Source organism: Ranitomeya variabilis, chromosome 2 (assembly GCF_051348905.1).
Source record: "Ranitomeya variabilis isolate aRanVar5 chromosome 2, aRanVar5.hap1, whole genome shotgun sequence".
NCBI lineage: Eukaryota > Metazoa > Chordata > Amphibia > Anura > Dendrobatidae > Ranitomeya > Ranitomeya variabilis.
In genome coordinates, this window is record NC_135233.1 from 616184398 (window position 1) to 616285969 (window position 101572).

Sequence of the window (101572 nt, forward strand, 5' to 3'; positions counted from 1 at the left end):
CTCGGAAGAAGAAGGCAATTTGGGCAGGGGAACCAAATGGACCATCTTAGAAAAACGGTCACACACCACCCAGATGACAGACATCCTCTGAGAAACAGGCAGATCTGAAATAAAATCCATCGAGATGTGTGTCCAAGGCCTCTTAGGAATAGGCAAGGGCAACAATAATCCACTAGCCCGAGAACAACAAGGCTTGGCCCGAGCACAAACGTCACAAGACTGCACAAAGCCTCGCACATCTCGTGACAGGGAAGGCCACCAGAAGGATCTTGCCACCAAATCCCTGGTACCAAAAATTCCAGGATGACCTGCCAATGCAGAAGAATGTACCTCAGAGATGACTCTACTGGTCCAATCATCAGGAACAAACAACCTATCAGGCGGACAACGATCCGGTCTATCCGCCTGAAACTCCTGCAAGGCCCGCCGCAGGTCTGGAGAAACGGCTGACAAGATAACTCCCTCCTTAAGAATACCTGTGGGGTCAGAGTTGCCGGGTGAATCAGGCTCAAAACTCCTAGAAAGGGCATCAGCCTTAACATTCTTAGAACCCGGTAGGTACGATACCACAAAATTAAACCGAGAGAAAAATAATGACCAGCGCGCCTGTCTAGGATTCAGGCGCCTGGCGGTCTCAAGATAGATCAAATTTTTGTGGTCAGTCAATACCACCACCTGATGTCTGGCCCCCTCGAGCCAATGGCGCCACTCCTCAAACGCCCACTTCATGGCCAAAAGCTCCCGATTCCCAACATCATAATTCCGCTCAGCGGGCGAAAATTTACGGGAAAAGAAGGCACAAGGCCTCATCACGGCGCAGTCAGAACTTTTCTGCGACAACACTGCCCCAGCCCCGATCTCAGAAGCGTCGACCTCAACCTGAAAAGGAAGAGTCACATCAGGCTGACGCAACACAGGGGCAGAAGAAAAACGGCGCTTAAGCTCCTGAAAGGCCTCCACAGCATCAGGGGACCAATTAGCAACATCAGCCCCCTGTCTAGTCAAATCGGTCAATGGCTTAACGACATCCGAAAAACCAGAAATAAATCGACGATAAAAGTTGGCAAAGCCCAAAAATTTCTGAAGACTTTTAAGAGAAGAGGGCTGCGTCCAATCACAAATAGCTTGAACCTTGACAGGATCCATCTCAATGGAAGAGGGAGAAAAAATATAACCCAAAAAGGAAATTCTCTGAACCCCAAAAACGCACTTAGAACCCTTGACACACAGAGAATTAGACCGCAAAACCTGAAAAACCCTCTTAACTTGCCGGACATGAGAGTCCCAGTCATCCGAAAAAATCAGAATATCATCCAGATACACTATCATAAATTTATCCAAAAAATCGCGGAAAATATCATGCATAAAGGACTGGAAGACTGAAGGGGCATTAGAAAGACCAAAAGGCATCACCAAATACTCAAAGTGGCCCTCGGGCGTATTAAATGCGGTTTTCCACTCATCCCCCTGCCTGATCCGCACCAAATTATACGCCCCACGGAGATCAATCTTAGAGAACCACTTGGCCCCCTTTATGCGAGCAAACAAATCAGTCAGCAACGGCAATGGGTATTGATATTTAACCGTGATTTTATTCAAAAGCCGATAATCAATACATGGTCTCAAAGAGCCGTCTTTTTTTGACACAAAGAAAAAACCGGCTCCTAAGGGAGATGACGATGGACGAATATGTCCCTTTTCCAAGGACTCCTTTATATATTCTCGCATAGCAGTATGTTCAGGCACAGACAGATTAAATAAACGACCCTTTGGGTATTTACTACCCGGAATTAAATCTATAGCACAATCGCACTCCCGGTGCGGAGGTAATGAACCCAGCTTGGGTTCTTCAAAGACGTCACGATAATCAGACAGGAACTCAGGGATTTCAGAGGGAATAGATGATGAAATGGACACCAAAGGTACGTCCCCATGAGTCCCCTTACATCCCCAGCTCAACACAGACATAGCTCTCCAGTCAAGGACTGGGTTGTGAGACTGCAGCCATGGCAATCCCAGCACCAAATCATCATGTAGATTATACAGCACCAGAAAACGAATAGTCTCCTGGTGATCCGGATTAATACACATAGTCACTTGTGTCCAGTATTGTGGTTTATTATTAGCCAATGGGGTGGAGTCAATCCCCTTCAGAGGAATAAGAGTCTCCAAAGGCTCTAAATCATACCCACAACGATTGGCAAAGGACCAATCCATAAGACTCAACGCGGCGCCAGAGTCGATATAGGCGTCCGTAGTAATAGATGACAAAGAGCAAATCAGGGTCACAGACAAAATAAATTTAGACTGTAAAGTGCCAATGGGAACGGATTTATCAAGCTTTTTAGTACGCTTAGAGCATGCTGATATAACATGAGTAGAATCCCCACAATAGAAACACAACCCATTTTTCCGTCTAAAATTCTGCCGCTCGCTTCTGGACAGAATTCTATCACACTGCATGTTTTCTGGCGTCTTCTCAGTGGACACCGCCAGATGGTGCACTGGTTTGCGCTCCCGCAGACGCCTATCGATCTGAATGGCCATTGTCATGGACTCATTCAGACTTGCAGGCACAGGGAACCCCACCATAACATCCTTAATGGCATCAGAAAGACCCTCTCTGAAAGTAGCCGCCAAGGCGCACTCATTCCACTGAGTAAGCACAGACCATTTACGGAATCTTTGGCAGTAAATTTCAGCTTCATCTTGCCCCTGCGATAGGGACATCAAAGTTTTTTCTGCCTGAAGTTCCAAATGAGGTTCCTCATAAAGCAAGCCCAAGGCCAGAAAAAACGCATCCACATTGCGCAACGCAGGATCCCCTGGTGCCAATGCAAAAGCCCAATCTTGAGGGTCGCCGCGGAGCAAGGAAATCACAATCCCAACCTGCTGTGCAGGGTCTCCAGCAGAACGAGATTTCAGGGACAAAAATAACTTACAATTATTTCTAAAATTCTGAAAGCTAGATCTATTCCCTGAGAAGAATTCCGGCAAAGGAATTCTCGGCTCTGATACCGGAGCATGAACAACAAAATCTTGCAAACTTTGTACTTTCGTGGCGAGATTATTCAAACCTGCAGTTACACTCTGTAGATCCATTATAGACAGGTGAACATAGAGCCATTCAAAGATTAGAAGGAGAGAGAAAAAAAAGAAAGACTGCAGCATAAACAGACTGGCAAGTGATCCAATTAAGAGCACACTCACAACTAGAGAAAGAAAAAAAAAAAAAAAAAATTCTCAGCAGACTTCTTATTTCTCTCCTTTCTCAGCCAAGGATTTTAACCCTTAAGTGGGCCGGTCAAACTGTCATGATCTCCATGGCCAGAGAACTAGCATAAGCCTCAATAGGAACAAGCTCTTGGAAGATGTAACTGTACTGACCATGAACTAAACCTACCGCATCATCTAGAAGTAGCCAGGTAGCATGTCCTACTTTTTATCCCTATATGCCCAGCGCCGGCCGGAGAACTAAATAATGCTAGCAGAGGGAAATATAAGACCTGACTCACCTCTAGAGAAATGCCCTAAAAGGAGACAGAAGCCCCCCACATATATTGGCGGTGATATGAGATGAAACAACAAACGCAGCAGGAAAATAGTTTTAGCAAATTTGAGGTCCGCTTTCTAGATAGCAGAAGACAGAAAGCATACTTTCATGGTCAGTAGAAAACCCTAACAAAACACATCCAGAAATTACTTTAGGACTCTGGCATTAACTCATAATACCAGAGTGGCAATTCCTGATCAACAAGAGCTTTCCAGACACAGTAACGAAACTGCAGCTGTGAACTGGAACCAAAATACAAAAACAAAACATGGACGAATGTCCAACTTATCTAGTAGATGTCTGGGAGCAGGAACAAGCACAGAGAGGCTTCTGATAACATTGTTGACCGGCAAGCATCTAACAGAGAAGCCAGGTTATATAGCGACACCCAGATCTAATCAGAACAGGTGAACAGGGAAGATGATGTCACAAGTTCAATTCCACCAGTAGCCACCGGGGGAGCCCAGAATCCAAATTCACAACAGAAAGCATTTTCACCGATGCCCCAAATTTTTCCATGTTGGATCTGGGGCCGAACAAAGTAGGGTCCGAGCAGAATCCAGACCCTCATCACCAGACGTAAACCCTCGGGATGGAGGTGATCCTGATGAGACTCGAATATCAGCAGCGCATGTAGACTGTACTGTGATCTCAGGGCACGAAGAGGAAGAGGGTGATTCTCAGGGCGAGGTGTGGAAGAACAGAGAGGGTGATGATGAGGTTGTAGATCCAACTTGGTGTGAACCCAGAGGTATGCAGCTGAGTAGCTCAGCAGAGGATGTTGAGGAGGAAGATGAGGTGGTTACATTGCTGATTACCACACAGACACAAAGTGATGCAACAATGACAAGCAATAATTCGACAACTACATGCATGAACCGGTACATGTGCAATCAACATGCCTTAGTGTGGGAATCTTACTTTGCTAAAATGCCGACTAGCTGGCCTCGCCAACCACCGGCCGATCCATCAACCTAATCTGCTGCTTCTTCCTCCTCCATCACTGTGCCACGTCTATTCACACGAGGTCTCTGGCCACAGAAAATCCACTTTTCCTCTACAGTTGGAGTGAGTGAGAGCCCGTCAGCACAACACATATTTCTCAATCCACCATAACATCTCTGCTTGCACCTCACTTACAGCTCAGCAGTTTGTCCTGTTATCCGTACTCCATCCTCTCTCATCACAGCAGCCAGCCCTCTGTCCCGCAGTTGTGGTCATGCAAAAGAATGTTTCCGCCTACACATGCCAAAATTAAGAGCTTGAACTTCACCATCTCCAATCTGTGGCCACAGAAATGCTGCCTTTCTGCTTAATGGAAACAGATTGTTTTAGAAAGTTGATGGCCATCCAGTACCAGTTTTCCAGTTGCCATTAATTCTCTAAGAAAGCTGTGCCAGCACTACACCAGCATGTCGCAGACAAAATCACCCATTCCCTGAAAAAAATATGTCTGCCAGGGTGCATTTCACCACTGACACCTGGACGTGCAAACATGGGCTGGGGCATTACATCTCGCTGACTTGGCACTGGGTGACTCTGGTGGCTTTAGGGGCAGGTGGTTAAGGAGCTGCTACACAATTCTTTGAATTCCCAAGGCTTGCAGGACAAACCTCTGTATCTAACACTTCCTCCACTACTTCGGGCTCCTCCACCTCCTCTAGGGTCTCCACCTGTGCACTCAATCGTTCCCTTAATCAGACATGGCTCCAACAGTGCAAATAGAATCCCCCCACCTTCATACTGAGCAGCCATGACTCACCGCAATCACGCAGTATTTAAATGAATATGCCTTGGAGATCACAGTCACACAGCTGAAGAGTTGTGGACCGATATCCAGGCTGAGTTAGAGCAATGGCTGTCTCCACTGAACCTGGGACCAGGGAAGGCCACGTGCAATAACGGTGCAAACCTGGTGGTGGCCCTAATCCGGGGAAACCTTACACATGTTCCTTGCATGGCTGACATCCTCAACCTGGTGGTACAGCAATTTCTTTGCCACTATCCCAGCCTGGATGCGCTGCAGCAGAAAGCACAGTCACTGTGTGCTTACTTCTGACAATAGCACCCTGCCGGTCATCCGGCCTACCGGTTAACTGTTTGATTTGCGATGTTCTGACACAGTGGAATTCCACTATGCACATGTTGTAGTGACTGTGGCAGCAACTATGAGCCCTGGTGGAATATGCCCTTTTGCATAGCCTGGGCCAATGCAGTTCAGACGTGTTCCAAATGATGCTTGCGGAGTGGGCACAGTTGAAGGATTTTTGCACCTTTCTGCACAGTTTAGAAATGGCTACTAACATGGTTAGCACTGACGATGCCATCATCAGCATTACTATTCCAGTCATCTACATGCTGTAGCACACTTTGAATAGTCTGCGTGAGGAGGTGGTGGTCCAAGAGGAAGAGGTGGAAGCAGAGGAGGATGCATAAGGGATAACAATATCTCAAATTTCCAGACTGTCATCAAACAGGCGAGTGCCATGGGAGGGTGGCTTACAGCGATCAAGGGGGGTTCATGGTACCAGACAAACTTAGTGAAGGGACAGGAGCTGAGGAACAAATAGAGGAGGGCAAGGGGGAAGAGGTGATGGACACGCAACAGTCAGAAGATAAAGAGTATAATGATAACCTCTGTTTTCTGTGGTTGGCAGGAGGGGTTGGAGGAAGCAACCTCATGGAAGCAGCAGACACATGAGCGCCATTTTGTTGCACTATATTCAGCATGATACCAGTATTCGTAAGGTTAGAAATAGTGCTGACTACTGGGTTTCCACTCTATTAGATCCACAGTACAAGAGCTTCCCTCTCTTTGGACGTTGTTCACATTTGATGCCTGCACTTCCAGAGCGTTTATAAGTGTAAAGGTGTTTATGTACTGCAATGTGAATGTATTTGATATGTGTTGTGTACAGAATTAGGGATAGAATAGAAGGTAGTATAGAACAATAGTGGGATTAGAATAGAGGGGGCATACTAAAGACAGGGAATAAGAGTATTAGCTTGAGTATAGGCAGCATAGGGGTTTTCCAGACTGGGAGGAGTTACAGAGTAGTGTAGTGCAGAACAGTGAGGATATAGAGAAGACACTTCCTGGTTAGAGAGCAGAGCCCGGGTAGCCATGCCCAGAGCAAGATGTGATGCAGCAGTGAATTGGGACAGTCTGACAGTCGTGGGGATAAGGTTGCTTCAGCAAGAAGGGGCCCGGGGCTGGGTGTTATGCAGGCAGTCACCAGCTTAAATGGAAGCTGTTCCAAAGAGAGCAGCAGCAGCGTAAGTGGCATAAGAAATTTTTGTGAGCTGTTTTTACACATTTTAGACCATCCCGTGCACCAGCAGAACAGAGTGCAAGTCTGATACGTTGTGAACAAGTGGAGCGGATGGTGCAGGAGTATCTGGAGCTCAATATCAATACCATCAGGCGGGGGGTTGGACCCTATTGCATTTTAGTCTTCAAAAATGGAAGAGTGGCTTGAGCTGGCCTTTCATGCCTTGGAGGTTTTGTCATGCCCGGCAGCCAGCATTCTCACAGAACGTGTCTTCAGAGCTGTTGGTGGTTTCCTGATGATAAGCACGTCTGGCTGTCCTCAAAGTGTAGACCGCCTATCTTTCATCAAACTGAATAGGACATGGATCTCCAAATACTTTTGCACCCCAGTCGCAGACTGGGCAGACTATACTAGGCGATGGTGTCATTTTTAGTGTTGTGCATTGGTATAGCAAATGCAGTCTGTGACACCTTTGTTGGGGTTTCTGTTCCTGCTGCGGCTACTTTTGCTGTTACAATTTTTTTTAAATATGGAGACTCCAAGTTGGGTCCCCATCTGGTGGGTTGCCTGTAGTAGGTGTGTTAGAGGCCTATCATACTGTTTCTACTCTGTTAAAATTGATTCCACTTTAGTGGTGTGAATATTTTTTGAAATGTGGAGGCTACAAGTTGGATCTCCATCTGGTAGGTTGCCTCTGTAAAAAGGGCTACCAGACAGACAGGCCTGCACTTACTTTCAGTCAACTATCTGTGTTACTTTCCTTACATTTTCTACCAATAGTACTGTATAAAGCTGATATTTGTGCCATCTGAATGTGGCTGGAGAAAAAAATTGGAGGTTTTGCATGAGGTATCAGGGCTCTCAGCTAAGAAAGCTTAAACCACTCCCTTAACCACTGGGTCCTTATTGAAATTTCAATTCAAAGCTGTGAATGCTGGCCCAGACCCTGATATCTTATGCAGGGCCCATGGCTGAATGCTGCTGTGCCATTTGCAAATTTCTACTTTGGGTCAATTGATGCCACTTTTCCTGGTGTCTGACCCTAATTTTAGCTGATTGGGAAGCTTTTTGTCACTCCTTATGGTGTTGTTTATACATATGGTTTGGTCTTCCATTGAATTTATTGGGGTTCGGGTATGTTCGGCAAACTGTTCGGCGAACATCTAAACGTTCAGCGAATCGAACTGAATCAAACCTTGAAAGGTTTGCTCATCTCTAGTTAAGACTACATTCACTTGTACAAACAATATAGGCAAATAAAGCAGAAAATTAAGGAAACTTTTTTGACCGGGTTCAGGTTTAGGCTTGTCAGTGTCTGTCAACTATGTATGAGTCTAACAGCCAACTATCTCTATCCCAACACGGAGACACAAGAGGGTGCAAAGCAATATAAATAGTTTTCTTACCTTATGCGGATCTGCGCAGTTTCCCCTTCGGGTGTGGTCCATCCTGAGAGTAGACGTTCAGATGCGACTGTCATCTGGATGCCTTATCCTAGCCCCATGTTGGGCGCCAACTGTTAAGGGCACACTCCAGGGGTGTACAATAATCTTAAAGGGAAGGTGCCATAAAAAAAAAAAAATTCCAGCGATTGAAAAAATGTAAAGAATTAATGTTTATATTTTCTTAAAAAATATTATCATTTGTTTTTAATTTAGTAAAATATGAAAAATAATTTTAAAAGGTCTGGCATTTCCACTTTTAAACACTAGGGGGAGCAGCTAATGAAATTTGACAAAAACCTAGTGTACAACTAGCTCACATTACTGCACTGCAGTAATTATGGGCTGAGTCTGCTGACATGGGTGTGATGTCACTCCTCTCCTCCCCTTCTGGTGTTTGCTAGGGGATGAGAGGATTCAGGAACACAGTGTGCAGCCATTTTGTTGGTGACTGCAAAGTTATACTGACAAGTAGACAGTCACCGAGGATGGCAGGCAGCAAGGATTCTGGGAGATATATGGTGGAGGGAGCAGGGTGACAGCAGCACAGAGTATTTCAGGAGAGCAGTGTGCTGGTCTATGGGGGGCACCCTGTTTGGTGCGCAGAGCAGCCAGGGATTGTACATAGAGCGCTGTCTTTTATACACATGGATGGACCGTCTCCTCAGAAATCCAGGAAACATTTCTGCTGATTGATGGCCTGTTCTGATCCAGACTTTGCATGCAAAGACCCCATTCCCCTCCTCAGATCCTGTCCTGGCGATGTGTGAAAGCGAGGTGACAGGTGCAGTCCGGGGTGATGCTGGGAAGGAAATGTAGCCATATAGTAACGATAAACATGAGACCCCTCTCTTCAGCTGCCTCACCAGCCCTCCCCTGAAGGCACCTAACTGGAGGTCATGCTGCCTCCTCTATTACCCCAGACCCGCGTGCAGCTGCTCAACCGGAACCACCCTAGATTGGGTCCCCTTTCTGCAGATAATACTTCCATAGTGTTCTCACATAATACCGCCATATAGATCACTCATAATACCGCCATATAGAGCACACAATACCGCCGTATAGAGCACACATAATACTGTCCTATAGTTCTCACATAATACCATCATATAGATCGCAAATAACGACGCCAGAGTGTTCTCACATAATACCGCCATATAGAGCACACATAATGCAGAGCACACAATACCGCAATATACTTCACACATAATACCGCCATATACTTCACACATAATACCGTCATATAGATCTCACATAATACCACCAGTGTTCTCACATATCGCCATATAGATCACACATAATACCGCCATATACAAACATAATACCGCCATATACATCACATAGTACCGCCATATACTTCTCACACATAACGGGGGAGAGGACTGCATAGGAGAGGATTAGATACACGGCTCAGCAGACAGTACCACACAGGATCCTCCTCCTCCTCCTCCCGTGTGACAGACATCAGAGGGTGAGTATGTACTGTTTGTTTTTTTTACTTTTACAATGGTAATCAGGGTAAACATCGGGTTACTAAGCGTGGCCCTGCGCTTAGTAACCCGATATTTACCCTGGTTACCACTGTAAAACATCGCTGGCATCGTTGCTTTGGCTGTCAAACACGACGATACACGCCGATCTGACAACCAAATAAAGTTCTGAACTTTCAGCAACGACCAGCGATATCACAGCAGGATCCTGATCGCTGCTGCCTGTCAAACACAACGATATCGCTAGCCAGGACGCTGCAACGTCACGGATCGCTAGCGATATCGTTTAGTGTGAAGGTACCTTTAGTGTCGTGCAGCTTCACTTACACTCCTGCAAAGCAAAATGGCGCGCCCAGTGGCTAAAAAAAAAATAATAAAAAAAATGTTAAAGTTAAAAAAAGGAAATTTGTATGAAAAATAATTGTTTATATAAACAATTATTTTTAATACAAAAAATAAAATGCGGCACCTTTCCTTTAAAGGGAACCTGTGACTCCCCAGGCGTTTGTAACTAAAAGAGCCACCTTGTGCAGCACTAATGCTTCATTCTGACAAGGTGACTCTTTTAGTTCTTGGTGCTGTAACTGCAGAAATAATCGATTTTGCAATTTGTCCAAAATACCTTGAAATAGTCCTGGGGCAGGTCTTTCCCCCCTAATGCAGACGCAGCACCGCCGTCACTCATGCCCTATTGGCGCCTGGCGCCGCCTCCTCAGTGCTGTTTTCAACTGTCCCGCTGCCTGCGCTGTTATCTTATGCCTTGGGCATGCACAGTTAGCGCTGCCCATCTTCTGAGATCATTTGATGTCTTACTGACTGCGCCTGTGCGGCCGCGCTGCCTTGGATCCCGCCCCGCAGTGTCTTCTGATTTATTCACACTGCGGGGCGGGATCTCGGGCAGCGCGGCCGCACAGGTGCAGTCAGCAAGACATCAAATGATGTCAGAAGACGGGCAGCGCTAATTGCGCATGCCCAAGGCATAATATAACATAAGGAGCAGGTGGTCAGAATTTGCCATGATCCTACAATCATATGGAGCGGACGGTCAGTATACGCCATGTATGACCCTACAATCATATGGAGCATTGCACTTTTCTTACTACAAGTCTCTCCCATCTAGTGGATCATATAGAAAACTGCACACTGGCATACTCCTGGTTCTGACTTTGAAGCATGTAGGTGATAAAGATGATTAACAATTGATAAAATGCCTTCATGTGGCCCAAAGCAAATACATATTTTAAGTCATGGAAAGATCCAGCCCTACTGTGTCTGGGAGTGTTTAGGCACTAAAGGATAAAATGTGAGGATGGGATTTTGGTATGTTTGTGCTGTGAGACTAGAGACAGGGCAAGACTGCAATGAGAATTAAGTACATAATCACCAAGACACCTTGATGCTGCGCTGCACATCCGCTTTTCCTTTTTTAGTATTATTTACGTTGGCTCCTCCAACCTTGGAATTTCTATTGACCCATCATATTTATATATTTGACCAACATTTTAGTTACAGAAGACAGGGAATTTCAATGGGGTCTAAGATATCACTATCCATGATAAATATATTTAAGGTTTGGTTTGAGTTCCATATGGTTTTCCTTTCTGGCTATGCCCTGTTGGGGGGCATGGCCAGGTATGACCGTTACATCAATGACATTATTATCATTTGGGCAGGCAGTGGACCAGATCTATAGGAACATTTTAATCAAAATTAATCAGTTTGCATTTCACTAAAGAATTAAACTGTGGATAAACATACATTTTGGATCTAAAACATAATGATTAAATTATAGGAAACATTGTTATTACAAGTCTTGGGAATCCGGTTTCCGGCAACACCATTCTGCATGCATCATCTCGCCATCCAAATGACATGGACAAAAAGGAATTGCTCCAATCTTAAAGATTGGGATGATGAAGGCAGCAAGGTGTGCAAGAGGTTAAATGAACAAATTTGCTTGTAGAAAAAGAAATTAAGAAAGTTGAACAGATCTATAATTTTGAGATCCAAGATGGCCGCCGGCAACATTAGACGTGTGTGAGGAGGCTCCCACACTGGCGCCTATCTGCTGCATCTAGCATCAGCAGAACCTCCCCAGCCGTCCTCCCGGGTACAGATAGAAGCGGGACGCCCAAGAAAACTCCAGTGTGCGAATATTTTCCCCACATCATGGCCCTGAGACCCGAAAGATTTCAGGCCTACCAAAGGTCTGCCACACCTAAAGCCTGAAGCCTTGTCGCCTGTCTCCTGATGCCATCTCCTTGCGGCCGCTGCTGATTGAGTGGGCACAAATTCTCCCGGGCGGTGTCTGCACTCACCATTCATAGAGGGAGACAGGAGCTGAGTGGCAAAGAGCCCGGCAGTGGTCCTGTTGCGTGACCCTCACCCATAAACGAAGCAGTGCTGTCTTCTGACTGCGAGACCCGACTGGAGGTCTTGGGACACCTGACTGCAGCGGCATCACACGGGTGAGTGAGGAGTCATGAGCGGAGAGAGACTGGAGCAGCCCTGATCATTTGGGCACAGGGGCTCAGGTATGTAAAGAGCAGAGGCAGGAGGTTGAACGCATCCCCCAGTTCTTGCAGAGAGAAATTGCAGGGAAGATCCAGGAGCACCAAGATAGACACTTGGGTACACAGCTAGACTCTGAAGTAGCTCTTGGCTGACAATTACCTAGGCAACTAATATAGACTACAGACCCTTTGCATAGTGTGATGTGATACCCCCCTTCAACATGCATGGGGGAATGTGATATGTGCTTTTTCAGTCTATTTTAAATACCAAAGTAAAAGTGCATATATTTAAATACCAGTTGCGCTTGCTACACTAGATTCTGGCAGCAGATAATGACACAGTACCACTCCTCTGTGTCTTTTTCTAAAAGATGATATAAATAATATTATATCCGTGCTAGAAATTATCCCTCTCTTATAACTATAAATCAATAATCATAGACACCTTCTATATAGTCCATCAGATTTTCTTATTTCTATATTGGAATTTACCTTTATGGAGAACAGTCTAATCTTCAAAATCCTCCAGCAACCACTAAACTTTCCGCAGTATAGATCTGGTTATAGAAAGATAGGGGCTGAGAGATGGAAGTATGTTGCAGAATGTTACTTAATAATACACAGGCGCATATATAATAAAAATGTTCACAATGATTAAAACCTAAAGAACCCACGGAGGAATTCTTAAGAGAGCTTCAGGTGTCGTTGAGAGATGTTTTACCTCGTATGACTTATTTAGCTCCTTCACTCCTCAGCGTCTCTGATGGTTGTCCATGCGGTGGATCCGGACAAGTGAGCAGGTATATTCACAGAGGGAGTGCGGGTAGTAAGCTCCGCCCCAGCCGGCGGCAGAACATACCGAAGCCGGCACTCGTTTTCACCATTGTGGAGCAGATGCACGCTGTATTGAATAGCCGCTCGGCCAAGTGGCCGCCTTACACACTTGTTTTGCCGAAGCCTGGTGCCAAATGGTCCAGGAGGCCCCTACCGCCCGTGTAGAGTGTGCCGTAATACCGGCTGGAAGAGAATTCTTAAGGCGGTAGGCCTCTTGTATGGTGGATTTGATCCACCTTGCAAGGGTAGCTTTGCAAGCTGGCAGACCCTTGTGGCCGCCTTCCGGAAGGAGGAAAAGAGAATCAGACCTCCGGAAGGATGCAGTCCTAGACACGTATATACGCAATGCCCTGACGAGGTCAAGCGTATGCAGAGCCTTCTCCACTCTATGAACCGGGACCGGACAAAGGGATGGTAGTGAAATTTCCTCATTTAGGTGGAAGTTGGACACAACCTTCGGAAGGAAGGATGGGACTGTACGAAGAACTACCTTGTCCTGGTGAAAGGCCATGAAGGGCCATCTGCAGGAGAGTGCTGTCAGTTCAGACACCCTGCGTAGCGAGGTGATTGCCACCAGGAAAACCACATTCTGGGAAAGAAGGCGGAGTGGGACCTGTTATGATCTGGTGGCCTAGGAGCAGCATGAGACGTACTCTGGAGAAGGTGGCACCTGTACTGACCGCAGACCCTGAACTTAACACCGCAACTAGAAGTAGCCGTGGAATGTACCTAACACTCCCTAGACATCTCGACACAGCCGGAGGACTAAATACCCCTAGAGATAGAAAAGGGGAAACTATCTTGCCTCAGAGAAAATCCCCAAAGGATAGACAGCCCCCCACAAATATTGACTGTGAGAGGAGAGGGAAATAACATACGCAGACTGAAATCAGGATTTAGCAAAGGAGGCCACTCTAGCTAAATAGAAAGGATAGGACAGAGTACTATGCGGTCAGTATTAAAACACTAGAAAATATCCACCACAGAAAATACAAAATCTCCACATCTAACTAAAGATATGGAGGGTATATCTGCATCTCCAGAGATACCAGCTTGGCTGAACAAATCCTTATGCAGACCAAGCTGGACAAGACAAAAACATGGAAAAGAACTGAACAATAAAGCCCACAGCATGTGGACTGCAAAAAACAAAGCCAGAACTTATCTTTATTGAAATGAACAGCAAAGCAGGAGAGACCAGGAAGGGATGTGAATCCTCCAGGAACAATGGACAACTGGCACTGACTAAAGGATCAAGCAAGACTAAATAGCCCAGTCCGAATTGCAACAAGTGGACACACCTGATGAATGCAGCGATCCAAAGACAGCAGCGCTACCACTTATAACCACTGGAGGGAGCCCAAGAGCAGAATTCACAACAGTACCCACCCCCCCCTTGAGGAGGGGTCACCGAACCCTCACCAGAGCCCCCAGGCCGATCAGGACGAGCCAAATGAAAGGCACGAACCAAATCGTCAGCATGAACATCGGAGGCAACAACCCAAGAATTATCCTCCTGGCCATAACCCTTCCATTTGACAAGATACTGAAGCTTCCGCCTCGAAATACGAGAATCCAAAATCTTCTCAACCACATACTCCAACTCCCCATCAATCAACACCGGGGCAGGAGGATCAACAGAGGGAACAACGGGCACCACATATTTCCGCAACAAAGATCTATGAAAAACATTATGGATGGAAAAAGATGCTGGAAGGGCCAAACGAAAAGACACAGGATTGATAATCTCAGAAACCCTATAAGGACCAATAAAACGAGGCTTGAACTTAGGGGAAGAAACCTTCATAGGAACATGAGGGGAAGACAACCAGACCAAATCCCCAACCCGAAGCCGGGAACCAACACACCGACAACGGTTAGCAAAACACTGAGCCTCCTCCTGAGACAACACCAAATTGTCCACAACATGAGCCCAAATTTGCTGCAACCTGTCAACCACAGAGTCCACCCCAGGACAATCAGAAGGCTCAATCTGCCCTGCAGAAAAACGAGGATGAAAACCAGAATTACAAAAGAAGGGTGAAACCAAGGTAGCAGAACTAGCCCGATTATTAAGGGCAAACTCGGCCAATGGCAAGAAAGCCACCCAATCATCCTGATCAGCAGACACAAAGCATCTCAAATAAGTTTCCAAAGTCTGGTTAGTTCGCTCGGTTTGGCCATTTGTCTGAGGATGAAATGCGGAAGAAAAAGACAAATCAATGCCCAGCCTAGCACAAAAGGCCCGCCAAAACCTAGAAACAAACTGGGAACTTCTATCGGACACAATATTCTCCGGAATGCCATGCAAACGAACCACATGCTGGAAAAACAACGGAACCAAATCAGAAGAGGAAGGCAATTTAGGCAAAGGTACCAAATGAACCATCTTAGAAAACCGGTCACAAACCACCCAGATAACCGACATCCTCTGGGAAACCGGAAGATCTGAGATAAAATCCATAGAAATATGTGTCCAAGGCCTCTCAGGGACCGGCAAAGGCAAAAGCAACCCACTAGCGCGGGAACAACAAGGCTTGGCCCGCGCACAAGTCCCACAGGACTGCACAAAAGAACGCACATCCCGTGACAAAGAAGGCCACCAAAAGGACCTACCAACTAAATCTCTGGTACCAAATATCCCAGGATGGCCAGCCAACACAGAACAATGAACCTCAGAAATCACTTTACTAGTCCATCTGTCAGGAACAAACAGTTTCCCCACTGGACAGCGGTCAGGTTTATCAGCCTGAAATTCCTGAAGAACCCGTCGTAAATCAGGGGAGATGGCAGAAAGAATCACCCCTTCCTTCAGAATGCCGATCGGCTCAAGGACCCCAGGGGAATCAGGCAAAAAGCTCCTAGAGAGGGCATCAGCCTTAACATTCTTAGAACCCAGAAGATACGAGACCACAAAATCAAAACGGGAGAAAAACAGGGACCATCGGGCCTGTCTAGGATTCAGCCATTTGGCAGACTCGAGGTAAATCAGATTCTTATGATCGGTCAAGACCACAATACGGTGCTTGGCCCCCTCAAGCCAATGTCACCACTCCTCAAATGCCCACTTCATAGCCAACAACTCACGATTGCCGACATCATAATTGCGTTCCGCAGGCGAAAACTTTCAAGAAAAGAAGGCACACGGTTTCATCAAGGAACCATCAGAATTCCTCTGAGACAAAACGGCCCCTGCCCCAAAGGAACGTCACCATAAACCCCCTGACAACCCCAACTAGTCACAGACATAGATTTCCAATCCAATACCGGATTATGCACCTGTAACCATGGGAAACCCAGCACAATAGCATCATGCAAATTATACAACACCAGAAAACGACAATCTTCCTGATGGGCTGGCGCCATGCACATGGTCAGCTGTGTCCAAAACTGAGGTTTATTTTTAGCCAACGGTGTAGCATCAATGCCCCTCAAAGGAATAGGACTCTGCAAAGGCTGCAAGGGGAAACCACAACGTCTGGCAAATTCTAAGTCCATTAAGTTTAAAGCGGCGCCTGAATCCACAAATGCCATGACAGAAAATGACGATAATGAGCAGATCAGGGTCACAGATAACAGAAATTTGGGTTGTATAGTACTAATGGTAACGGAACTTGCGATTCTCTTGGTGCGCTTAGGACAATCAGAAATAACATGAGCAGAATCGCCGCAGTAAAAACACAACCTATTCTGACGTCTGAATCCTTGTCGTTCAGCTCTAGACACAATCCTATCACACTGCATAGGCTCAGGACTCCGCTCGGAAGACAACGCCACAGTGTGCACAACACTGCGCTCGCGCAAGCGCCGATCAATCTGAATGGCCAGAGACATAGAATCACTCAGACCAGCAGGCGTGGGGAACCCCACCATAACATCTTTAACGGATTCAGAAAGACCCTGAAAGCAAAGGAGGCCACTCTAGCTATATAGAAAGGATAGGACAGAGTACTATGCGGTCAGTATTAAAACACTAGAAAATATCCACCACAGAAAATACAAAATCTCCACATCTAACTAAAGATATGGAGGGTATATCTGCATCTCCAGAGATACCAGCTTGGCTGAACAAATCCTTATGCAGACCAAGCTGGACAAGACAAAAACATGGAAAAGAACTGAACAATAAAGCCCACAGCATGTGGACTGCAAAAAACAAAGCCAGAACTTATCTTTGTTGAAATGAACAGCAAAGCAGGAGAGACCAGGCAGGGATGTGAATCCTCCAGGAACAATGGACAACTGGCACTGACTAAAGGGTCAAGCAAGACTAAATAGCCCAGTCCGAATTGCAATAAGTGGACACACCTGATGAATGCAGCGATCCAAAGACAGCAGCGCTACCACTTGTAACCACCGGAGGGAGCCCAAGAGCAGAATTCACAACAGGGACCTCTTTAAGGGGTTCGAAGGGTGGTTCCTGCAATGTTGTCAGGACCAAGTTGAGGTCCCACGTTTCTAGTGGTCGTCTGTAGGGGGGAACCAATCGGGAAACCCCCTGAAGAAAAGTCCTTACTTGCGGCTTGGTAGCAATGCGCCTTTGAAAAAGCACTGAGAAGGCTGACACCTGGCTCTTAAGCGAGCCTAATGACAGCCTGGCCTCCAGACCCGATTGGAGAAAACCAAGTACTTTGGGTAGGGAATAAGGGAGTGGGGTCTGGCCACGAGATTCGCACCAGGTAAAGAAAGCTTTCCAGGTACGGTAATAAATTTTGGCAGAGGCTGGCTTCCGTGCCCTGATCATGGTTCCAATGACGTCCGGCAAGAGCCCTGCCTGGGTTAGAACCCAGGTCTCAAGGGCCACGCCGTCAAATTGAGAGCCCCTGAGTTCTGGTGGTAGAACGGGCCTTGTGATAGAAGATCGTGGCGGTCGGGGAGACGCCAGGGGGTGTCTGCTGTAAGTTGTACGATGTCGGCGTACCATGTACGTCTGAGCCAGTCCGGTGCAATTAGGATGGTTGGAACTCCCTCTCGTTTGATCTTCCTCACCACTCTGGATATCAGGGGGAGAGGTGGAAAAATGTACAGAAGCTGGAACTGGGTCCAGTCCTGAACCAGAGCGTCTGCTCCGAGCGACCGCGGATCGTGTGTTCTGGCCATGAAGTTGGAGACCTTGGCATTGAAGTGGGATGCCATTACGTCCACATCCAGGGTCCCCAGCGATGGCATGGCAGATCTGGCAAAAAATTTCGGGATGGAGAGACCACTCTCCCGAGTCTATTTCTTGTCAGCTGAGGAAGTCTGCTTCCCAGTTGTCCACACCTGGAATGTAGACTGCCGAGAGAACCGACTCTGTGTCCTCCACCCAGTGGAGGATATGTGACACTTCTCGCATCGCCTGGGTACTGCGGGTCCCCCCTTGGTGATTCACATATGCCACAGCCGTGGCATTGTCCGACTGTATTCTGATGTGAGAGGCTGCCAGTAAGTGATGAAAGGCCCTCAATGCCAGGAGGATGGCACGAATTTCCGCACGAAATGCGGGAAGGGGTACCTCGCCTCCAGATATTTGCGATTAGTGAATTTTTTCTCAGTCTGTGAGGACTGCTTTTTAAGGATCGCCTTAAACTCTGGATGGTTAGAGAAAACCTTAGGTGGCTTCAGAGGTCCTTCAAGGGAAATCTTGTGTTCTGGGGCCTCTGGTGGCGGATCAGAAATGTCCAGCACCCGATGGATGGAAGAGATTAAGTCCTCAACTAGTGCAGTATTGCTAGGGGGATCAGGGAGCCCTCCGTTTCTTTGTCTGAGTCGGAGTCACAGATGCCTTCCGAATTCTGTGTATCACTGAGGCGTCCCCTGCTGGGTGAGCTGGGGAGGAGGCCTTCTCTGGTCGAGGATTGCGGAGATCTGCGTTGTCTGTCCCTGGAAGGGGATGGTCTAGCTGACCTGGAACTATGGCGTCTCTCCCTAGAAGGAGATGACCGAGTGCTATGGGATGACGTAGATGGACTGTGGGTCCGCTTGCGTCCTGGCTTAGATGTGGATGTGCCAGGGTCATCCTGGCCCTGAGCCAAGCTCTCCCTTTGCTGGGTAACGGTCATAGCCGAGGCGTGACTCTGCAGAGCCTGAAGCAATGTGGAGGTTAGGTTCTCTATAGACTGCGTCATAGATTGCGACATCTGAGTGACCCATTCCGGCGTGGCATTAGACACTGAAGCATTGGCAGGGGCCTCTTGGGGCTCTGACACAGTAGTCTGAGTGCAGTCCTGGCAGTGTGGGTAGATACTGCCACTGGGGATAGCGGTCCTGCAGGCTGTGCAGAATGCATAATATGTTGTGAATTCCGTTCTCGAACTCCCTCCTGTGGTCATGAATGGTACTTCGGTGAGTTCTGTCCGAGGACTCCCTCTGGTGGCTGTGAGTGGAGCTGCTGGTTCTGAGATTCCTTCCCCACCTGCCCTCGTTTAGGGCTAGGCTGGATTCTCTATTTAACTCCACTCAGATCGTTACTCCATGCCAGCTGTCAATGTTCTAGTACTGGTTCAGATCTCTCCTGGATCTTTCTGAGGACCTGTCTACTCCAGCGAAGAGGGAAAAGAGAAGTTCTGAGACCATTTTTTTTTTCTCTGCAGTGTGTTTTGCCTTTCTTTTGTCTGTCCTCTAGTGTAGATCAACTCGCTGCAAAGGTACAAAACATTCAAGATTATGTAGTTCAGAATCCTATGTTGGAGCCTAGAATTCCAATTCCTGATTTGTTTTCTGGGGATAGATCTAAATTTCTGAATTTCAAAAACAATTGTAAACTGTTTCTTGCTCTGAAACCCCGCTCTTCTGGTGACCCTATTCAGCAAGTAAGAATCATTATTTCTTTGTTGCGTGGCGACCCTCAAGACTGGGCATTCGCCCTGGCGCCAGGAGATCCTGCATTGTGTAATGTAGATGCGTTTTTTCTGGCGCTGGGATTGCTTTATGATGAACCGAATTCTGTGGATCAGGCAGAGAAAATTTTGCTGGCTTTGTGTCAGGGTCAGGATGAAGCGGAGGTATATTGCCAGAAGTTCAGAAAGTGGTCTGTGCTTACTCAGTGGAATGAGTGTGCCCTGGCAGCAATTTTCAGAAAGGGTCTTTCTGAAGCCCTTAAGGATGTTATGGTGGGGTTCCCCACGCCTGCTGGTCTGAATGAGTCAATGTCCTTGGCCATACAGATCGATAGGCGCTTACGTGAGCGCAAAACTGTGCACCATTTAGCGGTATCCTCTGAGCAGAGGCCTGAGCCTATGCAATGTGATAGGACTTTGACCAGAGCTGAACGGCAAGAACATAGACGTCAGAATGGGCTGTGTTTTTACTGTGGTGACTCCACTCATGCTATTTCTGATTGTCCTAAGCGCACTAAGCGGTTCGCTAGGTCCGTCACCATTGGTACTGTACAGCCTAAATTTCTTTTGTCTGTTACTCTGATTTGCTCTTTGTCATCCTATTCTGTTATGGCATTTGTGGATTCAGGCGCTGCCCTGAATTTGATGGACTTAGAGTTTGCCAGGCGCTGTGGTTTTTTCTTGGAGCCCTTGCAGCATCCCATTCCTTTGAGGGGAATTGATGCTACGCCTTTGGCCAAGAATAAGCCTCAGTACTGGACCCAGTTGACCATGTGCATGGCTCCTGCGCATCAGGAGGATATTCGCTTTTTGGTGTTGCATAATCTGCATGATGTGGTCGTGTTGGGTTTGCCATGGCTGCAGGTCCATAATCCAGTATTGGATTGGAAATCAATGTCGGTGTCCAGTTGGGGTTGTCAAGGGGTACATGGGGATGTTTCATTGTTGTCAATTTCTTCCTCCACTCCTTCTGAAGTCCCTGAGTTTTTGTCGGATTACCGGGATGTATTTGATGAGCCCAAGTCTAGTACCCTACCTCCTCATAGGGATTGTGATTGTGCTATTAATTTGATTCCTGGTAGCAAGTTCCCTAAGGGACGACTTTTCAATTTGTCTGTGCCAGAACACGCAGCTATGCGGAGTTATATAAAGGAGTCCTTGGAGAAAGGGCATATTCACCCATCGTCGTCACCATTGGGAGCAGGGTTCTTTTTTGTGGCCAAGAAGGATGGTTCTCTGAGACCTTGTATAGATTACCGCCTTCTTAATAAAATTACGGTCAAATTTCAGTACCCTTTGCTTCTACTGTCTGATTTATTTGCTCGGATTAAGGGGGCTAGTTGGTTCACCAAGATAGACCTTCGAGGGGCGTATAATCTCGTGCGTATTAAACAGGGCGATGAATGGAAAACAGCATTTAATACACCCGAGGGCCATTTTGAGTACCTGGTGATGCCATTCGGCCTTTCTAATGCTCCCTCTGTGTTTCAGTCCTTTATGCATGACATCTTCCGAAAGTATCTGGATAGATTCATGATCGTATATTTGGATGATATTTTGGTCTTTTCGGATGATTGGGAGTCCCATGTGAAGCAGGTCAGAATGGTGTTCCAGGTCCTTCGTGCTAATTCCTTGTTTGTGAAGGGATCTAAGTGTCTCTTTGGAGTTCAGAAGGTTTCCTTTTTGGGTTTCATTTTTTCCCCTTCTACTATCGAGATGGATCCTGTTAAAGTCCAAGCTATTTATGATTGGACTCGGCCTACATCTGTGAAGAGCCTTCAGAAATTTCTGGGCTTTGCCAATTTTTACCGTCGCTTCATCGCTAATTTTTCTAGTGTTGTTAAACCGTTGACTGATTTGACCAAGAAGGGTGCTGATGTGGTGAATTGGTCCTCTGCGGCCGTTGAGGCTTTTCAGGAGTTGAAACGTCGTTTCTCTTCGGCTCCTGTGTTGTGTCAGCCAGATGTTTCGCTCCCTTTTCAGGTCGAGGTTGATGCTTCTGAAATTGGAGCAGGGGCCGTTTTGTCTCAGAGAAGTTCTGATTGCTCTGTAATGAAGCCATGCGCTTTCTTTTCAAGAAAGTTTTCGCCTGCTGAGTGTAATTATGATGTTGGCAATCGGGAGTTGTTGGCTATGAAGTGGGCATTCGAGGAGTGGTGACATTGGCTTGAAGGAATCAAGCAACGCGTGGTGGTCTTGACAGATCACAAGAATCTGACTTATCTCGAGTCTGCCAAGCGGTTGAATCCTAGACAGGCTCGTTGGTCGCTGTTTTTCTCCCGTTTCAATTTTGTGGTTTCGTACCTTCCGGGTTCTAAGAATGTGAAGGCTGATGCCCTTTCAAGGAGTTTTGTGCCTGATTCTCCTGGGGTTCCTGAGCCAGCTGGTATTCTCAGAGAGGGGGTAGTTCTGTCTGCCATCTCCCCTGATTTGCGGCTGGTGCTGCAGGAGTTCCAGGCTGATAAACCTGACCGTTGTCCAGCGGAGAAACTGTTTGTCCCTGATAGATGGACTAATAGAGTTATCTCTGAGGTTCATTGTTCGGTGTTGGCTGGTCATCCTGGGATTTTTGGTACCAGAAATTTGGTGGCTAGGTCCTTTTGGTGGCCTTCATTGTCGCGGGATGTGCGTTCTTTTGTGCAGTCTTGTGGGACTTGTGCTCGGGCTAAGCCCTGCTGTTCTTGAGCCAGTGGGTTACTTTTGCCCTTGCCGGTCCCGAAAAGGCCCTGGACGCATGTTTCCATGGATTTTATTTCAGATCTTCCTGTTTCTCAAAGGATGTCGGTCATCTGGGTGGTTTGTGATCGCTTCCCTAAAATGGTCCATTTGGTACCCTTGCCTAAATTGCCTTCTTCCTCTGATTTGGTTCCATTATTTTTCCAACATGTGGTTCGTTTGCATGGCATTCCGGAGAACATCGTGTCTGACAGAGGTTCCCAGTTTGTTTCAAGGTTTTGGCGTTCCTTTTGTGCTAAGATGGGCATTGATTTGTCTTTTTCTTCGGCTTTCCATCCTCAGACAAATGGCCAAACCGAACGAACCAATCAGACTTTGGAAACCTATCTGAGATGCTTTGTTTCTGCGGATCAGGATGATTGGGTGACCTTCTTGCCATTGGCTGAGTTCGCCCTTAATAATCGGGCCAGTTCGGCTACTTTGGTTTCGCCTTTTTTTTGTAATTCTGGTTTTCATCCTCGTTTTTCTTCAGGGCAGGTTGAGCCTTCGGACTGTCCTGGTGTGGATTCTGTGGTGGACAGGTTGCAGCAAATTTGGACTCATGTGGTGGACAATTTGACCTTGTCCCAAGAGAAGGCTCAACGTTTCGCTAACCGCCGTCGCCGTGTTGGTCCCCGACTTCGTGTTGGGGATTTGGTTTGGTTATCATCTCGTTATGTTCCTATGAAGGTTTCTTCTCCTAAGTTTAAGCCTCGTTTCATTGGTCCTTATAAGATTTCTGAAATTCTTAATCCTGTATCATTTCGTTTGGCCCTTCCTGCTTCTTTTGCCATCCATAATGTGTTCCATAGGTCGTTGCTGCAGAGATATGTGGCGTATATGGTTCCCTCCGTTGATCCTCCTGCTCCGGTGTTGGTTGAGGGGGAGTTGGAGTATGTGGTGGAGAAGATTTTGGATTCTCGTATTTCGAGACGAAAACTTCAGTACTTGGTCAAATGGAAGGGCTATGGTGAGGAGGATAATTCCTGGATTGTTGCCTCTGATGTCCATGCTGCCAATTTAGTTCGTGCCTTTCATTTGGCTCGTCCTGATCGGCCTGGGGGCTCTGGTGAGGGTTCGGTGACCCCTCCTCAAGGGGGGGGGTACTGTTGTGAATTCCGTTCTCGAACTCCCTCCTGTGGTCATGAATGGTACTTCGGTGAGTTCTGTCCGTGGACTCCCTCTGGTGGCTGTGAGTGGAGCTGCTGGAGATTCCTTCCCCACCTGCCCTCGTTTAGGGCTAGGCTGGATTCTCTATTTAACTCCACTCAGATCGTAACTCCATGCCAGCTGTCAATGTTCTAGTACTGGTTCAGATCTCTCCTGGATCTTTCTGAGGACCTGTCTACTCCAGCGAAGCTAAGTTCCTGCTTGTTCATTTGTTACATATGGTTTTTCTTGCTAAGTCCTAGTCCAGCTTGCTATCATGAAACTGCCTGGCTAGCTGGAAGCTCTGGGGGTGCAGAGTGGCACCACCGCACCGTGAGTCGGTGCGGAGGTATTTTTTGCACACTCTGCGTGGTTTTGTAGTTTTTTTGTGTTGACCGCAAAGATCCCTTTTCTATCCTCAATCTGTTTAGTTAGACTGGCCTCCCTTTGCTAAAGCCTATTTCATCCTGTGTTTGTGATTTCCCCTTAACTCACAGTCAATACTTGTGGGGGGCTGCTTTTACATTTGGGGAATTTTTTCTGAGGCAAGTGAGGCTTTGTTTCCTTTCTTTAGGGGTAGTTAGCTCTTAGGCTGTGAAGAGGCGTCTAGGCAGAGTCAGGCACGCTCCACGGCTATTTCTAGTTGTGTTGATAGGAGTAGGGTTTGCGGTCAGCAGAGTTCCCATTTCCCCAGAGCTCGTCCCGATTCCGTGTTTAACTATCAGGTCATTCCTGGTGCACCTAACCACCAGGTCCATAACAATAATAGCAGTCCTGCCTGGTTCTCTTGGACCTTGAGCCCGGCATAGTGCACAGAGTGCAGAAGGGCTACTATGCAGAGGACGTTACATTGGTAGCTATGCAGAGAAACCTATAGGGGAGCCTTAAAGGGAATATGGATTCACAGCCGAGTAAAACAACCCAGCTGTGATCTTACCCCATCAGTTTGCCCCTAGGTCCAGCGCCGAAGATCCACATTCCTGTGCCCCCCGGAGACTGGCTGGCCTGGTCCTGGTCCTGCTGACCGGGAGATGCAGAGTTAATCCTTGCTGCAGTAGAAATGGCCGCCGAGGAGAAGAGGCAGGGGGAGAAGGGGGCGGAGAGCTGAGAAAAAGGTGGCAAAGCTGTGTAAAAACGCGCCCTTTTTGTCTCGATCCGCCCCCTCTATGACACTGTAGAGTGTCATATTGTCATCCGGGGGGCGGGCCGGGGGGGTGGAGAGGAGGCGGCGGCTACAGCTAGGCCAAAGCCAGGGCCTAAATTAGATGCCTGATGCCCAGAAGGGCTCCAGGCCGGCGCGAAAGTCCGGGAGAGGGTCGGTGTCATGTCGGACGCTGTTCATACTAGGGCGTTCGACAGACAGCGGTAATTCCGCTTTTGTCCACTATGTGCTCAGTGGCGTCAGCTAGATTTTGTCTAGCTGGTCCGGGGTTAATTTAGCTGGTGTTCGGATTGGAAGCTGGGTCACGCCCACTGCCTTTAAATTGTTCTTCTGAACATTGGGCGTCGCCGATTATAGCTTCTGTCTTGTGCTTGGTTATCTCGGTCTGGAGAGGTGGTCTAGGAAAAGGAGTATCGTATCTGGTGGTGTATGTTTCCCTTGGTCATATTTTCCTCCTTCCTATATTTGTATTTGTTTTGCCCTGTGCATTTATTGTGTATTCCTGAGTGACTGCGGCATGGTGTATATTTTCCGTTATCCTTGTCTGTGCTAACTGTGGGTATTGGTTAGTGGTCTCTTCACTGGGTGGTGGGTGGAGGTTTCAGCCTAGGGTTGAAACAGGAGACAGGGTGAGGGTGGAGGCCCAGACATGCACACCATCAGTGTAAACTCTGGGAGAGGGTCAGTCAGGGTTTCCCAGAGTTGAGGGAAATCGCAGGGGCCTGCGTTATTAGCTCTTACCTACCTACGTTTCCCGTGACAGTCGGATCTGAACCGGACCCCCCCGGATTTAAAGGCAGGATAGCGGTGGGGCTGTAAGCGGAAGGGGGGCCCAGTGAGGGGTCCCCCTGAGGCAGTATAGAGCTGGTGCTGCCGCAGAGACAGGGGCGCAGGGAGCCCTGTGTCTGTATGTGTCATGCCTGCCTGCACTCCCCCCGGCCCCGACAGGAGCCCGCAGCTGGGCTGAGGTCCCTGGATGCAGGCGCAGTGTGCTGGCCCATTGCTGGGAGCTGTAGAATGCTGCCTGTACAGGCCCTACCTGAGGCGTCTCAACCTAATACCCCCAGAGGGGGATTAGGGAGGGTGCTGATGTCACCTTCAGGGGCCTTTATCCTCGCCTCGACCTCAACCCAGAAACCAAAACGAATTGGGGAAGGAGGGTGGGTCTCAACTTCGAACTAGCACCCGGGGGACTGGGGAAGGAGCAACATGGGGTATAGCCATCTCTACTTCAACCGGGCACCCCGTAATAGGGGGCCGAGGAAGGAGCCATGCCGGGAGTCACGCAGGAGACCCACTTTTCTTCATCTGTAATCCGTCAGAAAAAAACGGAGTAAAAGAAAAAATCTTAGGTGTGCCTCCTATGCGACACTAAGCAAAAACTGGAGAAGGCTGATGCCATCCAGGGGTGTATACTGCAGAGGAGGAGCCACAGTTAATCTTTTTCAGATTATGCATAGTGTCGCCTCCTAGTGGACAGCAGCATAACACCCATGGTCCTGTGTCCCCCAATGAGGCGACAGAGTAATAAGCTCTTATATAGCTCTGTTCGTCAAAAAGTAGAAAAGTGTGATAGTATCAAAACACACCAAAAAATATACAGTAAATCTAATATTGCTGTAATTGTACTGACCCGAATAATATAGTCATATGATCACATACTATTCATTCGGTCTCCCAAAATTGGAATAAGGCTTGGCTCACATTTATCCTGCACTCTCCGCTGAGCTCTTACATCTGGGTATCTGTGTAAATTCCCAAAACTGCATTTCAGACAATACCCCAGATGGAACTACTCACTTATCAGGCAGATGGAGTCACTTTGGACTCAGTCTTCTCTCTTTTCCGCTGGTATCTTATCATTTTAGGTGTATTTTTAGCGCCTAAGTGTTGACAACCACAGATCTGTGCACGCCTAAAAAGATGCATACCACCGGAGCAGAATCCAAACAGATTATGAAGTGTCTCCATCTGCCTCATGGTGGGTGGTTCCCTTGGGAGTTTCATCTGAATTGCATTTTTGTGGGATTTACACAGAATCCCCGATGTAAGTGCTATGCGCAGAACACAAGATTGTGATTCAGCCTTAAACTGGAAGCGATCAAAAAATATTATGTACCCCGAAATGTTTCCATTAAAACTCCAAACGTATCCAGTACAAAGCCAGCTCCCACTCAGGTCCATTATCTGTCACTGGAACTATAGGGGGTCCCACGTAACTGGTAGAACAAAGACTCTGGAAAACCAAAAAGTCTCCAACACCCCCCAAAATAAAATCCAGTGAAATCTGTGCTCCCAAATCCAAATGCCCCCTTCCTTCTGAGCCTCACTGTCCCTAAACTACAGTAAGCGACCACATGTTTGGAATTATTGTAGTGGGGAGATCCCAATTAACAATTTATGTGTTGCATATCACCAGAAGCACAAGCTGGGGGAGCTACAGTCTATGGGGGCACAATGTATGGGCACTGAACTGGCATATTTGCAATTTTCCAGGAAAAAAAGCAAGCCATGGATATTACAAAATAGTCATTGCAGCCATAGATGAATTATTTGAGGGGTTCAACTTCTAAAATAGGGTAACTGCTTTTTTCTAGCATCTTCGGCACTCCTCAAATGTCACAAACTCTTCCAGCAAAATCTGTGCTCTAAAAGCAAAAAAGCATTTCCTCTTGCTCAGCCGTGAGAAGTGGACAAACAGTAGTTATCTGAATCCTTCTGAATCCTTTCTCTGTTTGCTCTAGTGTTAGCTATCTCTCCTAGCTTTGCATCGTCTGCAAATTGGATTAAGGTACCTTCACACGAAACGACTTTGTAACGATATCGCTAGCGATCCGTGACGTTGCAGCGTCCTCGCTAGCGATATCGTTTAGTTTGACACGCAGCAGCGATCAGGATCCTGCTGTGATGTCGCTGGTCGCTGAATAAAGTCCAGAACTTTATTTGGTCGTCCGATCGCTGTGTATCGTTGTATTTGAAAGCAAAAGCAACGATACCAGCGATGTTTTACACTGGTAACCAGGGTAAACATCGGGTTACCAAGCGCAGGGCCGCGCTTAGTAACCCGATGTTTACCCTGGTTACCAGCGTAAAAGTAAAAAAAACAAACAGTACATACTCACCTGCGCGTCCCCCAGCGTCTGCTTCCTGACACTTACTGGGCGCCGGCCCTAAAGTGAAAGTGAAAGCACAGCGGTGACGTCACCGCTGTGCTGTTAGGGCCGGAGCTCAGTCAGTGTCAGGAAGCAGACGCTGGGGGACGCGCAGGTGAGTATGTACTGTTTGTTTTTTTTACTTTTACGCTGGTAACCAGGGTAAACATCCGGTTACTAAGCGCGGCCCTGCGCTTAGCAACCCAATGTTTACCCTGGTTACCCGGGGACCTCGGCATCGTTGGTCGCTGGAGAGCGGTCTGTGTGACAGCTCCCCAGCGATCAAACAGCGACGCTGCAGCGATCGGCATCGTTGTCGCTATCGCTGCAGCGTCGCTTCGTGTGAAGGTACCTTTAGTTTACTTTCAGTTGGCTTATCTAGATAACTTATAAAAATGTTGAACACTAGGACCAGGACAGTGTCTTGTGGTACCCCACTTGAAACATTCTTCCAATTTGATGTGCAACCATTTATTACTATTCTTTGAGCACGATCACTGAGCCAGTTATGAATCCACATAACGGTAGGCTTGTCAATCCCATACTTGGTCATTTTTTCATTAAAGATAGTATGATACTTTATCAAATGCTTTACTGAAGTCGAGATGTACTACATCTACCGCATTTCTCTGATCCACCCAGTCAGTGATTCCATCATAGGAAAAATTAGATTAGTCTGGCATGACTTGTTGATACAAACTCATGCTGGTTCTGGCTAAATAATGTATTCTTATCCAAGTACTTATGTACATGGTGTTTAATAATTTGTTCAAAGATCTTTCCTAGTATAGAAGGCTCACTGGACTGCAAATTCCTGGCTCCATCTTCTTTCCCTTTTTTGAAGATAGGGACATCGTTTGTCCTTCTCCAATCTTCTGGGACTTCTTCTGTTTTGCAGGATTTTTCAAAAATTCTGGCTAGTGGTTCTGCAATTTCCTCTGCTTTCTCTTTCAGTACCATAGGATGTAATTCATCTGGACAAAGAGATTTAAATTAAATTAAATGAGCTAATGCAGAGTTCCAAAAACTAAATGGGCACACTGCAGGGCTAGGAAAGTAAACAGTAAATGTTTGATCACATATGGGGTATCATTGAGTTTAAGAGAAATTGCATAACCAAATATGTTGTCCAATTTCTTCTGTTTGTTGTGAAAATTACACATTTGGGGCTAAAACAAAATTTATATTTTCTTTCCACATCCAAATTTTAAAAAGTTATGTGAAGCATCTATGGGTTCAAAATGCTCAACACACAATTGATGCATTTCTTGAGGAGTCTAGTTTATAAAATGGGGTCACTTGGTTTCTGCTGTCTTGATATGTTAGGTGCCTTGCAAATGTGGCATTGGGTCCACTATCTGTTCCACCCAAATTTACATTTCAAATATCAAATAGCACACTTTTTATTCTGTACCCTACCATGAGCCCAAACATGCCATTAAAATAAAAAGAGAAAAGGCGCTCCTAGTGTGTTAACCCCAATATAAGACTCAGTGAGCAAGGGATTGTATATGCTCACCTACCTGAGTTGTGACCTGGAACAACTCCATACTTGTAATAATGAAGTGCTGCTGCTCCGACCACTGACTCTCACACCGGTGTGAAGAAACCTATTCAAACGGAACAGGAAAAAGAGCGTTGTTTCCCAGGTGCTGTGACAAGGTGAAAACAAAGGTATATGTTCGCTTGATCTTTATTCATACAACACATTTTCGAAATCGGGTTGACACCTTCATCAGGCATAGTATGCTACACAGGGGAGAGAAGTAACATACACAGCTTTACAATACATAATTAAAATCAAAAGTTTATACAAATCACAAATGTCAAATCCTCAAATATTGTCCGCATGGAATATTTTGGATTCATTTGGGAAAGTGGCCTCTAAAAAATTCAAGATAACTATTCATATACACGTTTTTGAAATGTGTCTAAGTTACAATCTCCCTCTTACTGTCTTTTGATAATTTCAGGTCTAAAAAAATGATACTACATTGGGAATAAGAATGGGTACATTTTATGCCCCAGTAATTTATATTTAGTTCATTCACAAATTGTTGTGCCAGACCAAATGTAAAACAAATCACCTACAAAATGCAACCAATTGGCAGGAGGGACCGACTGATAAAGAGGGACTCAAATCTACCTATAAGGAAATTTGCATAACTGGGGGCTAACTTCGCACCGATTGCGGAGCTCCTCAAAGGAAAAAAACATTATTTTTCAGTATGAAATCAATACCATGCAAGAAAAAAATGATCTGTTCCTCAGGGATTCTTTTGTCCCGGCGCAGATAGTAATCAATGGCTTCTAACCTCAATACATGTTGAATATTGGAATACAATAAATTGACATTTACTGTAATGAAAGAATAAACAGGTGCAGGGAGGGAGAATTCTTGAATTTCAATGATTACATGAGTAGATTTCCGTATGTGTGAAGGTATCATGTCGGACGCTGTTCAGACCAGGTCGTTTGACAGACAGCGGTAATTCCGCTTTTGTCCACTATGCGCTCATTGGCGTCGGCTAGATTTTATCTAGCTGGTCCGGGGTTAATTTACCTGGTGCTCGGATTGGAAGCTGGGCCATGCCCACTGCCTTTAAATAGTTCTGAACATTGGGCGTCGCCGATTATAGCTTCTGTCTTGTGCGAGGTTATCTCGGTCTGGAGTGGTGAGCTAGTAGTTGGAGTATCGTAGCTGGTGGTGTATTTCCCTTTGTCTTATTTTCTCCTTCCCATATTTGTATTTGTTTTGCCCTTTGCACTTATAGTGTATTCCTGAGTGACTGCGGCGTGGTGCTTATTTTTCCGTTATCCTTGTCTGTGCTAACTGTGGGTATTGGAGTGTGGTCTCTTCACTGGGTGGTGGGTTGTGGTTTCAGCCTAGGGTTGAAACAGGAGATAGGGCGAGGGTGGAGGCCCAGACATGCACACCATCAGTGTAAACTCTGGGAGAGGGTCAGTCAGGGTTTCCCTAGTCTGAGGGAAATCGCAGGGGCCCGGGTTATTAGCTCTTTCCTACCTAGGTCTCCCGTGACATTATAATCGGCCAACATTATTTCCATGGATCCCATGATTTCCATAACCCGCCAGTTGGAGGCGCTGTCCCTACAGGTCACTGAGTTGAGGGGGGCAGTGCAGCAACAGGGACTAGCAGTATCTAATGTGCAAGCCGGAGTTACAGGTAAAGTTGCTGAGCCTAAGTTTCCTTTGCCTGAAAAGTTTGCTGGGGAACGCAGTAAATTTGTTTCTTTTCGTGAAGCTTGCAAACTGTATTTCAGTATGCGCCCGATCTCCTCAGGTAATGAGACTCAGCGTGTGGGCCTGGTGTTGTCATTATTAAGTGGGGATCCCCAAGCATGGGCGTTTTCTTTGCCGTCTGATTCTGCTACATTTAACTCTGTGGAGAGGTTTTTTTCTGCTCTTGGACACATTTACGACGATCCGGACAGAATGGCTCTAGCAGAATCTAAGATACGCACTATTCGCCAGGGGGAGCGTGTTGCAGAGGATTACTGTTCTGAATTTCGCCGCTGGGCAGTCGACACACAGTGGAATGATCCCGCGCTGCGGAGTCACTTTATTCATGGAGTTTCTGATAGGGTTAAAAAAGCCCTCCTGATGTACGAGACTCCTGCTTCACTAGATTCCGCTATGAGTCTTGTTGTCCGCATTGATCGCCGTTTGCGTCAGGGGGATCATGAGACGCCGCCTGTGGGAGAAGGTTTAGGTTCACGTGAGGTTGCTGCAGGTGAGCCCACGGAACCTATGCAAATCGCAGGGGTATCACATGTTAAGCATCGAGCCCTTGTACTGAGGAAGCAGGGAGCCTGTTTTTACTGTGGTAAAACTGGTCATTTTATTAATATCTGTCCTCTGCTGTTAAAGAAAAACGCAACGGCGGAAAACTTCTAAGCTCAGAGGGTGTGGAGGAGTCCAATCTGAGCTTATGTATATCCTCCATGATGGTTTCTCAGTGCATGCTCCCTGCCAAAGTTGTTGTCACTGGCAGAGAGCTGCCAATCACTGTTTTTGTGGATAGTGGTTCTGCCACAAATCTCATTGATGAGGAGTTTGCGCGCACTGCTAGTTTTAGGATCGAAAAACTGCCTCATCCTATCCGCGTGGTCACCATCAATTCTGCTCCTCTCCCACAGGGGGAGATTACTGAGTTTGTGGCTGAGGTTAAACTCCATATTGGGGTTCTTCATTTCCAGCAGGTTACATGTAAGGTGCTCAAGAGTCTCCCGGCACAATTGGTTCTGGGTTTTCCATGGTTGTCTACACACAACCCGGTTATTGACTGGAAAACTCAGGACATAATTCAGTGGAGTGATTTCTGTCAGGAGAATTGCTTGGCCACATGTGTTTCTGCTGTGACTTCAAGCGTTCCTGAGTCACTTCTGGATTTTGTGGATGTGTTCTCTGAGAAGGGTTGTTCAGAGATGCCACCACATCGCTCCTATGACTGTTGTGAATTTGGTTTCTGGGCTCCCCCGGTGGTTACTGGTGGTACTGAACTTGTGTGCTTCATCTCCTCTGTTCACCTGTTTCCATCAGGATGTGGGAGTTTCTATTTAGCCTTGCTCCTCAGTCATTTCTATGCCGGCCAACAATGTTACCAGAAGCCTTTCTGTTGCATGTTCCTGCTCCTAGACTACTATCAGCTAAGTTGGACTTGTAGTCCTAAGATTGTTTTGCATTTTTGTTCCAGTTCTCTGTTTTTGAATATTTCTGAGGCTGGAAGCTCTTGTGAGCTGAAATTGCCACTCTGGTGTCATGAGTTGATATTAGAGTCTTAAAGTAATTTCAGGATGGTGTTTTGAAAGGGTTTTCAGCTGACTGTGAAGTTCCCTTTTCTGTCTTCCTACTATCTAGTAAGCGGACCTCAATTTGCTAAACCTATCTTCATACTTCGTATGTCATTTTCCTCTAAAATCACCGACAATATATGTGGGGGCTACTGTCTGCCTTTTGGGGAAAATTTCTCTAGAGGTAAGCCAGGTCTGTATTTTCCTCTGCTAGGGTCAGTCAGTCCTCCGGCTGGCGCTGGGCGTCTAGGGATAAAACGTAGGCACGCTACCCGGCCACTGTTAGTTGTGCGGTAGGTTTAGCTCACAGTCAGCTCGAGTTCCCATCTTCCAAGAGCTAGTCCTTTTGTATGCTATACTACGGTCTCTTGCCATTGAGAACCATGACAGTTTGGCCGGCCGTGAGTTAAAATAATTGGCAAAAGAAAGGAGAGAAAAGAAGTCTGCAGAGAATTTTTTTTTTTTTTTTTCTGAGTTTGCTCATTAGTTGATTCACTTGCATCTCTGCTTTCTGCAGCCTTCGTCTCTCTCTCCTTCTAATCCTTGAATGGTTCTGATTTCACCTGATTAAAATGGATCCTCAGAGTTTAGCTACTGGTTTGGATAATCTCGCTATGAAGGTTCAAAGTTTACAGGATTTTGTAATTCATGCTCCTATATCTGAACCTAGAATTCCTTTACCTGAATTTTTCTCCGGGGATAGATCTCGCTTCCAGAATTTCAAACATAATTGTAAATTATTTTTGTCTCTGAGATCTCGCTCCGCTGGAGATCCTGCACAGCAGGTCAGGATTGTAATTTCCTTGCTCCGGGGCGACCCTCAGGATTGGTCATTTGCTTTGGCACCAGGGGATCCTGCGTTGCTCAATGTGGATGCGTTTTTCCTGGGGTTGCTTTATGAGGAACCTCATTTAGAGATTCAGGCTGAAAAAGCCTTGATGGCCCTGTCTCAAGGGCAAGATGAGGTTGAAATATACTGCCAAAAATTTCGTAAGTGGTCTGTGCTTACTCAGTGGAATGAGTGCGCCCTGGCGGCGAATTTCAGAGAGGGTCTCTCTGATGCCATTAAAGATGTTATGGTGGGGTTCCCTGTGCCTACAGGTCTGAATGAGTCCATGACAATGGCTATTCAGATTGATCGGCGTTTGCGGGAGCGCAAACCTGTGCACCATTTGGCGGTGTCTACTGAGAAGGCGCCAGAGATTATGCAATGTGATAGAATTCTGTCCAGAAGCGAACGACAGAATTTTAGGCGAAAAAATGGGTTATGCTTCTATTGTGGTGATTCAACTCATGTTATATCAGCATGCTCTAAACGTACTAAGAAGGTTGATAAGTCTGTTTCAATTGGCACTTTACAGTCTAAGTTTATTCTATCTGTGACCCTGATTTGCTCTTTATCGTCTATTACCGCGGACGCCTATGTCGACTCTGGCGCCGCTTTGAGTCTTATGGATTGGTCCTTTGCCAAACGCTGTGGGTTTAATTTAGAGCCTCTGGAAGTTCCTATACCTCTGAAGGGTATTGACTCCACGCCATTGGCTAGTAATAAACCACAATACTGGACACAAGTAACTATGCGTATTAATCCGGATCACCAGGAGATTATTCGCTTCCTTGTGTTGTATAATCTACATGATGTGTTGGTGCTTGGATTGCCATGGCTGCAATCTCATAACCCAGTCCTCGACTGGAAAGCAATGTCTGTGTTAAGCTGGGGATGTCAGGGGACTCATGGGGACGTACCTTTGGTTTCCATTTCGTCATCTATTCCCTCTGAGATTCCGGAATTTTTATCTGATTATCGTGACGTTTTTGAGGAGCCTAAACTTGGTTCACTACCTCCGCACAGAGATTGCGATTGTACTATAGATCTGATTCCGGGCAGTAAGTTTCCAAAGGGTCGTTTATTTAATCTATCTGTGCCTGAACATGCTGCTATGCGGGAATATATTAAGGAGTCCTTGGAAAAGGGACATATTCGTCCTTCGTCATCTCCCTTAGGAGCCGGTTTTTTCTTTGTATCTAAAAAAGATGGCTCTTTGAGGCCGTGTATTGATTATCGGCTTTTGAATAAAATCACGGTTAAATATCAGTATCCTTTGCCACTGCTTACTGATTTGTTTGCTCGAATAAAGGGGGCCAAGTGGTTCTCTAAGATTGATCTTCGTGGGGCGTATAATTTAGTGCGAATTAAGCAGGGGGATGAGTGGAAAACCGCATTTAATACGCCTGAGGGCCATTTTGAGTATTTAGTAATGCCTTTTGGTCTTTCAAATGCCCCTTCAGTCTTTCAGTCTTTTATGCATGACATTTTCCGTGAATATTTGGATAAATTTATGATTGTGTATCTGGATGATATTTTGATTTTTTCGGATGACTGGGACTCTCATGTCCAACAGGTCAGGAGGGTTTTTCAGGTTTTGCGCTCTAATTCCTTGTGTGTAAAGGGTTCTAAGTGTGTTTTTGGGGTTCAAAAGATTTCGTTTTTGGGGTACATTTTTTCCCCCTCTTCCATTGAGATGGACCCTGTCAAGGTTCAGGCTATTTGTGATTGGACGCAACCCTCTTCTCTTAAGAGCCTTCAGAAGTTTTTGGGCTTTGCTAATTTTTATCGTCGATTTATAACTGGTTTTTCTGATGTTGCTAAGCCGTTGACTGATTTGACTAAGAAGGGTGCTGATGTTGCTGATTGGTCCCCTGCTGCTGTGGAGGCCTTTCGGGAGCTTAAGCGCCGCTTTTCTTCCGCCCCTGTATTGCGTCAGCCTGATGTTACTCTTCCTTTTCAGGTTGAGGTCGACGCTTCAGAAATCGGAGCTGGGGCGGTTTTGTCGCAGAAAAGTTCCGACTGCTCCGTGATAAGACCTTGCGCGTTCTTTTCTCGTAAATTTTCGCCCGCTGAGCGAAATTATGATATTGGTAATCGGGAGCTCTTGGCTATGAAGTGGGCTTTTGAGGAGTGGCGTCATTGGCTTGAGGGGGCTAGACATCAGGTGGTGGTATTGACCGACCACAAGAATTTGATTTATCTTGAGTCTGCCAGGCGCCTGAATCCTAGACAGGCGCGCTGGTCGTTATTTTTCTCTCGGTTTAATTTTGTGGTTTCTTACCTACCGGGTTCTAAAAATGTGAAGGCGGATGCCCTTTCTAGGAGTTTTGAGCCTGATTCCCCTGGTAATTCTGAACCTACAGGTATCCTTAAGGATGGAGTGATATTATCTGCTGTTTCCCCAGACTTGCGACGGGTCTTGCAGGAGTTTCAGGCGGATAGACCTGATCGTTGCCCGCCTGGTAGACTGTTTGTTCCGGATGATTGGACCAGTAGAGTCATCTCGGAGGTCCATTCTTCTGCGTTAGCTGGTCATCCTGGAATCTTTGGTACCAGGGATTTGGTGGCTAGGTCCTTCTGGTGGCCTTCCCTGTCGCGAGATGTGCGAGGTTTTGTGCAGTCTTGTGATGTTTGTGCTCGGGCCAAGCCTTGTTGTTCTCGGGCTAGTGGATTGTTGTTATCTTTGCCTATTCCGAAGAGGCCTTGGACTCACATCTCCATGGATTTTATTTCTGATCTCCCTGTTTCTCAGAAGATGTCTGTCATCTGGGTGGTGTGTGACCGTTTCTCTAAGATGGTCCATTTGGTCCCCTTGCCTAAATTGCCTTCCTCATCCGAGCTGGTTCCTCTGTTTTTTCAAAATGTGGTTCGCTTGCATGGTATTCCGGAGAATATCGTTTCTGACAGGGGAACCCAATTCGTGTCTAGATTTTGGCGAGCGTTCTGTGCTAGGATGGGCATTGATTTGTCTTTTTCGTCTGCTTTCCATCCTCAGACTAATGGCCAGACCGAGCGAACTAATCAGACCTTGGAGACTTATTTGAGGTGTTTTGTGTCTGCGGATCAGGATGATTGGGTTGCCTTTTTGCCCTTGGCGGAGTTTGCCCTCAATAACCGGGCTAGTTCTGCCACCTTGGTTTCTCCTTTCTTCTGTAATTCGGGGTTTCATCCTCGTTTCTCTTCCGGTCAGGTGGAGTCTTCGGATTGTCCTGGAGTGGATGCTGTGGTGGAGAGGTTGCATCAGATTTGGGGGCATGTGGTGGACAATTTGAAGTTGTCCCAGGAGAAGACTCAGCAGTTTGCCAACCGCCGTCGTCGTGCTGGTCCTCGTCTTTGTGTTGGGGACTTGGTGTGGTTGTCTTCTCGTTTTGTCCCTATGAAGGTTTCTTCTCCTAAGTTTAAGCCTCGGTTCATCGGCCCGTACAAGATATTGGAGATTCTTAACCCTGTGTCCTTTCGTTTGGACCTCCCTGCATCTTTTTCTATTCATAATGTCTTCCATCGGTCATTGTTGCGCAGGTATGAGGTACCGGTTGTGCCTTCCGTTGAGCCTCCTGCTCCGGTGTTGGTTGAGGGTGAGTTGGAGTACGTTGTCGAGAAGATCTTGGACTCCCGTGTTTCCAGACGGAGACTTCAGTATTTGGTCAAGTGGAAGGGCTACGGTCAGGAGGATAATTCTTGGGTGACAGCCTCTGATGTTCATGCCTCCGATTTGGTCCGTGCCTTTCATAGGGCTCATCCTGATCGCCCTGGTGGTTCTGGTGAGGGTTCGGTGCCCCCTCCTTGAGGGGGGGGTACTGTTGTGAATTTGGTTTCTGGGCTCCCCCGGTGGTTACTGGTGGTACTGAACTTGTGTGCTTCATCTCCTCTGTTCACCTGTTTCCATCAGGATGTGGGAGTTTCTATTTAGCCTTGCTCCTCAGTCATTTCTATGCCGGCCAACAATGTTACCAGAAGCCTTTCTGTTGCATGTTCCTGCTCCTAGACTACTATCAGCTAAGTTGGACTTGTAGTCCTAAGATTGTTTTGCATTTTTGTTCCAGTTCTCTGTTTTTGAATATTTCTGAGGCTGGAAGCTCTTGTGAGCTGAAATTGCCACTCTGGTGTCATGAGTTGATATTAGAATCTTAAAGTAATTTCAGGATGGTGTTTTGAAAGGGTTTTCAGCTGACTGTGAAGTTCCCTTTTCTGTCTTCCTACTATCTAGTAAGCGGACCTCAATTTGCTAAACCTATCTTCATACTTCGTATGTCATTTTCCTCTAAAATCACCGACAATATATGTGGGGGCTACTGTCTGCCTTTTGGGGAAAATTTCTCTAGAGGTAAGCCAGGTCTGTATTTTCCTCTGCTAGGGTCAGTCAGTCCTCCGGCTGGCGCTGGGCGTCTAGGGATAAAACGTAGGCACGCTACCTGTTATGACCCCAATGGCGAGGGTCTCAGAGGAACGTGGAAGTCTGCAGAATACAAAAATCCAGCTCATAGGGCAGTGGTAACTGGGTTGACCATATATCTACTCCTAACGCCAACACTAGAAGTAGCCGGGGATCATTCCTACGTTGATTCTAGATGACACGCGCCAGCCGGAGAATCTAGCTACCCCTAGTAGAGGAAAACAAAGACCTTTCTTGCCTCCAGAGAAGGGGACCCCAAAGCTGGATAGAAGCCCCCCACAAATAATGACGGTGAGGTAAGAGGAAATGACAAACACAGAAATGAACCAGGTTTAGCACAGAGAGGCCCGCTTACTGATAGCAGAATAAAGAAAGGTAACTTATATGGTCAACAAAAACCCTATCAAAATCCACACTGGAAATTCAAGAACCCCCGAACCGTCTAACGGTCCGGGGGGAGAACACCAGCCCCCTAGAGCTTCCAGCAAAGGTCAGGATATAGATTTGGAACAAGCTGGACAAAAATACAAAACCAAAACAAATAGCAAAAAGCAAAAGGCAGACTTAGCTGATATAACTGGAACCAGGATCAGTAGACAAGAGCACAGCAAACTAGCTCTGATAACTACGTTGCCAGGCATTGAACTGAAGGTCCAGGGAGCTTATATAGCAACACCCCTAACTAACGACCCAGGTGCGGATAAAAGGAATGACAGAAAAACCAGAGTCAAAAAACTAGTAACCACTAGAGGGAGCAAAAAGCAAATTCACAACAGCTACCCGGCCACTGTTAGTTGTGCGGTAGGTTTAGCTCACAGTCAGCTCGAGTTCCCATCTTCCAAGAGCTAGTCCTTTTGTATGCTATACTACGGTCTCTTGCCATTGAGAACCATGACATATGACTGTACTATCAGGTTTAAACCAGGGGCCAAATTGCCTAAAGCAAGGATGTTTAACATCTCCGGTCCGGAGAGACAAGCGCTAAAGGATTACATTGCTGAAAGTTTGAGTAAAGGGCACATCAGGCCTTCATCCTCACCAGTGGCAGCAGGGTTCTTCTTCGTTAAGAAGAAAGATGGTGGACTACGGCCGTGTCTGGATTTCAGGGAGTTAAACCAGATTACGGTTCGTGATCCATACCCTATGCCATTGATACTGGATTTGTTCAACCAGGTGGCAGGTGCTAAGTGGTTTACCAAGCTTGACCTCAGGGGGGACGTACAACCTTATAAGAGTCCGTCAAGGTGATGAGTGGAAGACAGCTTTTAATACCCCTGAGGGTCATTTTGAAAATTTGGTGATGCCATTTGGGTTGACAAACGCACCTGCAGTGTTTCAACATTTCATAAATGATGTGTTCTCGCATGTTTTGGGGAAATTCGTTATTGTGTACCTAGATGACATCCTCATATATTCTTGCAACCGTGATACTCATTTAGATCATGTCAGGCAGGTGTTACAGCTTCTCAGAGAGAATAAGCTATATGCAAAACTGGAGAAATGTGTATTTTCGGTACAGGAGTTGCCTTTCTTGGGCTATATTGTGTCTGCTTCTGGTTTTAAAATGGACGCCGCTAAGGTGCAAGCGGTGTTGCATTGGGAACGGCCTGATAACCTAAAAGCACTTCAGCGGTTCCTTGGGTTTTCTAACTACTATAGGAAGTTTATCAAGGATTTTTCTATCATTGCTAAACCGCTAACTGACATGACTAAAAAGGGTACCAATTTCTCCGTTTTGGCCTGAGGCTGCTATGTGCGCATTTGAATCTCTTAAGAACAGGTTTGTTTCGGCTCCCATTCTTGTGCAGCCAGATGTATCGAAACCTTTTGTTGTAGAAGTCGATGCGTCTGAGGTTGGTGTGGGGGCGGTGCTGTCACAAGGCTCATCCTTGAGCGGTTTGCATCCATGCGCCTATTTTTCCAAGAAACTGTCGCCCGCCGAACGTAACTACGATATCGGCAACAGAGAGTTGTTGGCAATCAAATTGGCCTTTGAGGAATGGTGACACTTCTTGGAGGGGTCGGTTCATCAGGTTACTGTTATTACCGACCATAAGAATTTGCTTTATTTGGAGTCTGCCAAGTGTTTGTCTCCCAGGCAGGCTCGCTGGGCATTGTTTTTCACGCGGTTCAACTTTGTTGTCACTTACAGACCTGGTTCTAAAAACACTAAGGCGGATGCGTTGTCCAGGTGTTTTCCTGGGGGAGAGCCTCGGGAAGATCCAGTACTCATCCTCCAAAAGGGTGTTGTGGTTTCGGCTCTCACTACCGAGGTTGAGGCTGAGATTACCGAGGCCCAGGAGGATGTACCATCTGAGCTTCCCATCAACAAGACGTTTGTACCGCTTCATCTCCGCTTAAAGGTTTTGGCGGAGCATCATGATGCTTGTTATGATCTGGTGACCTTGGAGACGCATGAAACTTTCTCTGGAGTTGGTGGAACCTGTACTGACCGCAAATCCTGAACTAACACCGCAACTAGAAGTAGCCGTGGGGTGTGCCTAACATACCCTAGACACCTCGACACAGCCGGAGGACTAAATACCCCTATAGATGGAAATTGGAATGCTACCTTGCCTCAGAGCAGACCCCCAAAGGATAGGCAGCCCCCCACGAATAATGACTGTGAGTAGGAGAAGAATAGACACACGCAGGTAGAAAACAGGATTTAGCAAAAGAGGCCACTCTAGCTAAATAGGAAAGGATAGGACAGATTACTAAGCGGTCAGTATTAAAACCCTTCCAAAAATATCCACAGCAGATAATACAAAAAGTTCCACAATCTAACTAAAGACATGGAATGTATATCTGCCATTCCAGAGAATCCAACAAGACTGAGAAAATACTGACACAATCTAAGCTGGACAAGAAAACACAAAGAATAGCACTGAATTGTGAAGCACATAGCATGTGTGCCACAGGAAAAAAAAACAGACACTTATCTTTGCTGATTTGGCAGAAAGGCAGGAGGAACCAAGCAGAGGTCCAACACCTCCCAACAACAATTGACAACTGGCAAGGACTAATGAATCCTGCACGCCTAAATACCCCTGTCAGAACTGCAATCAGCAGATACACCTGACCAGGACTGCAACTCAGGGACAACTGCACCCCAGTCAGAACTGCAATCAGCAGATACACCTGACCAGGACTGCAACTCAGGGGCAACTGCATTACCACCTACAACCACAGGAGGGAGCCCAAAAGCAGAATTCACAACAGATGCTGTCCTGGCTGGCCATCCAGGGGTTAGGGGTACCTTGGAGTTGGTGTCACGTCGGTTTTGGTGGCCCAAGATCCGACAGGACGTGGTCTCATACGTGTCAGCTTGCACCACGTGCGCTAGGACTAAGACGCCCCGCTCCCGTCCTGTTGGCACACTACGTCCTCTCGAGGTACCTAGTAAGCCATGGACGGAAATCTCCATGGATTTTATCACTGACTTGCCCTCCTCAGCTGGGAACACGGTCATCTTGGTGATTGTTGATCGGTTCTCAAAAATGTCGCACTTTGTGTCTTTGCCTTCGTTGCCTAACACTAAGACTCTGGCTCAGGTATTTGTGCAGGAGGTGGTCAGACTTCATGGGGTTCCGTCTGACATAGTTTCTGATAGGGGGTCTCAGTTTGTGGCAAAATTTTGGAAAGCATTTTGTTCACGGCTGGGGATCAAGTTGTCTCATTCTTCGGCGTTTCATCCTCAGTCAAATGGTCAGACCGAGCGTATGAACCAAAATTTGGAACAGTACTTACGCTGCTTTGTTTCGGATAACCAGGAGGAGTGGTCGAAGTTTCTTCCTTTGGCTGAGTTTGCCATCAATAATCACCGCCAGGAGTCGTCTGGGGAGTCTCCATTTTTTTGTGTTTACGGGCTTCATCAATTTTGTACTTTGAGTCAGGGGGGCTCTTCCAGTGTCCCAGAGGAAGACCAGTTAGGAGCACAATTATCATCAGTCTGGAGGAGAGTTAAACAGCGCCTGTTGAGTGTGGGTGCTAGGTACAAACGTGTGGCTGACAGTAGGCGTGTACCAGGTCCGGACCTGAGTGTGGATGACTGGGTGTGGTTTTCCACAAAAAACCATCCCTTAAATTGGGTCCACGGTTTATTGGTCCATTTAGGGTCGCCGCTGTCATTAACCCAGTAGCGTACCGGTTGGAGCTTCCTACGGTGTATAAAATACACAACGTGTTCCACAGATCATTGTTAAAGAAGGTGGTGGGTCTTGTGGACATGACACCAATGCCTTCTCCAGTCTTGGTGGATGGTAATTTGGAATTTGAAGTCTCCAAGGTGGTTGACTCTCGTGTAGTGCGCCGCACTTTACAGTACTTGGTACACTGGCGTGGTTATGGGCCTGAGGAGAGGTCCTGGGTACCAGCCTCGGACGTTCATGCGGATCGGCTGGACAGGTTTTTTCACCGCCGCCATCCGGACAAGCCGGGTCCTATAAGCCGTGAGGGCCCTGGGGTCCCTCATAGAAGGCGGGGTACTGTCATATCGGACGCTGTTCAGACCAGGTCGTTCGACAGACAGCGGTAATTCCGCTTTTGTCCACTATGCGCTCATTGGCGTCGGCTAGATTTTATCTAGCTGGTCCGGGGTTAATTTACCTGGTGCTCGGATTGGAAGCTGGGCCATGCCCACTGCCTTTAAATAGTTCTCCTGAACATTGGGCGTCGCCGATTATAGCTTCTGTCTTGTGCGTGGTTATCTTGGTCTGGAGTGGTGAGCTAGTAGTTGGAGTATCGTAGCTGGTGGTGTATTTCCCTTTGTCTTATTTTCTCCTTCCCATATTTGTATTTGTTTTGCCCTTTGCACTTATAGTGTATGCCTGAGTGACTGCGGCGTGGTGCTTATTTTTCCGTTATCCTTGTCTGTGCTAACTGTGGGTATTGGAGTGTGGTCTCTTCACTGGGTGGTGGGTTGTGGTTTCAGTCTTGGGTTGAAACAGGAGATAGGGCGAGGGTGGAGGCCCAGACATGCACACCATCAGTGTAAACTCTGAGAGAGGGTAAGTCAGGGTTTCCCTATTCTGAGGGAAATCGCAGGGGCCCGGGTTATTAGCTCTTTCCTACCTAGGTCTCCCGTGACAGAAGGTAGTTCACACACAAATGGTTGTAAAAATAAATCAATATAATGGGAAAGGTGAACAGTAATAGATTTAATGCCAGATATTATTGGACGACCAGAGGGGATAGTTAAAAACGTATATGGGCCTTGGGTAGACAGCAAAAATATAGTAGTTGGTAATGTTTAATCGAAAGAAAAACTCTCTTTTTTTGTTTAAAAAAAAATATTCTGAATAGCTCTACTAATCAGTTGTATTCTGAAAAATAGTGTTTGGCAGGATCCTGTGGTAATTTGTCATAATATATTGTATCATTCACATAGATCGATCTCTGCATAATAACAATTCCTTCCCATTTGTCGGCGGCTCTACTCACAATCTGATAGTTGGGTTTGAGTGACTTGAGTACAGAACGCTCTGCTTTGGCGAGATTATCTTTACTAGAATTTTCATTAGATGATAATGTTTCCAAATGACTATCGCAATGATGCCGAGGATAAAAATTCAATTTTGTCTTCACATCACCATGCTTTGGGGTTCAGAAGAGGGAGTAGTATCTATGTCAGGGTTATTACTATCTGGGGTAAAAAAAAAAAAAAGTGGCTTTGTCTTTTAATATAAACATAAGGTTAATTTGTGCACAAATTTATTTAAGTCAAGGAATAATTGAAAATTATCTGTTTTAACTGTAGGGCAAAACAAAAGATTTTTGGCAAGTATCATATTTTCAGGTGATAGGTTAACTTGTCTTATAAACCGAAATTCTATTATAGAGACCACCACACAACTCCATCGAAGCATATGGACTGAGAATTAAGCCATTGGATAAACATAATTCCAACTAGGAGAACTGAGATTTTTCAATCATGCAGTACAGCATGGAATGGAGCATCGGGACACTTGACAATTCTGCGGTGGGCCCCTGAGCAAGACTTGGAGGGGGCCCGTTGGTTTCAACTGAATGTGCATCAGAGGACGCACATTCAGTTGAAATATATTGCAGTATAGAAAGCAATATGAAAAAGGCCAAGACACAAGGTGGGAGACTGAAGCCAAAATGCAGGGAGCCAAAGTCAAGCCAAGTCAAGAGGCGGGAGGCCAAAGCAAAGACAAGAGGCAGGAGGCCAAAGCAAAGCTAAGAGGCCAAAGGAAAGCCAAGAGGCATGAGGCCAAAGCAAAGCCAAGAGGCCAAAGCAAAGCCAAGAGGCAGAAGGCCAAAGCCGAGCCAAGAGGCAGGAGGACAAAGCCAAGCAAAGAGGCAGGAGGCCTAAGGTGAGCCAAGAGGCAGAAGGCCAAAGCCGAGCCAAGAGGCAGTAGGCCAAAGCCGAGGCAAGAGGCAGGAGGACAAACCCGAGCCAAAAGGCAGGAGGCCAAAGCCAAGCTAAAAGGCTGGAGACAAAAGCCAAGCTAAAAGGCAGGAGACCAAAGCCAAGCCAAGATACAGGAGGCCAAAGCCAAGCCGAGAGGCGTAGACGTGAGGCAGGAATCTAAGCCATGAGGCAACTGGAGGGATAGTGAGATTAGTGGACCGCTGATCTGTCGACTCAGATAAATAAAATCTAGAGGAGAGAGGTTAAATGTGAAAAAATAAGTACATAAAAAGATTTAAAGTTTTGATAAAAGTAAAATTTATTAAAAAGTGGAGAAAACGACTGCTTGGTTTTGATTCCCGGTATACCGGGCCTCGGCCTCCTCACGTTGTGCGTTTTCTTCTCTCACGTGTACATACTTCTTTGTAAGATTCTATAGCTCGGTGCGATTGTCGCCATCCAAGTGGATTTTCTTTGGAAGGATTTCAGTCCAGAACTTGAATTTTTCCTCTTTCAGCTTCAAAGATGATTTCTGACTCAAATTAATCTCCAGGTAGTGCTCGTCTGCACTGTACTCCGGCCATGTTGTCAGACCGGGACTATTGGGATTCCTGCAGTACACAACGTTGCATTATTATCATTGGGTATGATAATTAGGTGAATTAGGTGACACCAGCGCAGCGAATGTGCGGTCATTCTTGTATAGGGCATGGTCTTACCCAGTGCGAGCGAAGTTTGCCCAGTATTTCATTATGGTTCTGGCCAGGCGTTTCTCTTCCTGGGTTGCAGCACCTGAGAAAGAAAACAGCAGCAGTGAATGGTCCATGAGAGGATAAAGACTTTATCCACACACGGGCCCTAAAAATATAATATCAGTCCAGCAGGGATACATCTCATAGTGGACCTGACTTGGTGGACGCTGTGGCATTGGACCACTATAAAGCCATGATGGAAAAAAACAAAAATGTATGAGCACTAGATCATTTTTGCACGGGTCCGCTGTCTAGGAAAGCTGCTGCAATTCCTTATCTTGCGAAAAAAATGTATACAGAACCCTGTTTGGTTATTGTGGGCTTTTAGAAACAGTCATGTGTACTTCAGGGGCTCTTCCCAGAGTATACATTGTATCTAGGGCAAAAATGCAATGTACTTATTTTCACTGACTCACCAGAGTATAAGACGCCATCTCTTAGGAAAGCTCCTCCGGTCACAAAAAATAGCTCGTCACCGTGATCGGCCTTCACAAAACGTGGTCTTATGTGTTCTAGTAAGCTTGGCGGGTGCTGGTACTCATACAGATACACAGGGAGCCCCATATCTATCGAGAAATAAGAAGACCAAGAGTCGTGTGTCCGCACCATGACATTGTACAGTCTGAGATATTACTAAGGATAATGCTCATCCACGAGCTGCTGCTGTGCCTGTATGAGACTGGGACAGTCATCTCCTGGGCATCTTGTAGGTGTCGAGGCAGTGAGCAAAACGGGAGGTATCAGAGGGGTTCCTCAGTAGGCATAGCCGCCGGTACGGCTTGTTTACTACACCTCTACCTGTTATTAAATTATATGGACACCTTTGGGGTCATTTTATTATGTATTTATTTACTTACATGCGTGTATTTGATGGCTGCAAAATGAGTTAACTGAGTTCATTCTGAGAGAAGCTCATAAAAATTATAAACGCTCTCTGCAGAAGGAGCTTTGTGGATTAAGGGGAAAAAATCTGTTAAAGTGCTCTTAGCTTTTAAAAAGTGACAAATAGTAAGTAATTAATTTTGCAGCTTGACTGCCAACTCCTTTGTCTGAAGTCACATAGCCAAGGAGAAAGCTTCGCTGGGTGGGGAATAGAGCTGGAGTGACAGAGGCTTTAGACCTACAAATAGTTCTTTAACTCTATACAGTGCCACCACCAATATGCTGTGTGACATCGAGCAAAGGAGCTTTGAATCAAATAGAAGGAAGCGGTGCGGGGTGGGGAATAGAGCTCGAGTGATGGAGGCTTCCGAACTACAAATAGCTGTTCATTCTCAATTGCATATCAATTAAAACCCTGATTTCTCAGAACAACGTGTATTGCTGAACTTGTCTTAGAGAACTACAGTACATGAGCATATAAATAGTCTGGCGGAAGGAATATTGCTGACAGATTCCTTTTAACAACATTAGCAATATATTAAGACTACAAGTCCCAGCATGTCTTAACAGAAAACAAGCTACAATATGAGCGGCTTGTACCTCGATGGTATTTTGCAATTTTTAGGGTCGGTATAACGAAAATAATATCGCCGCACAAATCCTGGAAGCGGTCGCGAATCTCCACTGGATCAGTGGTGTCACCAAGATACTCGTCCATGATGTGAGGAATGGCTTCTGGCCTCAGAGACTAAATTGACAATGTATATACAAAAAAAAAAAAATTTTCATAGAAAACTAATTGGATAATAAGAACATAAATGCGTCGCGTTCATCTTATCTCACCAGTATAGGAAGATTTTGGAGCTTCATCATCGCAGTTGCCCGCGTCATTCCGGCTGTTACATCTGATAAGTTTAATAGCTAAATACAAATATATATCGTGCATCATAACATGGAAATCACTTTCTAGACGCCACCAAAAACGTTCATAAATGAGCTGTCACCTACCGATAGAGATATCCAGCCGAACTCCTGATTGTTCATTCCCAGGAGGAACGGGACCTTGTTACTTTCCTTGTTAGCAAACATCGTCACTGCTGGTTTGGGTAGAAAAACGCCGTCCACACAACCAGGAAGAAACAGCATGCCCTGCAGAGACAGAATCTTGTGATGGATCAGTGAGTATGTGCACCCCGATATACAACAGATAAATACTGGTTATATGTAAGCATAAATATTCAGCCTTCAGCTCAGAACCCTGAACTGTTGCACACCTCTTAGGGTAGATAATTTACGGCAGCCAGAAGAGTTTAACCCAATATTAAAACATAACCTTTACTTATATGATTAAAATGGACAAACAAAATAAGTGCTCATGACGAAAACTGTGCTCTAATAAAAAACTGGTATGGTCTCACCAATTGCAGACAGGAGGATCCCCACAATAGTTATGCAGGGTCCAGGGAGGGTCCACGATAGCAGACTGAGGTAGGGGATGTGGGGACCTTTTTCCCTAAACCCCTGTCGTGCCCCAGCAATAGCTCCTGTCCTTACAAGGACAGGCCCAAGTAAGCCTAGCTATGGACACCCCCAGCTTCAAATTATCTCAAAAACGGAGGCGTTTTTGAGATAATTTGAAGCTGGGGGTGTCCATAGCTAGGCTTACTTGGGCCTGTCCTTGTAAGGACAGGAGCTATTGCTGGGGCACGACAGGGGTTTAGGGAAAAAGGTCCCCACATCCCCTACCTCAGTCTGCTATCGTGGACCCTCCCTGGACCCTGCATAACTATTGTGGGGATCCTCCTGTCTGCAATTGGTGAGACCATACCAGTTTTTTATTAGAGCACAGTTTTCGTCATGAGCACTTATTTTGTTTGTCCATTTTAATCATATAAGTAAAGGTTATGTTTTAATATTGGGTTAAACTCTTCTGGCTGCCGTAAATTATATGTAAGCATAACAGAATATTTAACACTGGATCGCTGATACTCTCATACACTGTCTGACATTGAGGTCTGACTCTCATCAAAGTAAGAATTTAGGAATAACCCTCTTTACGCTTCACGATTTTGTACTTTTGATTTTTCCTTGTTGACTTCCTGGAGCCTTATTTTTTAATTTTTCCATCCCCATAGCCGTATGAGGGCTTCTTTTTTTGTGGGAGAAGTTGTAGCTTTGAATGGCACCATTTATTTTATCATATAAAGAACAATGAGAAAAAAAGCTTAAAAAATGGTGAAAAAAAAGAAAATTCCTGTGGTTGTTTTAATGGTGTTCACAGTTCGGTACAAATGATCTGATAACGGTATTCTCCAGTTCAGTAAGATTACAGCGATACCAACTTGTAGTGTTTTTTTCTATTAAGTAGTGAAAAAAATCTGAACTTTGTAAAGAATAAAAAAATGTTTTTGTGCATAGTGAGCTGTACTTTTATTGGTACATACAATCTTTTAATCACTTTTTTATTGTATTTTTTTTAAAGAGAAACAGCAATAAAAATCTGCAATTGATGTTTTTTTTTAAACTGGTAAAATACTTTAATATTTTGATAAAATCAGACATTTGCAGATGTAGTGATGACAATATTTATTATATTTGTTTGATTTCTCTAATATTTAGCCAGGAAAAGGGGTAAGTGGCGATTTGAATTTTCAGGTTTTATTACACTGGTCAACAGCATTTTTGGTGCCAAAGATATTTCATCGAATTTAGGGTATTTTTGGGGTGCTGATTCTGAATATGTCATCAGTTTTGCCAGATTGGCTCAAGTTTTTGAGATTTTTGGTATCTTATTTATAGCACTTGTTGGTAAATGCGACACATCATCTCATTAATTTCTTTGGATTAGTACTTGAACTGAGCAGTTCTCAATATAGTTTTGTGTTAATTAGTGTTCTAAAAGTTTGTTCATAGCTTGATTTTTGCACTAACTTTATGTTGTTGTCTGTTTTCCAGTGAAAAGCATGAACTCATCAAGAAGAAGTTGTCTTAACGATCCAGACTCATTCTGTTACATTTGTGGTGAATACACACTGCCAAAACATAGAAGAAACATAACAGACTTCGTAAAAAAAGTGTATTTTGCCTATTTTGGGGTTATGCTTGGGGACCAAGACAAGTTTTGGGCACCACACATAGTGTGCAAAGCATGTATCGAATTATTACGAAAATGGAGCAAAGGACAAAGAAAAAGCTTCAAATTTGGTGTTCCAATGGTGTGGAGAGAGCCAAAAAATCATCATGATGACTGTTATTTCTGGTAAACACAGGTACAGGCACATCTTCACAATGAGGGACAGGCCTTCTTGCAGATTCCATGTTACTCCCATTTTCGTTTCTTATGCTTATAGAATCCTTGCACTTGCACTGCACAGAAATAACAGTCATCATGATGATTTTTTGGCTCTCTCCACACCATTGGAACACCAAATTTGAAGCTTTTTCTTTGTCCTTTGCTCCATTTTCGTAATAATTCGATACATGCTTTGCACACTATGTGTGGTGCCCAAAACTTGTCTTGGTCCCCAAGCATAACCCCAAAATAGGCAAAATACACTTTTTTTTACGAAGTCTGTTATGTTTCTTCTATGTTTTGGCAGTGTGTATTCACCACAAATGTAACAGAATTAGTCTGGATCGTTAAGACAACTTCTTCTTGATGAGTTCATGCTTTTCACTGGAAAACAGACAACAACATAAAGTTAGTGCAAAAATCAAGCTATGAACAAACTTTTAGAACACTAATTAACACAAAACTATATTGAGAACTGCTCAGTTCAAGTACTAATCCAAAGAAATTAATGAGATGATGCGTCGCATTTACCAACAAGTGCTATAAATAAGATACCAAAAATGTCAAAAACTTGAGCCAATCTGGCAAAACTGATAGCATATTCAGAATCAGCACCCCAAAAATACCCCAAATTCATTAAAATATTTTGGACACCAGAAAAAAAAATTTATTTTGTTGACCTGTGAAAACTTTTTATTTGTACTTTACACTATCTTTTTTGATTCCCCCGAGGGTCTTTAACTTGTAAATGCCTGATCACTTGAACTATATACTGCAATGATTCAGTATAGCAGTATTTAGTGAAAAGCTTAGTCTCCTATGAAGCCTGGCCTGTGGCTCACATTCACAGGAGCATAAACATGGAGGCGACGTGGCTGCTAAAAGACCCCAAGGCTGTTATGGCAATCCACCCCGAAATTATTTAGTAAGAATGGAGTCAATAGGTGCCCAGACAGGCGCATCACTAGGATCACAACACGTAAATGCCACTGTCGGAAATTAGCCGCTTCATTTAAGTGGTTAAACAGCAGTGATTGGAGTAAGCTCTGATCTGTGCTGTTAGATGAAGATGCTGACTGTATAACACAACCAGCATCTGTCTGCTCTATGCACTTGCATGACCGCCAGGACTTAAACTATACATTATACCGAATCTACATGGCCCAGATTCTCTCCATAATGATCCTGCCAGAAACATAGCTGAGGCTTTGAACGCCTCTGACCCTAGTGTTCACCCCTAGCAAGGCTTCCTATGCCTCCTTACCGTAACCCCTGCCAGCCTTACAGCTGCAGTCGCAGTATACTACCCATCAATTCCCTGCCCATTGCAGGATCGCTGTTCTGCAGAGCTTCCTCACATAGCGGGCTTTCCTGCTGTGCTGTGAGATGCTTTTCTGCTCTGCAAGAGGTCTTGCTGTGGCCCTCTTCTCCTCCATTAGGGTCTGTTATCCTCCAGCACGCCTTGCGCTGTAACCCTCATAGACAACCATACAAGCCAAAACTGGTTGTACTTTGTTCCCATCTTGTGGAGTCTCTCATAGCTGCACCTCGGATGAATCACCTCTTCTGAGTTACAAGAAATATATAATCTAATAATATATATATATATATACACACACACAAACACACACACACACACACACACACATATATATACATACACATATTGTGGTGCAGCGGGGTTGGTGCAGTGTGACAGCCTGGCAGAGACCCAGGAAAGTTCAAAACAAAGTCTCTTTTAATGGTCAGCCTCATACCCACGTTTCCTGGCCTCCTCTTACCCACTCTTCTATACAGCTAATGCCTCTATCACATTAAAGGTGTGGGCATTTGTTTCAGCAATCACAATCATATCATACTATGCCCCAAATGCACATCAATCACCCTTACCCACTAACCTTATAGCAGAACATGCCCAAGGGACCACGATACTTTGTGGAGACTCCAGTTGTACACTCAACCTAAATCTAGACATGTCCTCTAACCCCCAATTAGACACCTCCTTCGCACCTTTTCGTTTTGACTCTTTTGACTCTACCTCCTTCTCTAATGCTTGGAGTGAAGTAAACCCAACAGTTAGAGATTATCCTTATTTCTCTCCGCATCACTCTGTATTTATGAGGATTGATCACATATTTGTCCACACAACATCTCTTCCATTTCCATTCTAACCACTCCCAGGTCGGACCATTCTCCTATCCAACTAACCGGCACCTTGTTGCACGCACGTCATAGTCTTGCAACTGGACTCTTGACGATTCTACGAGTCTCCTGCCCAGAAATCTTTCAGGGATTGGGCAATCAGTTAACTGAATACTTTCCCCTGAAACAACAATCTGACACCTCACCAATCTACCTTTTAGAGGCACATACGGTCCGGAGAAGAAAGTTGCCCATAAGAAAAAACATCGGTTGGCCAGGACTGCAGATTTTGAAAGTAAGGTGACATCTCTCGAGTCTCAGTTGGCAAACTCCCTATCCTCCTTAATTTACCGAGACCTGGACCACGCGTGATCTGAGCTAGATCTGCTTCTCCCATTAAATGTCCCACTCAACTAAAATATGGGATGACCTAAAATATAATTCTATTCTTTTTTCTCCTTCTCTCCCATTGGCACCCTTGTGAGGGAGGTAGTACTCAATTTACCCTAGGATTCAATTTCTCCCTGGCGTTCTGTAAGTGGATCGTATCCGATGTCAACAGGTTCCACCACTAATTTACAGAGAACCTGTCATCAGGGTTATACATATTAAACTAAAGGCATGGGCATAATGGCGCTGGTATAACAATTAAATACATACTTTCAGTGAAGAAATCCATAGATTGGATTTTATAAAATAATCACTAGAGGTTTTGGTTTCTGTGTATCGGGGCGGGACTGTGGGTATGGTCTTCAGCTCTGCCATGGCCCTTCCTCTGACAGTCTTCTTCCTTATTTAAATTCCAGTTCACACAGTTGGCGCTTGCGCACATAGATCTCTCGATGGGCTTTAATAAAATGTCACCGTAAAGGCTCATGTGCAGATTGATCATCTGGCAGATTTAAGGAAGATGGCACGGGTGATGGTGCATGCACAGATTGATATTTTTTAAAAACCCGGCTATGGATTTCTTCACAGAAAGTATCTATTAAATCAGTATACCAGCCCCATTATGGCCATGCCTTTAGTTTAATATGTATAACCCTGATGACAGGTTCTATTTAAATTAGTGGTTGAGCCTTTTGACACTGACTATCACTTTTCCGGTCCTACAGGAAAAATTCCACCTTCCACCCAAAGCAGTGTTCCGATATCCGCAGTTTTCTCACCTCTCTGTTGAAGAATGTCCCGCACAATACTCCTTTTGAATAAAGATGTCACTTACTTGCCCATGCGCCAGGTACCATCGGTCTGCTCTACAGGTCCTTCTCAAAAAATTAGCATATAGTGTAAAATTTCATTATTTACCATAATGTAATGATTACAATTAAACTTTCATATATTATAGATTCATTATCCACCAACTGAAATTTGTCAGGTCTTTTATTGTTTTAATACTGATGATTTTGGCCTACAACTCCTGATAACCCAAAAAACCTGTCTCAATAAATTAGCATATTTCACCCGTCCAATCAAATAAAAGTGTTTTTTAATAACAAACAAAAAAACCCATCAAATAATAATGTTCAGTTATGCACTCAATACTTGGTCGGGAATCCTTTGGCAGAAATGACTGCTTCAATGCGGCGTGGCATGGAGGCAATCAGCCTGTGACACTGCTGAGATGTTATGGAGGCCCAGGATGCTTCAATAGCGGCCTTAAGCTCATCCAGAGTGTTGGGTCTTGCGTCTCTCAACTTTCTCTTCACAATATCCCACAGATTCTCTATGGGGTTCAGGTCAGGAGAGTTGGCAGGCCAATTGAGCACAGTAATACCATGGTCAGTAAACCATTTACCAGTGGTTTTGGCACTGTGAGCAGGTGCCAGGTCGTGCTGAAAAATGAAATCTTCATCTCCATAAAGCATTTCAGCCGATGGAAGCATGAAGTGCTCCAAAATCTCCTGATAGCTAGCTGCATTGACCCTGCCCTTGATGAAACACAGTGGACCAACACCAGCAGCTGACATGGCACCCCACACCATCACTGACTGTGGGTACTTGACACTGGACTTCAGGCATTTTGGCATTTCCTTCTCCCCAGTCTTCCTCCAGACTCTGGCACCTTGATTTCCGAATGACATGCAAAATTTGCTTTCATCAGAAAAAAGTACTTGGGACCACTTAGCAACAATCCAGTGCTGCTTCTCTGTAGCCCAGGTCAGGCGCTTCTGCCGCTGTTTATGGTTCAAAAGTGGCTTTACCTGGGGAATGCGGCACCTGTAGCCCATTTCCTGCACAAGTCCACTGCTTCCTCAGGTTCCCCAAGGTCTGAAATCGGTCCTTCTCCACAATCTTCCTCAGGGTCCGGTCACCTCTTCTCGTTGTACAGCGTTTTCTGCCACATTTTTGCCTTCCAACAGACTTACCATTGAGGTGCCTTGATACAGCACTCTGGGAACAGCCTATTTGTTGAGAAATTTCTTTCTGGGTCTTACCCTCTTGCTTGAGGGTGTCAATGATGGCCTTCTTGACATCTGTCAGGTCGCTAGTCTTACCCATGATGGGGGTTTTGAGTAATGAACCAGGCAGGGAGTTTTTAAAAGCCTCAGGTATCTTTAGCATGTGTTTAGAGTTAATTAGTTGATTCAGAAGATTAGGGTAATAGGTCGTTTAGAGGACCTTTTCTTGATATGTGTTAGCCGGAGTATTACCACAGCAGCGCGTGTTACTTCATATAAGCAGCAGAATCCAACGTAAGGCAAACTGTGTTTAATATATGCAGCTTGAACTGGAACAAAATAAGAAAGCTTTGACAGTAACTACCGATATAATCTAGTCCATGTAACACATGTCTCTCTGTGAAGGAAAAAGCAGCAGAATGATGCAATCAGTGAGTGTCCTGTGACCTTTTTTTTTTTTTTATACAAACTTTAACAATCACAGCATAGCTGACAAATGAACACTCATAGACATTCAATGCAGACTACAACAGGAATGGAGTTGTTGCATTTAAACTTATTCCAACACCCCCACTCAACAACTGCTTATCCTGTTAGTCCCATTGCAGTTCTGAATTCTTCAAACTTGGCTCTTGACAATGGCTTTGTCAAAACATCTGCTAACATCTTGTCAGATTCACAGTAAACAAACTTTAGAACTTCACGCTCTACTAAGTCACGCAAGTGATGATGTTTAACATCAATGTGCTTTGTTCTTGCACTTATCCTTTCACTGCTGGCGAGCTTGATACATCCTTGGTTGTCCTCATAGATAACAGTTGGTTCAGCTAGTGGTTTGCCGAATTCTTCCAAAAGTTGCTTCAACCAAATTAACTCTTGACTTGCATGAGCAGCTGATGTATATTCTGCTTCTGTAGAAGACAATGCAACTGACACTTGTTTTCTACTCGACCATGAGATTGAAGTGTGTCCTAACTTGAACAAGTAACCACTTGTTGATCTTCGATCACTTGAGTCTCCAGCCCAATCTGCATCTACATATCCTCTGAGAATTAGATCTCCTGATGCAGAAATCTTTAGACTTAACTCTTGGGTTGCCTTAAGATACTGAAGAAGTCTCTTAATTGCATTCCAATCTCTTTGGCGTGGCTTGCTTACACGTCGGCAGAGAATTCCCACTGTGGCTGAGATATCTGGACGGGTTGTGGTTGCTATGTATAGAAGTGCCCCCACTGCTTGTCTGTAACTGTCATTTGTGGGTAGCAGATCTTCTTCTCCTTCCAATTTTAGGTAAGATGGATCCATTGGAGTTGATATGCCTTTGGCTTCTGACATTCCAAACTGGTTTAGAACTGTGGAGATTTTAGAATTTTGATTAAGAAGAAAACTTCCATCTTCCTCTCTCTGGATTTGGATTCCCAAATAGTATGTCACATCTCCAAGGTCCTTGGTCTCGAAATGCTTGTTCAGAATTTGACCTAGTTTTGAAATTTCTCTCTCTTCTTGATGCGCTATTATTACATCATCCACATATAGAATAACATACATCCAATCTTGTGATACACCTTTTGTATACAAACATGGATCCGCTTGAGACCTTTTAAATCCTTCGTCGATTAACACTTTGTTCATCTTAGTGTTCCATGCTCTTGCTGATTGCTTAAGGCCGTAGAGAGATTTTTGCATTCTGCAAACAAGGTTCTCTTTACCCCTTTTAACATAGCCTTCTGGTTGAGTCATGTACAGCTCTTCTTCAATGTCTCCATGTAGAAAGGCTGTTTTGATGTCAAAATGTCTTACTTTCATCTGCTGAACAGCAGCTATGGATAATAAAGTTCTGAATGTAGTTTGCTTGGCAACTGGAGCAAAAGTAGCATCATAATCTTCACCATATTTTTGTGAATATCCTTTTGCGACCAATCTTGCTTTAAAACGGTGAATATTACCTTCGGAGTCATATTTGTTCTTAAAGACCCACTTACATCCAATTGCTTTCTTGCCTTGAGGTAGCTCTGTGAGCTCCCATGTTTTGAGCTTATGAAGGGATTCCATTTCTTCATCAGCAGCTTTTATCCATTTTTGCTTCTTATGAATAGGCAGTTTTTGCATTTCCTGCCATGACTGTGGCTCTTCTTCTGGAATTGATCTGACCATATAAGAAAGGCGTTTAGCTGGAATTCCTTTATTTGATCTTTCTGATCTTCTGATCTCCTGAGGTTGGCTTGGTTCTTCTGTTTCTTTTTCAGTACTTTCAGAGCATATCCAGACTTCAGTATTTTCTTTGAGATTCTCTTCAATGTCTGGAATCACTGACTGAAATTCTTGTTCCTTAGGTTGAATTATTTGCGTAACCTCATGAAATTTGAGCGATACTGAGTTTTCATCAATCACTACATCTCTGCTGATTGTTACTGTGTTGGTCTGTGGATGCAGGATTCTGTATCCTTTCTGAGTTTCACTGTACCCCACAAGAACTCCTTCCTTTGCATGAGATTCCCACTTAGAACGTTTTTCTTTGGGAACATGCACAAAAGTTTTGCTTCCGAATATCCTGAGATGCTTCAGGTTGGGCTTCTCACAGTTCCATAGCTCATATGGAGTTTTACTTGTAGCTTTACTTGGCAGTCGATTTTGAAGATAGGTAGCAGTCATGATGGCTTCTCCCCAATATGTTGTAGGTAGGTTTCCATCAAATAGCATACTTCTTCCACTTTCACAAAGAGTTCGGTTCTTTCTCTCTGCTGTGCCATTCTGCTCTGGGTTGTATGGAACGGTTGTCTGGAACACGATTCCATTCTTTTTCAGGATGGTTTGCACTTTACCACTTGTATATTCAGTTCCATTATCTGCTCGCAGTACCTTTGGTATTCTTCCAAATTTGTTAAGAACTGCAGCAAGATATTCTTCAAGTTTCTGTGGAACTTCATCTTTACTTTGAAGTAGGTAAGTAACAGTATATCTGGAATAATCATCAATGAATGTGAGAAAATATCTCTTCTTGCTGGGAGTAAGAACACTCATTGGACCACACACATCTGTATGTATCAAATCCAGTATCTGTGCAGATTTAGTAGTGCTTACTTTAGGAAACGATTTTCTGGACATTTTCCCTTTTAGGCAACTTGTGCACTTCATTGTTTGATTACACTGGTTGATTGCAATACCATTTGCAAGTTGAGCTAGTTTCTTTACTGCTTCTGGATCTCTGTGGCCTAGGCGTCTGTGCCACACATGAATACAGTCCTTATGAAAATCTTGTCTAGCACTGTAAACAGTTTCATTGCATTTCAGCTGATAAAGTTCATCTTTGATTTTTCCTTCGGCAAGGGTATGACCCTTCTTTGAAATGATGCATCTGTCATCCTTAAATGTAACTATATTTCCTTGTTGTGCAAGCTTCTTTACAGATAAAAGGTTACTTTCAAGTTTGGGAACATACAGCACGTCTTTAACTGGGATTTTTCTGACTTGTGCTGAGGATTGAACTTGACAATGGAAATAACCATCTCCTATTCCTTCTGATGTCATATAGTGACCATTAGCTAAAATTACCTTTTCAGACTTGCTTTCATCTAGATTAATGAAGAAATCCTTATCACGTGTCATGTGAGCAGTCGCTCCAGAGTCAATACACCAAACATGGTTTGCATATGGGCTTGTGCTGACCCCAAATGCAGTCGCAATACATGCATCTTCCTTCTTTACAGCTGTTTTAACCTTTTGATGACTGTCCTGCTTTTTAAACTGATTCATTCTTGCTTTCCACACTCTGCAGTCTGCTTTAAGGTGACCAGGCTTTTTACAGACAAAACATTCACGAGTTTCCTTTAAATGACTCTGAGCTTTAGAAAAGTACTGTGTCTTTAATGCTGTTTCTGCTTTGCATATATTATTGCTAATAGTCTCTGACTTTCTCTTGTATTCATCTGCAAGTTTCCCTTTCACATATTCTAGTGTGAGTTCATCATCTGGTCTGGCATCTAATGCAGTCACAAGCGTGTCATAACTTTCTGGAAGACCACTTAATAGTAATGCAGCAACATGAAAATCTTTAATTTCTTCACCAATACCCCTTAGGCGCTCCACAATCTCTAGGGTGTTTCTGATATAGTCCTGCATATGCTGGCCATCACTTAATTTAGACTGATACAGCTTTCTCATAAGATATAGCTTATTGCTGAGATTTGACCTTTCATGCACTTTCTGTAATTCTTCCCACATTTTCTTTGCAGTATCACATTTGCATACATGTACAATCTGGTTATCATCTATGCTGAGGGAAATAGTGCTTTGTGCTTTCTGATCAGTCTCTAGCCAATCACCCGGTACTGGGTCAGGCACAGGCTGTTCAATACATTTCCATGTACCCTCTCTTATAAGTAACATCTTTACCTTGAATTTCCAGGAGCTGTAATTGTGATTTGTGAGACTTGGCACTGTGTACTTCACTGCATTCCTTTCTGTAGACATTCTTGTCTCTTGTACCTCTTTTTTTTTTGTTTGTTACTGGCCCTTTAAGCTGCGCTGTCCGGTGCTCTGTACACTGCGGTACCTTTGCGTTCCGGTGTCCTTGTATTCCGGGGGTTCCTCTGTGCTGTCTGCGCTTGGCTCGCTGCTTATTCCGGTGACTGGGCTTTTTACCATTTACTTTCCGGTGGCTGGGCCCATAACCTGTTAGCCGGAGTATTACCACAGCAGCGCGTGTTACTTCATATAAGCAGCAGAATCCAACGTAAGGCAAACTGTGTTTAATATATGCAGCTTGAACTGGAACAAAATAAGAAAGCTTTGACAGTAACTACCGATATAATCTAGTCCATGTAACACATGTCTCTCTGTGAAGGAAAAAGCAGCAGAATGATGCAATCAGTGAGTGTCCTGTGACCTTTTTTTTTTTTTTATACAAACTTTAACAATCACAGCATAGCTGACAAATGAACACTCATAGACATTCAATGCAGACTACAACAGGAATGGAGTTGTTGCATTTAAACTTATTCCAACAATATGCTAATTTATTGAGACAGGTTTTTTGGGTTATCAGGAGTTGTATGCCAAAATCATCAGTATTAAAACAATAAAAGACCTGACAAATTTCAGTTGGTGGATAATGAATCTATAATATATGAAAGTTTAATTGTAATCATTACATTATGGTAAATAATGAAATTTTACACTATATGCTAATTTTTTGAGAAGGACCTGTATATCCATCTAAACAACACTACCCATAGATGCCACCTTACCTAGAACTCCCTCTGGGAATCTCATATTGGCACCACTTCATCTGATGCAGATTGGACTCAGATCTGATCTTCAACCACATGCGGCCTATTTAATATTCTGATGCTGGAAACCATATATAAAGCAATGATGAGACGGTATTAGACGCCAGCCAGAGTGGCTCAGAGTGGTCTCTAACTATTCCCAATGGTGCTTCTGAGGACACCAGTCCGAGAGCGACATTTATCAAATATGGTGGCTTTGCCCTAAAGTGCGCAGACTCTGGATCAGAGTATACTTCCTTATCCCCTCAGTCACAGGCCACAATCTTAAGCAAACTCTCTGGGATGCCTTGTTAAATTTGGGCTCCCTGGGGAGATGACAGTAATCGTACTCCCTTTCCTCTACCACCGCTATGCACACGGGTTTCCAAAGCCTCGGTGTCACGGAGTTACCGCAACAGAGCAGTACCAGAAGACCGCAGCGTCTGATAGCTCCTGCTCTACCGCTGAGAAGAAGCACTTCTCCAGTATATTAAATGTGTTTGTTTCCTTTCAACAGGACAGGGGTTAATCGACCATGTGGTAATTCCTGCATTAAGCTGTGCTTGGTTACCCACTCTTCTCTCCTATAAAAGCTAGGCCTTCTGGCCATATCTTTGTCTGAGATAGCATTTGCTAGATAGACCTGGAGTAGTGAGGAGCTGGTCTCAAATAGTGAATGAAAAACAGAATACCGGCACCAGATATATATCCACTGCTTCAGGCTCAGTTACACTATCGGAGGATGTGTGGCGGATGTTCTGGAGCGCCTTGGTGATCAGCTGTGAGCGGTGCACAACTTGAAAGACAGCCAAACTTATCAAGAGAAAAATACAAAGGAAAGTGGCACTCACCCCAGTTTTGCTGAAAAATACATAACGTCCTTTATTTGAACTTTACATGGAGAGGCGGCTGGTGAACAATGAGGGTGCGGGGAAGAAAGAGGACTACGGCCGTTTCACGCTTATGCGCTTCTACGGGTCCATGTGCACAGCTAAAAACGTCATTTCCTTTATACAAAGGCAGACGTAACAACGTGGACAACAGGTGAGGATAATAAGCAGAAATGTTATACAAATATATACATACAACTGCATAAAAACTGTGCGTTGCTAACGTTAACGAGTACACTATAAGAGAATAATCCTAATTATAACAAATAAGATTTAGAACAAACGTAATATTTTGGAAAAAACACCAGACCTTAATTCAGAGGAAAACCGCCATGTCAAGCTTGTCATTAAGACCAAGCGGACCTTGTGCGTTCGTTTTGATAATCCACTTTGCTTCCCTTTGAAGTAACAATTTATTGTGGTCACCACCATATGGAGGATATTTAACCACCTCTAAACCCGCAAATCGTAATGTATCTGGGTTAGAATTGTGAACATCTCGTATATGTTTAATTAAGCGGGGACAGCCTTTACCAGTGGAAATAGAACGTAGAACGTTGTCCACGTTGTTACGTCTGCCTTTGTATAAAGGAAATGACGTTTTTAGCTGTGCACATGGACCCGTAGAAGCGCATAAGCGTGAAACGGCCGTAGTCCTCTTTCTTCCCCGCACTCTCATTGTTCACCAGCCGCCTCTCCATGTAAAGTTCAAATAAAGGACGTTATGTATTTTTCAGCAAAACTGGGGTGAGTGCCACTTTCCTTTGTATTTTTCTCTTGATAAGTTTGGCTGTCTTTCAAGTTGTGCACCGCTCACAGCTGATCACCAAGGCGCTCCAGAACATCCGCCACACATCCTCCGACAGTGTAACTGAGCCTGAAGCAGTGGATATATATCTGGTGCCGGTATTCTGTTTTTCATTCACTATTTGAGACTGTTTCTCTGTTTAACCGAGCACAGACAATTTCCACGTGACTTTGTATGGTACTTTTGTTGACCGCTATGGATATAGCCCAGGAGGTTACGATGGATGCGGTAGCTGGTGCGTCAATGGAGTTTGATTTACAGGCTGGCAGAGAGGGTGCGGAGGAATTCTTTATGGATTGTAACCATAAAGATGAGTTAACGCTAATTAGTACTAAGACACTAGAAATGAAAATCCATACCTTGGCAGAAAAGGAAATAAGACTCTATTGGACTATTAAATCGCTCAAATCATATGTGGACTGTGAACGAGTACCTAGGGGCCTGCGGGTGTATAAAGACATCTCTCAGTTCACAGAGGATCCCTCGTTTAAAGAAGCATGGGAAGCTATACACCTGCAATGTTCGCGTAACCTTTTGACCCTTGTAATAGCTCAAAATGAGAAAGAATATACAGCATTGTGTGAGCATCTGAATAAAGCCAAGACTGAACTCATGACAAGGGTTACAGAGGAGTACAATAAACAGTTCCACAAGAAATTAGAAAAGAAATTGATTATAATTCAGATGGATACGAAACAAAAAAAAAAAAAAAGAAAAATTTTTAAGAGACAAAAATGATTTCGCAACTGGTTGTATATTCTCTTGGAATAAAAATAAAAGAAAAAACTTTCAGAGGAATAACTTTCCCAAGAGATATAATAAAAATAGATTTTCAAGAGATGGTTGGATCACAGATTCCGACTCAAGTGGTATGGATGATGCAGATATTAATGTGCCTTCTACTTCCACCTCAACTACTCCCAGCGTCCCTTTAGAAAAAAGATCCGACGTGGAGGTCGCAAACATAAACACGCGAAAGAAACGCAAGCAAGTGTCCTGGAGGAACTAGATTTTAATAAGCAAACGCAAATTGTTAATTTATCTAATAAAGTTTTGACTAAAGAGCAAACCAAAGTACTCTCTATGGGTTTAAATTTTTGCATCCCGACTGAGTTCAGCGTCACTGACTTTAAGATAGACCTTTTTAAGGCCACTAGAAAACTACATTTAAAAAAATTTTTTTCCAGTATTGCAAAAGACGGTAAAGAGAAAGCATCAAGTTTGGTATCGACGGAATCTCCAGCAGTGATAGGTCCCCTGGGCTTCATAGCTTCTGAAGTTCCAGATTTAAACGCTATCGAAGACGCACGACTTCTAGCTGATTTATGTGAAGAAGGATCGGAAATGGAGGCTTTTACTCCGGAGGCAACAGAAACATTGGTCCCGGAACCCTTTAGGGGAGGAATTAAATCAACCTTCATGCCTCCTGTCACTCCTGGCAATAATATCGATTTGTTTTATGATCTTGTGGTCAAAGACGTTGAAGCAATTTTATATCAAACTCCCTCTAAAAATCTCTCTGGCGGAGAAGAGAGGGCTGTATATGAAATGCAACAGTGGGATGATGTGGTCATCAGAAAGGCGGACAAGGGGGGTAATATAGTTCTACTAGATAGAAATTATTATATCCAGGAAGCGTTGTCTCAGTTAAATGATCGCGCTACATATGCACCCCTTGTTTTCAATCCCACAAATAAATTTAAAGAAAAACTGAGATCATTACTTAATAAATATGTGGCCAGTGGGACACTAACCAAAAACAAAGCGGAAAAATTATTTCCAATTTCCCCCAAGATACCATTTTGGTATAGTCTGCCGAAAATTCACAAAGATGCCACTTCACCACCTGGACGCCCGATTATATCGGGTATAGGATCATTAACTGAACCCTTGTCCAAATTTTTGGACTGGCTCCTCAAACCACTGTTGCATAAAATTCCCTCTTTTATTAAGGACTCAGGTGAGTTTGTGGCTTTTCTACATTCAGTTGATTGGCAACCGTCCTTCTCACTAACATCCATCGATGTCGTGAGTTTGTACACGAGAATACCTCAGGCGAAGGGCATTGAGGCAATCCATACCATCTTGTCCAATACAGATAAAGATCGGGATTTTATTGCTTTCATTTTAGAGAGTCTCGAGTTTGTACTTGCGCACAATGCATTTAAATTTATGGACAAATGGTTTTTGCAATGCACAGGCACTGCAATGGGTACGCCCGTTGCATGTGTCTTTGCAAATTTGTTTCTAGCGGCTTTTGAAGAGAAATTTATAATGTCAGTTCATAATCCTTTTTTGAAACATGTGCGCAATTACTTGCGTTTTGCGGACGACATCTTTATTATTTGGGACGGCTCAAAAGACACCTTTGATGCGTTTGTTACACATCTTAACAATGTGAATGATGTGAATATGCAATTCACCTCTTGTTTTGGGGGTGACTCACTGGAATTCTTAGATGCGAAAATTAATGTCGTGGATGGAAAACTCAATACAACAGTACATAAAAAATCAACTGCGACAAACAGTTTGCTCCATTTTAACAGCGCACATCCAGCTCATACAAAAAGAAGTATTCCTTATAGCCAGATGGTGCGATATAGAAAGTTAAATAATGATGATGGAGTATTTAAAGAACAAATATCCACGTTAAAAAAGAATTTCTTGGAACGGGAATACCCGCAGAATATCTTAGCGACAGCAGAGAGAAGAGTGGGGGAACTTAAACAAATTGATCTTTTAAAAAATCGTAAGAAAACGTATCATTTGGGTCGGCAAATGGATCATCATCGAAAATTTGTGTTTACTTTTATTCACAGTCCAGTCGATAAAATAATTCATTCAGCCATTAATAAAAACTGGCATGTACTCCAAAATGATAAAGATTTGGCAGAAATTACAGCTAACCATCCATGTTTCGCTTATAAGCGCACTAAAAATTTGGGTGACCTGTTGGTAAAAAATCGTATCTTGCCTGTTAGAAATAACTGGTTGCAGAAATATACACCATTAGGCAATCACAAGTGTGGGAGCTGTAACTTCTGCCATCTGAGATATCTGAATAACCCGATACGTATCGGGGGAATTGATCATAAAATCCGTCAATTTATTACCTGTAAAACAAAATTCGTGGTTTATGTTATTTTTTGTCCATGCCTTTTCTTTTATATTGGGAAAACCATCCGTCCTCTTGTTCATAGATTCAGGGAACATCACAGTTCTATTTCCACTGGTAAAGGCTGTCCCCGCTTAATTAAACATATACGAGATGTTCACAATTCTAACCCAGATACATTACGATTTGCGGGTTTAGAGGTGGTTAAATATCCTCCATATGGTGGTGACCACAATAAATTGTTACTTCAAAGGGAAGCAAAGTGGATTATCAAAACGAACGCACAAGGTCCGCTTGGTCTTAATGACAAGCTTGACATGGCGGTTTTCCTCTGAATTAAGGTCTGGTGTTTTTTCCAAAATATTACGTTTGTTCTAAATCTTATTTGTTATAATTAGGATTATTCTCTTATAGTGTACTCGTTAACGTTAGCAACGCACAGTTTTTATGCAGTTGTATGTATATATTTGTATAACATTTCTGCTTATTATCCTCACCTGTTGTCCACGTTGTTACGTCTGCCTTTGTATAAAGGAAATGACGTTTTTAGCTGTGCACATGGACCCGTAGAAGCGCATAAGCGTGAAACGGCCGTAGTCCTCTTTCTTCCCCGCACCCTCATTGTTCACCAGCCGCCTCTCCATGTAAAGTTCAAATAAAGGACGTTATGTATTTTTCAGCAAAACTGGGGTGAGTGCCACTTTCCTTTGTATTTTTCTCTTGATAAGTGAGGAGCTGGTGTTCGGAGATCTGGAGGAGTTTATTGTGCGACAGTTGTTTGGTTTGTACGCTTGGAAATTTCTCATCCTTCCCTGCCCATTTTCTTCCCCCTTCCTTCACACCCTGCTGTATACCTTTGTTATTTCTGAGAGTATATTTGTGTGAGTGGAATTTTCTTTTATCCTTGTCTTTGCTTCCCTGTCTGTCGGGTTGGTGTACTGCGGTACATGGTAGCGCCTCTCTTCCCCGGGTGGGGAAGGGACAGACGCAGGGCTGCTGTTAGGAGTCAGGGCAAGGGCGGAGGCCCCGGCATCCTCGCCATCTGAGGTATCCCGGGGAACAGAGCGAGTTAGGGCGCACCCTAGAGCTAGGCCAGGAAAGGTGCCCCTGGTCCCAGTTTACTTGCCAGTCCAAAGGTGACGCTCGGATTCTCCTTTTCTGCTATCTAGGATTCCTTTACATTTTTTGGTAATTCTTCCCCCTCACCCCTATTTCCCAACTCCTTCCCCTTCTTTCTTTAACTTTCCCCCCTACACCTTTCTCTTGTATAGTTATTTTTTCCTATAATCAAAAAATTGTACTTTTGTTGTTTTGTAATGTTATTTCTTTGTGTGTTCCAAAACTTAAAAAAAAAAAATTACAAATTCAAAAAAAAGAAAAAACATTAATAAGCATGAAAAAAATGGAAAACTTTAAGAAATGGGTCAATTCACGGAATTTGGATCTTAAACATTGTCCAAATAGTTCCCCAGGCGGCGGTACTGCTGTAGTGTGACACGGCACCTACCATTTTTTTGATAATTGAGTACATTTCTTCCTCTGATTTCTTCATCAGACAGTCGGCTATGGAGGCGAGATCACAGCCCGATGACTCCGATACTTTCTGCAATGAAAATTGGACATATATTCAGATATCGCATACATTTTAGGACTGTTTTTTTTCTCATTTTATTTTTTTTCTTGTTTTTTCGGAGTGATGAAAACACCAGCAAAATGAGGTGCAGAGGCCAGATTTGCAAAGAGTGTAAAGTTTATTCAGTCGCACTTCCCTCGCCAACCTCTATTAATATGTCACTGCTCAGACACCGGTGTTATTTCTATTGGAGTAAATAGTGGGGGGACAATAATTACATTTTGGAAGTAGATGAGCTCTTCAGATGTGCTGACCACCAAGGCTGACATAGCTACAGTTCCGCTCTCGGAGATGGCGCGATGGAACAGACCTTTTGCTAAAGGAGACGCCACCTAGAAGAAGAGACAATCCAGGTTACCGTGATTTTTATCACATGGATTCATCACATTTGTTATTTTTTCAGATTTTTTTTTTTGTACAGTTTTTGAACATTGAACTGTATTTTTTTAACTACTATCATGGAAAAAAAAATTGTGAACTGAATGTGAATGGCTCTATAAGCATTTTCTCATGCATTTGTAAGTATAAAGTTCATGAAGTAAATGAGCAGAAATAGAAGTTGTTTTCCAGGGATGATAACTTCACAATTACTGGACAGAACTTACAAGTGCGGAAACACTGATTCCTCCAGCAGATTCACCGAATATAGTGACAGATGAGGGATCACCTCCAAAATCTGCAATATTTTCCTGTATCCATTGGAGGGAGGCAACTTGGTCCACAAACCCATAATTGCCACGTAATCGGTTATCTCCAGTACTGAAAAAAAAGAAAAACATAAATTGATAGGAAAATAAAGTCCGAAAGCAATATCTGTCCCTTACAGAATGCATCAAATTAATCTACCTAAAAATCACCTATACTGGGGTACATCCTGTATTATACTCCAGAGCTGAACTTTCTATTCTGCTGGTGCAGTCACTGTGTACATACATTATATTACTGATCCTGACTTACATCCTGTATTATACTCCAGAGCTGCACTCACTATTCTGCTGGTGCAGTCACTCTGTACATACATTACATTACTGATCCTGAGTTACATCCTGTATTATACCCCAGAGCTGCACTCACTATTTATTATTATTATTATTATTATTATTTATTCATATAGCACCATTGATTCCATGGTGCTGTACATGAGAAGGGGTTACATACAAGTTACAGATATCACTTACAGTAAACAAACTAACAATGACAGACTGATGCAGAGGGGCGAGGACCCTGCCCTTGCGGGCTTACATTCTACAGGATTATAGGGAAGGAGACAATAGGTTCTGCTGGTGCAGTTGAAGCGATGGCCGGGGGACCACCACGGTGCAGGAAGACTACTGTACACAAGATGAGGTGCAAACAACAAAGGGTAGATTTATTGGAAGGCAAGGAATGAAGGGAATGAGGAAGATGCAAACAGGGGTATACAATGGCAACAGACAATCTACAAGAGTTATGAACTTTAACTTTTCCGTAAAACAGCAAGGTGCTACAACTATTGCAGACTCAACATATGTCTAACAAGCAAATGTAAACAATAAGCCAGTGATGATGCTACTCTATGTATAACCTCCCTGGCCTTTACTAAGCAGGCCACACGGCTCCCGTGTACTGACTATTGAAGCCTACACTAGGCCCTAACAGGTGCACCAAACAGGAACAGACTCACGGTGATGTTGGAGAATCAGCTCCAGTCCCAGGGGGGCCCCCAGCAGTCTAATATGGTGGTGCGCACGGCTTTCTGTCAGCTCTGTGAAGCGTGGTCTTCTCCTTGCTTCTGGATCCTAGGGATGCTCCTGGAAACTGTAAATCCCTTTCTCTGTATCTTTGTGGCTCTCTTGCAGCTATGTCAGGACACAGTTCTTCTCTCTTTCAGCTATCAGCACAAAAAGTCCTCTCTGCAGCAGCCTCAGCTCACACACGCTGCTCCAGCTCCACACCTGCACTCTGCCAGAGTAGTTCATCTCACCGACTATTGCAGGGGAGAAGCAGAACATTCCATTACACCAGACAAGGGGGTGCAGCCTCTTAAAGTGACAGCGTTCCTTACTGTCCATAGCAGCACCGCCCTCTTACATGCCTCCCTTCTTAATGATGGTCATCCTCGGCCATCACAGCATCAGGGTCAAAGTGTAATGGAGGAACGCGCAATGCGGAAACAGCACCTATAGAGGGGGCAACAAAGGTGTAAAAACAGACAGAGCACACTGTTCTACATATCGAACTGGTGGAACCCCTGCATTAGACCTCTGGGATCTCTGAAGCTCTTGGCTGTCAGGCAAGGCTTGACTATCTTCCAGAGGACCACTTGTTGCAGGAGACATTGCGAGCTCTTGTCTGGTCTCGTCCTCGCATGGCGGTACTGGTACATCCATGGGATTACCGTCTCTGTGCGGCTGAGGACCCCCTACTGTGTCAGGGACGACCCACCACTCATTATTGATTTCACCATCAGGCATTACAGATTCAGGAAGTGGAGTAGCGCCTTCAGGCAACAATGGTGTAGAACAGACCTCAGATTGGCAAGGCCGCAGCATATTTCTGTGAAGTACTCTAGGGGCGGATGCCCCAGTCTCAATCTGTACCTTGTAGACAGGGCCGTTAGCATACACTCGCTCGATAACTTTGTACGGCTGTACTTCCCATCTCTCACTTAGTTTTCCCTTGGGGCGTTTCTCTCTGACTAATACTCGGTCTCCAGGTTGGAGCGGTAACTCTTGAGTCGGTTTGCGGCCCTTATGTTCTTTTTCTTGCAGCTGCTGACCCGCCAACCACCGTATCGTTTGCAATCGTTGCCGATGCTCTTTCACCCATGAAGTTACAGTTCGCTCCATCAGCTCCTCTGGGTGTTCCAAATTCAGCTCAATGATCTCTCGTCCAGCTCTTCCAAACAACAGTAGCTAGGGGGTATAGCCCGTGGTGGAGTGGACCCGATTGTTGTAGGTCCAGACCAATTCCGGAAGATAGTCTGGCCAACACGCCTTCTTATCCTCCTCCAACGTTCTCAGCATTTGAAGTAAGGTTCGGTTGAAGCATTCACAAGCTCCGTTGCCTTGAGGGTGGTAAGGGGTGGTCCGGGACCGCTCGATGCCATACATACGATACAATTCTTCCATTACCTTGCCTTGGAAATATGCGCCTTGGTCGGAGTGGATGCGCTTTGGGCACCCATACACCTGGATGAAGTCTTGACAAATGGCTCGTGCCGCCGATTCCGCAGTCTGATCTCAAGTCGGAGTGACTACTGCGAACTTAGAGAAATGATCGGTCATCACCAAACAGTATTGCAGCCCCCGAGCCGAGTGTCCCACGAGGAGATAGTCGATCATCAAGACTTCTAGCGGTTCTTTAGTTTGTATGGTTTGGATGGGTGCCCTCTGTTCGGTACTCTTAATGAGGTCACATACTCAACATTGCCGGCAAACCTCTTCCACCACAAACTCCAACCGGGGGCAATACACATACCGCTGTAACCATTGGTAGGTCTTTGTGGGGCCGAAGTGCGCTCCAAATTCGTGGGCTTCTTTAGCTACTTCTTGAGCCATTTTTCCTGGGATGACCACTTGCCACCTTACTTCCATATCTTTTGGCTGTTGCCTCTTACGGTATAGCACTGACTCTCGCACTTCCAGTCTATCCCACTGGTGTAACACACTCCTCATTTCAGAGTCCAGATCATCTCTCTCTTGTTTGCCAGGCTTCCGCTTTTGAGTTACCCACCATTTCATCTGTCTCAGCCCTTCGTCTTCATCCTGAACGTGTCCTCATTCCTCATTGGTTCTCCCCAGGGACCGGGGTAATGCGCAGGCCTCCCTTCTTGACTGGGCCGCAACCATTGGGGGCTTAAACTTACAAAAGTCTGGGGATTCCTCCTCTTTGAGTTGCTCATCAAGATCCCCCACTGGAGTCTCCACAGTCACTCTTGACAGCCCATCAGCATTTACGTTTTCGGTAGCAGAGCGATAACAGATGGTAAAGTCGAACTTGGCTAGGCGAGCCACCCACCGTTGTTCCAAGGCCCCCAATTTAGCACTCTCAAGGTGGGCCAGGGGATTACTGTCTGTTCGAACTTGAATCTTGGTACCTGTCAGGATGCCTGCAAACTTTTCTGTCATGGCCCACACCAGGGCCAGGAGCTCTAACCGGAAGGAGCTGTAATTGTGAGGGTTTCTTTCGCTGTCTCGCAGGGACCTGCTGGCATACCCGATGACTCTCTCATGTCCATCCTGTATCTGAGAAAGTACTGCACCGAGTCCATGAAGGCTACCATCTGTGTACAACAGGAACGGTTGATCGAGGTCTGCGTAGGCCAAAATCGGGGCTGAGGTAAGGGCATTCTTTATAGCCTGGAAGGCTTCATCTTGTCCCTGTGCCCACGGGATGCGCTGGGTCTTCGGCACTCCAGCGGTCCCCCTCAGCAACTCATTGAGAGGACCCTCCACCTTTGCGAAGTCTTTAACAAACCGGCGGTAGTACCCAGCGAGTCCCAGGAAGGCCTGGAGTTCTCTCACGGTTCGAGGGACTGGCCACTTCTGGATGGCAGCCACTTTTTCTGGCGAGGGTAGAACTCCATCTTGTGACACTATGTGGCCCAGGTACACAATCTCTCTCTTGAAGAGGTGGCACTTCTTTGGCTTCACCTTCAGGTTATGAGCCCGCAGTCTTCCGAGTACCTGTCCAAGCCGGGCAAGGTGTTCTTCGAATGAGGCCGAAAACACAATGATGTCATCCAGATAGATCAGGGTAGCCTCAAAATGTAAGTCTCCTAAACACTTTTCCATCAGCCGTTAAAATGTGCCTGGAGCATTGGAGAGCCCGAAGGGCATCCGGTTAAACTCGAACAGCCCCATAGGGAGGATGAAGGCGGTTTTCTCTTTGTCTTTCTCTGCCACGGCTACTTGCCAGTATCTGCTTGCTAGGTCCAGGGTGGAGAAGTACTTAGCTTTCCCCAATGCTGTCAAGGATTCCTCGATGCGGGGCAACGGGTACAAGTCTCAAACAGTGCAGGCATTGAGTTTCCTGTAATCTACACAGAACCGGATGGTCCCATCCTTTTTCTTGACGAGCACCACCGGGGCTCCCCAAGGGCTCTGACTACTCTGCACCACTCCTGAATCCAGCATCTGCCTCAGTAATGTTTTCACCTCTTGATACATCTTGGGCGGGATCTGCCGGTATCGTTCTCGAATTGGACGAGCTTCCACAGTCGGTATCTCATGCGTGATGGCTTCAGTACAGCCTAAATCTTCGGCGTCATGGGTGAATGTGGCCTGATTTTCCCACAGCATAGTTTCTATTGCTAGCACACGCTCAGGGCCCAGAGCCTTCACATCCACTTCCATTTGATCAAGGATGACCCGTCCACTCCACTCCGGGGATGGCGTCTCTTCGTCCCCCCGCAGCAACTGCTAGGGTCCACCCCGCGCCTTCTTTCGGTGATAAAGACATCTCCTTCTGACTCACCACTTCACCCTTATGTATGTCCACCAGGGCCAGATCTGTCCCTCGTGGCAAGGTGACCTCCCCGGGACCCACATTCAAAGCTCTTATGGGGACATGTCCTCGCTGGACCACAGCTATCGTACGAGCTATTATGACTTCTTCGTCCACTCCTCCGCCTACCACAGGCTGAACAACCACTTCCAAACCGTCAAGGTTGCGGTGAGTCCCAACTGGAAGGTATACTATAGTTTCTCGCTCGGGAGGTAAGATTACAGGTTCTTTACCAGGAGCCCTGATGACCCCGTCTGATAAGATGGCACACTCTTCTGCGTCCCACAGACACGGATCAGTCATTGAAGGGCTTCTTGGGTAGGCTTATGTGTAGTAGCCTTCTTCCAATATCCAGGTCCCCGTTTGGTAAACATAATCTGATCGAGTTCACGTAGGATATTCATTCCCAATACTACAGGCACATCCTCCTTGATAGGCTCAGGGATTAGCAGGATCCCTTTTCTCCCAACTTCTTGCCCACAGATTCGAATATTCATCCACACGACCCCTGTGACCGGGATCAGTTGTTGGTTGGCAGCAAACAACCGGATCAATGTCTCGTTTTCTGGCTTGGCCAGGTCCTGGAAATGCTGCTTGAAATACGCTTCTGGCATCTTTGTCACTTGTGACCCGGTATCTATCAGGCAATCCACTAGAACTCCTTCGAATTCAGCACGTAGGATGGGGCTCCCAGCAATCAAGTGTTCGTTATGATATGGAGCGGCCTCTCTTCTCGCCTCCCCCGCAGAGTGCCGCACTACTGCGGGGGTTGGTAGTTTAACGGCGGCTTGCACTGGCCTTGAGTATAGTTCTGACAGTCTCTGGCAAGGTGCCCCCATCCTCCACATTCCCAGCATTGGATGCCTCCTCCTCGCCGAGGGGTACCTCGAGCCTGTCCTCGTGCCTCCGATGCCTGATGGGAGGGGGCTTGCTCCCACTGATCCCTTATCGGTCGGGCTGAAGAATGGTTGCATGAGTACGGTGGGTCAGACTGTTGTAGTTCCCCCACTCTTCGCTCCATCTGGGTCAGTTTCTTTTGCACGTTGACAAGGGACCGCTGCAAGTCTTGCACCACCTGGACCCGCACCTCCTGATGGTTTGGGTCCCCTCTGGTATTGGCGCCCTGGACACGCATCACCCCAGACGCATAGCTCTCTTCTTTACTTCGGGCCACTGTTTCCGCTAGGATTTGACGAAACGTAAGAGCCAGATCTGCCCGGACCCGTTCTGACAGTGCTCGCCTCAAGGATGTGCTGTGCAGTCCCAGAATGAATTGCTCTCGGAGTATCCGGTCTTTGGAGCCCATGCCGCCAAATCCATCCGCCTCCTTTCTCTGCACCTCTGCTAACACTTCTTGCAGTGCTGTTGCATACTGAGAGATTCCTTCTTCCTGCTGCAGCCTAGAGAAAAATTTGGCGCAAAGGTGTCCGGCGCTAGCAGTCTCACCGTAGATCTCTTCCAGCAACTTCACTAGCTCCTTCAGGGTACTGTGGGTGAGTTATGGTTGTAGGCAGACGTTTCTACGGGCTTCTCCCTCTAGGGCAGTTAACGCAATGTCCACTTCAAGGTCTGGGCTGATGTTATAAATCTTCAGGGTGCTTTGCAGCCGGGACACCCAGTCGGACAGTGGCATATTCTTGCTGTCAAATTTTGTTAGCATACTAAATATGGTGCCCATAGGGAGTGTCCTTGCAGGGGTTCCACCAATGCCCACAGCATCTCCATTAATATTAGCATTCCCGCCATTGCTGTCTGCTGCCTCCATCTTGGTGACAGTACCCTGCTCGAGACAATAGGTTCTGCTGGTGCACTTGAAGCGATGGCCGGGGGACCACCACGGTGCAGGAAGACTACTGTACACAAGATGAGGTGCAAACAACAAAGGGTAGATTTATTGGAAGGCAAGGAATGAAGGGAATGAGGAAGATGCAAACAGGGGTATACAATGGCAACAGACAATCTACAAGAATTATGAACTTTAACTTTTCCGTAAAACAGCAAGGTGCTACAACTATTGCAGACTCAACATATGTCTAACAAGCAAATGTAAACAATAAACGAGTGATGATGCTACTCTATGTATAACCTCCCTGGCCTTTACTAAGCAGGCCACACGGCTCCCGTGTACTGACTATTGAAGCCTACACTAGGCCCTAACAGGTGCACCAAACAGGAACAGACTCACGGTGATGTTGGAGAATCAGCTCCAGTCCCAGGGGGGCCCCCAGCAGTCTAATATGGTGGTGCGCACGGCTTTCTGTCAGCTCTGTGAAGCGTGGTCTTCTCCTTGCTTCTGGATCCTAGGGATGCTCCTGGAAACTGTAAATCCCTTTCTCTGTATCTTCGTGGCTCTCTTGCAGCTATGTCAGGACACAGTTCTTCTCTCTTTCAGCTATCAGCACAAAAAGTCCTCTCTGCAGCAGCCTCAGCTCACACACGCTGCTCCAGCTCCACACCTGCACTCTGCCAGAGTAGTTCATAATGGCGACTATTGCAGGGGAGAAGCAGAACATTCCATCACGCCAGACAAGGGGGTGCAGCCTCTTAAAGTGACAGTGTGTTCCTTACTGTCCATAACAGCACCACCCTCTTACACAGTCACTGTGTACATACATTACATTACTGATCTTGAGTTACATCCTGTATTATACCCCAGAGGTGCACTCACTATTCTGCTGGTGCAGTCACTGTGTACATACATTACATTACTGATCCTGAGTTACATCCTGTATTATACCCCAGAGCTGCACTCACTATTCTGCTGGTGCAGTCACTGTGTACATACATTACATTACTGACCCTGAGTTACATCCTGCATTATACTCCAGAGCTGCACTCACTATTCTGCTGGTGCAGTCACTGTGTACATACATTACATTACTGATCCTGAGTTACATCCTGAATTATACTCCAGAGCTGCACTCACTATTCTTCTCGTGCAGTCACTGTGTACATACATTACATTACTGATCCTGAGTTACATCCTGTATTATACCCCAGAGCTGCACTCACTAGTCTGCTGGTGCAGTCACTGTGTACATACATTACATTACTGATCCTGAGTTACATCCTGTATTATACTCCAGAGCTGCACTCACTATTCTGCTGGTGCAGTCACTGTGTACATACATTACTGATCCTGAGTTACCTCCTGTATTATACTCCAGAGCTGCACTCACTATTCTGCTGGTGCAGTCACTGTGTCCATACATTACATTACTGATCCTGAGTTACATCCTGTATTATACTCCAGAGCTGCACTCACTATTGTGCTGGCGCAGTCACTGTGTACATACATTACATTACTGATCCTGAGTTACCTCCTGTATATACTGCAGAGCTGTGCTCACTATTCTGCTGGTGCAGTCACTGTGTACGTACATTTCATTAGTGATCCTGAGTTACATCCTGTATTATACTCCAGAGCTACGCTCACTATTCTGCTGGTGCAGTCACTGTGTACATATATTACATTACTGATCCTGAGTTACATCCTGTATTGTACCCCAGAGCCGCACTCACTATTCTGCTGGTGCAGTCACTGTGTACATACATTACATTATTGATCCTGAGTTACATCTGTATTATCCTCCAGAGCCGCACTCACTATTCTGCTGGTGCAGTCACTATGTACATACATTACATTACTGATCCTGAGTTACCTCCTGTATATACTCCAGAGCTACGCTCACTATTCTGCTGGTGCAGTCACTGTGTACATATATTACATTACTGATCCTGAGTTACATCCTGTATTATACCCCAGAGCTGCACTCACTATTCTGCTGGTGCAGTCACTGTGTACATACATTACATTACTGATCCTGAGTTACATCCTGTATTATACTCCAGAGCTGCACTCACTATTCTGCTGGTTCAGTCACTGTGTCCATACATTACATTACTGATCCTGAGTTACATCCTGTATTATACCCCAGAGCTGCACTCACTATTCTGCTGGTGCAGTCACTGTGTACATACATTACATTACTGATCCTGAGTTACATCCTGTATTATACCTCAGAGCTGCACTCACTATTCTGCTGGTGCAGTCACTGTGTCCATACATTACATTACTGATCCTGAGTTACATCCTGTATTGTACCCCAGAGCTGCACTCACTATTCTGTTGGTGCAGTCACTGTGTACATACATTACATTACTGATCCTGAGTTACATCCTGTATTATACCCCATAGCTGCACTCACTATTCTGCTGGTGCAGTCACTGTGTCCATACATTACATTACTGATCCTGAGTTACCTCCTGTATATACTCCAGAGCTGCGCTCACTATTCTGCTGGTGCAGTCACTGTGTCCATACATTACATTAGATTACTGATCCTGAGTTACATCCTGTATTGTACCCCAGAGCTGCACTCACTATTCTGCTGGTGCAGTCACTGTGTACATTTATTACATTTGTGATCCTGCACTGATGATTAATGATGAATAATGGAGGATATAAGTGGGAATATCTTTACCTGAAGAACCCCAGGATCCCCAGCCTGTACTGGATGCTCACCACCACTACGTTCTCATAGGCACTAAGTGCAGAGCCATCAAACATGCCGGCGAGCCCGAACAGCAGCCCTCCACCATGTATAAAAACCATGACCTAAAAGAAAAGAGAACAGAATAAAAGTTATGGGAAAAGTAATTGTTCTTTTGGGGCTACCACTAGTAACCTCCTCAGAAAACAGCACATAGTGTTATATGGTGCAGTAGATATCGCTCAAAAACTAAATATTACAGGAGATATGTAACAAAGAACAAAAGTAGGAAACTAATGGAAAAGCACAGAAGGAAACTGTAATATTTAACAGTAACAAAGACTGAAATAACATATCATTAAGGACAAACTTACAACATACTGACACTCCCATCAGGGCGCACACAGCTGTGAGAACACGCTCAGGGCATTAGTATAGGTAAACACTGCAGATACTTACAGGTAACTTAGATTTCTTGTCTCTGTCGGCCGGAGTGAACACATTCAGGTACAGGCAATCTTCTGAGGAACGGGGCAGCTGAAAAGAGGATTGGTAAAATACTGCTACCCCCTTCATGGTGTCTTCTACCTGTAAACACCTGAAATATACAGAATCAATAATAAAAATAAAAAAAAAAATTCACCTACGTTATTGAATGCTAGCTGTTCTTAGTGTCAGCTGGGGGAAGCTGACCAGAGTGGATTTGTGTTGGACTGAAGAGAGATAAGCCAGAATCTCTCTCTGAGAAGAGTCTGCACAGACCGTGTGCTCCAATCTGCAAGTATCAGTGGCTACTATGGATGATAGCCGGTTTTTTTTTGACCGAACTGGGACTAGCTCAGCCGGGTGTGAGTAGCCAGGGTCTAATTTGTTTAGTTAGCCTCTGCACATGGCTATGGCTTTTGATTTTATGGTTTTGTTTTTGGTGCTATGCAACCTGCGGAAATAATCGTTACATTGCTTTGACACAATAATCCAGTGACTGTGTGAACACTACCTAATGCCTACCTGAGAGTGTGAATCCTTAAAATTGGTGTTTAAATGTGGAGCACAGTCCAAAAGAGTACAGTAAATGTCAGGTAAAGGTGGTTACAGCATTGAAAACACAGTCTGAAAGTGTGGAGGAGCTTCTTAAGCAACTGGTCCAGGATAATATGCTGCAGTAGCAGCAGGACCAACCAGAAACCATCAAACTCTTGATCTAACAATCAACAGCAAGCTTCAACAGCAGTTGCAACAGTGGCAGGTGACTCTTGGCAGAAATTATCCAGACCAGGGAGACGGCACCTCCCGCCAGCCAAAGTGAAGGTATGAGGCTTTCATGACCGTCTTTAAAAGACAGGGAGAAACTACCCCCAGAGCAAAGGCAGAGGTTCTAGCTCCATATCTTACCGGGGAACCGTAGAAAGCATCCTATGACCTTTCTCTGCAGTATGCCAAAGAGTTCAGCAAAGTAAAGGTGGAGATTACGGAAAGTTTGGGAGTCACCCTGGCAGTTCAGGTGTACCTCTGACACTACTAAAAGGACAAGCCTCACCAGCATCAGTTGTACGACCTGGTACAAAATTGACTGCAACCCAAGACCTGCTCTCCAGCACAGATGATGGACAGAGAGAGGTGGTGGAGCGATTTATACACTCACTACTGAAATCCGTGCAAAGCTGGTTTGCCCATGGAGATCCTCAGAATGCAGATGACTGAGTCTAGTCGAAAGATACTTGGCCATGGAGAACACAGTGAGCAGTCAAGGGAGCCTGAAATCACCTTTCTGGAATACCCAAAAGAAGGGGCCCAAGACCACGTATGGTGGCGCACCCAAAGACTGAGGAGGGGTTAGAGCCGGGTTTTCAAGGGGTAAACCTCATGCCATTGTCTGACAGGTGTCAGATATTAGCCAATTGTCCGTAGTCGGGCTACTTCTACTTCGTTTACCCTGCCTGCAGCCTGCAGTGCTGCTCCTCATCCCGGCTGGAGGCCTCAAGAGTGCCAGGTGAGTGTGAACAGTGTCCAAGTGACAGGACTTCTGGACTCAGGGAGTTTGATGACCCTGACAAGGGCCACAATCCCACATGTACTAGTCTCTGGGAACAGGGTAGGATAAGGTGCATCAATGGAAACACTAGGAACCATCCCATGGCCCAGGTTGACATATGCGTACCCTGCGGTTCTGTGTCTCAACAAGTGGGATTGGTCAAGGACTTGTTGCATGCTATTGTTATCGGTTGAGATTTTCCTTTGTTCTGAGACTTATGGGCTCAAGCGGTAGCACACAGTGGTCCAGAATGCCACCAGGAGTCGGCTATGGTAACAAAGGCACATGATGTAAAGGTGAATTTCTGTTCACTCTATGGGCTAGAAAAGAGGATACAGAAGCCTCCCTGAAGCCAATATCCCTGACCTGGAGGAGCCCCAGGACAACTTTGGGACTGCCCAGCTCAGGGAGTACAAGATAATTTTGAAAACGTGTGCTAACTGGTGTTCCCCAGGAGTTGGGAGCAGATAATCGCTTTCCAAAATTGGCCAAGCATATTGATCTGTTGTGTCATGGGATCAAAGTGAAGGGACAGGTAAAAGAGCACTTCCTCAAGGCCCAAGAAGAAAAACCCAGGTGGTGTATAATCGGTAGGCTCGAGGGAGACAATTTAACCCTGGGGATAGGGGACTATCACAGTGCCCACAGGAGAGAGCAAGCTCCTTACCCTGTGGCAGGGACTTACAGTGTTCCTAAGATTCCAAGGCGCCACAGAACGTTTGGATAAAATGTAACTTTTATTACATCCTTAAAAATGCATATTAAAATTACAAAAATGAGGTAGGCAATGCAACATTTTGGCCCGAGCAAGTCTTTACAAAGCCAAAAATACAATTAAGAAAATCACAACCATGGCATATGGACAAGGCTAGGGATTTTGTGTTTATGCTTTTATTTCATTGCTGTGCAACCTACAGAAATAAACGTCACATTGTTATGACACAAGAATCCAGTGCCTGTGGGAAAGCTACCTAATACCTACATGAGAGCAGGAATCTCTACAAAATATATTATATACATACAGTATATATGTACACAATATGTCACTACAGCCTCATCACAAATACACAAGACTCACATGGGAGGAGGCTCGGAGGCATCTCTCACAGATTTCCAGGGCTCTGGAGGTTCGGGGTTACCAAATCTCAGTGGTCCCACAGGAGGTTTCGCAAAAGGAATTCCAAAAAATACATCTATGGTCCTAGATGTCTCCTTCACTGGCACCGTGACGCCCTGCAGGTCTCCATACTTAGTGGTTATCAATGGTCTTTCAGCTTTGACACCTAAAATCAAAGATATTATTGGAGATAATTAATAATAGTAATAATGTTTTATATTCTCATTAGTGGCTCTTGCTGATATTATATACAGCTTGTACTACTGATATATATTTACTAATCCTTACTATACAAGTAATAATAATAATAACTACACCCCCACTACCCTGGACAAGAACTGCTATAACACCAGTTCCTGTGAATGAGAGATTAATTACGGTACTACAATATTACCCCTAGGGACAAAAATCTATAATAATGCACCTATGTACTAGAATAAAACTACTATAATACTGCCACTATGTACAAGAATATAACTACTATAATACTGCTCCTATGCACAAGAATATAACTACTATAATACTGCTCCTATGTACAAGAATATTACTAAAATACTGCTCCCTATGCACAAGAATATAACTACTGTAATACTGCCTCTGTGTACAAGAATATAACTACTATAATACTGCCTCTGTGTACAAGAATATAACTACTATAATACTGAGCTCTATGTACAAGAATATCACTACTATAATACTGTCCCCTATGTACAAGAATATAACTACTATATTACTGCTCCATGTACAAGAATATAACTACTATAATACTGCAACTATACACAAGAATAATGACTATAATACTGCCCCCTATATACAAGAATATAAGTACTATAATACTGCTTCTATGCACAAGAATATAACTACTATAATTCTGCCCATATGTACAAGAATATAACTACTATAATACTGCTCCTATGTACAAGAATATTACTAAAATACTGCTCTCTATGCACAAGAATATAACTACTATAATACTGCCCCCTATGTACAGGAATATAACTATTATAATACTGCCCCCTATGTACAAGAATATAACTACTATAATACTGCCCCCATGTACAATATAACTACTATAATACTGCCCCCTATGAACAAGACTATAACTACTATAATCCTGCTTTATGTACAAAAATATAACTACTATAATACTGCTCCTATACACTAAAATTTAACTACTATAATACTGCCCCTATGTACAAGAATATAACTACTATAATACTGCCCCTATGTACAAGAATAACTACTATAATACTGCCCCTATGTACAAAAATATAACTACTATTATACTGCCCCTATGTACAAGGATATAACTACTATAATACTGCCCCTATGTACAAGAATAACTACTATAATACTGCCCCCTATGTACAAAAATATAACTACTATAATACTGCCCCTATGTACAAGAATATAACTACTATAATACTGCCCCTATGTACAAGAATATAACTACTATAATACTGCCCCTATGTACAAGAATATAACTACTATAATACTGCCCCTATATATAAGAATATAACTACTATAATACTCCTCCTATGTACAAGAATATAACTACTATAATACTGCCCGCCTATGTACAAGAATATAACTACTATAATACTGCCCCTATGTACAAGAATATAACTACTATAATACTGCCCCTATATACAAGAATATAATTACTATAATACTGCCCCCTATGTACAAAAATATAACTACTATAATACTGCCCCTATGTACAAGAATGTAACTACTATAATACTGCCCCTATATACAAGAATATAACTACTATAATACTGCCCCTATGTACAAGAATATAACTACTATAATACTGCCCCTATATACAAGAATATAATTACTATAATACTGCCCCCTATGTACAAGAATATAACTACTATAATACTGCCCCTATGTACAAGAATGTAACTACTATAATACTGCTCCTATATACAAGAATATAACTACTATAATACTGCCCCTATATACAAGAATATAACTATTATAATACGGCCTCATATATAAGAATATATTTTACTACGGAGGACATGTTGCTGACGTAGTTACAGGAGATTTTTTTGTCTATGTGATACATGAAAATTGATTGTTTCCTATAAACAATATTTGATCGGCGCCAACATAAATAATAGGTTACATATTAAGAAATTCCACGTGTATACGTGTTGTTATTTGCTCTCTCTATATTCTTCCTTCATTCCTATGTTATAGCATCCTGCTCCCCGGTTCTCACCTGTTACTATTGCTGTTAGAATCAGAGGGATCAGAATCAGAATTCGCGGCAGGTTCCCCATGTCCCGTGCGCTGCAGTCACAGGTGGACACGGCTTCTCTCGCAGAGTCTTTCGTTGCAGTGACTTCAGATTAGTACTTTCTCGTTACTATTTAACAAATCACAATATAATTGTTGTTCTGCCAGAGTTGGCATTATTAGCCAGGAAACACCCACGTCTATAATCCAACCTGTTGGCACCTACCTATCTCCTGTAGGTCTAAAGTACCAGCTCTATAACCCCTGAACAGATAATCATTTGTTTTTGGAGTAAAGGTAACCCATGGGCAAAGTTTTGTTATTCTGCATTATAAAATTTGCTTATGATTGTTCTAGGATAACTTCTTAAAGAACAAGTATATCCAGCTCTGATATTATCACCATTACTATAGAAATCATTCCTCAGGTACATGAAAGTAACATTGTAGAAATAGTTTTACCTGCCTTTTGGTTTCGTCCCTTATGTCGCCGCAAGGTGGAGCCCAGATTTCTTCCTTTGCTTATTTTGGAAGGAGCATTTTACGTCGTCCTGATTCTTTTTCTGCGCCTTTAAAGTATCGTTTGTCAGTAAAACAACAAGAAACCAGAGAGGAGAACCCTACCTCAATGACTGGGATAAACCTCTGCCAGGGATATTACAATTCCACGCCATCTCCTCCCTCTCTAACAAGACAGCAGAGGACATGGATGGAATTTGTTTTTCCAAAGCTAACAATATGGAGACAAATATAAGATCTTATTTACTGCTGTTTTCTATTTTTTATTACATACCAGAGCTGGATTCACAGCTACAGTTTTCTATATTGCTATGTAACATCCTTCATGTTGCTGCTTTCTAGTCAGTGTTTTTCCAGGCCAGATCAAGATTCACAACTACATTGTTTACTACTGCTAGACTGTAGAATATCCTTTAAAGCTGTCGATTTCCAGAAAGTGGCTCTCACACCTTCAGGGCTGCATTCACATTTACATTGCTCAGTACTCTGCATCTTCAATACTGGTGTTTTCTCAGCCCAGAGCTGAATTCGCTGATACACTGATGAGTAATGCTGCATAATACGCTCCACGCTGCCACGGCTTCTAAACACGTGCTATGTAAAGACAGGAAAGTAGTAGTTCCTCATGTCTATGTCTGCCGTGTATGGAGACATAACAGCAGTTAATCCTTACCCACTAGCTCTGAGACAACTAAAAATTACAGAGAGCCCGCAGGGAGGAAAATGGTCACAAAAATTCAGGATAAAAAAGTCACCTGAAATGACTGGCATACTTCAACAACTTATATTTCAATGACGTCCAAAATGTATTTCTTTTAGCCACTTCAACATTACATGTTTCACATTTCGATCCAAATAATGGGTTGAGTCCATATAAAACATGATTTTATTTAGTATTAACTTAAAACATTAAAAAAAGCAGATAATGTCACAATACGGGACACTAAGATCAGACTCAGATGGTGGGCATACAGAGAGACCAGTATAGTAGATTATTGTGGAAAATACACCCAATAAATGCATATAAATTTAGCTAGATATTTACATACAAAAGAAAGGGGTTCACATAAATTTTGCAGTCTATGGCTCTCAATAATAATACAGTCAAAAGCTGTCCTTATATCAATATTTTGTATAAACACAGGTAAATCCGAATTAGAAGCAGCTTTAAATTGACCCACCTTATATAATCATGAGAAGATCGTATTTTAACTACAGATAGACTGCTGAATAGCATTTAGTCCACAATCCCTTCTCCCTCCTACAGAAATAAGTTCCCTACACAATGTGGATGACGCTGCCACTCTATATTACACCACAATAGCTGTAGCTTTGGAATCTCTTGCCCCTGTCACACATACCAAAGCTCACAAAATCAACAGACAGCCCTGGCACACCAGCCTGACCAAAGAACTGAGGCGAGCTTCCAGGGCTGCTGAGCGGAGAGGGAAAAGATCCCACTCCAACGAGCACTTCATTGCATTCAAACAGTCCCTCACTACTTTCAAGGCCACACTCGCCACAGCTAAACAAACCTACTTCTCATCTCTCATATTCTCCCTGTCTCACAACCCTAAACAGTTATTCAACACCTTCACTTCTCCGTCCCCCAGCACCTCCTCCCTCCCCACTCATCTCAGCTGAAGACTTTGCCTCATTTTTCAAGCAGAAGATTGATAACATCCGAGACAGTTTTGGTGGGCAACCTCTAAAACCAACTTCTCCACCATTACAGAAGATCGACTCTCCACTCTACTCTCAAGATCGCATCTCACCACCTGTGCACTTGACCCGATCCCTTCCCACTTCAAACCAAACCTCGCCACAGTCTTCATCCCAACCCTAACCCATCTCTTCAACCTATCACTATCAACTGGTGTTTTCCCCTCAAGCTTTAAACATGCCTCAATCACACCTATCCTCAAAAAGCCCTCTCTTGACCCATCCTCTGTATCTAGCTATCGCCCTATATCACTTCTCCCTTTTGCCTCAAAACTACTGGAACAACACGTCCATCTTGAACTGTCCTCCCATCTCTCTTCCTGCTCCCTCTTTCGACCGCTTACAATCTGGCTTGGAAACAGAGGGAGACTAAACTCTACTCTCCGTTGTGCACCTGAGTTCAAACCTTTGGGCCTGCGATATGTGGTCAGATTCTTTATCCACTGAGCCACAGCAGACATTGCTGGGAAATACGGACTCTTAACCAGCTGGAAGTCAGGTCCAAACACTGCAGTCGTGAAGTGGGTAGGAGCAGCTCCCCTCTCTGCTTAGAGCAGTGTAATGCTAGCATCCGGAGGGGGCTGCAGGGAGATGGAGGGCGAGTGCCTGTGAGCAGGAGATATGGAAACGTTTGATATGCCAGGGCTCTAGCATCTCTGTGTGTAGAGAAATAGCAGAGCCTTGATCTGCTGAAAATCAAGGCACAGATCTGCAATAGCAGAAATCACAACAGGTGTGACAAAACGGAAAACTCAGAGGAAAAATGTGTAAGTGAAACATTCTACGAAGTGAACGCCGTAGGGCAGGTTTTATAATGGTCCATCTCCCTGTGGAGGGTGAGGAGCGGACAGTGGCTCAGAAGACGGCAGCATGGGGCATACTGTCATACCCCTGCTGCTAACTGCACGGTTCTAGGGCACTTATTACACCAGTGACTGCACAGCTCTAGAGTACTATTACACCTGTGACTGCCTGGCCCTAGGGCACTGCACGGATTTAGAGTACTGATACGCCAGTGACTGCATGGCTCTAGAGTACTACTACGCCAGTGACTGCATGGCTCTAGAGTAATATTACACCAGTGACTGCACAGTTATAGAGTATAATTACACCAGTGACCGGCTTGCATCATAATAGAAATTATGGATTCTTACATCCATCACTGAACCTGCGGATAGTGTGGCCCTTCCAAATTTTATTTTACTGTGCCTGACTTATACTCCGTACCCAGCTTGATACCTGGAGCAAGCGCCACGTTTTACTGTGCCTGGCTTATACTCCGCACACAGTTTGATACCTGGAGCAAGAGACACCATCCGGGTCCAGGAGCCGGCGACCGCAAGGAACATGCAGGGGACCATGAGGTAAAGGTGCGCGCTGTGGAAAAAAGGTCCTGCTCTTCAAGGCCAGGCAAGAGACAAGGCTAACTGCCGGGTCCGGGAGGCGCAAGATGGCGGCGATCGCATGTAGACTGGAGAGACTGGGAATAGTGAGCGGAGCTAACCGCCGAGCAGGAAGTGGGAGATGGGGAGTGACGGGTGGGAAAAAACCCACCCAAAGAGCCGAGAGGACGGGGGTGGAGCCAACCCTGCAACTAGGCCCGAGAGAAGTCGGGACCTAGATCACAGCAAGTGACCGCCGGAGCATGGGGGAGTGCTGCAGAGGGCCCTAAAGCGCCGCAAAGGGATGCCTGGTGCCCCAAACCCATTGGAATTAAAGGTGAAAACCCTCTAATGCTCTCTATCAAAATAAAGATTTTATTATTATTTTTTTTTTTTAAATCTTCTATCTGAAGCGATGGCCGGGGGACCACCATGGTGCAGGAAGGGAATGAGGAAGATGCAAACAGGGGTAGTTGGAGCGGCCCCAGACGCAGGGCCGCGGGGTACTCGGTACCGGGCCTCTCTGTCTCGGTTCTGGGGTTGTCACGGTGGCTAGACCCGGCCTGTGACCCTGCTAAGGGGCGTCCAATGAAAGATGTGATGATGGTGCGTGGTGCAAGGTGCGATGAATAACGAGGACACAGGGTTGCAGTCTCTTTACCTCTTTACTGAAGGCTTCAGGATCCGCAATCCAGAGCACTGCTAACAGGGCTGGCTGAGACCGGCCGGTCCGAGGCACATCCAGAGTTCCCTTTGCAGGTGGAAATCAGTGCTGTCATGGTTCCCAATGGCAAGAGAACGTCAGAAAGACATAAATAAGGACTAGCTCTGGGGTGATGGAATCTCGAGCTGACCGTGAGCTAAACCTACCACACAACTAATAGTGGCCGGGTGGCGTACCTACGTTGCCCCTAGACGCCCAGCGCCAGCCGGAGGACTAACTAACCCTAATAGAGGAAAAACAGACCTGGCTTACCTCTAGAGAAATTCCCCCAAAAAGGAGACAGAAGCCCCCCACATATATTGACGGTGAATTCAGAGGAAAAGACATACGTAGTATGAAGGTAGGTTCAGCAAAGCGAGGTCCGCTTACTAGATAGTAGGAAAATACAAAAGGGGACTTCACGGTCAGCTGAAAACCCTCTTTAAAATACCATCCTGAAATTACTTTAAGACTCATGTGTCAACTCATGACACCGGAGTGGCAATTTCAGTCCACAAGAGCTTCCAGCTACAGAAAAATAACACAACTGTGAACTGGAACAAAAATACAAAACAAACTTAGGACTAAGAGTCCAACTTAGCTGATCAGAAGACTAGGAGCTGGAACATGCAACAGAAAGGCTCTGGTTACATTGATGGCCGGCACTAGAATGACTGAGCAGCAAGGCTAAATAGGATACTCCCATATCCTGATGGAAACAGGTGAACAGAGAAAGTGAAGCACACAAGTCCAGTACCACCAGTGACCACCGGGGGAGCCCAAAAACCAGATTCACAACAGTACCCCCCCCCTCAAGGAGGGGGCACCGAACCCTCACAAGAACCACCAGGGCGATCAGGATGAGCCCTATGAAAGGCACGGACCAAATCAGAGGCATGAACATCAGAGGCTGTCACCCAAGAATTATCCTCCTGACCGTAGCCCTTCCACTTGACCAGATACTGAAGTTTCCGTCTGGAAACACGGGAGTCCAAGATCTTCTCCACAACGTACTCCAATTCACCCTCAACCAACACCGGAGCCGGAGGCTCAACGGAAGGCACAACCGGTACCTCATACCTGCGCAATAATGACCGATGGAAGACATTATGGATAGAAAAAGATGCAGGGAGGTCCAATCGAAAGGACACAGGGTTAAGAATCTCCAAAATCTTATACGGGCCGATGAACCGAGGCTTAAACTTAGGAGAAGAAACCCTCATAGGGACAAAACGAGAAGACAACCACACCAAGTCCCCAACACGAAGACGAGGACCAACACGACGACGGCGGTTGGCAAAACGCTGAGTCCTCTCCTGGGACAACTTCAAATTGTCCACCACCTGTCCCCAAATCCGATGCAACCTATCCACCACAGTATCCACTCCAGGACAATCCGAAGACTCCACCTGACCGGAAGAAAAACGAGGATGAAACCCCGAATTGCAAAAGAAAGGAGAAACCAAAGTGGCAGAACTAGCCCGATTATTGAGGGCAAACTCCGCCAACGGCAAAAAGGCAACCCAGTCATCCTGATCCGCAGACACAAAACACCTCAAATAAGTCTCCAAGGTCTGATTAGTTCGCTCGGTCTGGCCATTAGTCTGAGGATGGAACGCAGACGAAAAAGACAAATCAATGCCCATCCTAGCACAGAACGCCCGCCAAAATCTAGACACGAACTGGGTCCCCCTGTCAGAAACGATATTCTCCGGAATACCATGCAAGCGAACCACATTTTGAAAAAACAGAGGAACCAACTCGGATGAGGAAGGCAACTTAGGCAAGGGTACCAAATGAACCATCTTAGAAAAACGGTCACACACCACCCAGATGACAGACATTTTCTGAGAAACAGGGAGATCAGAAATAAAATCCATAGAGATGTGAGTCCAAGGCCTCTTCGGAATAGGCAAGGATAACAACAATCCACTAGCCCGAGAACAACAAGGCTTGGCCCGAGCACAAACATCACAAGACTGCACAAAAACTCGTACATCTCGAGACAGGGAAGGCCACCAGAAGGACCTAGCCACCAAATCCCTGGTACCAAAGATTCCAGGATGACCTGCCAACGCAGAAGAATGAACCTCCGAGATGACTCTACTGGTCCAATCATCAGGAACAAACAGTCTACCAGGCGGGCAACGATCAGGTCTATCCGCCTGAAACTCCTGCAAAGCCCGTCGCAGGTCTGGGGAAACAGCAGATAATATCACTCCATCCTTAAGGATACCTGTAGGTTCAGAATCACCAGGGGAATCAGGCTCAAAACTCCTAGAAAGGGCATCCGCCTTCACATTTTTAGAACCTGGTAGATATGAGACCACAAAATTAAACCGAGAGAAAAACAACGACCAGCGCGCCTGTCTAGGATTCAGGCGCCTGGCAGACTCAAGATAAATCAAATTCTTGTGATCGGTCAATACCACCACCTGGTGTCTAGCCCCCTCGAGCCAATGACGCCAATCCTCAAAAGCCCACTTCATAGCCAAAAGCTCCCGATTACCAATATCATAATTTCGCTCGGCGGGCGAAAATTTTCGAGAAAAGAAAGCACAAGGTCTCATCACGGAGCAGTCGGAACTTTTCTGCGACAAAACTGCCCCAGCTCCGATCTCGGAAGCGTCGACCTCAACCTGAAAAGGAAGAGTAACATCAGGCTGACGCAACACAGGGGCGGAAGAAAAGCGGCGCTTAAGCTCCCGAAAGGCCTCCACAGCAGCAGGAGACCAATCAGCAACATCAGCACCCCTTTTTAGTCAAATCAGTCAAAGGTCTAGCAACATCAGAAAAACCAGTTATAAATCGACGATAAAAATTAGCAAAGCCCAAAAATTTCTGAAGGCTCTTAAGAGAAGTAGGTTGCGTCCAATCACAAATAGCCCGAACCTTGACAGGATCCATCTCAATGGAAGAGGGGGAAAAAATGTACCCCAAAAAAGAAATCTTTTGAACCCCAAAAATACACTTAGAACCCTTCACACACAAGGAATTAGACCGCAAAACCTGAAAAACCCTCCTGACCTGTTGGACATGAGAGTCCCAGTCATCCGAAAAAATCAAAATATCATCCAGATACACAATCATAAATTTATCCAAATATTCACGGAAAATGTTATGCATAAAGGACTGAAAGACTGAAGGGGCATTTGAAAGACCAAAAGGCATTACTAAATACTCAAAATGGCCCTCGGGCGTATTAAATGCGGTTTTCCACTCATCCCCCTGCTTAATTCGCACTAAATTATACGCCCCACGGAGATCAATCTTAGAGAACCACTTAGCCCCCTTTATTCGAGCAAACAAATCAGTCAGCAGTGGCAGAGGATACTGATATTTGACTGTAATTTTATTCAAGAGTCGATAATCAATACACGGCCTCAAAGAGCCATCTTTTTTAGATACAAAGAAAAAACCGGCTCCTAAGGGAGATGAAGAAGGACGAATATGTCCCTTTTCCAGGGACTCCTTAATATATTCTCGCATAGCAGCATGTTCAGGTACAGATAGATTAAATAAACGACCCTTTGGAACTTTACTGCCTGGAATCAGATCTATGGTACAATCGCAATCTCTGTGAGGAGGTAGTGAGCCAAGCTTAGGCTCCTCAAAAACATCACGATAATCAGATAAAAATTCCGGAATCTCAGAGGGAATAGATGACGAAATGGAAACCAAAGGTACGTCCCCATGAGCCCCCTGACATCCCCAGCTTAACACAGACATTGCTTTCCAGTCAAGGACTGGGTTATGAGATTGTAACCATGGCAATCCAAGCACCAAAACATCATGTAGATTGTACAACACAAGGAAGCGAATCATCTCCTGATGGTCTGGATTCATACGCATAGTCACTTGTGTCCAGTATTGTGGTTTATTACTAGCCAATGGCGTAGAGTCAATACCCTTCAGAGGTATAGGAACTTCCAGAGGCTCTAAATTAAACCCACAGCGCCTGGCAAAGGACCAATCCATAAGACTCAAAGCGGCGCCAGAGTCGACATAGGCATCCGCGGTAATTGACGATAATGAACAAATCAAGGTCACAGATAGAATAAACTTAGACTGTAAAGTGCCAATTGAAATAGACTTATCAACCTTTTTTGTACGTTTAGAGCATGCTGATATAACATGAGTTGAATCACCACAATAGAAGCACAACCCATTTTTTCGCCTAAAATTCTGCCGTTCGCTTCTGGACAGAATTCAATCACATTGCATATTCTCTGGCGCCTTCTCAGAAGACACCGCCAAATGGTGCACAGGTTTGCGCTCCCGCAAACGCCGATCTATCTGAATAGCCATTGTCATGGACTCATTCAGACCAGTAGGTGCAGGGAACCCCACCATAACATCTTTAATGGCATCAGAGAGACCCTCTCTGAAATTCGCCGCCAGGGCGCACTCATTCCACTGAGTAAGCACAGACCATTTACGAAATTTTTGGCAGTATATTTCAGCTTCATCTTGCCCTTGAGATAGGGCCATCAAGGCTTTTTCAGCCTGAATCTCTAAATTAGGTTCCTCATAAAGCAACCCCAAAGCCAGAAAAAACGCATCCACATTGAGCAACGCAGGATCCCCTGGCGCCAATGCAAATGCCCAGTCTTGAGGGTCACCCCGCAGCAAGGAAATTACAATCCTAACCTGCTGTGCGGGATCTCCAGCGGAGCGAGATCTCAGAGAAAGAAACAATTTACAATTATATCTGAAATTCAGAAAACGAGATCTATCCCCGGAGAAAAATTCTGGTAAAGGAATTCTAGGTTCAGATATAGGAGCATGAATAACAAAATCCTGTAAATTTTGAACCTTCGTAGCAAGATCATTCAAACCTGCAGCCAAACTCTGAGGATCCATTTTTAATCAGGTGGAATCAGAGCCATTCAAGGATTAGAAGGAGAGAGAGACAAAGGCTGCAATTAGAGCAGAAATGCAACTGAGTAAACTATAAAGCAAACTCAGAAAAAAAAAAAAAATCTGCAGACTTCTTTTTCTCTCCTTTCTTCTGCCAACAGTTTTAACACTTGGCCGGCCATACTGTCATGGTTCCCAATGGCAAGAGAACGTCAGAAAGACATAAATAAGGACTAGCTCTGGGGTGATGGAATCTCGAGCTGACCGTGAGCTAAACCTACCACACAACTAATAGTGGCCGGGTGGCGTACCTACGTTGCCCCTAGACGCCCAGCGCCAGCCGGAGGACTAACTAACCCTAATAGAGGAAAAACAGACCTGGCTTACCTCTAGAGAAATTCCCCCAAAAAGGAGACAGAAGCCCCCCACATATATTGACGGTGAATTCAGAGGAAAAGACATACGTAGTATGAAGGTAGGTTCAGCAAAGCGAGGTCCGCTTACTAGATAGTAGGAAAATACAAAAGGGGACTTCACGGTCAGCTGAAAACCCTCTTTAAAATACCATCCTGAAATTACTTTAAGACTCATGTGTCAACTCATGACACCGGAGTGGCAATTTCAGTCCACAAGAGCTTCCAGCTACAGAAAAATAACACAACTGTGAACTGGAACAAAAATACAAAACAAACTTAGGACTAAGAGTCCAACTTAGCTGATCAGAAGACTAGGAGCTGGAACATGCAACAGAAAGGCTCTGGTTACATTGATGGCCGGCACTAGAATGACTGAGCAGCAAGGCTAAATAGGATACTCCCATATCCTGATGGAAACAGGTGAACAGAGAAAGTGAAGCACACAAGTCCAGTACCACCAGTGACCACCGGGGGAGCCCAAAAACCAAATTCACAACACAGTGCCTACCTTCTAGCGCCTGTGTGTTGTAGTACCTCCCTGCTGAGCACCACGGGATAGTCCTCACAACTGTTGTGTCTGTTTCTGATGTTCTTCCTCACAACTATCGTTTCTCTTCTGAAGTTCTTCTCCGTCCCCCAGATGATATGGCTAGGACGCACCTGTATGACGGGTAGGCCTGGAGTTCTTCCGGGACCCTAGAGTCACCCCTCTCCCACAATTGCCTCCTATGTCTGCTTAGGTGATTTAGGTGAGACAGCCAACCTACAGTCAACTGCCCTGCCTCTGTTTGAAGTAATGCGTGGAGCCCAATACTTCCTCGGCGTTGCGGCCACCAGCTACGCACCTCAGTAGGATGTTGCCGATCTCGGGGCACGACTCCTACTGGTTCTATTCTCCTTTGTGCTGTGATCTCGTTTCTCACTTCTCCACAATAAACCTCGCTTCTTAAGATACCGCCACAATGAAGTGCAGGCGCGGTTCCGTAACGATCTGTCCTTTTCGCTAGGCCTCTGTCAGGATCCCACCCCTGACAGGGACCCCCCTGAATCCTCCCAAGCAACCCCTTCTCTCACTCGGTGTTGCCTGGGCAAAACCCAGTCAGCTTCTCTCTAACTTCCTATCCAGCCCCCAGTTTTACCAGATTGTGAGGAGTGGCCTAATTATAGAATCCTTTGCTCCCCCTGGTGGCCAGAGTGTGAAGTGTAATGTGTGATAGTGATACCTGGTCAGGTGAACTCCTTAAGTGCCAGCAGACGTACCATCACTCCCCTTAGTGGCGGAGCAACAGTACTGCAACGACCAGGATTCTGGGGCGCTGCATATACAATGGCAACAGACAATTTACAAGAGTTATGAACTTTAACTTTTCCGTAAAACAGCAAGGTGCTACAACTATTGCAGACTCAAAATATGTCTAACCAGCAAATGTAAACAATAAACAGGTGATGATGCTACTCTACATATAACCTCCCTGGCCTTTACTAAGCAGGCCACACGGCTCCCGTGTAGTGACTATTGAAGCCTACACTAGGCCCTAACAGGTGCACCAAACAGGAACAGTCTCACAGTGATGTTGGAGAAACAGGTCCAGTCCCAGGGGTGCCCCCAGCAGTCTAATGTGGTGCGCATGGCTTTCTGTCAGCTCTGTGAAACGTGGTCTTCTCCTTGCTTCTGGATCCTAGGGATGCTCCTGGAAACTGTAAATTCCTTTCTCTGTATCTGCGTGGCTCTCTTGCAGCTATATCAGGGCACAGTTTTTCTCTCTTTCAGCTATCAGCACAAAAAGTCCTCTCTGCACCAGCCTCAGCTCACACACGCTGCTCCAGCTCCACGCCTGCACTCTGCACAGACTAGTTCATTACAACGATTAGTGCAGGGAGAAGCAGAACATTCCATCACGCCAGACAAGGGAGTGCAGCATCTTAAAGTGACAGCGTGTTCCTTACTGTCCATAACAGCACCACCCTCTTACATATCTTCCTTCCTGGGGGAGGGGGGGAATTTACCTCCACATCGGACGTCTATCACAGAGCAGGTGCATTTATACAGAGACTTAATTACACACAGGTGGATTATATTTATCATCATTAGTCATTTAGGACAACATTGGATCATTCAGAGATCCACAATGAACTTCTGGAGTGAGTTTGCTGCACTGAAAGTAAAGGGGCCGAATAATATTGCACGCCCCACTTTTCAGTTTTTGAATTTCCACAAAAATAACCAATAAATGTCGTTCAACTTCACAATTGTGTTCCACTTGTTGTTGATTCTTCACCAAAAATTAACATTTGGGATCTTTATGTTTGAAGCATGATATGTGGGAAAAGGTTGAAAAGTTCCAGGGGGCCGAATACTTTCGCAAGGCACTGTATATATATATATATATATATATATATATATATATATATATATATATATATATATATATATATGTGTGTGTCAATGACATATATAAATATATATATATATATATATATATATATACACACCTATACTATGTGTAGACATTTATTGTATCTATTCTATTGTAACCTGTCAGTGTGATTTTACTGTACACCGCACTAAATTACCAGCTTTTCTATAGAACACCTGTGCGTATCTCTGGCAAGTCACGCGCATGGTCCGTGTGTAATCCGTATTTTTCTTGCCCCCATAGCCCTTCATTGGTGGATTTTTTGCACAATACGCTGACAAACGCAGCATGCTGTGATTTTCGCAGCCCGTAAAATACAGTCGAAACATATACGGCTGATGGAAGCTGCCCCATAGAGAAACATTGGTCCGTGTGCAATGCGTTGTGTTTACACCTCTCCCACGTCCACATTCCTCTCTAGTGTGAAGCCAGCCTTACTGTCTTTTGATAATTTCAGGTCTAAAAAAAATGGTACTACATTGGGAATAAGAATGGGTACATTTTAAACCCCAGTAACTTATATTTAGTTCATTCACAAATTGTTGTGCCAGGCCACATGTAAAACAAATCACCTACAAAATGCAACTAACTGGCAGGAGGGACCGACTGATAAAGAGGAACTAAAATCTACCTATAAGAAGATTTACATAATGGGGGGCAAACCTCGCCCCCATCGCGGAGCCCCTCAAAGTAAAAAAAAATTTCAGTATGAAATCAAGACCGTGCAAGAAAAAAATTATCTGTTCCTCAGGGATTCTTTTGTCCCTTCGGAGATAGTAATCAATGGCTTCCAACCTCAATACAAGTTGAATATTGGAATACAATAAATTGACATTTACTGTAATGAAATAAACAGCTGCGGGGAGGGAGAATTTTTTAATTTCAATGATTACATGAGTAGATTTCCATATGTGTGAAGGTAGTTCACACACAAATGGTTGTGAAAATAAATCAATATAATGGGAAAGGTGAGCAGTAATAGATTTAATGCCAGATATTATTGGATGACCAGAGGAGATAGTTAAAAACTTTTATGGATCTTGGGTAGAAAGCAAAAATATGGTAGTTGGTGATGTTTAATCGAGAGAAAATCTCTCTTTTTTTGTTTAAAAAAAAAAAATTCTGAATAGCTCTACTGATCAGTTGTATTCTGAAAAATAGTGTATGGCAGGATCCTGTTGTAATTTGTCATAATATATTGTATCACTCACATAGATTGATCTCTGCATAATAGCAATTCCTTCCCATTTGTTGGCGGCTCTACTCACAATCTGATATTTGGGTTTGAGTGGCTTGAGTACAGAACGCTCTGCTTTGGCGAGGCGATCTTTACTAGAATTTTCATTAGATGTTTCCAAAAGACTATCGCAATGATGCCAAGGATAAAAATTCAATGTTGTCTTCACATCACCATGCTTTGGGGTTCAGATGAGGGAGTAGTATCTATGTCAGGGTTATTACTATCTGGGGTAAAAAAAAAAAAGTGGCTTTGTCTTTTAATATAAACATAAGGTTAATTTGTGCACAAATTTGTTTAAGTCAAGGAATAATTGAAAATTATCTGTTTTAACTGTAGGGCAAAACAAAAGATTTTTGGCAAGTATCATATTTTCAGGTGATAGGTTAACTTGTCTTATAAACCAAAATTCTATTATAGAGACCACCACACAACTCCATCTAAGCATATGGACTGGGAATTAAGCCATTGGATAAACATAATTCCAAGGAGAGCTGAGATTTTTCAATCATGCAGTACAGCGTGAACTGGAGCATCGGGATACTGGACAATTCTGCTTTGGGCCCCTGAGCAAGATGTGGAGGGGGCCCGCTGGATTCAACTGAATATGAATGAGAGGATGCACATTCAGTTGAAATCTATTGCAGTATAGAAAGCAATATGAAACAGACCAAGACACAAGGTCGGAGACCAAAACTAAGATACAGGGGGCCAAAGTTAAGCAAAGCCAAGAGGTGAGAGGCCAAAACAAAGCCAAGAAGCCAAAGCAAAGCCAAGAGGCAGGAGCCCAAAGCAAAGCCAAGAGCCAGGAGGCCAAAGCAAATCCAAGAGGCAGGAGGCCAAAGCAAATCCAAGAGGCAGGAGGCCAAAGCAAAGCCAAGAGGTAGGAGGCCAAAGCCGAGCCAAGAGGCCAAAACCAAGCCAAAGGGCAGAAGGCCAAAGCTGAGCCAAGAGGCAGGAGGCCAAAGCCGAGCCAAGAGGCAGGAAGCCAATGCCGAGCCAAGAGTGTTGTGAATTTGGATTCTGGGCTCCCCCGGTGGCTACTGGTGGAATTGAACTGGTGTTTTCATCTTCTCTGTTCACCTGTTCCCATCAAGATGTGGGAGTCGCTATATAACCTTGCTGCTCTGTTAGTTGCTTGCCGGTCAACAATGTTATCAGAAGCCTCTCTGTGCTTGTTCCTGCTCCTAGACAACTACTAGATAAGTTGGACTCTTGTCCATGTTTGTTTTTGCATTTTTGTTCCAGTTCACAGCTGTAGTTTCGTTACTGTGTCTGGAAAGCTCTTGTGAACAGTAATTGCCACTCTGGTGTTATGAGTTAATGCCAGAGTTTTAAAGTAATTTCTGGATGGTGTTTTGATAGGGTTTTCAGCTGACCATGAAAGTGTCCTTTCTGTCTTCTGCTATGTAGTAAGTGGACCTCAAATTTGCTAAACCTATTTTCATACTACGTTTGTTATTTCATCTTATTCACCGCCAATACATGTGGGGGGCCTCTGTCTCCTTTCGGGGTATTTCTCTAGAGGTGAGCTAGGACTTATATTTTCCTCTGCTAGCATTATTTAGTCCTCCGGCTGGTGCTGGGCATCTAGAATCAACGTAGGCATGCTACCCGGCCACTGCTAGTTGTGCGTTAGGTTTAGTTCATGGTCAGCTCAGTTCCCATCTTCCAAGAGCTAGTTCCTATATATGCTTATGCTATGATCTCTTGCCATTGAGATCATGACAGTTTGACCGGCCCACTAAAGGGTTAAATTCCTTGGCTGAGAAAGGAGAGAAATAAGAAGTCTGCTGAGAAATTTTTTTTTTTTTTTTTTTCCTAATCTTTGAATGGCTCTGTGTCCACCTGTTTGTAATGGATCTTCAGAGTGTAACTGCAGGTTTGAATAATCTCGCCACGAAGGTACAAAATTTGCAAGACTTTGTTTTTCATGCACCTGTATCTGAGCCGAGAATTCCTTTGCCGGAATTTTTCTCGGGGAATAGATCTGGGTTTCAGAATTTTCGAAATAATTGCAAATTATTTTTGTCCCTGAAATTTCGCTCTGCTGGAGACCCTGCACAGCAGGTCAGGATTGTGATTTCCTTGCTCCGGGGCGACCCTCAAGACTGGGCTTTTTCATTGACACCAGGGGATCCTGCGTTGCTCAATGTGGATGCGTTTTTTCTGGCCTTGGGGTTGCTTTATGACGAACCTCATTTGGAGCTTCAGGCAGAAAAAACTTTGATGTCCCTATCTCAGGGGCAAGATGAAGCGGAAATTTACTGTCAAAGATTCCGTAAATGGTCTGTGCTTACTCAGTGGAATGAGTGCGCCCTGGCGGCGATTTTCAGAGAGCGTCTCTCTGATGCCATTAAGGATGTTATGGTGGGGTTCCCTGTGCCTGCGGGTCTGAATGAGTCCATGACAATGGCTATTCAGATCGATAGGCGTTTGCGGGAGCGCAAACCAGTGCACCATCTGGCGGTGTCCACTGAGAAGTCGCCAGAGAGTATGCAGTGTGATAGAATTCTGTCCCGAAGCGAGCGGCAGAATTTTAGACGGAAAAATGGGTTGTGTTTCTATTGTGGTGATTCTACTCATGTAATATCAGCATGCTCTAAGCGCACTAAAAAGCTTGATAAATCTGTTTCCATTTGCACCTTACCGTCTAAGTTTATTCTATCTGTGACCCTGATTTGCTCTTTGTCATCTATTACCACGGACGCCTATGTCGACTCTGGCGCCGCTTTGAGTCTTATGGATTGGTCCTTTGCCAAACGCTGTGGGTATGATTTAGAGCCTTTGGAGACTCTTATTCCTCTGAAGGGGATTGACTCCACCCCATTGGCTAATAATAAACCACAATACTGGACACAAGTAACTATGCGTATTAATCCGGATCACCAGGAGATTATTCGCTTTCTGGTGCTGTATAATCTACATGATGATTTGGTGCTAGGATTGCCTTGGCTGCAATCTCACAACCCAGTCCTCGACTGGAGAGCTATGTCTGTGTTGAGCTGGGGATGTAAGGGGGCTCATGGGGATGTACCTGTGGTTTCCATTTCATCATCTATTCCCTCTGAAATTCCTGAGTTCCTGTCTGACTATCGTGACGTCTTTGAAGAATCCAAGCTTGGTTCATTACCTCCGCACCGAGAGTGCGATTGTGCCATAGATTTAATCCCGGGTAGTAAATACCCAAAGGGTCGTTTATTTAATCTGTCTGTGCCTGAACATGCTGCTATGCGAGAATATATAAAGGAGTCCTTGGAAAAGGGACATATTCGTCCATCGTCATCTCCCTTAGGAGCCGGTTTTTTCTTTGTGTCAAAAAAAGACGGCTCTTTGAGACCATGTATCGATTATCGGCTTTTGAATAAAATCACTGTAAAATATCAATACCCATTGCCGTTGCTGACTGATTTGTTTGCTCGCATAAAGGGGGCCAAGTGGTTCTCTAAGATTGACCTTCGTGGGGCGTATAATTTGGTGCGAATCAGGCAGGGGGATGAGTGGAAAACCGCATTTAATACGCCCGAGGGCCACTTTGAGTATTTAGTGATGCCTTTTGGTCTTTCAAATGCTCCGTCAGTTTTCCAGTCCTTTATGCATGATATTTTTCGCGAGTATTTGGATAAATTTATGATTGTGTATCTGGATGATATTCTGATTTTTTCGGATGACTGGGACTCTCATGTCCAGCAAGTCAGGAGGGTTTTCCAGGTTTTGGGGTCTAATTCTTTGTGTGTGAAGGGTTCTAAGTGTGTTTTTGGGGTACAGAGGATTTCCTTTTTGGGATATATTTTTTCTCCCTCTTCCATTGAAATGGATCCTGTCAAGGTTCAAGCTATTTGTGATTGGACGCAGCCCTCTTCTCTTAAGAGTCTTCAGAAATTTTTGGGCTTTGCTAACTTTTATCGTCGATTTATTGCTGGTTTTTCGGATATTGCTAAGCCATTGACCGATTTGACTAAGAAGGGTGCTGATGTTGCTGATTGGTCCCCTGACGCTGTGGAGGCCTTTCGGGAGCTTAAGCGCCGTTTTTCCTCTGCCCCTGTGTTGCGTCAGCCTGATGTTGCTCTACCTTTTCAGGTTGAGGTCGACGCTTCTGAGATCGGAGCTGGGGCAGTGTTGTCGCAGAAAAGTTCTGACTGCTCCGTGATGAGGCCTTGTGCCTTCTTTTCCCGTAAATTTTCGCCCGCTGAGCGGAATTATGATGTTGGGAATCGGGAGCTTTTGGCCATGAAGTGGGCTTTTGAGGAGTGGCGCCATTGGCTTGAGGGGGCCAGACATCAGGTGGTGGTATTGACTGACCACAAAAACTTGATTTATCTTGAGACCGCCAGGCGCCTGAATCCTAGACAGGCGCGCTGGTCATTATTTTTCTCTCGGTTTAATTTTGTGGTGTCATACCTACCGGGTTCTAAGAATGTTAAGGCGGATGCCCTTTCTAGGAGTTTTGAGCCTGACTCGCCTGGCAACTCTGAGCCCACAGGTATCCTTAAGGATGGAGTGGTATTGTCAGCCGTTTCTCCAGACCTGCGGCGGGCCTTGCAGGAGTTTCAGGCGGATAGACCGGATCGTTGCCCACCTGATAAACTGTTTGTTCCTGATGATTGGACCAGTAGAGTCATCTCTGAGGTTCATTCTTCTGCGTTGGCAGGTCATCCTGGCATTTTTGGTACCAGGGATTTGGTGGCAAGGTCCTTCTGGTGGCCTTCCCTGTCACGAGATGTGCGAGGCTTTGTGCAGTCTTGTGACGTTTGTGCTCGGGCCAAGCCTTGTTGCTCTCGGGCTAGTGGATTATTGTTGCCCTTGCCTATTCCTAAGAGGCCTTGGACGCACATCTCGATGGATTTTATTTCAGATCTGCCTGTTTCTCAGAAGATGTCTGTCATCTGGGTGGTGTGTGACCGTTTCTCTAAGATGGTCCATTTGGTTCCTCTGCCCAAGTTGCCTTCTTCTTCCGAGTTGGTTCCTCTGTTTTTTCAAAATGTTGTTCGTTTGCATGGTATTCCTGAGAATATCATTTCTGACAGAGGGACCCAATTCGTGTCTAGATTTTGGCGGGCATTCTGTGCTAGGATGGGCATAGATTTATCTTTTTCGTCCGCTTTCCATCCTCAGACGAATGGCCAGACCGAGCGGACTAATCAGACCCTGGAGACATATCTGAGGTGTTTTGTGTCTGCTGACCAGGATGATTGGGTTGCTTTTTTGCCATTGGCAGAGTTCGCTCTCAATAATCGGGCCAGCTCTGCCACTTTGGTGTCCCCGTTTTTCTGTAATTCGGGGTTTCATCCTCGATTTTCCTCTGGTCAGGTGGAATCTTCGGATTGTCCTGGAGTGGATGCTGTGGTGGAGAGATTGCATCAGATCTGGGGGCAGGTGGTGGACAATTTGAGGTTGTCCCAGGAGAAGACTCAGCTTTTTGCCAACCGCCACCGTCGTGTTGGTCCTCGGCTTTGTGTTGGGGATTTGGTGTGGTTGTCTTCTCGTTTTGTCCCTATGAGGGTCTCTTCTCCTAAGTTTAAGCCTCGGTTCATCGGCCCGTATAAGATATTGGAGATTCTTAACCCTGTTTCCTTCCATTTGGACCTCCCTGCATCCTTTTCTATTCATAACGTTTTTCATCGGTCATTATTGCGCAGGTATGAGGTACCGGTTGTGCCTTCCGTTGAGCCTCCTGCTCCGGTGTTGGTTGAGGGTGAGTTGGAGTACGTTGTGGAGAAAATCTTAGACTCTCGTGTTTCCAGACAGAGACTCCAGTATTTGGTCAAGTGGAAGGGATACGGCCAGGAGGATAATTCTTGGGTGAATGCATCTGATGTTCATGCCTCTGATCTGGTTCGTGCCTTTCATAGGGCCCATCCTGATCGCCCTGGTGGTTCTGGTGAGGGTTCGGTGCCCCCTCCTTGAGGGGGGGGTACTGTTGTGAATTTGGATTCTGGGCTCCCCCGGTGGCTACTGGTGGAATTGAACTGGTGTTTTCATCTTCTCTGTTCACCTGTTCCCATCAAGATGTGGGAGTCGCTATATAACCTTGCTGCTCTGTTAGTTGCTTGCCGGTCAACAATGTTATCAGAAGCCTCTCTGTGCTTGTTCCTGCTCCTAGACAACTACTAGATAAGTTGGACTCTTGTCCATGTTTGTTTTTGCATTTTTGTTCCAGTTCACAGCTGTAGTTTCGTTACTGTGTCTGGAAAGCTCTTGTGAACAGTAATTGCCACTCTGGTGTTATGAGTTAATGCCAGAGTTTTAAAGTAATTTCTGGATGGTGTTTTGATAGGGTTTTCAGCTGACCATGAAAGTGTCCTTTCTGTCTTCTGCTATGTAGTAAGTGGACCTCAAATTTGCTAAACCTATTTTCATACTACGTTTGTTATTTCATCTTATTCACCGCCAATACATGTGGGGGGCCTCTGTCTCCTTTCGGGGTATTTCTCTAGAGGTGAGCTAGGACTTATATTTTCCTCTGCTAGCATTATTTAGTCCTCCGGCTGGTGCTGGGCATCTAGAATCAACGTAGGCATGCTACCCGGCCACTGCTAGTTGTGCGTTAGGTTTTTCTGTTTTTTCAAAATGTTGTTCGTTTGCATGGTATTCCTGAGAATATCATTTCTGACAGAGGGACCCAATTCGTGTCTAGATTTTGGCGGGCATTCTGTGCTAGGATGGGCATAGATTTATCTTTTTCGTCCGCTTTCCATCCTCAGACGAATGGCCAGACCGAGCGGACTAATCAGACCCTGGAGACATATCTGAGGTGTTTTGTGTCTGCTGACCAGGATGATTGGGTTGCTTTTTTGCCATTGGCAGAGTTCGCTCTCAATAATCGGGCCAGCTCTGCCACTTTGGTGTCCCCGTTTTTCTGTAATTCGGGGTTTCATCCTCGATTTTCCTCTGGTCAGGTGGAATCTTCGGATTGTCCTGGAGTGGATGCTGTGGTGGAGAGATTGCATCAGATCTGGGGGCAGGTGGTGGACAATTTGAGGTTGTCCCAGGAGAAGACTCAGCTTTTTGCCAACCGCCACCGTCGTGTTGGTCCTCGGCTTTGTGTTGGGGATTTGGTGTGGTTGTCTTCTCGTTTTGTCCCTATGAGGGTCTCTTCTCCTAAGTTTAAGCCTCGGTTCATCGGCCCGTATAAGATATTGGAGATTCTTAACCCTGTTTCCTTCCATTTGGACCTCCCTGCATCCTTTTCTATTCATAACGTTTTTCATCGGTCATTATTGCGCAGGTATGAGGTACCGGTTGT

The 101572-nt window shown here is 45.0% G+C and overlaps 1 protein-coding gene across 1 annotated transcript; it reads right to left on the reverse strand.

Annotated features, from left to right (window-relative positions):
* Window positions 1-44806: 44806 nt before the first annotated feature.
* Window positions 44807-81299, reverse strand: LOC143807352 (fatty acyl-CoA hydrolase precursor, medium chain-like). The gene is made up of 13 exons (XM_077288797.1): window positions 81055-81299; window positions 78786-78990; window positions 76135-76273; window positions 75667-75800; window positions 66301-66454; window positions 65914-66027; window positions 65570-65665; window positions 47155-47295; window positions 46990-47067; window positions 46747-46894; window positions 45681-45830; window positions 45232-45304; window positions 44807-45123 (listed from the first exon to the last, which is right to left on the reverse strand). Exons 1-13 carry the CDS (start codon window positions 81113-81115, stop codon window positions 44946-44948), a joined length of 1671 nt encoding a protein of 556 aa, XP_077144912.1. The 5' UTR covers window positions 81116-81299; the 3' UTR covers window positions 44807-44945.
* Window positions 81300-101572: the final 20273 nt, after the last annotated feature.

Excerpts from the sequence above, each read along its gene's own strand:
- LOC143807352 (XM_077288797.1), bottom strand. The coding sequence starts at position 81,115 with ATGGGGAACCTGCCGCGAATTCTGATTCTGATCCCTCTGATTCTAACA. Across the intron at positions 78,991-81,054 it reads TCTAACAGCAATAGTAACAG|GTGTCAAAGCTGAAAGACCA; the intron begins GTGAGAACCGGG and ends CTTTGATTTTAG. Across the intron at positions 75,801-76,134 it reads ACAAGAAATCTAAGTTACCT|GTCATGGTTTTTATACATGG; the intron begins GTAAGTATCTGC and ends CTTTTCTTTTAG.